This window comes from Meleagris gallopavo, chromosome 10 (assembly GCF_905368555.1).
Source record: "Meleagris gallopavo chromosome 10, MGAL_WU_HG_1.1, whole genome shotgun sequence".
In the NCBI taxonomy this organism is placed as follows: domain Eukaryota; kingdom Metazoa; phylum Chordata; class Aves; order Galliformes; family Phasianidae; genus Meleagris; species Meleagris gallopavo.
The window spans coordinates 15986525-16105959 of NC_139413.1; the positions used below are offsets into that span (position 1 = coordinate 15986525).

Sequence of the window (119435 nt, forward strand, 5' to 3'; positions counted from 1 at the left end):
CTTCTACAGTTATCAAAGATTCCTGGAAAACAAAGTGTTCATATGCCAGTCTTAACTTTGTGATATTTTACTAGGTTGTTCTTAAGTTATTTACCTTTACCAAATTAATAGAAGAGTATATTTTACTCTAATACCAGCTCAAGGAATAGTATTGTATACTAAAACTGTTGTTGCTTTTTTATATTACTACAGATTATTAAGTTGTGTTCTTAAAATGCTTTTAAATCTGAACTGTGTGTATATCAATGTATTGTAGTGACATAAAAATCTTTTACTTCTTGGGGAGTTCTGATCCTCCTAGAGAATATGCATAAATATTACTCTGAAGTAATGCTGATTCTATGGAGGTATAGATACTCCCCCGTTTAATTTCTGTACTTGCAGTGTGCTCATTTTAGTTATTCATCAGCTATTTTGTGTGCAGATAAACGTTTTTTGAGGCCATCTACTCTCAGTAAATCCTTCGTCAATCTTCAATAGACAGAGAAAATTCTTTAACTATTTTCATCTATTCCCCCAAATCTGACATGCTTCCCCATGCTGTCTAATGATATTATTCAGAATTATCCCTAAGTCTATGCAGAGAGTTCCTACTATACTTGTTTAAAAGGATTCCTAAACTTTGCACTTTATATATAGAAGGAGCTCTGTGGCAGAGACTGGGTTTTTCTATTCTGAAGGGATGCTGGTAATGAAGAAAGTTATAGCTTCTGTAGTAGCAGGCGTTAGGCATGCAGCCAAACTCAGATCTTGTAGACCTCCTCCTGGCTATGCTTGTTAAACCCAAAGTTATTTTGATTAGATTGTTTTTTTTTTTGTTTTTTTTTTTTTCCAAAAGATTTTATGGGGAGAGGATTGTGCTGTTTTCCTTCAATGACTACTTTTTTCATTCTTGGAGGCCAAGTAAAGGCTCGCTGATGGTTAATTAATTTCTGCAGAATCTTCTGATCACTTTCATGTGGGTTTTGTATGCACTCATTTTAGTCAGGATTGCGATTCAGAGCACTGAGCTGGTACGTATTGCCACTTGCAGAATAGGGTTAAAGTTGTCCAAACTACTGACAGTGTACCACAGTCATTTCAAGTGCTAGTTACTGGCACTGCCAAACTGACACACAATCTTTTGCTGCTCAAGAGACTCTCAGGAGTGGAGTAGACAGGTAAGGATGACCTACAGGAGAAGGAGCCAGTAGCACAGCTCTGTGAAGAGTCTTTCACAACACTTGTCTTTTTTTTTCTTGCCTTTTTTTTTTTTTTTTTCCTGAATGATTTGAAACCTGCATTACTTTTTCCTTGCATTAGTTTCCAGTCTCAGTTAGAATTAAGCCAATAGCAAATCTCCCACTGACTTTAAAGCAGTGAGTTTTGGTGTTTAGAAGAAATCACTGCGAAGAACAACAGTACCATATAAACACTTCTGTTACAAATGCAGAATGTAAATAACACTTTTTTATAGCATTTGTTTAAATCCCGAGGCACTAGTGGAAAATAGGTCTCCAAATAACCTAAATAGTTTGCCACATTAAACTCTCAGCCTTTTACAAATACTGGTACTGTTTCAAAGAATGCATTTTTAAGTGAGCAGTAAAAAGTAATTAGCCATGTAATTGTTGTTTTAGGGACCCAATCCAATTCCCAGTGCAATCGATGGGAAGCTTTACATTTAATTCAAAGTGGACACGTTTTAAGAAAAAGAAAGGTGGTGGTGAGTAAATCTGTACAAAATCAGAATCCAGAATTTCATACATCTACATAAAATACATACAACATATGAGATAGCAGCAGACATATAAAATAGCAAAAGATGGATGTAAATGAGCTCCTTGGGGGTCTGGTGGAGTAAACACTGCTTTTTAAAAAAATCTAAAAGACAAAACTGTGTTCTTCAGTTCTGTAGGGGCTGGTGAGCCAGAAGCAGCAGGCTGGCCAGGACTAGCTCCCAGGTGAGGTGATGGGCATTGCAGTGATCAGCCCAGTGTGAAGGGGTGCTCTCACCCCACCTTGAATTTATAGCCTCCCAAAAAATAGATCTGCTGATTTATCAGTGGCACCAAGCAGAGCCTGGCTGCAGTGCCGCGTTCCAGTTTGCTTGACCTCGTCACAAGAACAGGGCTTTCAAATCAATTGCGTTTGCACCAGAGTCTACGATGCCCTCTCTACAATTTCTTTGAGCCACAGAGAATTCATCATTTGATCCCCAGACTGCACGATGTACCTTGCTGTGTCGGCCGGGCCGCCAGCGCAGCACACCGAAGCGAAGCCTGGCAGCCTCAAGCAGCGCCAGGATGGACACGGCCTGCGGCCGGCCTGCCTCGAGCTTCGCCTCCTGACCGCTGGGTGCCACTCTTGTTCCACCGAAACGCGGCCTCCTCCTCGGCTGGTTCGCTGCCTCGGGCGAGGGAGTTGCAATAGCGGGAGCACGTGCGATTTGCTGCAGAGCAGTGGAGGCTGGCTTTGAAATTATTCATGGCTTTCACTGCACGCAGTCGCTTGATTTCCCTCGGAACCGCTGCGCACCTCCTGAGCGCTGTCCCCTGCAGCGCTGAGAACCGGGTGCTGAGGTGTTGGCAGGGTGCACTGCCATCTGCGAAAGGCAGAGGCTTTACTTCCAAATTTGTGCTGTGACAGCACCAAAGCTACCACGCTTCTTGCAACCGGTGACGCTGGAACTATGCAGGATGGTGGTTAATTCCCCATTCTTTTCCCTGCCTGCAGACCTCTCTCCTAGTGCTGGTACCAAGGGGAGGGCGTTCCGCTCTCAGCTGGTCTCATGCTGTCCTTGAGACCTCATTTCCAGCAAGGGGTGAAGACAGCAACTGTAGGCAGCAATACCTTCGGATGGCTGCTCTAAAACTTTGTGCTACATTAGCTTATAGTGTTACGCGCTAGCGCTTTCCTACAGATAGTATACAAGGGAAATACAAGATTTTTTTCTTCTTTTCCTCTCCTCATGAAATGCATGCACACCGTTATTCCTTCTTCTACTGGCAACATCACATACACACAAAAATACTGGTTGTCTGAAATTAAAATCAGGATTGTGTTTCTCTAGCTGAGCGGTCTCTAATCTCATTTTGTAATCATAGATTTTGTAACTGTATTTCAAAATCTAGCAAGTGTACTTCAGTCACCAGGGAAAGGTGACTGCCATCTATGTGCAGACAGACAAAAGAGACAGTATAACTTCTGATCAAGACCAACGCAAATTTACCACGCTTCTTATTGTTTCTTTTACAATTTCCAGGAGTTTAAGTAATTTTGATATAACAACAAACCATTTCTACTATGTTTCCTGATATTATTTCTCAAAAAATAAAGGCCTCTTTTTTCATGGTGGGTTCCTCATGTGCTCATTCAAAGCTGTATAAATAGATTTCTTGGGCCTCATTTTAGGAGAACACTTCAGTTTCTTGTAAATCTGAGTATGCAGAGTAGAATGTCAGTTTTCATTTAAGAGAGACCTGGCAAAGTAACAACCTATGTATTCCAGCCTAGCCAGCAGCCAAAGCGATGAGCAAGGCAGCTGTTACCATCCCCACAACACACAACCTGACATTGTTTCTACAGCCGCTCAAAAAAAAATCTGAAGCTATGAGTGGGCTGTTGCGGTGTTTACTGGAATGCACCCTCTGACACCACTTCTACAAAAATGATTTCACTTAGGGATGTTTTTCAAGGTCTGTTTGTTTTTCTCCATGCAGTTTTAAAGCAGTTCACTCTGTATCTTCCAATAACAGAAAACCTTTCTTGAACTACTTACCCACAAGAGCATTATGAACAAGTTACAGTTGTCTTTCTAGTTACAGAGAGCTATTGTACTAGCAGTGCCTGCTATGCTTAAACTGGGTAGATATAAGTTAAAGACAAGTTTCTTTTCAGATTAGTAACTAAGGAGGAAACAACCCACATTACAAAGATTTTGATATGATCTTTAAACATTTAGGCTTTAAACTATTTTGCCTCTTTTTTTTTTTTTTTTTGTTTTGTTTTCGTCCTTGCCTCTCTTGGAGACACAGTATGCAGGAGGCATGACATCTCCTTTCTGCAGCAGAACTATTTCTTGGTAGAGCTGAGAGATACTGCTCATTTCCAAAATGTTTTCCTACATTTTAACTAGAAAGTGATTTTATCTTAAAACATCAATTTGAATATGGTATTTTTGCAAAATGGTTTCAGCTGGTATTCTGCTTTGATATTCACTTTTTTTCCTACTGGAGAACAGTATTTGTGCAGGTAGTACTTACAGGAATCATCATGTGCTAAACTGAGTAACGTAGAACCATAGATAAAATTGTTTTTCTATGCTTTTGTTGAGGTCATCCTAAAAAGAAGAAAGGGATTTTGATTTAAGTGACTTCAAGTGGCAAGCTCTCCCCAGCTCAGACTGCAGTTCAGTAGTGCTACATGGAGCACCCCTCATGGGAGCAGAGTCACTTGAATCTAGTTGCAGCTGAGGACACTTAAGAACAGAAGTATCAGCTGTGTTCACAGTGGATAACTGCTGTTTAATTGCTCTGCAAGCTAGTCACAGACCAGCTGAAATGATGCAAGACTGAAAGCGTTATATTCTGTTGATTTTCTGACATTTTGATTTACTTGGTGGGTCTCAATCTGAATGGACTGTACTGTGGTGAAGTATGATTATGGAAATTTTATATTCCTAAATCTTTTTCCTATGTGGTTCACAGCAGCACCAGCTGAAAGCTTTAATTCTTCTCTTCTGATGCTTGTATAATTTCTTTGCAGTCAATAAATGATGTTGCAGTGAATCTCCTCGTGGAAGTAGGGCATTTGTACTTGCATGAAGATTAATTCCTGGTAACTCTTAGGCCAATGCTGCTCCATAGGAGTGGAAAATGAATAGTAAGCTTGTGTGAGAGAGTCAGAGGCATATTTATATTGACATTTAATTTAAAAGAAATTGATGATCTGAAATTGTAGCCAAAAAAACAAATTACACCTCCTGGTTGTGAAATGAGCACTCCTGAAAATAGCTTAAGCTATTCTATGAATATTCAGTTAATGCCTTTGGTGTCTCAGTTCCTATGTGCTTAATATTATAATATTAATTATAATTCCTGCTCTTTTTTCATCTGATAACCAGAGTTTGAGGTTCTGCATGTTATTTTGAGCAGCTGAACAATGACATAGACATGCTTATTTGCTGACAATAAAATAAGTCTTGTTGTCATGACCAGGGAGGAGCCAGGTAAACCAGAGCCTTGTTCTGTGGGCACTGCACTTTGTTTCTCATTCACCACTTTTCCCTGAAATGCTATTTTGTAGCTTTTCAGAAACCATGCGTGAGTTTCCCTTCACCTCCTTGATGCTACTTTTTGCTCTTCCTCTTTACAAACACATTACAACAATTACAATTAGCAGCTATCCTAATGAAAAGAAGCAGTTAAGTGCATCAGAATCAGTGATGTTTAGCCCTGTCTATAGTAATATCTCATAAGTGGAAGATCTTGAACAAAAGTTTGTGAATGTTCTTCTCATAGAGATTGAAGCAGGCATGGAAAATATTGTATGCGTTCTCAGAAGATAGTATGTGTATAGTATGGGAAAGGGAGTAAAGAAGAACAATTGTTTCATGTCATGAGTTGCTATAAATGCTACGATCAATGTATTTAATGAAGTATTTCTGCATCTCTGAAACCCTTCAATGTAGTTGAATTAAGTGGCATTGTCTGTGCATTCCTTACTTCATGCAAGTAGTTTCTTGAACTCAAAAAAGTCTAAAAAAAGATTTCAGAAGTGAGCCTGAGTTCCTACATGTGGTGTAGCCATCTGATGTATTCTTTTCCAGAGACCACTTTGGGATAAATCCAATAAAAGGCTTTGGTGACTGCAAGCAAAGTGCTTATCACAGCTTACCTGGAGCCTGGATTTTTTTTTTTTTTTTTTTAACCTTCCTCAATCCTTGATGTTTAGTTTGCTTTCTGTAGTACTCCTTTGACATGAAGACTTAAGGAAGGACGCTCTTGCCAGGCAACAATAGCTCATCCTCTGGATATCTTTATGAATGTTGCTGTGCATTAGTTTGATCAAACATCTGAGGAAGGATAGCTTCCTTTTGTCTAGCTTTTATATCTAGCTTTTATTATCTAACAGAGATTGACTTGAAATGCCAGAGTTAGACATAGTACAAGAGGCAGAAGGACTTTCAGACAAAAATTCAATATCTTTTATACGGTGGGCCAATGGACGTTGTACAGGGAGAAAGAGGAGGGACTGGATCACACAGGTAACCTGCGGTATGCAAATTCCACCTAAATCCTACTGTAGGTGCTTGCATCTTCAGAGATGGCTGAAAGCACTCAGCCTCTAATGGGCTTTGCACAGGTGGATGCATCTGTTAAGCTCACTGTACAACTGGAGCTTTTAATACAGGAGCTGTAACTGAGAGCAGAACTTAAACTGCTTACAGTGCACAGCACAACACAGCCTGGCTTATGAGGTTATTTTTGTGCATGTCCACAAAAGAGACATGAAAGCCCTATGAGCTGGGCTTTGTTGAGATGCACTGGTCTTACATTAAGAGACAATAAAGGCATCGCAGACTGCCACTGGCCTATTGCATAACAGGATCAGACATTTTAATGAGCTTCTGCTAGTCAATGGTTCATCAGCCCTGCTGACTTGTAATGAAGCAGGACACTGCTACAGAAACCACTCCATCAAAAAGCATTTTTGAATGTACTTTAAAAGATGAATTTGAATTCAAGTGCAAACACAATGTGGATCAGTCCATCTCTTTCTGAATTGTTGCTGCTTCTTTACTTTCTTGTCCATGTTGCAGTTTAATCCTGTTTAAGTTCATAGAGGTGCATTTTGTATTCTGTTTCACAAAGCATCCTTTTAATCCCCATCCCTCCCAGTACTTCAATGTCTTTTTTAATCCCACTTTTTTATTAGTATTATTTTTTAGCAAAGAATAACAAAGAGTAAAGGATAAATACATTTTCTAAATTTCTCTATTCATTTATTCTATAAACTATGTTTATAAAAGAAATATGGCAAATTTTAAGAGTAATGATCTATATCACAGAGAGAAACAGCTATGAAATACCAAAACCAGTTTATTTTTTTAGGCTACAAAATTGTAAGGCAAAGTGAATCTCCAGATCATCAATTAGATTCAACCCAGGCAAGGAAACCATAAGTATGAAAAATAAACAGAAAACTCTTCAAGGAATTTTAGTCTTAAAATTTTGGTACTGTCAAAGACCAAATATCAACTACAGGATATTTATGGTAAGTTTGCTCAAGAGAGCACAAGACCTACTGCGTCTCTTAAGAACCAAAATCTCCGATGGGATTGCACTTTTTTCCTTATTAAATCCTACCTACCTACCTCCTTGGTGTGAACCACTTTGAAAAGGTTTGATTCTTGTCACTGCGGTTTAGCTAGATCTTATGTTACACTGAATTGGTGCATTATGAATAAAGAGCAGCGTTAGGCTACTTTTTATAAGGTAAAGTTTGCTCTGATTCTGTTGCCTGAAAGCATCCCATAAAGACTTCTCTGTTTCTGACCAGCCTTTTAAAATGTAAACAAAACCCAACCCATGATACACAGCAAAGCACTGGGGGATTTCTCATTTGAATAGCACCAACTTCAGAAACAGCTGCTAAGATCAAATAGACAAAGGGAATTCAGCAACACCCATCCCGTCCATTATCTTTTAAAGCTGCAGGAACTTAATCCTTCCCACGAGCAATGTCTGTTGTCTCACTTGCTATTACGATTAACATATTCTGTGTAATACTACTTCCTTCTAAGAGTGCACCTGCAGCAGTGTAGAAGTCCAAAGTTTCTGCAATTAACCTGAGTCATAAAATAAAACAAACATACATATTTTGCACTGCAAGGATTGATTTCCTATGAACTAAACTCTAAAAAGAATGCATTATTAAAAAATATTTATAATTATTACTGCCAAACAAACCAACAACCGGTATTTCTGCAAACATTGGGAGTATGCTGCCTACGCAGCAAGAATTGATCAGTGTAGTAACCTTGTAATAGTTATTTTCTATCTGTGCGGTGAAATAATCGTGGTCTGTCTATGTAAAAGAGAAATGGCCTTAATTCCAGTCCCAATAATGAGAGGAAATTCCATTCCTGGGAGTTAAGTTTTGATGAGAACTTTGAAAGACTGGTTTTGACCTTATTTTTTGTTCTCGAGCTGAACTTCAAGAATCTGAAATGTTGAATGCAAAAGGTTCTGGAAGCAGAAAACAATGTGTGTAGGAAATGTAGTGGGGTCACAGCTATGTTTGTGGCAGGAGAACCTTTAGGATTCATTTTCTTTCGAGATTTCATCCCTTGTTGCATGCCATGGGGCATCACCGTCCTGTTTGTCACTCTGTCAAGGAAAATGCTAATGATCAGTGATACAGCCAGTATCCCGTTACCTCCTTTTTACACTGACCACAGATAATGCTCATCAATATTTGCCAGCCTGGGTGAATAGCTAAATTTATAAAAGGGTATGCAATTATACAATTAATTAAAAGTAAGTATTTTTGTCCTAATTGCTTCAATTTTTTCTTTGATGGTAGCTTCCAAATTGAGAATTAGATATTGTGGGTATGCACATGCCTGATCACAGAATTTGATGTAGTTGGATTTGAAGGTATGAAGAAAAATCACTGAAGATGTGACTGAAGGCTGCAATCTTGCAAACCTAGTAATGAAGGTAATCATCTGCTATGGATTATAACTAATCAATTAATTTTTCTGAGTTCTTTTGGGTTATTTTTATTAAGATCCTAATAGATTTCATGAAGTAATGCTGGATAATGTGATCTTGCAACTTAGTTTGTTGGAGTGAAAGGGGGTGTACAGGCTGTAAAATTGGAAACATGGATCCCTAAAGGTTTTGTTCCGACTCCAGAATCTTTCAAACGAAATTTTTATACTTAAAAGCAAAGAAAAATCTAGTCAAATAAAAACACGTGGAGGTAAAGACCTGTAGGATTTCTTCGTTCCTCTAATTAGTCTTATAAACTAATCACACTCACAAGATAGCGATGGTATACAGTGGGTTGTAAATGATTGGGTTTGTGGTTAATCATTTTTCTTTCGGAATAGCAGAGTATGCTAACTGGTGTTATCCAGCACACGATGGAGTCGCACCAAGGGAGGCTCGGACTGGATGTCAGGACAGAGAGGATCTCTTCCGGAGAGAGCGACCATATGGTGCGTCCCCATTCCTGCAGGTGTTTAAGAGACGCGTGGCACAGAGGGACACGTTTTAGGGGTGGGACTCGATAAGCCAGCGTTGAAATGCGTTTTTCAGACGAGCCGGTCCCAACACAGCCGAACGAAACGCTTATTGCACTCTTTCATGTGGAAGCAGACGACGTTCGCACCCGGCTCCGCCCCAGGGCGGTCTGTCACACAGCAGCCGCCCGCTCTGCCCGCGGCCTCGGCCCGCCAACAGGTGTCCCGCCCCGAGCAGGTGCGACACGGCCCGCAGGGGCGGTGCGGACCCGTGGGGAGGTCTCCTAGCAACCGCCCGGCCAATGGGAGCGGCGCTGGGGCCCGGCGCGGGGTCGACGCGGCGGCAGCTGCGGGACGCGGGGCTGCGCGGAGCCGGCCCGGGAACCAGTCCCTCCTCCTGTCTTCCGTCTCTGCTCGCCGCAGCAGGTGGTGCTACGCGGGGCTCCTCCTCCTCCTGCCCCTTCTCCTCACCGGCGGCGAGGGTAGGCGGGCGCGGCGGGTAACGGGCGCTGCGCGGCCGTTGGTGACGGCGGGGCGGTCGCGGCTCGCCCTGGCTCCGGATGCCCGCCGGGGAAGCCGCCGCCGACCGCCGCGGTGTGGCGGGCGCTCCTTGGCGGGCCCAGGCTGACCCGCAGGGCTGAGGGAAGCTCGTCCCTGGAAGGCAGGCCCGGCGCCTTGGCGGTGTCCGCGGGGCGGCGAGCAGCGACCGCGGGAGGTTGGGAGCCCTGGCGGCTGTGCGCGGTGGGAGGCACTGACTGTGCGGCTTTGGCTTGCTTGCGTGCCTCATTTAAAAAAAAAAAAAAAAAATTGTGTTTGCAGCGAGGCTTCGTTCAATTTGAGGATCGAATTGTAACAGGGGATGCGCTCGTAGTATTGCTGCAGCCCCCGTTTGCGCAGAGCGCTGTGTTGCGATGAGGTGGTTACGCAGAGCTCCATGTGCTGCTAAGTATCGTAGGAATTCGGGAATTTCAGGGGAATGACTCAAATCGGGAGGAGTGCAGAATGAAACGTGAACGTGTGAGGTAAATGTTAGTAGTAAGCTTGAAACGGGATTTGATGCCGTTGATGAAGGTTTCAGAAGAGTAGTGGGGGGGGGGGAAACGTTCTTTCTGTTCTGGGAGAGAAAAAGCGTAGTATCAGTCATTGGCCGGACTGGAGAGGGCACAGGAGGCAATCCCAGGTTCCTTGGGTTCGGCTTGTCTCTGAAAGCAGCTGGCAGCAGATGATAAGGAGAAGACGATCAGCAGAGGCTGCTGAGCAGCGATGTCTCTGAGTGTCCTTCCAGCGTACTGCACTGTGGAGCTGAAGGATTTCTGAGCAGAGCTTGCTTCTCTTCTTAAATTCAATAGCTTTTGAAGTGTGCCTTTCATATGATTTCAGCCAGGTTATATAGTTCCCATTCCCAGCATATAATGATGCGAGTCTGTGATTTGACAGTGCTTCTTTTCCAGCTTTCATGTTAAATGTTTCATTTCATTCTGCATAGCTCTATGTTAAACGAAGCAATAATTTTTTTTCTTTACATGTTTCTGTACATGTTTTGTCCTATTTCTCTAGCTGCTCCAGTGGAAAAGTCACTGCTTATTAATTTTTTGTATGGAAGCATTGGCTGGCCTTCTTCCACCGTTTTCATATGTTTCCTGCATTTTGTATAGGGAAGGTCATAATGATGTGTGCTATTTCAACTGGGGAAGCTCAGTGTTTCTATGGAGCCATTATGATGTTCATTTTTTCTGTCCTGGGCTCCAATGTTTTGTTAACTGCCTTTGTTACTTCCAGAGGAGTAATCACTGTGACTCTGTGATCTCTTGCATGATAATGCTTAACTTAGAGCCTGTTGATTTAAGTACATAGCTGAGTTGGTGTAGTGGTGTTTTTTTCCTAATAATAATAGTTCACAAACGTGGATTTTTTTTTATTTTATTTATTTTTTTTTTTTACCATTTGTGTAGTAAGCATACAACCTTTTGGGGTTCTTATCATTCGATCTTAGTATTTATTTTTCGGAATAACTCTGTACCATGAGTAAACTTTCTCACTGACCTGCCCAGCACCTTCGAAAGTTCTCCCAACAGCAGAGAGCCACAAACAGATCCCATTTGATCTAATTTTCTTTGGGGCTTTCATGTAACACTTATATGATACTTAAAGAAGGAGGAAGGGGAAAATATTCTACTTTTTCCTACCATTTCTCTTTCTCCACCAATAATCAGTCATTACTAAATCCCCTGGCATCGCTTCAGAGCTTTTGGTAGGGAACATTGTGAAAAGTTTTTTGGAAATCCAGTTATGCTTTCTTGCCCAGGCATGTTGAGTGATTCCTTCTTTCAGGGCACTGTAGCAGACTTGTTAATGTTTCTTCCATGTTAAGTTACGGTGACATTTCACCAGTCATATTTTCTGGCAGCTTATATCTGCTCTGACTCGTGTAGTCTACAGGGCAACCGTTCTTTGAATCTTCTGACATTCATTAGAGAAAGTAGTTACGTTGATGGCGTTCCATTTATTTTACCTGCCACCTATTTTACCATACAGGTTACATGCTACTGAACCTTGTGAATTGCGTCATTTCCAAGAGCTGGAATGCTGAGATCTGGCTCTGCCCTGTAAATATTATCAGCTTTAGGAACTAGTGAGACTTGCACTCCTTCCCCTTTCTCTTTAAATGCTTTCTACTTGTAGAGACAGCAAAGGTATGGAATTTGGTTAAAGTTGAGTTCAGGAAAAAGAGGAACTACAGAAGACAGAGTTCCTGAGGCTTTCTTATGTATTCATGATATGCGAAGGCCTTGTAGCTGGAATAGAATAATCTGCTACATGTACAAATGTTTTTTTATTTCAACAGAGGAATAAAATTCAGAAGATTAGCAGAAATAGTTCTTTAGCAATAGGAATCTTCAGCAACAGGAAAACTCTGGTACAAAGATCGGTAGTATTAGCTCAGTGTGGGGTAGGACTTTGGGAGCCAGATGAAATATTTCCATGTGTTCCAATTTTTTCAGAGGTTGCACTGATAACATTTATGTGTCTATTGAAGGTAGAGCTGAATGTTGAGATGGTAGATAAGTCCTTGTAACCTGAGTGTTTGGGACAAAGGCAGAAAGAAAACATTTATCAAACGTCACATTTTATCAGCTCTAAGGGTATGTTTTTGTGTGGTTTTACCTATTGAATATCAAAGAAAAAATTATTCTTACAACTTTTTCACAACTTGTTAAGTAAAATGGATCTGAAAAATGTAGGTAAGAGATCTTCTAGGTTGCTATGCTCATGGTGAAGAAGACTTAGCAGTACCCACAGGCTGAGTGGTGGGCTTACCTGTTGAGGTTACTTTTGGCAATACTGATAAATTTAGTTGGAAATCTGGCACGTGTTAAAGAAATGTTCGCTTTGAATTTAAGTAAGTGGAAGGACACTCCCTTTTGTGCCTCCCTCCCCCTTCTTTCTTTCTTTCTTTCTTTTTTTAATTGCCACAGTACTGTAAGAGCAGGGAGGAAATATCTGGAGTCTGCTTTGGTTGCAGGACCTGTCAATTGAAATTACAGTATTAACAAAAGTCACTACAATTGTAATAGGTTTCTACAGGTAAAGGAACTCTTTCAGATATACAGTTACCACCAAAACTGAACTATATTCTAGTGCTAATTGTCAACTTTGTTATTAAAACAGCCATAGAGAGAGAATATTTATCAAAATTTTAGGGAAGAGATGGATGGATCTTCAAGATGATTGCATGAATAAAACAAGTGTGTTTCTTGTGACATTATCAGGGATACATTTGTAAACCTATAATGTGATGACTAGTATGCACCCTAAATTTACATGGACTGATATGTCTTTGATTTATCTGGATAAAAGCCATCTGTTTGGCATCTGTGGATTACTAGACAAATGTAATAGCCTTAAGCAGATTCACAGCCCAGCTTGGGATGTTACTGTAATTAGAAGGAATCATGTTGCCTTTTAAGTAAATACTAACTAATGCTTTAATTTTCTTTCATTTTTTGAAGTCAAAATCTGTGTATATGTTGGAACTTGTAGTACTTAATATATGGAAGAGAAATGTTTGGTTGATGCTTTTTGGTTGATGCTGACTCACAATGTCATGGAAAAATGTAACATTGAGGGATGAGGAGAGTTCTTTTCAAAGATTGCCTTCACTTATCCACCTTAATTTAGGGAAAAAGCTTTCTGGGTTACCAGATAATGTGTTTTTCATGTGTCATAGAATCTTTTGAGTTGGAAGTACAGCTTGATCAGGTGCTTAGAGCCTCATCCAGCCTGACCTTGAATGTCTCCAGGAATGGAGCACTCACCACCTGTCTGGGCAACCTGTGCCAGTGCTCACCACCCTTATTGTAAAAAAAACTTCTTCCTTATGTCCAGTCTAAATCTCCCCTCTTTTAGTTTGAAACCATTTCCCCTTATCGTACTGTAACAGACCCTGCTGAAGAGTCTGTTCCCTTCTTTCTTACAGCCTCCCCTTTAGATACTGAAAGGTCACTCTCAGGTCTCTCTGGAGCCCTTCTATTCTCCAGGCTAAACAGCCTCAGCCCTCAGCCTGTCCTCACGTTTCATCCCTGGGATCACTCTTGTGGCCCTCGTCCATTCATGCTTTGAACGGGTACACATCTCTCCTGTACTGAGGACTCCACATCTGGATGCAGTACTCCAGATGATATCTCACCAGTGCATTGGAGAGGAGCAGAATCATCTCCCTTGCCCTGGTGGCCATGCTTCTTTTGATGCAGCCAAGGATATGGATGGCTTTCTGGGCTGCGTATGCATGGCTCATGCCCATCTGCCACCCACCAGTGTCACCAAGTCTTTTTCAGCAGGGCTGTTCTCCATCCTTACATCCACCAGCTTGTACTGATAGTGAGAGTTGCCCAAGTGCGAGACCCTGCACTTGGATTTATTGAGCCTGATAGAGATCACCAAGGCCCACTGCTGGAGCACATCTAAGTCTCTCTGAATGACATCCCATCCCTCAGGCATGTCAGACCACACCACACATCTTGGTGTCATCTGCAAACTTGCTGAGGGTGCACTCGATTGCACTGTTGATGTCATTGATGAAGATGTTAAAGAGCAGTGCTCTCAGTACTGACTCCTGAGTGACATCACTTGTCACTTATCTCCATCCAGTCATCGTCTCACCCAGTGCAGTTCAGAGATGACCAGATGGTGTAATGTGATACAGTGCTACTACAAGCTTTTCTCTCCTGATAGAGTTGCCTGAAAGAATTTTATAAATTCAGATACACCTACTTGCTTTCAAGTTTAAAAATGATACTCGGATTTTTGGAAGTGTACTGTGATGTGTGAAGTTTATAATCCTAGTGCTTACTGCTTGTGGGTTTTGGATTTTGACAGTCTGAACTCAGGCTCGCTTTATCTGATTTATCTTGAATCTTGCCACAGTCATTGACAATCTCTCCCTTGCACCCAGAGCATAAAACAGTGATTTTAAGAACCACTTTTGCTTCTCTATTTGTAGTGTAGCTTTCAAAGTTCAGAGTAAAGAAAGATGCACGTTAATGAAACATGTAGGAGTTCATAGGGCTATACCCATAGGCTTTTTTAAAGATTAAAAAAAAAAAATATCAGCAAAACGTCAGGTGCATTTACCAGGGTTAAGTTCTAGTGTATTATCATGGTAGCTTTAAGTTCCAGGATTTCTTTTGTGTGTGTGTACTTTCCCATTAGCGATTCTTTGATTATTGGTATTAATCAAGCTTTCTGTACTTTTTTTTTTTGTATGTCTATTGGTGGAAGGAGGGGGACACTTTGTTTCTTTGTTTTCTCCTCAGATATTTTTTTTAGTTGCAGTGGGATGGCTCTGCCACTGTGTTCAACCATGTGAAATTGGCCCCCAGACCTTCCAAGGTCTTGTTCATCACTGGAACAAAAGTGTCACTGCCAATAGGCAAAGTAGTGTCTGGCAGGCACTGGGTCATTACAGATATTTGGGTGAGTCACTAACCCTGTTAGTGAAATAGCTTCATAGGCAGAGTGGGCACAGAAAGAAAATCATTAAGTAGTCACAGTAGCTTGGGCTGTTGAGAGACTTGTTCTTTTCTCTCCCATCCATAGATATTTAGTTTTAGTATGGGATTCTGGGAAACAGCAAATGTTGATTTTTTTTTTTATTTATTTATTTATTTATTTTAGCTTCTCATTGTGTTTTACCAACAGGATTTAAGGGGGTTGGGGATGGGGTGAGGGAAACAAACAAGAAAAACAACTCAATTTCTGCTCTTCCCCCTCAAAAAGCTGAAGCAGGAAACCTCTTGGCCCTTTAGTTAAAGCTTTCTGGTGTTAAGTTGGATAGCCTAGAGAGATCCCCAAAACACTTTAAAATCTTTGCTATTTTATTTTTTTTCTATATTTAAACAAATACTGCTTCAGATATGCATTGAATGCATTCTTCCATATGTTGTGGTGATTAAAACAAGTACTGTAGAGTACTAAAGGTGGAGTTTCTTATGAATACAGTGTATCTGAATTCGTTTTTCATCCCCACTATCTTCATTAGGGATGCTCATCTGTAGCTCTTGCATGTTTCAGTGAGTCTATTTTGAGCTGTGTTGCTCCAGAGAAACTGCCTAGATTTGACAAGGAAATGTAGCTGATGATTCTTAATCATGAGGTAGTTTTAAAAATCATTGCTGAGGTCCTGAACTGGCAGCAGAAGCCACGTGGAACTGACGAGATGGTCTTAGCACGGAACTAACGGCTTGTGGCGTTCCCTTCTGCAGCTGACATGGGGATTGTCTCATGCACATCTGAGTGTGGTTCTAAATACAGTATATAGAGATGATGCAAGTACAAAATGCTGACTGTGCTCTTAACAGATAACTGCTCCAAAGCTAGTGCATTCTTCTGATGCCATGGAACAATTTAAGCTACTTTTGGGGTTGGTTTAACAGTTGAAGTTCTTTAGTTTAGAGCTCACCAGATAGTGAATTTGTGGTGTATGTTTGTGAGTCTGATGTATTGAACAGTATGTACTGTACTGCTAGCTGCCCTTTCAAGTCAAAAAGCTCTATAATCCTACGTGTGAGAAGAATATAGTTGCATTGTCTAGATGGATGTTTTCAAATTCCCTCTGTATGTTTGCATTCTCTATAATGGCTAGACATCCTTCTGAACCTGTCTTTCTGCTCATTTTCATTGTATCCTCTTGTTGGTGTACCTGAAACAAAGCTTCACAGAAGAGGAGCCCTGAAAACCTTTTGCTGCGAGTAACACAGCATGCAAATTGCGAAGCTAAAATGTGGAGAATCATTGCGTTCCACCACCTGCATTAGTCCTGTTTCCACTTCCAGTCAAGCATTGTGAGGGTTAATAGATGCTGTGTCAAAACAGTTTTCTTGGTGTAAAGACCTGTGGGTTGGTGTTATTGTACTTGGAGGTAATTTGGCTGGTAAGATCTCTTATGGCTTATGTGGTTTCTTAAAGAATAGAAGCCAGATGATTTGAAATTAATAGCATATCTGAAGTGTTAGCGGTATTTTTGTAGAATTTCCAACAGCCGTTAATGGAATTTGTATGTTTTGAGTTTCAAATTCTTTATTAGAATGCAGGATTGCTTTCTATATATACTTGCAGTTTAATTTTCCTTTTTCCCACTCTTTCATTTGCAGGTTTCTCTATCTGATGGATCCAATGGAAGCCAAATAAGCATGTAAGAAGTGTCTTCATTTTATTTTGTCTTTGAATTACATTTTTTTAAAAGCACAGTTGACTTCATTGGGAAAAATGAGAAGACTGCCTTACAGACATCAGAAATGACAGGCATAAAGTCAGTCATTTCCTTTAGGATCTGAATATCCTTTTTTTTTTTTTTTTTAACACATCTTAGTTTTACAGAAAGAAAATGCTGAAAAATGTGAATGCGCGGAGGGAAAGCAGACGCATCTCATTTTTGAATACGAATAGCCACTAGATTGTTACAACACTTACTGTGTTTTCTCAGTGTCTTATGTGAACTTTCTGATATGTAATTTAATACTTTCTGCACATTTTCCTCTCATCTGAGAAATAGTTATGTACTTTCCATCCAGGAATATTTATGAATCTGCAGAAATATGCAGTGGGATATTTTATTTTCTAGTGCTGAACATTCTGTGGCATGGCTGTACACCAGTATGACCTCTTAAAAAGTTGATGTTCATTTGAATGCTGTTTTGCACACTTTATAATGTCAATAAGGAGATTCTTGTTGTTTCTTCTCTATTTACAAGAAACCTTGTGGGTAACAGATCACCCGCAACTGTCTAGTTGCTTAGATAGACAGCAGTTTGGTTTTCCAAGTGATAGCTTTCCCCATAATGATAAAAAAAAAAAAAGCAAGGTTTTAGTGTCAGCATTTCAGAAGTTGCATTTCTAAGAGTGCGCTTAATAGCACATTAGGAGGAGTTAGTAGCAAACTTGTCTGTACTCTTTAAAAGCTATGGTGTCCATCTCAAACTGACTTGAGATTTTGATCAATAGTTGTAATTTTAAAAAATGGGAGTCTTCTTTTCTGAACAGATGAAGAGTTTGTTTTCCTGTAGGTTGGCTGTCTAGATCTTAAACGTCAGAGCTGGATTTTAAATTTCTGGCAGTGCACCAGCTCTGATGCTTCATGCATCTTATGAATGTGTGAATTTCTTTTTGTTTTCAGAGGGAAGGTGCTATACTGAGTGGCTGTGCCAATGGAATAAGGCTTTTTCTATTCTACAGTCCTTCAGCAATTTTGGAAATGTTGCAAAGAATGAAGCAGCTTCCCAGGGAAAAGGCAATATAGCTGTGTAAAGGCAGTACAGTGAATTGTATAGGTTAAGTTAAATAGCTAAATGTGCATTAGAAGTTCTTCTGTCTTCTCTCTGCCAATAAATCTCTTCTTTATTCTTTAAGTAATAATCTTACTAAGACAGATTCATGTTAAGATTCACAGAAATTTGTCTTGATAAAATTGCTTTCTGGTTATGTGGCAGAAAAATATTGGATATTTGGCTTGCTGTGTTTTCTCTGACCCACATCAACAGAAACATCTACGGTGTCTTTATTCTTTTCATGTGCAGGTGGCATTTAAGTCTGAGCTGATGGTTTAAAAGACGTAATGAAGCCTGAGCCTCAGTATAGATAGATGCATCACTTGTACAGCATAATATTTACTGTGATTCTGGTGTTCTTTACAGTATAAAGAAGAAGAAAAAAATGTCACGTGATTTAGGTCTAGTAGTCTGTCTCCCATGCTTACTTTAATCTTCTAGCTGTTAATCTAAAATACTCTTACTATTTTAGGAGATGCCTACGTAACGCAGATTGCCAGGAATTGTACTAAATACTTCACTGCTGAACGGGTTGCTCAGGTACCCTGCCTGTTTTGTTGCTATGGGAGATTGGAAGACTGTAACTGTGCCAGTGCTGTCATCAGGTAAACTGGTAATATTTTAAATTTAGTAAGTGTGCTAACTCTACCAGGGTATTATAGTTGCTAAAGAGACATTAGGGTTTTAAACATGAGATTTATTTAATGTTATATTAACCAGTCTAATAGTACAATAATTTTTTTAATAGAAATGCTGCTGGAATGCAGTTGAATTTTAACTGTCCTTTTAAAATTATTGTTGTGATATGTTTATTGTGTTTTATTACATTCTAGATGAAGTTCTAAGCTCTAGATTTTTGAACAGTTATGAATAATAATTTCAGTAAAGGGATTTGATTTAAGTTTTTTGTATGTGATATCCTAAACTACTAGTCCTGAATTGTTTCTTAATGTTTTTAACTTTTAGATAGCAAAAATATATTTCAATATACCTCAGAGAAAAAGATATCTCCCCCAAACATGAACTCTCAAGTGCTACGCTTGCCACTGCCTTCATCCAAAAGCATGCACAGCTTTTTCAGTGCCTTCTGCACAGAAGAGAATATTGAACAGAGCATATCCTATCTCAACAGGGTAAGCCACATCTTGTTTATTGGAAGCTTTTTGAAAATGTTTTTAAGTCAGTTTTGGTAATGAAGATGCACTGTATTTGGAAGGCTTCTTTCTTAATGCTCAGAAGCTGAAGTGGTTTGCAGAATTTTTTTTTTTGTCATCTTATATAGGATTTCAACTGATATTGTTTATCTTGGAGATTTATCTAGTTATTTATTCCACCAGCCTCTCCAATTTGTCTTTCATCAGGAATTGACAACACTGGGCTTTCCATCTATTTATGCGGAGTCCAAAGGAAAGGAATTAAACTTAATATCAATCATAAATTGCATGAATGAATTGCTTGTACTGCAGCACAAGAACCTTCGAGCTCAGGAAGAAGTAGAAATGCAGCATCTGAAACTGGGTAGCGATATGGATCACTTACAGAACTGCTATGCTAAATTAAAGGTAGAAAACAAGATGGTTTCACTATATACATATATATTGTGTGTGTATATAATGCAGTGTTTGTGTTTAACAGATACTCTACTTTGTTATCAGTGAATATATTTCTTTTTTGACCTCCCTAGTACTAATTTGCAATTGTACTTCTATAAATGCTTTGAATTTTTTTCATTTGAAAATTCCTTAATGAAGTATGAACTCATAAGACAACTTGAATCTTGCTTAGAAGTTTTCTTAAATGATTTCTTTAATAAAGGAAAACAAATGTTGAATACTTCAGTTCAGCTCATTCAGTTTGTCTGAAAGAATATGCCCAGCTCTAAAAGATAAATTCACAATATAACCGTAATCAGTAAAATCAAAAACCCTGTGTAGGTAACTTTACTAGTATGCATTGTCACTCTTCTCCTTATGTCTTTTGCATTTATTTTTGTCATTGGATTTCTTGGGTAACTGCCCACAAAGCCTTTTTATAAAGATTGCTCTGAATCTATTGGCAAAACTTAGATTAAGCTTTGTTTTATGTAAATTTTACATAAATTTATGTAAAAATTGTCCCATTTGCTTTGTTGTGGACACAGCCTGCATATCTATGTATATTATTCCATTGTTTATGTAAGAGAAATACTCCACTAAAATCATTCCCAACCCTACATGTTGCTTACTATCTCCTCTTACTCCTAAGTTATAGATGCTTACAGAGTCCTGATTTATTAAAAAAGCAATAACTGTATAAGATAATCTATTAAACACCAAGCTAAATCTTTGTTTTTTATGAGTGGGAGTATTTCTTGTGCTGAAGAATCTTAGTTCTTGGTCCAGAAAATAGAACTTGTTGAGAATGCAAGGATTGAGAATATGCAGAAAGACTTGTCTCAAGTGAGATGGTTTAGCCTTTTTTTTTTTTTTTTTTTTTTCCCAATATTTTTTATCCTTAGCTATTTTTTTATTGGTACTCAAATGTCAACATTTTTTCCAGGAGCAGTTGGAGTTATCTAAAAGGGAAATAGTTGGCCTTCAGGAAAGAGACAGACAACTGCAAAGCAAGAACAGGAATTTGCACCAGTTACTTAAAAATGAAAAGGATGAAGTGAGTTATGTACATCAATGCAAATTATTATGTAGATTTTCAATGATGATTTTGCAAGGTGTCTGGTAGCTGTTCACATTAAATGTTTTTTGTTTTCTGCTGGTGAACGCTGTCTCTCAGCAAAGTGAAACTGACATCTTGCACACCAATTTAAATACGTTTTATAATGGATAGGTCCATGTTATGATTCTATTAGAGTGTACTACAGAAGCATGTACAATTTTATGCTTTTTTATGCTTTTGATTATACATTATTTTATGTTTTGTAAATGTATAGAAGTAAGAGGGAACTATAGGATTCAGTCACTTTCTCAAATGCACATGTATGGGAGTACTTTTTCTTTGTTATATTGTAGAAGTACACAAAAGGTGGGGGGTGGGGAATAGCACATGCTCATTGAACTTGTGAGTCTTGGAAGAACCCAGTTCAGAAAACACTATCTTTGGCATTTGTTTCCATGTGGTCCCCACCACACTGTGTTTACCTAAATTTCTTTAAATTTTCTCTTCATTAATAAATATTCAGCAGGCAATCACAGCGTTATCTGTATGTAATGAACTTCAAAAGTTCCAGCTTAAAAAACCTGAGGCATGTTAAGCTAGCTGTATGTTGGCAAGGTTAAAATTGAGTCAAAATCCTTCCAGCCTATTGGTACTATTGTGCTTTGTGATCTGTTGTAATGTTCTTTTGGCCTGAATAGTATCACCCTCTTTTCCCATCCCCTTGTCCAAAAGGAACAAAGAGTTTGTTATTTTTTTATGTAAACCTAAATAAACCTAATTTAATGTTAAATTAGGTACTAAATGTTATTTACTGAAACCAAAAACGTCTTTCTCTTTGTAATGAGGATATTGAAGAAGATATCGCACAAATTGCCAAAAAATGTACTCAGTTCTTCTTAAGAAGGACTGTTACATTATAAAGTATTATTTACTATGTTGGTTTGTGCATAAAAGCAACTCAATTTCCTGAGGTAATTAAGTCTTAAGTCAGAATCTGTAGGCTGGGAGAGTTCTCCTGATTTCTGTTGTCAGTTCCTTTATCCTGAAATAGTTTAGTGTAAGCACCATTTCACATCTGTTTATTTTGTTTTTTTGTTTTTTTGTTTTTTGAAGAAATGTGTCTATGTTGAGCTTTAGCTGAATAAATCTTGTGGGATTGTTTTTAGGTTCAGAAGTTACAGAACATAATTTCAAGTAGAGCTACACAGTACAATCATGATATGAAGAGGAAAGAGAGAGAATACAATAAACTAAAGGAACGCTTACATCAGTTGGTCATGAACAAAAAGGACAAAAAGATAGGTAAGTAGAGTGCTATGGCAAAATAGAAACTTTGTATGTTAAAAATGTTTATATTTGATTTTAGGTATGTTCATATCCCTTTTCCCCAGTGCTTAAGTACCCAGTGGAACATTAAATATATTGTGAAATTTTTGTTAGATGAAATGTGTTAACTGATGTCATTGGAAAGGAAGTCCTACTCTTATTTTCTTATCCCTCCTGCCACCCTCCAAAACACTCTCAGCTGTTTGCCATCTATAGCATGTCATATTTTAGTGAGCTGGTTTAGTTTGCTGAGCCAGAAGACAACTATTCATGTTGTGGCTGAGTTGGTTTTGCTTTTCTGAAACCATGCAAGTAAAACAGACCACATTAGGACACTGTATCAGGAACACCTATTTTGGCAACAGAAAGTAATTTAGTATCTGCACAGTAATCTCCAGAAGCCTCACACTTAAGTGAACAAAACTTTTGGCATGTTTTTTACTCAAATTAATTAATGCTAATTGAAATATCACTGAGGTCAAAATAACCAGATCTTAAGTCTGTTCCCTATTTCCTTGAGAGCTAATGAGAACTGAGCTTGAACTACTATTCTGATGTAATATTTAAAATAATGTATACACAATTTACATAAAAGCTGAAACAGAGGGCTCGAGTGTTCTTAAGAAGTGTATAACATAGGTAAGATAGAATAACATCCCCACCCTGGCTTTCCAAACACAATTTTCTTTCTATCTTTGTTTATTTTACTCTTGCCTTGTTAAGCAGGGCAACATGGTCTCGTTTCGGTCTTAAGACTGAGGGGGATATTTGGGTAATGTAGTCTTTTTGGCAGTAATTACATCAAAAGGTAACGGAAGTGTCATCTGAATATGTGTGTAATTGCACATTGTTTCATGCTTTGAAATCTCTTTTCATTTGTAGCTATGGAAGTTCTAAATTATGTTGGTAGAGCTGATGGGAAGAGAGGTGCATGGAGGACTGATAAGACGGAAGCCAGGTGAAATTGTAGTTGTTTTAGAACAGCATTAATTGCAGTATTTGTTATGTTGTCACCTTGTTACTGTTACATTTCTGCTTCCAGAAATGAAGAACAAATGTACAAAGTTCTGCTAAATGACTATGAGCAACGCCAAAAACAACTTTTATTGGAAAATGCTGAGCTGAAAAAAGTTCTTCAGCAAATGAAGAAAGAGATTATTTCACTTCTTCCACCACAGAAACAAAAACCTAAAGAAAGGTCTGAAGATGGGCCAGTAAGTATTCCTCTGTTAAGCTTAAGTCTTTGATAGTTTCCAGTGCTGGAGCCATTTGGTTATTAAAATTCTTCTTGGAAGGCTTGCAATGGAAGGACCTGGAAAAATCTTTTCAGTATATAAGGATTTTACTTTTCTTTGGTAAAACAAATCCATGTACATATTTAAATATGTATTTTTTGAATGGTAAGATGGTTTGCAGCAGGCTTTGTTTCTATTTCTACAGGTACTTTCAGACTTAGAGGAGGACATTGGAGAGTTAAATAAAGAGAATATGTGGGAACTGTCATGTGAAACTGTGCGAGAGCAGCTTACCAACAGCATTAGAAAACAGTGGAGAATGTTGAAAAATCATGTTGAAAAGCTGGATAACCAAGGTGATGTTTAACTCTTACACATACACATAAAATGCTGCTGATAATTCCATTTGGTCATCTCTTTGGTTTTACGTTACTGTATGTCTGAACTAAGTGGAAGCTGAAATGGAAAGGACTATGACCTGGTAAACTCCTTGAAAAGACTTGTGTTTTTCCTTTTCTTTGTGAGTTTAAATTGTGGGAAGTTAGGAAAGCAATCACCTTAGCAAGTCTTTTATCCTGAGAACAGGCACGCTGTAGTTTGACAGAGTAAACAGCTTTCTTCAGAAAGAATTTATTTTTCTTTTGGAAATACATGCCCTGTAATATGCAGGTCACTCCAAAAGTAATGCTCCCTATTTATTTCCATGGGAACTATAACAGATACAAAGAGCACAGTAGCACTATTTAATAGAGTAAATTCTGAACTACAAAATAGCATTTTTTTCAGTGTAGTTGCCATCATTAGCTATGTGCTTTTGCCAGCAATGAACAAGAACCTATTGTCATGCTTTGCTTACAAAAAAAAAAAAAAAAAAAAATCTGCATTAGTGGAGGTGACATGCTGTTATATCTGCTGAAGCACACCAAGCACACCACACACCATCTTGCTTTGCTCATATCCACTGTGTTTGGTCTCCGTAAACATTCAGCAAGCTTTTAATTTTCTGCATGGAGGAATTCAATGACACACCTTTGCTTCATATGCATTTCCATGTCAGATGCCGTTACTGCCTTTCTGCTGCCATCTGTTACATGGCAACAAAATGTAATTGAATGCTGGTGGGAAGGTTCAACATCTACTGCCCTGCCACCATCATCTGCTTCTGCTGTCTTAGGCCAACTTAAACAGGAAACATTATTTTCAGAGCATCTTTTGTAAACGTTGGTTGTATTTCCCCATTTGTCTGAGCTGTTCAAGTAATTGCAGATATTTAGTTTCTTTCAAATTGTGATATGTGATACATAGATCCTTCTTAGAGTTTGAGCTTGTCACAGCCGTATCTCTACTGCTTCTGCTGGCATTCTAAAATGAACTAGCTGATGGTATGGTGCTGGGCTCTCATTTCCAGCTGTTAAACAGCATTAAAAGACAGCTAAAAATATATAAAATTCTTTCCTAGTATTATTTTCCAGTGTAAGCAAATGCTGCTGCTACAACAAGGATGTTTGCAGTCAGGAATAAGAGTGAGAAGGTCATGAATGTAGTTGCAAATAAAAGAGCAGGTGGTCTCTGGTATAGACATGTTCTTATAGAAAGGATTTTAAGATCACTTATTCTGAGTAATACTAACTGTATAATAATTGTATACAGTTAGTATACTAACTGAAAAATAATTGTAAGCATCAGGAGAAAAGATTCAAGTATTTGCAGTTTTCTTGGAGTCACTTTTTTGTTTTTTTTTAATTCTTGAATTTATAGAGATAACCATGTTCTCAGTGTTTAAACTGTCATCAGGGGATCAAAACTTGGCATATTACAAATGCTGTGGTAGTTGTATCTTTGTACAACCACATTTTACATTATTTAATCTCACACATGTTATTCCTCGATGATTCATTCCCTTTCTGGGTTAAAAATGTGCACACTGTTCCAACTGTTAGCTCTGTTTCTATTTCATAGAACACGAGGAAAAAATCTTTCCTTTTTTATCTATGTTATATATATAGTTACTGCCATACTCTTATGAACATACAGGCCCTTCAGTAGTCGGCTCAGGATAGGCTAGCAAAGTATCTGAAAAGAGCTCTTAATTTGTCCTGATTTTCTTTTAAATAAATGCTGAAACAAGTTGTGGTGTGTTGGTGGTGGGTTTTTTTTTTGGGGGGGGGTGGGTTGGTTGTTTTTTTTTTTTCTTTTGTGTGTGTGTGTGTGTGTGTGTGCGTGCAATGCTGTTGCAGTGCAGACTTGTGATTTACCTGAAGAAATGTAAAATTTGAGGCAATGTTGTAACATTCAGCTCAGGAAAAACAACAGTAGTGCTTAATTATGTGTGTAGCACCAATTCTGGATCGTTTGTCCTGATAATAGTAATTTTGAGTGCGTGGTTAATGTGTCTTTTGGAATGAAACTATTACAGCTTAAAAATCTTTGCTATTGCTTTGAGTCCTAAGTGTTGTGAGGAATTATTTCTAAGTAACTTTTTTCCCATTTTCCCCCTCCCTTAGTGTCACGTGTGCATTCAGGAGCTATGAATGACAAAGATGTAATCTCGAGGGAAGACCATGAGCTGGAAACTGAAAAACTAGAGTTAGAAATTCAGCAATGTAAAGAAATGATCAAAACTCAGCAACAACTTTTACAGGTAGCAGGCTTTAAATTTTGTTATTTTCAAGACCTTTGAATTATTATTTTTTTAATGTCACTTATTGCTCACCTCTGAGGTTTTTCTCCTTTTATTGACAGTGCTTTTTAAAAAGGATGTCTTGGTGGTTGGTCGAAGTGGGTTATTCAGTTGATTAGTAATTTAATGAATTTGTAATCCTGGTAGGAGAAATTCTGGGAGAGGTTAATAGACAGGAAGGCTGATGAGGCCAGAGGTGTTTTGCTTGAAACTCTGCCCCTACCAACTGTGTAGCTCACTTATCAATCTTCAACTGTTTTTTGATGAAACTGAATCTATGGAAATTCTAAACAACTTAATAGTCACTCCAAAATTACTATTTCTGTATTTATATCTACAGCAACAGCTTATGTCTCCATGTGATGACGACACCACTCTGTTACTACAGGACTGCTATTTGCTGGAAGAAAGAGAGCGTCTTCAGGAAGAATGGAGACTGTTTCAAGAACAAAAAAAGAATTTTGAGAAGGAACGAAGAAGTTTTACAGAAGCTGCTATTAGATTAGGACTAGAGGTATTAGAAAAGTGGAAAGGTATTAGAAAAGGAACTCCTATGGAAGAGAGTATAATAATAACTCTAATACACACTAAAAACTACCTAATACACGTTGTCTGCTTGTATCTCTATACAGAGAGCTCATTCTCATACTCTGTGAAACACAGCTTTGGTCATTGCAGCAGATCATTCAGCTGGCACTTAAAACGACAAACACCAAATTTCTTGTGTGTATTGGAATATGAGTTTTCTGCAACTAGATGAATTATTTTTCTTGCAGCTTTGAAAATATCTAGGTACTTCTGAAAGACCTGTCTGCTTATTCATTAAATCCTTGATTAGAGGCTGTTTCAGTTTAGCTTCCTAAGACAGCAAGGCTTATGCAAATCACTGTTAGATTTGGCTGCAGTATTGAATTCTCAAAGAGTCTAGATTTCTAGATTTTCATGGAAAGCAGTTTTGCAGAAAGCCAAAATATATCTTTGCCTCAGTAGGGCCATTTTATGTTCTTGTAGTTAATCTGGTCAGTAAACAGACTTATATAGGGAGGGAATTGGATTGGGTATTTCTCTAAATGTGCTCTAGCACGTCTTTTTGTCTGGCCAATAGTCAAGATCAAAACATGAAGACTATAAATTTAGCAGGGAGGAAAGTGAAAGGTCAAGAACATAGAATATTTTGAATTTTTACTTGAGACACTGGTATAACAGTAGTTCACACAGTGACAAATATTGACTTGGGTCACTACATATGTAATCGTGCATACTTCAACTTTTTCATTTTCTTTTACTTACATTTTATTGAATTCTTGAATTTAATGTGATCTTGAATTTGGCTTTGTTATTTTTGACGGATAATAAATGTTTGTCCTGAAATATTTAAGACCATGTTACAACATAAGTGTAGTTACCTGTGCTTCTGAATGTTAAAATACTTAAATTTGAAAGGAGTAATGAGAAAGTTCAAGCAATACTGCAAGCCTTCATCATAGAGTGATTGAAAAAGGAAACATCACCTTTCTTTCTGCTCAATTTTTTTTTATGGAAGTGATCAGTGCTATTTTCAATGTCACTTGTATTTGTTTATGGAAAAGCTGAGGACTAAGATTGAAGCAGTAATCCTTATTAGCAACTGCCTAGAAATTAGAGGTATCTCCACGAGGTAGTGCAAGACCGGGGGGGAAGATGGGGGAGCACAGGAGACAGTGGTAAGAGACTGTGTCACTGGAGTGGAGAACAGTGAAATGAAAGGATCATTCAGACCTCTGAAACAAACCACGGGGTTTGGCTTGTAAATAAATACTTCCTCAGCTAATCCTTGTTGGAATCAAAAGCATGCTTATATGACTGTAACTCTTTGTTTAACTGTTGACCTTTGTTTAACTGTTTAACCTGAGTTGCATGGATATTCCATAACTTTTTATTTTTTTATATGGAATAGCATAAATTGAATGTGGACTAAGCTTGTTTGTGTGGTCATAACTGTAAAAGTCATTTCTTTTCCTAGAGAAAAGCATTTGAAGAAGATAGAGGAGCATGGTTGAAGCAACAGTTCTTAAGTATGTCTATTGATTACAAGCACTCTGAAAATGTGACAACTCCAAGTGCCTTCATAGGAAGCAAGTATTTGGTTCAAATTATGTTACTGTAATATGCTTTTTCCTTCTTTTTCCTATAAGATGGTTAGGATATAATTCATTTGCACAGTAGAAAAAATTTCTATTTCTAGGAACAGATCATTTGCCTTGTTGCCCATGAAGAATGAGTTGATTCTAATGATCTCGAGCAACTTGTGAGATTTAAAACTGTATACTAAAGCTTTTGATTTATAATTATCTTTTTTCAAATTCTGGTGTTTCTGGCTCTATTTATTATTACAGACATGCTGTAAGTTGGGAGGAAAGTGTTTGTTGTGCTCGTTTTTGTTTGTCCTTTCTTTTTTGATAGAAGACTTAAATCTAATCCTTCAAATGTTTTCAACTGTAGTGTCAGCTAACTGATTATATGTATGCCTTCCAGCTTCTGACCAAGACAATCGGCTAGTGAACTCAACGTCTCAGCAAAGAAAACCTCACTGTATGCTGAGTGGTCCTGTTTCAGCTGAATCCTGCCAGACTTCTCAGTATATTTCACATAACAGGTATCTCAAATGATGTCGTGGATGTTTCTTGTGGTTTTTTGTTTGTTTTTCATGGTGCTGAATGCTATTTAGAGCAGTGACGAAATTGTGATAACTTACAGAATGATCTAATCTAGGTCTTGTGATTGATATGTAGAAGAATATGTTAAGCATCATATCATAACTGTATTGTGCTTCTCTCTGAAGTGTAATTTGTAACTGAATGTGCAGTCATTTACGCTGTAACTTTATCTTTTTACCAGTTTCAATGCTGCATTAAAAAAACCTGCTGGAGACAGCAAGCCAAATCAGTGGGAGGAAAGTGACAAGGAAGAAACTGAGTAATGCACAGTCCCAGGAAGACTCTGAAGCTGGCACTCTGCTATGTAGAAACTTGCACATAGAACAACTGCCTTAGACTTCCTAGGGTTGCCTGCTGTTTTGTTAGAGATGTTCATAAACTTACTGTTCTAAAGTGTAACAGGATGCTGTGAGTTTGATCATTCTTCTGAAGGGTTATGTGGTAAGCTGAGCTGTGCTGTGTATGTATGTGTGTGCACATGGCTTTTAATTTTTTTTAGACCATTTTTTGCCTCTTTTTCTTGCAAGATGCTTATTTAAAAGTATATTAAAGCTTTGATATTTTTCTAGTAACAGAAGCTGTGATTCTGTGAATGAAACTATGGTCTGAAACTTTGGCTGTAATGAAATATTGGATCCTAATGTTTCTTTTCATCACAGACAGAGATAGCACTTTTAGGAATGGTTTAATTATTGGAAACACTCATCTTGAGAAACATCTCAAGCATAACTGGTATTAAAACTTCTTTTGCCTCAACTTGAATGTACAGTATACTGTAGATTTTTAACAAAACAAGTTCTATATTTATTAATTTGCGTGATTTGAAAATACCTCTTTGATATTTCAGATGACCTAAAGTGTGAAATCTTTATATATTTGTAAATAGACAAAATGATTATGCTGAGAAACCATGAAATGAAATGCATACATCCATAATATTATTTTACATGGTATTTTAAATTGTTTTATAGTGATACTTGGTTTACAGATGCATTAGGACTTTCAGTGGTTCAGTCAGGAATAAAATTATTTCAAATGTAAAAAATAAATGTGTACGTCTGTTTTAAGAAACTGGTTCTGTGATTTATGAATGCAAATTTTTTTTTAAATTATCATGGTTGTAGGATCAAGGTTCACTGTCTATTTGATGCTAGTTTTGTTTTGCTTATTTTTCATCTTAGTGGGCTCCAGAATTTTTGGTGTAGCCTTAGAGAAACCTATTTTGTTTATAACCTTCTAAAAATAGCTGTGTACAGATGAGATGTTTCAAAGTCTCCTTCCCTAGTCAATTCATGTACTTTTCCTTGTCCATTACAAGTCCATCTCTTCTGTTTTGGTTGCTCAAGCATTTGTTAATGTGTGAGCATAGCTCTGGCCCTAGTCAAATTAAGCTTTTGGAACGTGCCTAAGAAACTTCTGCACTTCTTCAGGTCAGTGGGAGGAAATTAACTCTGAAACCTAGAATACTTCGCTGATATTGTGTTGCTGCTGTGCTCTTAATCCACAACTGGATGTAACAGAGTGACTGGGATACTTGAAAAAATAGCAGTAGAATGACAAGAAAAGAATTCTCCAAGGAGCTATGGTAGGAAGTTTTGGAGTTTTTGCTGATTAGTTCAGTGTGTTGAGCTACTGCTTGATTTGAAGTAGTAGTTAGTGCAAACTGCAGGGAATACTTGCTGTGCAAGAACCATTCTGCATCCATAAAGAAGCAGGACTGTATATACTGATCTTGTTGGTTAGCACTTTTTCTGCATAGGCAATCAGATAGGGAAAACAATACAAATATCATCCCATTGTATTTATTTTTAAAAAGACTATTTTAGGATGTATTTCTCCAGTTCTCATTAAATAAGTGATCATTACTCATAAGTTTTGCTGAGCTTATGCCTTCCCCACAGTAATGGACAGAACTTGCATAAATATTAGTCATAAAAGAGTAGAAACCTGTATCTAAAATTATACTCAAAGACATAAGCTGAAAAATTTAATATACATACTGATAACAGCATGAAGCTGTGTAAAGGCAGGTACAGGCTGAGTATGAGGAGAAGATGCCTCACCAGAAAGGAAGTTGGGTGCTGGAACAGGCTCCCCAGGGCACTGGTCATAACATCAACTGTTGGAGTTCAAGTAGTATTTGGACAGTGCTCTCAGACAACAGTTTGAGTTTTGGTAATCCTGTGAGGAGCCAGGAGATGGGCTCAATCCCTGTGGATCTCTTCCAACTCAGGATTTTCTATGATTTGAAGTGAGAGAACAGTAATTTACTTGCAAGATTCTTATTTTGAAACTAATTTACTCAAGATCTGTAAATCCGTAGTTGACACATGCCACTATGAGTTGAGGATGCCACTAGGGGCTGCTGCTGTCCTGAAGTTATTGTTCTCTAATGTTTTCTGGGGGCACTTAAACATGTTCTTGCTGCATACTTGGACAATTTACAAAGCAATTTTTCTTGATGATGACTTTGAGGATAATAGTACTTTTGAAGAGCAAAACAATATATTAACTTATTTAATCTGTTGTGCCTATTGAACGATTAGGAACCTAATTATATTGTACTAACTTTTTTAAACTCTCTGTGATCTATATCATAGAAGTGGAAATTTTATTGAATGTTTGTATGGAAGAATCAACTGTGCTAGAAATATGTATGCAGTTGAGTCCTGAGCTGGTCTCATGGGCATGGGTACAGGGTCAGTTCCTTCTCTATAAAGAAGGAGAGCATTGCGTAGAGTTTTTGGATAACTCTGTGCAGAGATGAGGAAGCTTCTAAATGTGCAGCTGCTGCTAATAATGGTGTGAGTGTTGCAGATCACCTGGATGGTATTATGGTGACGTTGTTTTCATCATGGTGAAGCATTAGAACTTCTGGAGCCTACTTAATCAGAGACTTTTGAATAGCAAAGGGGGAGACTCCTCCCATGAATGCTGTGCAGGTGTGTCACTACACAGATGTGTCTATCTGAGGGGCAAGTGGCCTACATAAGAGGGAGTGCTAGTGAAAATGACATGTACAGTACACTTGTGTGTGATATTGAAAAGATGAATCTTACAATCTCTGTTTTATTTCACAAAGTTGTTAAATATAACATGCTTTGTGTGCTGTTATCTAGGCTTCTTTTTCAGTCTACATAATGGGAATGTTTCTACTATAAATTCAAGCTTAATTGAGTAGGGGAAGTTATTTTCCAGGTTTAGTTTACCTTTGTTAAGCTTTTCATTTATTTTCTTTCTTTGAGAACGATACAAAATAGCTTTTGCAGACTGCATAGCAAAAAAAAAAAAAAAAAAAAAAAAAAAAAAAGCTTTGCTTATGAATTTTTTTCCTTACAAAACAGCCCCCTTCTACATTTGAAGTAATTCTTCTAGTAGCTGCTGCAGATTTGCTCTACGTAGATGCAGCAGGACAAATACATTCCTACGTGTGTAGAAAAAACTCAGACCATATTCTTGCTCTTCTCAGAGGTTATTGTGTATATATATATATTTTAACTGGGCCAAGGAAACTACTTAATAAATCTCCAAATAATACCAATGTAAACAGGTTTTTTGAATGGAAAATATTTCCGGGATTCCAGGACAAGGAGAATGCTGTGTGCATTGAATTCTACTACTTATGTGCATTTCTTTTTTCTTTTTTTTTTTTATTTTGGAGTTACCATGAAGCTTTTGTGGGTGGAGACATGCTTTCTTCTTTACCATCACTCCCACCAATCTAATCTGGGAGAGAAGTAGGTGATAAAGAATGAAATACATAAAACATAACTTTATTATAAAGAAAGGGTCAACTATAAAAAATCTGTTACAAATATAGAGAAGGGCTGGCTGTGCACTGTTGTGAACACTTTATCAACTGAGGCACAAATTACACTTGTCTGCCTGAGCATAAATTGATTGATTGCAAATCCCTGCAACAACAGTGTAGTCTTCTGATGTGAATTCTGTAGCAGTTCCCAAACAGATGTAGGAGAACTCCAAATGGAATTGAAGTCCAGATGAAATACAGTTGAAAAAGTCAACACCTGTGGGACTGACAATCCAGAAAGAGCAGTTACTAGCAACTACTGAAATAGAAAAATGTACTGCATTGTTGTCATAAAAACACTTCGCCACAGTATACTTTCTTGTGGTAAGTCCTACTGTGGAAACAGAAATAAAATAACCAAAGAACGAGTATGTCATAGATTTTGAATTAGAATATAACTCAAGTGTTTTTGTGTGATTCGAAGATCATAATTTATTGCATTGCTGGAAGCTGCTCCTCTAAAAACATCCTTCAGTGCAGAAGACCATGTATGCTTGATCTTGTTGATCCAACTGCCACCCAGCTTGCTTTGGAGGACTTTTTGTAGGGTTGACAAGAACTCATTCATTCTCTTAGTTCATTCTTTGTTTATCTCCCATTTCTGAGAGTACTTGATGAGCTGTTTTCACGTTCCTGACGTTTCTAGAACAGAATCACAGAATGGCCTGGGTTGGAAGGGATCTCAAGGATCATGAATCTCCAACCCTCCTGCCACAGGCAGGGCTACCAACCTCCCCATTTAATACTAGACCAGGCAGCCCAGGGCCCCAGGCTGCGCAGGGCAATTTTGCGAACTGAACAGACAATTTTGTGAATGTGTTCTTGTGTTATCAATACAAATCACTGTTAGTGATGAAGTTGGCTGCAAGCCTGCATCAATTCAGGTACTTGGCTGCATTTTGTATTTGGTTCTGTAGTGAATGTGAAAGTTCTAGCTGACCTGCACTTCTATCCCTCTTGCCTTGCTGCTGAGAATCTGCACATTTTAATTGTTCCCATTTTGCTGCCATTTACTTTGGAAGATAAAATATTTACAGAATGATTATGAAACCTTTGTTCATTTAAAAAATATTCCTGGTCAGCATGACCGGAGCTGAAAAGGACACATTGATCTGTGATTTCAATAAATACGTAGATTCCGTATATTGTTTCTTAGTAGCCTGTTAAATCATGTGTGTTGGTGCACGTATGAATACATAAATAGCAAAGGTTTATCTAGCTTAGTCTCTGGCCTACAGAAATGGCCATAAACCAAAGCTGAGGGAAGAGGGAGAGCACAATCAACGTAGATGACACTGACTGCTAATTGGGTTATTATCAGTAGATAACAACTTGGGTCAGGTGCCAGGTCAACATAACCTGGGCAAAACCAATCTCATCTGTGGCAGGGCCATGTACCAGCAGCCAGCCATGACCCGATCTAGGAAAGCAAGTAACACATCTATTTTAAATTTATTGAAAATGCCGAAGTAAGTGTTTTACTGTGAAACTTCTGCTCAATCAGACAAAGGTTTTTTGTCAGAGATGCCAAGGCAATACTTGATTTTCTTTACTCCCTGTGAAGAAAAGTTATGATTGCAAAAAGAGAAGTGTTTACATAAACTGATAAAAAACTTGAGAATTCAGCAGAAAACAGCCACGTGTTCCTGAACATTCTTCCATAAAAGTCTCACCGTGCCTGGCAGAGCCCTATTCACCTTCACTATGAGGGGGATCATACTAGCACTAGTGCTCACCCTTGTGGGTAAGCTTATGCATCCCTTCTTCATTCTTCCCTGGAATTTCCTTGAGTTCACTGACAACGACTAGGTTTAGACCGGATATAACTCATGTGGTTTTTCTATCTCTTTTTGTAGGCAGCCAGAAGTTTGACATTGGTAAGTACATCTCTACCTATAAACTTGGTGGCTTTGTTATGATGACTATTCATTAGAATATGCTTACAGCTTTTGCGTAAATGGCTGTTATTCCCCACAGATCCAGGATTCAGAAGCAGAAATAGTTACCTGTACAACTATGAAGGTTTTATGTTGAATGGGCTTCAAGAAAGAAGTTTGGGCAAAGCTGGTGTGCGCTTGAGCAGCAAACTGGAGATCAGTGGGCTGTCAGAGAATGCTTACTTCCTTAAGGTACTGACCACATCTCGTTCCAAACATACCAACCAGTACTGAATTTAAGTCACGTTCATTTACTTGTGTTTTCCTCACCTGTGTTCTAAGAAGGCCTACGGGAACAGAATTGGTAACTTAGCCCTGCAGGTTTCAGGGAATGGTTTGCAAACTGAAGTTTCAAAATTGAGGAGTGATTTACCATCCAATTTCTTACGTGTGCTTGTTGTGATAATTGCTTGTAGCAGGGGCTTCTCAAAAATTTATATGCAAAGTAGAGGTGTCAGTACCAGGGATTCTGTTACAAAATGTTTATTTCTAACTTAAGGCGCTAAAGCTTCCTCTGATTTTAAGATTTTATTCAATTTTCAATAATTTTTTCCAAATCCTGTGGGGAGAAATGGGTATGGGTATGTAAAATGCAGATACACAGATGTAAGGTCATACAGCCAATTAATAAGCATAGGTTGTGTTTACACACTTGGGAAAAAAAGTGGAAGGCATCAAAAAGGACATCTCTCAAGGGTTTTAGAAGAGCTGTAGAACTTCTGTCATTAATGATGGTAAGATATTAAAATTATGAGCTAGGGATTGTACTTCTCACTGTTGTCTTCATCTTGAAATTGTTGTGTTGTGTGCCCCAGACTGTGCTCTGCAAAACACACCTCAAATTGCAGTAACTTCAACAAAGTCAGTAAAATTGCTTCTAATTTCCACTGTGTTTCTGTACATAGAAGGAAACAAGCAAACAAATGAAGAAGTGTTGATTTAATCAATTCACAACTATGGATCAAATATGGTAACTTGTTTAGTCAAAGCAATAAACATTTTGAGAGGGGAAGAATTAAAAAGAAACATTCTAAGAATATTTGGAGGGGGGGGTTAGAATTAGAATAATTTTACTTTTTATATGTTAAATTTAGTCTAAAGCAGATCCTGGTACAGCTATTGTAGTTTAAGGCTGAAGTAAAATGGAGGAAATTTCATTTGATTTATTTGAAATGTTATTTTATTACTTTTTGAATGATATTTTTCCCGTATGTAGTTAATGTGACTAAACTGTTCACAATCTTCCCAAGAGTTAACAAGGACGTGTTAACTGCTTCTCTACCACAAAAGAGCAATATTGAGCCCCAGGAGTCGTACCGATTTTACAAAGTAAGCAACAGATAGATGAATCAAAGAATCAACTCCTACATGGATATATAAGCCTAAATTTGGAAGGAAGGAGTAGATAACTAGTGATTAGGTCAATTTCTTCCAATCTGTTCACACTTCTAGTACCAAAGTGATTGTATTCATGTAAATATCTATTTTTAATTCCCTCTCAGATCCGTTCTTCACAAGTGGAGGAATACAATGGGGTCTGGCCCAGGGATTCATTCACTCGATCTTCCAAAATCACCCAAGCGATCTCATCGTGTTTCACCCGGCCCTTCAAATTTGAATACAGCAGTGGACGGGTTGGAAACATTTATGCCCCAGAAGACTGCCCAGATCTGTGCGTTAACATAGTGAGAGGAATATTGAACATGTTGCAGATAACCATTAAAAAATCACAGAACGTCTATGAATTACAAGAGGTTTGTGTTTCCCATTCCATTTCTAAAACAACTTTGCTGGAAGGATGCGTTCTGGTTAGGTGCTCTTCATTCATGTGTCTCTTTATTTGAATCTCCTTTCAAGCATACGTCTTGAAAAACTTGTTTTTCATTCACATAGAAAATACATGTGAACATGTTGAAGGAATTAGTCTTACTGGAATTCTTTAAAGACATTTCTTAAATTGCTTTGTTTAAAATGCAATGCCTTCATCAAAAAGGAACCATTAGCTATGAATGTGTTTGTTATATAGCTTCTCTGCTGCAGCAACATGATCAATTTTATTTGTTCATTTTTTGTATTAATTAGTTGATTACTTTTTCTGAGTTCCTTGACTGAACTTAAAATATGCCTATTTCATGTGTTTGTGTCTGTTTTTTAGTTCAGTAGGATTAATTGTGAGCAATGGTAACAGCTTCAAAAGATAGTTCAGTGAATCCTTATCCAATCTGTCTTCACCCAAAACATGGCTCGGTGTATCCTTACCCTCCTACTGATACTTCAAAGATTGCTCTCCTGTGGGGAAATCCTGATACAATTCACAGGTCTCTCTCCCTCTCCTGATCCTTTCAGGCTGGAATTGGAGGTGTTTGCCACACAAGGTATGTCATCCAGGAAGACAGAAAGAATAGCCGAGTATCTGTTACCAAAACCGTGGACGCGAATAATTGCCAGGAAAAGGTGCAAAAAAGCATTGGGATGGCTTACATCTATCCCTGCCCCGTGGACATGATGGTATGTGAGACATGGGAAGACCTTCCTCACACCAAGCAGATGGAAAAGGTGAATAACATGAGCCATCTGTCCCATTCACTCTGTGGTCTTTCTGTGCTTCTCTAGAAAGAAAGGCTCACCAAAGGGACTGCTGCTTTCTCCTACAAGCTGAAGCAGTCAGACAGCAGCACACTGATCACAGAGGTTGTGTCGCAGCAGGTGTATCAGATCTCCCCATTCAGTGAGCCTACTGGGGTGGCTGTCATGGAAGCAAGGTAGGTGCAGGGTTGTTTCTCTAAGTGAGAGTAATTGCAAGTTCTGATGGTCCCTTTCACCCCCAGTTGCAATGAGAAGAGAAATAAGCCCAGCAGCAGTTGGGTAAAGCTGTAAGTACACATATTTTATGACAACTTCTAATTCTTCTCTGTCCCTTGACAGACAGCAGCTCACCTTGCTGGAGGTGAGAAGTGAGCGGGGCAATGCCCCAGACATCCCCATGCAGAGCTATGGCAGCCTTCGCTACCACTTCCCAGCTGTACTACCACAGATGCCACTTCAGCTGATCAAGACAAAAAACCCTGAGCAACGGGTATGGAATTTTTAGGTCTTTGAATCAGTCTCCTAATTGAAAATTAAGAGCGACCAGAAATATGATCAGAAATATCAAAGGATTTAATTACACGTCCCTTCTCTCTCTTGTGTTGTACAGATAGTAGAAACACTGCAGCACATAATCCTGAATAACCAACAAGATTTCCATGACGATGTTGCATACAGATTCTTAGAGCTGGTCCAGCTTTGCCGGATAGCAAGTGTTGACACTCTTGAGTCTGTCTGGAGACAAGTTTCAGATAAACCTCGTTACAGGTATTTCATTGTGTGACCTGCTAAGAATTTTTCATTTCTGTAGACCTGAGAGCTAGACTTCTTCTTCTAACATGCTTGCAGGCGATGGCTCCTGAGTGCAGTTTCTGTGAGTGGCACCACAGAAGCACTAAAATTCCTCAAGACCAGAATTCGCAGTGATGACCTCAACTATATTCAGACCCTTCTAACTGTATCTTTGACTCTCCATTTGATGAAAGCTGATGAACACACACTTCCAATAGCAGCAGTGAGTAAATCCACATGAATCTTTCCAATTTAATAACAAAAAGAATGTTAATTGATGGCAACCTTTGATTGTTAAGTTCACTAGAGTGGGTTCTCCCATCATGTATACCAGTTTTGCACAAATACTGATCCATGATTTTTTTTCTTATTTTGACATATATGAGAAGATAATTCTTCATTTTGCTATAGTGATAGAAGAGCCCTTCTCTCTTAACAGAGAGAAATAGTACCATTTTAGTATGCTGGACTAACGTGCCTTGCCTTCTACAGGCAAATCTTTGTCTTTGTTTGCATGGTCAATAGAATAGCTAATAATAGAATAGAATAGATGATATATAATCATTTATATTGAACAGGATTTTTTCCCATCTCTAGTCAGTATTTCTCTTCATAAATAGGAAGCAAAATATATTAACTGACAGTGCTTTGTTAATGTAACTGAGACACACACTGTTCTAAAGATGTTCTATTTACTGATTGATGTTCACCCATAATCTTCACTATGTGTGATGCTCAGCTGAGGAAAATCAAATGGCTCTCCATGAACTAATATTTGTGCTTATTTATGTTGAAACCACTGCGGAACTAAGGTCCTAAGTGAAGCTTGCTAATGAAATGTCTACAAGCTGATTTAATTTGTTTTGATGTAAACAACAATCATTCTGAAATTACTCCCCCTAGATAAGCTGTGATGATTTTCCTTCTCTGAAAGCTATGCCAAGCATTGTCTTAAAAGCTCATTTTAATTTTATTTATTTATTTTCCTTTTCTTTTTTTCTCCCCACAGGATTTAATGACCAGCTCTCGAATTCAGAAAAATCCTATGCTTCAGCAAGTGGCCTGCTTGGGATATAGTTCTGTAGTCAACAGATACTGTTCTCAGACCTCAGCATGTCCTAAAGAAGCTCTTCAGGTGGGTTGTTCCCAATAGCTTGTTAATATACACTACTTTGGCTTAATTCTTTTTGGATCTGGTATGAAAATGTCAACTGGACATTTTTTTATTAATTATCAATCAATTAGACAAATACATATTTCACTGTCCTCCTCCAGAACAAAGGCAATAAATCATTTTACTAAATTAGACAATAATTTCATCACTGAATACACAGCTTTCACTTTTTTTTTTTCTTTTTTTTTTTTTCCTCCTCTACAGTCATCGCTGAGTTCTAATGAATTAGAACGATTTACTTTATTGTGATCGGCTTTTTACTGGGACATCGTGTATATATATATTAGGTGGAAAATGTTGAACTGTGCTTTGTTGTCCATAGCCCATCCATGACCTGGCAGATGAAGCAATCAGCAGGGCCGTGAAGACAAAATGAAATTAGCTCTGAAGTGCATTGGCAACATGGGAGAACCAGCCAGCTTAAAGCGTATCCTGAAGTTCCTTCCAACGTCTTCATCCAGTGCTTCTGATATCCCAATCCACATTCAGATAGATGCCATCATGGCCTTGAGAAAGATAGCTTGGAAGGATCCCAAAACAGTAAGTAACATCTGTCAGGGATTTATTTGCTTAAGGAACTGAAGAAGGAAAATGTATACTCTGAGGGTAATTAATTCAATAACATCAAATCTGTGGTTTCATTATGTTTGCTTATTTTTAAGAACACCAGAATACAAGCTTACATTTCAGCTAATGTTTTCTGGCAATACATAATAAATATTATTCAGTAGGAAATTTTCAGAAGGAATGAACACTGTTTCTGAAGTCAACCGATATAACTAATTAAGTCTGATGTTTGTTATGTATGGTAGAAATGTAGCCACCTAGAAGTGGATAATTTAATCTTCCTCAAGAGACAGGAGGAGAGAGAGAGACCTTCTGTTGACTTCTCAGGCAAAACACTGCCATAGGGCTGTTTGTTTTAGACCTTTCTCTGAAGTCGAGCGAGTCACCATTGACTTTCCATTGACCATTGGGATTATTTATATGGCGAGTGTAGGCAAGGCTTTGGCCTTTCAAGTGCTGTAGATAGCTAGAGGTGTTATATGATACAGACTCCAGTCAGACAGTCTTTGGTAATTCCCGACGTGTTTCCTCTTTCCAGGTGCAGGGCTATCTCATCCAGATCCTTGCAGACCAATCGCTTCCCCCTGAGGTACGAATGATGGCTTGTGCTGTTATCTTTGAGACAAGGCCTGCCCTTGCTTTGATCACGACGATAGCTAACGTGGCAATGAAGGAAAGCAATTTGCAAGTGGCTAGTTTTGTATATTCCCACATGAAGTCTTTGTCAGAGAGCAGATTGCCATTTATGTACAACATGTAAGTAGAGACAAGGATAAAGTGTGCTATTTTCTGCATATGCTGACAAACTGAATTCATTTTCTTATTCTGATGGAGTGTAGCTTCTTTCTGGATATATTACCTTTCTTTGTTTAGATCTTCAGCTTGCAACATTGCCCTTAAGCTGCTAGCCCCCAAACTGGACAGGCTGAGCTATTGGCGCAGCAAGGTCATTCGAGCAGGCAGTTACTTTGGTGAGTAAAGCATTTCAGCAACTTTAGAAATCCCTTCTTAAGGGTTACCAAGTCCTTTGGAGGAATGCAAATTGTCAGTACTTGTGTACTTTGAGTCTAGAAAAGTTTTTCCTCTTAGAACTGCTGCTCTCTGCAAAAAGAAATTCTGTAAGATACTTGCTAAGGTTGGTTTCTGAAATGTTTAGTTTATTTCTTATTGAAAAATTAATCTATTTCTTCTTACAGCTATAGTAGAAGCTTTCTCCTTTTGCTACAGAAATACATACTTAGCATACTTCGGGTCAGTTCAATAGTCTCCCTTGATCTATTGTTTTGTGGTTTCATTTCCCTGCTGCTCCTGTCATTCTGTAAAACATTCTGCATTTGGATAAGAAATTGAATTAAGTGTGGCAGTTACATATTTAAAAGAACAGGAATAAGTATTTATTAATCTGAGCCTGAACAATTAAAACTTATGTAATGATATACCTTAGAGTCAGTAACTGAAAAAGCCACAGAAATGCAGTCTTGAATGATGAGTAGAATGGTTAGAAAAATGGTCTTTTGTTTGCTTCCACCCAAGATAACTATAGAGTTGGTGCTGCTGGAGAAATTTTTGTTATGAACAGCCCAGGAACTATGTTCCCATCAGCAATAATTTCCAAATTGATGGCAAATTCTGCAGGTTCAGTGGCTGATCTGATAGAGGTAAATATTTACTTAATTTAGTAATAAAGCAAATAGAACAATTTTCATATTAAAATTTGACTCCTAAGTTTCCACTCTGTAAGTATGTTTCAGACTATTCCTTCTCACACTGTTTTTGTAGGTTGGCATCCGAGCAGAAGGCCTCACAGATGTCATAATGAAAAGAAACATCCCGTTTGCTGAATATCCCACATACAAGAAGATAAAGGAGCTTGGAAAAGCTGTGCGTGTTTTTAGTAATATAATGTGTGGGTTACATGAGGAGATATTTAGTGAGGCTTATCGTAAAAGTTAAGCTCATCTCAGAGAGTATATTACCCACCAGCAGTCAGTTTGAGTATCTCTGCAGAAGAGGAGGGATCTGCAGTGAGAGGAGATATTCCTTCAGCAAGTCTCACTGCAGAGATTTTTGCAAGTCTCGCTGCACCCCCACTTCCTTCCCACCTCAGATATGACTGCAGACAGAGCAGTGAGAGAAGGGGAAAGTGGATGTCACAGTACAAACATCTCTTGTGCCTGGCAGGTTTTCTCCTTCCTCCATTTTCCCAGCGTAGTTTGTAAGAAGTTCTCCTTATCTTCAAGAGAAACGATGATCTGGTGCAGTGCTTTCAAACTGGGTTTAACAGTACAAATGGCCTAGGTCCTCTGTATTAAAGTTATTTCACTGTAAATAAATGAACAGTGGATAAGGAACATCACAGTGATAGGGAGGATGTCTAAAATAGCAACATTACACTTTTAACAGAATACCAAGGAAATATGAGGGGCAAAAGAAGGCTGAGTTGGTCATTAACAGTTGTCATTGGCTTGCTAAACTGCCATTTGTAAAGCGTTGCATTAAGGAACTTCACTTGTTTCCTGATCTGTTCCCTAGCTGCTGGGATGGAAAGAGCTGCCAACAGAAACCCCCTTGATATCAGCCTACTTGAAAATACTTGGCCAAGAAGTGGCCTTCGTCAACATCAACAAGGAAGTCCTGCAACAGGCCATGAAGGTATCAGGGCCCCCTACTTCTCTTTGCAAGGCTCGACACCACTGTCACTTCATTTCCTCACCCCTTGGACATCTGTCCTCTGGCAGACTGTAGTGGAACCTGCTGATCGAAACACGGCAATGAAGAGAATCATCAGCCAGATCCGCAATGGCATCGCAGGGCAGTGGACGCAGCCAGTGTGGATGGGAGAGCTGCGATACATGGTTCCCAGCTGCCTCGGCCTGCCGCTGGAGTATGGGTCCTACACCACTGCCCTGGCACGAGCTGCAGTCAGCGGTGGGTTGGGAAGTACAAGGTCTGCTGTGCTAGCAGGTGGGAGGGACAGGCTAAGAGAGGCTGGGGAAAGATATAGAAAAACAAACAAACAAAAAGACCTGATTTTTGTAGTGTCTTAAAACACAGGAGGAGAGGTAGTGAAAGTATTAAAAAAGAAGCTGGGCACACATGAAAATGGTGAGTTGTCACTGTGCTGGGGGGTCAGGCTGCCGCTCCAGGGGACAGCGGCAGGCTGGAGGGATGGCCTGACAGGACGGTGCTGAATCGTGGCAAAGGGAAAAGTAAACCCTCGTGAGTGTGCAGACTGGCCATTGCCCAGGCAGCAGCTTTGCAAAAAAGGGCCTGAGAGGCCCAGTGGAAAAGCTGACGGTGAATCGGCAGCGTGCCCTTGTGGTAATGGACGCCAACTGCATCCTTGGCTGCCAAAGTTGAAGCAGAGCGAGCTCCGAAAGGCTTTTTCTCCTTAGCACGTATGATGCTGCACCAGAAGTTCTGTGCCCAGTTCTGGGTCTTCAGTGCAAAGCCCAGCAGCAGCACAGAAACGGTTGGAGGCCGAAGCACCTGAACACAGAACAAGTTTTCTGTATATTTTTTTCTTTTCAAGATTTGAAAAATGACCTTTTGTCTCAATGTCTCGTTTTTCAGCAATTTTCACTGTATTAAGAGAAAATATTACCTCTTCCTGAAAACTGCATCTTGCTTACACTCAAGTCCTTTCTTTTAATTTTGCTATTTTAAAATGCTGTTCTGTCTTTTGCAGTTGATGGAAAGATGACTCCACCTTTAACTGGAGATTTTAGACTTTCTCAGTTGCTCGAATCCACAATGCAGATTCGGTCTGACTTAAACCCCAGGTATGGCAGATTTCTTATGCCTTAATTATAGATGGAAGTTTTTTGTTTCTTTTTTTTATGACAGAGAACTCAACGTAGAAGCGAACACCTTTCTTACATACAACCACATCACTCTATTTCAGTTTATACGTGCATACAGTCGCAACGATGGGCATCAACACAGAATACTTTCAACACGTTGTTGAAATTCAAGGCGAGGTCCAGACAAGAATGCCGATGAAGTTTGATGCCAAGATAGATATGAAATTGAAAAATATTAAGATTGAAACAAACCCATGCCGTGAGGAAACTGAGATAGTGGTTGGAAGGTACGATGGCATTACTTCATTTCTGTTGTGGAAACCTTATGAAGTTCATAATTCACAGATGTTTTATGGAGGTTTCTAGACAAGCAATGTTGATAGATAACCTTTAGGATAAAGGGCAAAGAAGAGAAATAAGGGAATTGAAAGTCAAAATATGCCTCAAATATTTAGGAGCTAATTTTATTTTATTTTAATTTATTTATTTTTTTACTAATTCTTATTTTTTTAAATATTTTTATTTCCAAATAAATGTCTCTCATTTTGGAAATTTATTTAAATTTACCCATGCTTTGAAAACTGCCTGTGATGTTCCTCGTGACCTCTTAATTGTCTTTATCAATATTTATACTAACAGTTGCATATACACTTCCCATGTTCAAAGAACATGCTTGTGTCATAACACTTGACAAAGACAGGACAATAATTTGTTTAATCCAAATACATGGGTTTACCACTTTCTATGTATATTTTCACAGACATAAGGCTTTTGCTGTATCAAGGAACATAGGAGAACTAGGTGCTGAAAAGAGGACCTCAATTCTGCCGGGAGATGCTCCATTGAAAATTATGGAAGAACCTTTCCAAACATCAGAGAGGGCTTCCAGGGAACATTTCACAATGGTAACCTATTCTTTTTTGCTTGCACAGTTACACATACCCCTTATGTGCTACCTATACCTGCAGTTTTACTCTTGCCTATGATTTGCTCCCAGTGACATTCACATGCTCATCTCCATTACAGCAAGAGCCTGACAGCATGCCAAGGAAACAGTCCCATGATTCTCAAGAAGATCTTCGCCATAGCACAGGAAAAAGAACACATAAACGAGATATTTGCCTCAAAATGCATCGTCTTGGCTGCCAGCTCTGCTTTTCCAGAAGGTCAAGAGATGCCAGTTTCATAAAGAACACATATTTGCACAGATTAATTGGAGAACATGAAGCTAAAATAGTTTTGATGCCAGGTACAATACTGAGCACAAGCCTTTCTTATTAGGTTTGTTAGCGCCCCTTAAAGCGGTATAACTTTTTAATCTGTGCAATTTGTGTGCAGTTCCAACAGATGCTGATATTGACAAAATTCAGCTGGAGATTCAGGCAGGATCTAGAGCAGCTTCCAAAATAATTAATGAGGTAAACTCAGAGTCTGAGGAAGAGGATGAATCTTCTCCGTATGAGGACATTCAAGCTAAACTGAAGAGGATTCTAGGCATTGAAAATGTGTTCAAGGTAAGAGACTTGGAGTCTGCAAGGGGAGGATATTTTCCAGTAAATAAAGCCATAAAGAATTTGAAGGCTAGTGTAGAAAACTGACATGGGAAAGCCAGGATGGGGTTACTTCAAAAGGTGCCAGTGCTGTCAGCCCGTGTCACATCTGGAGAGACTGACCTGAGGGATGCATCCAGCTGGGACTGGTCCTCCTTGCTGGGGCAGATTTTGGAGTGGAAGAGTGAGCTTCCATGGTGGGGCAGGAAAGGCTGTGGTGAGCAGCTTGTCTGACACCCACAGATTTTTCACATTGTAAATACAGAAACAGATGTTTCCCCTCTCTTGTAATTTCCTATGAATTATTTTGCAGGTTGCAAACAAAACACAGCACCCAAAAAATCGACCATCTAAGAAAGGAAATGCTATGCTAGCAGAGCTTGGGACAGAGCCCAATGCAAAAACTTCCTCCAGCTCATCTTCTGTCTCCTCAACTGCCACCTCTTCTTCCTCATCTTCTGCCTCCTCTCCTAATCGTAAAAAGCCTATGGATGAAGAGGAAAATGATCAAGTAAAGCAAGTTAGAAACAAAGACTCAAGCAGCAGCAGCAGTAGTAGCAGCAGCAGTAGTAGCAGCAGCAGTAGTAGCAGCAAGAGCAGCAGTAGCAGCAGCAGAGGCAGCAGCAGCAGCACAAGTAGCAGCAGTAGCAGCAGCAAGAGCAGCAGCAGCAGCAAAGATAGCAGTAGTAGGAGCAGTAGCAGCAGCAGCAAGACAAGAAGTCGCCATAGCCATCAGTCACGGCGTCTAAATGGCAGCAGCAGCAGCAGCAGGTCAGTGAGTCACCACAGCCATGAGCATCACTCAGGACATCTGGAAGATGACAGCAGTAGCAGCAGCAGCAGCAGCAGCATGCATTCCAAAATATGGGTAACTAATATTTGTCAGTAAATTGAATGATGCTGATAGTATTTGTGAATTGTACTCCTCAAGGCAGCTGGCTTTGTATCAAGTTATTAATTAACACAGTAAATATTAACAACAAATTTTAATATCTATTCTGCAAACACAGCTGCAGTGTCAGTAAGCTACAGCTCAGCTGTCGCTGTTAGAGCATCTCAAAAGTTTCTACAAGTTTGCTGAAACTTTTGTTGTAGGCAGAGAAGCATGTTTCACCAATGTATTGCTTTCTGTCTATACAAATTGCTTGTTTATATTTTTATTTTGCAGTAGAAACATTAATGCTTTATATAAACTATTTCAACCATTTTGACTATTGCATTATGTGCTTATAACTAAGCATACAGAAAACTATGCATGAATGATAATTACTAAAATTCTGACATAGTTCCCAGTGCTCAGATTTGAATACAATTGCAGCATTTCTTTTCTTCCAAGGCTTTTCATCTCCTTCTTATTATTTTCAAAGGGGCATCATGAGATTTATCAGTATCGCTTTAGATCAGCACACAGACAAGAGGTGAGTTTTCCATTCTTAGTTAATTGAGTTTGGAATCTGTTACAAGCTAAATTAAAACCTTGAAGTCCACTTGTTGTCTTTGCTGAGGGAAACTGCAGTACTGATAACACCAAATCAGCTGTGGTTGTTCTTCTGAGACTCATATCAGTAATAAGCTCCATAACAAAGGATATTCTGCAGCACTGCCTAGTGCAGTTTCTTCAAGTGTGGTTTTTAAATTACCTACATGAGCATGATGTGTTTTCTTCCTGCAGTTCCCCAAAAGAAAACTCCCTGTTGACAGAGGTACCAGCAGATACTCCTCTACCAGATCCAGCCGTGACACATCCCGAGCTGCTTCCTGGGTTAGTTGCATCATTTCTAGCATTGGAAGAGTGGCAGAGTGCCATGCATTTGCAGTAATTGTTCAGCTAGGGCAATGGGAACAGAGAAACACCGAATTGTCAAGTTTTGAATATCAGTCAAGAGTGAGACACACACTGTAGATCCCCTACATGCTTTTCATGGTTCAGTCATTTCATGATGAGCATGGTGTAGTTCAGTAAATGGCACAAATTCTGGCTTATCTCAAACATAGCGATGAGATCCTTCTGTGCTTGCAGGGGCACACTCATCCTAAGGCACATGCATGAGAGTTTACAGACACACGTAGATATATGTGCAGTACATACACTGCTATATATTTGTAGTTCCGTTTTTTATTTGCTAGATCTTGCATTTAAAATGCTCCATAGCAACTCCTTTGTAATGTTGTTCTTTGCAAACTTTGTCCCCCTTCTTCTTAGCCTAAGTTTCTGGGTGACATCAAAACCCCAGTGTTAGCTGCTTTTCTCCATGGCGTTAGTAACAATAAGAAGACAGGAGGCCTCCAGCTTGTTGTATACACTGATACTGACTCCGTGAGGCCGCGGATGCAGGTATTTGTGACAAACCTCACAGATTCAAGCAAGTGGAAGCTCTGTGCAGATGCTTCGGTCCTCAATGCACACAAGGCAGTGGTAAGGCTCAAAAAATTGTCACGTGCAACCACATACATAGCAATAAAATAATGTTCAATGTTTTTAAAAATGGACTGCTTTTCGCTCCATTGTAGGCTTACCTGAAATGGGGCCGGAATTGCCGGGACTACAGGGTTTCTACTGAGCTGGTGACTGGACGGTTTGCTGGGCACCCTGCTGCACAAGTGAAGCTGGAGTGGCCCAAGGTTCCTTCGAATGTCAGATCAATGGTTGAATGGTGAGGTTTTAACCTTTAGTGCTACTTGTATATGATATTGGTCAAATGTGAAAAATCAGTATCCACCCACGAGGTTCTAGGGAATAAAGTACCAGCTATTTTTTAAGTCTGTGAGCTGTCTGAGTATTGCCCTTGGACACAAAACCCGAGTGGGAGATATCGCCACCCTGTGTACAGTAATTCTTTGAGCTGGTCATACTGAAAACCAAGGAACAGGTTCTTTCTCTGAACGCTGATCAGTAAAGCAGGGAGTGGTTATGGGGATGTGGCCAGTGATGCCGAAGAACCTGTATGACACTTCTGCACAAATGTGAGCTGCCTGGTTTGGATGGGTGCCTCTTTTTGCCTCTCTGTTTCACCAGATCTTTCCTTTTTTGAAGGTTTTACAAGTTTGTCCCCGGGGCTGCATTTATGCTGGGTTTCTCTGAGAGAATGGGCAAGAATCCTTCTCGACAAGCCAGGATGGTCGTGGCTCTGACTTCTCCGAGGACATGTGATATTGTTGTCAAGCTGCCTGATGTAAATATGAAACTGTCATTGCTCTCCTATGTTTTCCTCATAGAAAAGTGAGACTGTTGGTGTTGTTTAATTATACTGGGCCAATTCTTAGAAGGAAAAGCTAAGTAAAGTAAGCATCAGTTGGGTGTAAATGATGAAAACGGCTCTTAAGAGTTTTCAATCTTTTTATATTTCATCAAAGAATATTCATACAGTGGTTTCGTTCTTGCAAAAAGAGCATGGTGGGTACTCATAAAGACATGCATTTCCATCTGTGGGAGCTCCGTAAGTGTTCACATAAACACATTTGATAAGGAAGTAATACATTCTCTCATGAATACTAACTGAATTATGACCCATACCAAAAAGAAGCAAAATCTCGTGTGCAGTGAATCAGATGAACACAATTCATAATTTCATATAAATTCTTTGTCAACCAAGGCAGAAGAGACTGAAATTGATTTCCATATAGGAGAAAAGGTTATCTCAGCTGTTTGTTGTGAATATTTGGTACAACTACACTTTTACAATGCTTCCAAATTCTTTTTCAGATGACCCTCTATCAAGAAGCCATGAGGCTTCCTCTATCACTCCCTGTGGGTCCGAGGATCCCAGCTTCAGAGCTGCAGCCTCCAATCTGGAATGTCTTTGCTGAAGCCCCCTCTGCAGTGCTCGAGAATTTGAAAGGTCAGAGTTGGATCAGGTTCAGAAGCAGGATGTCCTCAGTTTCCTCAGGAATTAATTTGAACATCTTCTGATTTTTAGTTTTTTTTTCCTGGGATTATTTGTCTCCAGTCTATTAGGGAATGGGATGCAATAGTGCAAGGATAGTTCAACTGGGAGAGAATGTTGTGCATATATAGAGAAAGCATTTCAGGGAAATCAAGACTGACAATTATCTGAAGTGATAACATAAACTTTCTGGCAATTACTTTGTTAGACAGAGGGCTGTGTTTTTCATGCTTTTTTTTAGAAGTTATGGGTGGCTGGTGGCAAAAAGTCCCTATAGTCTATACAAAAATATCATATATAGAAAAAATAAAACAACCATGAAATAATACAGCACTAGAAATACAACATGCCCTCTAACAGCTTTTCTTAACAGAAAAGCAAATATTCACTGGCATTTTATTTAACCAGCTCGCTGCTCCGTTTCACACAACAAGATCACAACCTTTAATGAAGTCAAATTCAACTACTCGATGCCAGCAAACTGCTATCACGTCTTGGCTCAGGATTGCAGCTCTGATCTTAAGTTCCTGGTGATGATGAAAAGTGCTGAAGAAGCTGCAAACCTTAAAGCCATCAACATCAAGATTGGCAGTCAGTAAGTAACTTGTGCCAGCTCCCATCGCATGAGGGACTGCATTGTCCACATGGAGTGGGAGAGGAGCTTGGATCTAAGCTTTGCTCAGCTTTGTTCAGCAGCCCATGAGTTTTCAGCATTTTCCTTATTTACTTGCTATGCATACTGAACATGATGCCTATGATGTTGTTATCCTGCATTTTAGGTGATAGGAATGCCCCAAAGTAATTTAAACAGTTGGAATGTGCTTATGTTGTGACCAGTGATATTTAGTGAGCAAGAAAATCACTTGGTCAGTGTATGTGTATAAATGTGATACAAACAGGATAAGAACTTTCTTCTTCTTAACAGTGAAATTGACATGCATCCTGTGAATGGACAGGTGAAACTGCTGGTGGACGGGGCTGAGAGCCCCACTGCCAACATTTCCCTCGTATCTGCTGGTAAGTGACACAGCATTCCCTTGGTTTCATTTTCATGTGTATGTTAGGAGAAAGAGAGGAAGAGTAGACAAAAGAATTGTATCAAAGATCTTCCACAAATTTGTGTTCAGTAAGTATTTATATCCTTTGCTGTCAGGTTGTTACTTAAGAATTTGCATGTTACTCACTTGCATGTGAATGTTTACAAAGATCAATTAGAGCATGAAACACTCAAGGTGGCCAAGCAAAGTAAAGTGTAACTACTGTTTCATATATTGCTGTGGCTCCCACTGGAGCTCCAAATTGGAGAAATGTATCAGTTATGGAATAAAACCTTGCTTGATAAAACCTTCACCACCCTCATAGATACAAGATGTTCTCATTTTGCTTCATAGGTATACATCTGGTTAATATTCTGAAATCTGTCAGGCATAAATACAGAGAACTGTGCATATACAGGAAAACTAGGCTGCTTTCTTATTTCCAAGCAGGGATATTTTTTCTGTAAAAGGACACAGGAGGACATTGTTTCATTCTCTGCTACACAGCTGGGGGGAATGCACAATGCAGATGCTCCCCGACTATGTATCTGTGATACAGGATTCAGGATAAATCTTGCTGAAATTGGGTTAGCATCTGCCAGTGCAGCGCTCTGCCCTAATTATTATGTACTTAGTGAGCAATAATTGTGCTAAAAATGTCCCAGTGACAATCGTGTTATTTTTTGTATTTTATTACTCCAATGCAATGTAGTCAGAATTTCGAATAGCTGCACAACTGCACAGGTATTATAAGCAGCTCTGTAAGCCTTTCTAGGAATAAATGTGATATGCTAATAATCCCAAGAAAAATAAGTAAACCTGTGATAATTAAAATTATTTTCCAACTTTTTACAAACACTTTTTATCTATGTGTACACTCTTTATTTTTTTACAGTCTGTGCTTCTTGAGAACTAGTGAGGAATTCAAAGCAAAAGATGCAAAAGAGTAATTTTTAAAACATGATAGCTACTTTTTCCTCTATTAGAGGAGACAGTTTGGGTCTTTTTAAATTATTATTATTTCTTTTTTTAAATTATTATTATTATTTATATTCTTTTCTTCTTCTAGGTGCTTCTCTGTGGATTCACAATGAAAACCAAGGGCTTGTACTTGTTGCCCCAGTCTTTGGTATCGATAAATTGTACTTCGATGGACAAACATTCTCGGTATAGTTTCCTCTTCATAAATCTAGATGACATATTTCTGTATGATCTCCTTATATCTGTATGTGTGAGTGCAATACTGTCCAGTAGCAAAGCTAAATCTGTCCAGGCCTTACCCCCCTCTCCCCCCCCCAGAAAAAAAACAAACATAAAAGAAGATAATGCAGCCAGTGCTGCAGAGTCCTTCTCTGTGTTTCTTAATAGGACATCCAAGAATCCTTCACCAATACTAATTTATTCTTACAGCAAGTGTGTGCTGGAAAATGGGCCTGTGAGCATACATAGTCTGAGTCAGCAGTGTATCTGCAAGAAGAAAAAAGAGTTTTCAGCTTCTGTCCATGTTTGAAAGGCTGTACTAAAAAAATGGGAAACAGAAATGTAAGAAAATCAATATTATCATACTGCATTTATCACCTACTAGGAAAACATCAATCGCACAGAAGCTTCAGAATAATAGTCAAAACTAATAATTACTTAATAAGCTAGCCAGGCACAGCAGGTTTTAAAGGCTGCAACGGAGCTAAATGCACCACAGCATCATGGGAGTTTGGCATCTGACTGTGAGGTACGTGTGAGCTCTTAGCAAAGAAGGAAAGCATTTATATGTTTGTGTGTTGCCATGCTGGAACTAGATGATCCTTGAGGTGTCTCTTCCAACCCAAGCCATTCTATGTTGTATTATGATACTGAAAGGCACATACATAGCAAAAATCTGTTCCACACTCTTGTTATGTTTGTTTGTTTTAAATTTGAAATGTTTTTTACTTTTCCTTGAAGATTCAAGTTGCTTTATGGATGGCAGGGAAAACATGTGGAATCTGTGGAAAATATGATGCAGAATGTGAACAGGAGTATCGGATGCCCAATGGATTTCTAGCTAAAGATGCTGTGAGCTTTGGTCATTCTTGGATCTTGGAAGAAGCGCCCTGTAAAGGAGGTATGAAAGCTACGATTAATTTAATTTAGTATTGTTCAGAAAATGTTAAATCTGTAAATACATTGGAAAAAACATTTATAAAGGTCTCACTCTTCAGTTATATTAAATATAACCAATATTTTCCAGCTTAGAAAGGAATAAGAAATTAGAAGTTAGTCAAATCCGAGAAAAACCTAATTAGTTGAAATGAATCAAGCTGAAATGAAACCACTGTTTTGAAGCGAAAACTATGAAGAAGAAGATTAAATTTAAAAAGTAAGAAAATAAATTCACATTGAATGGTTTGGTGTAAGCAAATAGCACTTTCCAGCCAACATTTGATCCACCAAAAAAGCAGATGGGGATTAGTAATTACTATGGCTCACCACCTGAGTTTTGAACCAGTGCAACCTGTCAAACATTTGAGCACACAAGTAGCTCCAGGGACTTAATTACATAGTTGAAATGAAGGAAAAAATAAAAGGGCTATATTTTAAGTGTTTCAGTAGATTAGGATCTTACAGTGTGCTCCATTCTCTCAGCTGAGGTTATGGTACAACAGCATCCCATGGAGGAGGGAGGAGAACAAGCACATTACCTCTGTAAACCTGATGGGAAGGACTTACTTGTTACCTGGAGATGACTTTCACATGTCCAGCTGTATATCAACTGTCATTCTTCTATGTGTCTTCGTAAAGAATACCTGGCATCAGACTTGCTTTAGATATACGTGCAGTACATAGGCGTGCACACAACAAAATTCATGCTATTGCTAGTTGCCACACTCTGTGTTTCCCTCTGGCATATGGTGAAAATGTCTGACATGCTGAGAATAAAGCTTAGATGTGGTTCATTTAGCCACTCACACACTTGTAACTTGTCCTGGGAATCCAAAATGAGACCAGTATTACCAGCTGGCAGCAGTGATCTTTGCTCTCTCTGCAGCAATTTTGAGTCTGAATGACGGTGGTAATGGTGTAATTCTTTAGTTATTGTTTTTATTTGTTTGGAAACACCCCTCTCCTCTTTCTACTGATGAATATTCAAAACCTTTGAATGTTGTTTGGTGGCTATTCAGTGAGCCAGTTTACTTTGCAAAATGTTTATTAGAACATATTCCAGACTGTTTTTACATGTTAATCTAGAAATTAAGCCAGTTACAGTTTAAATTAAATTTCAGTAACTCCATATCTAATTAGCTGATTTGAAAAGCTTATCAGTCAGTGATGCAGTGCTGCTTTGCTTATGATCAACATTCAGTCTTTATAGAAGCAATTTGCTTGCAAATTGGCAGATGGGTCAGTCTGGGGAGATTTGAAGATTTTGCACGTAAGAACATAAACTACCATCAGTGATTCTGTTACAGCTTGTAAACTGCATCGTTCATTCGTGAAGCTTGAGAAGACGGTTCAGCTTGCGGGTGTTGATTCCAAGTGCTACTCTACAGAGCCTGTGCTGCGCTGTATGAAGGGATGCTCTGCTACCAAGACAACTCCAGTCACTGTTGGTTTCCACTGCCTCCCAGCTGGTAAGTCCACAGAAAGTGTAATTTTGTAATTGTAATTGTTCTAATTTTACTGCTTTTCATGGCAGTGGCATTTAAAATCTAAACTGATCTCCTCTTCATTATCCTTGGATCTAACATTGTAAGGAGAGGGTAAGAGCACAGTCAATATGTGACTCAGCTGCATTGCAGCATGTGATGATTCAGGATCATGTTCCACACCTTGAAACAGTGATCCTCATCCTGTATGTTTTCACTGATCACTGCCTTTGGGCATAATCCTGTTTTCCTGAGCTGATTTAGGCCATAGAAGGGCAGGTGTGAACAGGATTCCTGCCCACAGGTGTGGCGATACCGGAACATATCCCTTCTACAAGTATATTGTAGAGATATTGCATATCAAAGAGATTAGATTAGATAGATATAGACTATACTGATTATACGTTTGTGTGTGTTTTCAAAGTGTGTTTTCCTTTAAGACCACAATTTCTTTTTCTAAATGTATTTTTAATAAAATTCTACATGGAAGAACTGGTTTCCAATGTAGAAATGACTTATTAAGTAAGTGATTTTCCTGGAACATCTCAGCTTGACTTAGCTGAGTGTAAATATGGATGACAGCAAGGAGAAGCCAAGCCTGGTTTAATTAACGATGAGTGCATGGTAAATGCCATACCTTGCAAAACTGCTTCTAAAGCATGCTGATTGCTTTCCATTTCTTGTTAATCATCAGATTCAGCTACGAGCCTGGCTGACAAACAGATGAAGTTTGACCAGAAGTCAGAGGACATGCAGGATACTGTTGATGCACACACAGCATGTTCATGTGAGAATGAAGAATGCAGTACATGAAGCTGTACATTGCAGCACTGGAGAATACAGAAACATTTTAGTTTTTATTGTGTGGTGTAAGAAGACTCATGTCAAGAAGCAATGGAAACATTAAATTAAATGCTTAAAGATGTGTGGAATTTTCCCAAGTAATTTAAAGTATTAAACTTTATTATTGTAGAAACTATTCTAATTGCCTATAACTATCTGATTTCATAATAAATACATGCATGGAAAAACCAGTGAAGGCTTCCTTCTTTCACTGACTGTGGCAAGAGGATGTCTGCAATGCTTCTCTTCACCCCAGCCAAGGCTGTGGCAGCCTGCTGTGTAGATGTACATCAGGCAAGGGTCTGTGGCAGGCCCCACCTGCAATATGGGTTGAGTGGAGTGGCAGGAGCTGCCTACCAGGAGGCTCCAGCTTGTTTCCCCTGTGCTTCCTTCCATGGTGCTGAGATCCTGGGCACCACAGTAGGAATTGCTTGGCTCTGGGTGAGACAGCGCCCTCTGCAGCAGCAATGCAAAGAGGTGTTTTGCAGTGACAGTGTGATGGGCCTGCGCTGTCGTAGGAAGCAGCTTTCAGGGAATGAACCTGAATCTAAAGCATATGGAGAAGGCTGCTCTTAGAGAGGAAATGTGACATTCCTGACACACAGCACACAGAAGCTGGTGTGAGTCAAGAGTCTCTGAGCAGACCTGGGGTGCAAAGCCCACCCACAGCAGGTCTCTCTGGGCATGGTGAGGGATGTACTCGGCTGCCCTGAGAGCTGGAGGCCATAGGTTTCCAGATGTGTGCTCCTGGTTGGTCTTTCTGTCTGCTCTGGGCTGGACTGGCAGGCTGCATGCCTGTAGTTTTTTGGTAAATTAATTAAAAGAGAAATAAGTGATTTGATTCTTAAAATCAGGAGCAACCAATGAAGGCAAAACTGCACTTCCCTCTAACCACATGGAATGGAAAGGTGGTTGCTGGGCAAAGGGATTGAGAAAGCTCTATACAAGTTGTGTCATTCTGCTTTCTCCAGCATCATGGGCACTTCAGTGTTTGTACGTATGTGGCTTTTATAGTTTGGAAAGGTAACTTCCTCGATACCAAAGGGAAGCTGTTGGAAAGTCAACATGAAGGGCAGACACCCGGGCAGTGGTGAAAAGGTCTTGAGGGGTTCTCAACCCAGGCATCAGGGCTTGTGGGCGCTAGGAACCCGAGGGAAGCACAGCCCTGCCCAGAGGCATCCAGCACATCAGAGGCTTCTCATGAAGGTGGGCAGCTGGCTCCTTTCCTCCTGGCCTATCCTGCCCTGTGCTGTAGGCACTGTTTAGAGCTCCACAGAAATGCTGTTCATGGCTGCTCCTGGGCACAGCAGAGTTGATTGTTACCTCACAATGGTGATTTTTTTTTTTCTTATTTCCCCTCCCCCCAAACTTGTTTTTTTTTTTTTTTAATTCAGGCTATATCCTCTGGAGAAATGTAAATGGTGAAGAGGTGTGAGTATATGGGGATGAGAGGGGCCATAACAAGAGTTTAAATTGTTCTTGACAGGCTGGAGAAATGGCCCACAGAGATTAAAAGATTCAGTTCCACACAGAAAAACACGAAGATAAAATCTCCACTGACAGACTGTGGGGCAGCATCAGAGAGGATCCTGTCTGGGCCACAGCATGGTGGGGTGCTTGGGGTGCAGTATTCACTGCCCGGATGTTGGGGTGGGGTGGGTGAATGCAACAGTGAGCAAGAGATGAAAATGGAACACTCCTCTGAAAGTGCCAGCTTTGCTGGGAAAGGGCTCCACCACAACTGAGGGCAGTTTCCTCACTGACAGGTCTGTAGTATTTGGAAATTACATCCAGAGATATGAGGGAGCTGGTTCCAAACTCCCTCTGTATTGGGATATAAGCTGCTATACCTTAAAGTCCAGACATGGCTAAGTTACATAGATAGGGTTCGTTGGTTGATGGTTTCATTTTTAAATTGTGCAGCTGCATATAAACATTCAGTAGTATGTCGGATTTTGAGCCCTTCACCAGGTGCCAGCAGAGGTGTGTGCGAATCCTTTAGCAATGTTTACCATTTGCCAAATCTCAGAAGACATGACACAACTCCCTGGAGCTGCTCACTGCCTGCATGGTTTAGCTTCTCTGTCATACTCTGTCACTTTGATGGAGGAAGAGGTTAAAACAAACAACCAGGATACAGTACCGGTAAAACATCCTTGATGCACGTACAAAGTCTAGTGTATCAAGTATTATAAATTATATCCCAACTGCTCAATTATAAAAAAAAATCATCTGAAAAGCCTTAGGAGAACCAAATTGTCTTGAATAGGAGTCCCTGCTGCATTGATTAAAACTGAGATGAGTTCTGTGCCCTGTGAGCCCATCCCTTCCCATGGTGGTTCAGAAGCATGATTTGGTTCCCCTCCCCAGTTTGTGTGCACACAGCGGCAGCCCCAAAGGAGAAAATTCAAATCCCAAGCCAAACAGACCTGCAATGGGAGCGGTGCCCACAGCCCCCTGCCCATTGTCCAACTCCACACCTCGCCTGAGGACAAGGGACCAGAGACCCAGCTGAGCCCTGCACCTTGAGCAGCCTCATGGAGCTTCTGAAAAGGGAACCTGCTCACAGACCCACTCATGGAAAGCAGCAGGGCGAGTGGCAGCAAGTGGTTGGCTGCTGACTGACAGAAGAAGGGACCCCACTTTGTGAGGATGCTGCCCTTTTTTTAGGCAAACCAGTTTGTATGTCTTCATCAGCTGGAAACCTTGTGTCCACAATGCCTGGCAGCCCCCCCAGGTCCCTCCTCACCCACATCGGTGCGTGGTTGGCAAGAACACTGATGTGATGTCCTGGTAAGAAAGGCAGGTAAGAGAAACATGCATGCGAGCAGTTGCTTTTTGCTGCGGCCTTTGTGACAGTGGTGGGAGTTAGTGTTGCTGGGTGGATTCCCCACCCAGGATTCCCGGGGGCAGTGCTGTGGATGACAGTGTGTGCAGCAACCAAAGGGCATCAGTGCGGTGTCACAGGAGTGCTGCCCAGGCTTTGCATAATCCTTGTGAAGCACTATCAGTTAGATAAGGTTTGTGCCTTTTGGTCAGGTCGGGATAACCTGGGCAAAGTTAGCGCAAGCTGCAATAGCACCAAATGCTTCCAATGAGTAACGATAGTAATTTTCCTTACACAATAAATATTTTGGCTTTAGTGATATTTTAATACTTTTAACCATCTGTTCTAAAAGGTGCTTTCTGAGCATTTAGATGGCGAGGTGAGAAGATTGCCTGTGATGATTTTGGCACAGCAATGACTTTGGTCAGGAGTCTCCAGCCCTATCACCAACAGGGTTGGAGTGGTCGATAAGAAACTGATAACTCAACAGAATTCCGTGGGCTTGTTAATAATTCTTCTATAAAAGGTGCACATTTCCCCTGTAGTGTTCAGTCACTTTTAGCATGAGGGGACTCATCCTGGCCTTGGTGCTCGCCCTTGTGGGTAAGTCTGAACTTCACTGGTACCACAGAGCTGCGACGGCCGCTGTGCTCCTCAGGAAGGTGCACTTCCTCAGAGCCTTTCAGGGACATTCCCAGCATAATCTGCTGAAACTTTTTTCTGACTTTGACTGTCAGCTATTGGATTTCTGTGCCTGAGCACAGCAGCATGTAGCGAGCAGGGCTGGAGTGGGCTTGGAGTCCCAGGGGTGTGCTCCAGAAGCCCAATGCTGGCTGTCTGACTGCCATCAGCTCACTGAGTAAATGAACAATAAATGTTAAAGTACTCACAGAGTTTGGGTTTCTTCATGCACCCTTCTCTTTCCTCCCATGCAGGGGCCCAGAAGCATGACCTTGGTAAGTGCACTCCCCCCATCTGCCAGTAGTATGTACCTCCTTCCCACCTCTTCCAATGCTGGGATAGTTCATGTGGCTAATAGCACAGCAGTCATAGTAAAGAAGGCATTTCTGTCAATTATTTTTCAATAGAGCCTGGTTTTCGTACCGGCAAGACCTACGTGTATGACTACGAAGGCCTCATCCTGCATGGGCTGCCAGGCAAGGGGTTGGCAGCATCAGGGCTGAAGCTGATCTGCAGGCTGGAGATCAGCCATGTCTCTCGCAGCGACCACCTTCTGCAGGTATGAAGGTATACCCCTTCCCACGGGTATGTGAACCCATCCCTCCGCCTGCACCACACAGCTTGGGACATAATTCCTGCTGGAAAAATGAACAAGACAGGGATACAAACCTTGCACAAAATCTTAGGGCCCTTCCAGGTGCTGAGACAACCCTACAATCCTGGTGTCAGACTGAGTGGCTTTGCTCAGGCAGCACTCTCACCTGCAGGTCTCTGTAGGGAGGCAGAGCTGCTCCAGTGCCTGAAACCACTAACAAATCCTACTTAGGTTCAGCTCCATGGAAAGACATGGCAGGTTGCTGCTTTGAGGCAATGCCCTTACGATAGCTTTAGTAAAGGCAACAATAAACTTGAGTATGAAAACAAAGAAAATTCAGGTATGAGAAATCCGTGTTTTTCAGCCCAGTCCATGGCCTGAGAATAACTCAGTGCTAAAATCCATTCATTACAAATGAAATTCGCATCTGTCTCCATTATATTCCTTTTGACATTCTTCACATATACTTTAATTAAAATGTGAAGAATTACAATGGAAATGCTCTCACTTGGCATAATGATACCAGATCTGGAAGTGCTGTTACACGTAGAAAAGATTAAAACAAACATCTTAAGAAACAGGCACAGAACAAAAGACGATAGAGAAGGGATAACTGTGGAGAGAGCTCTAAGAGGGCACTTTGCATTTGTCCTAGGAGTTTACTGAATCTGTAACTCTGTGCATCTATTACTGAAACAGTGAGAGGGAATATCTATTTTCAGATACAACACACTTTAAAAACAGCAGGATTTTTTGGTAGCCTCACTAAATTTGGTATAACTTCAGCAATTACAGACAAAAGTCTTGAGTAGGATTTACTTTAAGAGGCAAGCCACCGCTGTATCTCTGATTAAAAAAGCCCAAAATAGAGCCCTAAAACCACACCATTTCTCTCTGCGCAGAAACATGCGCCTCAGTGCAGGAGGGTGGGAGGCATGTCTGCACATGTGACTATGTATTTGCATGCAGGCACACACTTCCCACTAGGGAGCAGTCCAGGACTTGCAAGCAAGCTTTACGGCCCGATACACTCCGAGTGATGACAGCCACTTGCAAAGCAGCTGCCAGCCTCTGCTTCCCTGCTTGCTTCTGCTTCCCCAGCAGTACTGCCGCAGCTTTGCTGCTCTAGGACGTGCTCAACCAGGAGCAGCACCAAAACAGTCTAGGTCGGCAGCTTGAGGGATGTCCTGCTGACTTGAAGGACTGAAGGGAGAACACGCTGAGAAACTGGGGAAAATGGGAGATGCCCTTTCCATACAGATCCCTGGCAGCCGGGCTTTTACTACCCAGTAAGCTTCACTGTGCTTGCTGAACTTATAGACACTGCTTGCATTACCTTATTTTTTCTGCAGTAATCCTTTATGGAAATTTTATTTTTAAGGCGGTGTCCTAGGGGCAGTGGAAGAGTCTGAGGAGAAAAACATCTCCTGAGTGCTGGAGAAGTGCCTGGCCATAGACTAGGAGTGTCCAATTTCACTGTTATTGCACTGTTTCAAGCTGATGGTGAACAAGATGAATGTTTTCCTAATTCTGCTCACAGATCCAATCACCAAAGCTGGAGGAATACCATGGCTTCTGGCCCAGAGACCCCTTCACTCTATCTCCGAAGCTCACAGGGACCATTGCTGCATGTTTCAGCCAAGCCTTTAAGTTTGAATACACCGAGGGAAGAGTGGGAAGTATTTACACCCCTGAGAACTGTTCCATCTTCTGCATTAACCTCGTGAGAGGGATTCTGAACATGATGCAGATAACCATCAAAAAGTCACAAAATGTGTACGAATTACAAGAGGTTTGTTTCTTTCCCATTCTGATTTCACTTTTATGCTCCTTTTACTGTTTACGTAGTATGCCCATACATAACCCTTGCCAGGTATTTTTCACTGACCTATATACTACTGTAAAGAAAGTGAAATTTCCAGTGAAATTTTGTCATGTTTTATGAACACTCACAGTCTGGGATTGAAGGCATCTGCCAGACCAGATATGTTATCCAGGACGACAGCAAGAATAACCGTGCCACTATTTCCAAGAGCAAGGACCTGACGGACTGCCAGGACAGCGCGGTGCAGAGCACAGGCATGGCCTACATCCGGCCCTGCCCCACCTGCCCCATGGTAGGGCTGCGAGCCTGACCCTGCTCTCTGCTGGTGCTGGCAGGGAAATTCGCTTGTCTGTAATCAGTTAATGATTTTCACTTCATATTTATGTCTCTCTGCACTTTTAGAAAGTCAGAAACATGAAGGGCACAGTGCTGTTCACTTACAAGATGAAGTACTTTGACAGTGGAGCCTTGATGACGTCTGCCATGTCTGAGCAGGTGTACCAGATTTCCCCCTTCAATGAGCCCGATGGGATAGCAGCCGTGGAAGCCAGGTGGGCGCACTGAATGTCGAATGTAGTATGGCAAGCAACAGTGAAAGCTCTCGTCTGTCTGGTCACGTTTCCAGACAGTGCAGAGCAATGCACAAATCCTGGATTACTCTGCACTGTGGCAGTGCGGCTGCAGTGCTGGGCACTCTCATCCTGTGGCCCTGGCTGTACATGCTCAACTTTCATGTGATGTGCCACACTGCCACTGAGACATTTCTGTCTTTCTCTTCAAGACAAGAACTGGTTCTGGTTGACATTAAAAGCATTCCCATAAAGGCACCAGATGCTCAACTGCAAAACAAGGGGAGTCTTCGTTATCATTTCCCAGAAGGGCTGCTTCAGATGCCAGTTCCTCTAATAAGAGTCAAAAATGCAGATGTACAGGTAGTAGAAGCTTATTCTTCACACTTTTTCATTATTTATGATGTTTACTGGTCATTTGACGTGTTAACAGCTCTGAAAATTATTTGAGGCATGGCACCTTTCAACTTTCTGTTTTTTCAACGTAGTTAACAGAAACACTGCAACAATTAGTTCAGAATAACGAAGAAGGAGACACTACAGAAGCTTCAATTAAGTTCTTACAAATGGTTCAGTTGCTTCGCGTAGTGACCCTGGATCAAATCGAGTCTGTGTGGGTGCAGTTTGCCAGTGAACCACTGTACAGGTAACCGCACTACTGTCAGGTGGGATTCCCAACCAGAGGAATGCTGAGCAATTCAGTAATGAGTTCTCCCCTCCCTGGCAGGCACTGGTTCATGAGTGCTGTCTGTGCTGCTGGAGCTACCGACACGTTCCAGTTCCTCAAACAAAAAATTCATGATAAGAATCTTAATATCTGGGAAGCAGCTGTGGCTCTCCCTCTCGCCTTCCATTCTGTCATGCCCAATAAGAAAACCCTAGAAGTTGCTTCAGTGAGTACAAATTATCCTCCCGCCTGTTACCCTGCCACTCATTTTGGAGGTGAATTCACACACCTATAAGCAAAGAACGCAGCGTGTTTTATTCTTATTTTGTAAAATGCAAGCTATTAATGAAAATGGAAAATAATTTAGAAAATATTTCCAAACATTTGTTGCAAAAAATTGTACGGAATATTTTTAAAAACTTTCATCGTGAAATTGCTTTTGATTTCATTTTGCCAAAATGTGGTTTAAAAAATCGGACAGACTGAAGAAAATGACACGAAGTAACCAACACCTAAAGTGCATGAATCAGGACTGGAGCAGCTCTGCTTTAATCATAGCTGAATCACTAGCATTTCATTCAAATTCTGAAAATACTTACGAAAAATCCAAAGTAATTTTATTTATTTACTTTTCAGATATAAATATTTCACTGCGTACCAGCTCTAATAAATCAAAATGTTAATGACTATTACTTCTTTCTTCTGCAGACTTTTCTGACCTGTCCCCAAATTCAGAAAGCACCAATGCTGCGAGTACTTGTTTACCTGGGATATGGTAGCTTGGTAAATAAATACTGTGCTCAGCCTTCATTTTGTCCTAACAAACTTCTTCAGGTAGGTGACTCTCAACTCTTATTATTTCATTAGGAGTGAAGAAATTTTTTAAATCCTCTAATTTGCCTCTCGCAATGCTGAAAGTTTGTCAGTGAGGTGTTTATGTGCCTCACTCTTAGCAGTGAGTCCTTCTGGGAGAAAAATCTGAATGGCTTTACTGAGGGTTTTGCACCAGAGGTCATTTTGTTTGTTATGGCAGTGTATATTTTTATGCATTATTGCAGGATTGCTGCCTGATGTAATTAACAAGAGCCTGCTCTGATTTCAGCCACTCCATGACCTTGCTGCTGAAGCTTCCAGCAGAAGCCATGTTGAAGACATGGCCTTGGCCCTGAAAGCTATAGGCAATGCAGGAGAGCCAGCCAGCATTAAACACATCCTGAAGTTTTTGCCAACATTTTCACTTGCTGCTGCAGAATTACCGAGCAGAATTCATGCTGATGCCGTGCTGGCCTTGAGGAAAATAGCCAGAAAAGACCTTGCAAAAGTAACTGAAATTATTATTTATGTGATTACCCTCAAGGGTGTGATTTGGGCTGCCTTAGTAATGAAGGGATAATAAAGCCATCGGGTGATGTTAGGAACTCTGGGCAGATTTTATAGTAACCGGTTTTCCTCTTTTCCACCTTGCAAATCACTGATATTATCCCATCCTTGTTGACATCCTGGGAAGGTAGTTGCTTCAGCCACCATAACACTGTTGCTAATGGCTCTTTCTTCCAGCTCTGTTTATTGTGCACTGAGCAATATCTTCATTTTCAGTGACAGGCTCCATGCTCAATATTTGTTTTGGGTTTTGTTCACCATTCACTGCAGATCAGACACGGACAGTTTAGGAAACACCTCTTCCTGAGGAATTGTGAGGTTTTCACAGGTTGTATCTTCCTTCTCTAGGTAAGGGAGATCACTCTCCAAATTTTTATGGACAGCACACTTGCTCCTAATGTGCGCATGACGGCTTGCATTGTCCTCTTTGAAACAAAGCCTTCTCTTCCTATCGTGGCAGCCATGGCCAACTCACTGCTGACGGAGACCAGCTTACAAGTGGCCAGTTTCACTTATTCACACATGAAGGCGTTGGCAGTAGGTGGGATCCCACAGCTCTACAATCTGTAAGCAGATGAAATACAATTTTTAGTTGCAAATGGTAATATAAATTTTTCTCAGTTTTCCAAGAATTTGGTCACAGTTGACTATCTTCATATGATTTTAACTCTTCATTACTCAGATCTGCTGCTTGCAACATTGCCATTAAACTTCTGAGCCTCAGATTTGACAGGCTGAGCTATCGTTACGGCAAGGTCATTCATGCTGGTGGTTATTCCTGTGAGTACCAGATGCCCTGTTCACCACTTAGGCTTACATAGCTCAGTGCTTCTACTGTGTTTCATAATTTCCATACAAAACCTTGCTGTGGGCTGTGGGCTGTGGGCTTAGTGCACCCTTCAAACAGAAGAAAGCACCAGAGCCTCCTAAAATGCAAAATCCTCTTAAGGTGTTCTACTACTTTTTGGGTATCTGATGGGGAAAGAAGTATCTGTGCATGGATTTAGACCTCCTGCTTTGATCATTGTGATTTTTTTTACTCTGCCCTCAAACAAAGGTCCCTTCTTGAAGTTACAAGCTTGAGGACCTGTGGGGCTGAATACTGGCAGAGTCATTTGCCGTCTAGTACAGCATGCACCTAAGGCAGCTTAAATTCACCAGACACCTTGGAGACCCTAAAAAAAATCTCTTCTGGTTTTTGTTTGTTGTAGATGTGTATAAGGCTGGTGCAATTTGGAGGGTCTATCTAATGAACAGTCCCAACACTATGTTTCCATCTGATATAATCACAAAAGTAAGAGGATATTACGCAAATACTGCAACAGATATTGTAGAAGTAAGTATTTCATTAAAACAAGCTACAACCGCGCTACAGACATCATTATTTGTTAATGCATGCATTGACTGTCTGTGAGGATTGATGTGGAAGGGAAAATTTATATAATGATTATGATTTTACTTGTATCTGGGCTTCTTGACAAGTGGACTGAACACTTTCAGTATAGGCATGAAAATCTATGAGAGCAAAGGAAAGCTTACATAGCAGAGTATTTGTCTGCCTACCTAAAATCACATTACATCTGGGATGTTTTATGTAAGTACAGAGAATGAGCAGCTGAAATTAAATTTCGGGCAGCAATGCAGCCCCAGCAGCACAAAGCTCCATGTAACAGCATGCAGGCATTAACTCACCTTCTTAGGTAAGTTTTGTAGCCTGTGCTGATCTTTGAGCTGCCCTAAAATTATCCTTGCTGACTAATTCAAAGCTAGCTCAGCACATCCTCAGCATCTGAAGTCATAGCCAGCAGTCACTTGCCAAGTAATCATAAACTTATAAGTGCTGGGGCTTCATGTAGTAGAGTTGTCTTGGTGAGTGTAATATCAGATACAAAGGTATTCCTGAGTTTTCTGGTACTTGAGCTGTAATGCTTCATGCTGTTTCCTACAGATTGCTCTCCGGTCACAAAGCCTAATCAATATCATCAGGAAACAGAATATTCCCTTTGCTGAATATGATACATACAAGACACTGAAGGAACTTGGTAAAACGGTATGCCTTTATCCACCCTCCTAATTTGTTTGAATAGACAGTTCCCACCAGCACCATGGTTGCATCAGCTACCATCCTAGCCACCCCTTTTATGTTTCAGTCAGCCATCCTGTTTGGTCTCAGAGAGATGTGTTTGGTTAGACTGTACTTACACTGAGCACAGATACCATCTTTTCACTCAATGTGTGTCAGCACACCATGCAAAGCTGCCCTTAATGTACAGTACAAAAGATGATGACAATGATGTTAGGCAAAATTCATGTGGTTTAAAGTGTATGTTAAAACACAGTAAGTGGTTGCTCTTCTCTCTTAAAATGATTAGTGAATAAGACTTTTGTTTATGAGCCCTTGGGTGTCACCCATTACTTAAGTAGCAAAAATTACCTCACTTACGACACTCTTATGTAGGGAAGCACCCACTGACATCAGTTAAGCAACATGAGAAAGGTCACATCAGTTCATGCCTGTAAGATGGCTATCATTTTTTTGGCTAAGTAACCATATTAGTATGCTTCAGATGTGATCTACTCTTTGTTAATACAATGATGTACATTAAGAAACTGTTTCTTCCTTTTCTCCTTCACCTCTCCTTAACACCACAGCTTCTGGGGTGGAAAGAATTGCCTCCCGAAGATCCTCTGCTGTCTGCTTACATCAAAGTGTTGGGCCAGGAGATTGCCTTCATTGACATTGACAACAGCATCATTCAGCAAGTCATGAAGGTAGTGACAAGGCTGTAGCCTTTTCTGTCTGTGTTACTGAATAATTTCCCTTCCCCAACTCACCATACCTGCTCATTTAATCCATTTCTCTGTCTTCAGAGTCTAACTGGATCATCAACCTGGCAGCCAGCAGTGAAAAGAGCGGTGGAGAAGGCCCAGCAAGGTGTTTCAGGCCGATGGGCAATGCCAGCAGTGGTGGCCGAGCTGCGGCACACGGTCCCCACGGTGCTGGGCCTGCCGCTGGAGCTCAGCATTTGCGGTGCCGCGCTGGCCCAGGCTGCGGCCGCCGGTGAGCGTGGGACACCTAACAGCTATTCCTTCCCAGCAGCTGTTGTTCCATCCCTTTGCTGGAATTAATTCCCTCTGTAATCTTGAAAAATGCTCTTGTAATGTGGAAATACTAGTGTCCAGGAATCTCCAAAAGGGCTGTGAAGTAATTATCATGTTGCACTTAGGACGTATTTGTATAATTCTGTTTCAAGAGTAATGATCTTCAAATAACCATGGGAAGTATTTAAAAATGTAGAAGCACAGCTTGCGTACGAACTACTGTGTTAATTGAAAAATTGCATGTCCGGGATTTTTTTTTCTCTGCTCATGTAATTTCTCTCTGTCTTTTACAGTTGATATTAAGATGTCACCACCATTATCGGATAAATTCAGACCTTCACAGTTGTTGGAAACCAACATGGGTATTCATGCTGATATCAAGCCAAAGTACGAATGACATAGATTTTCATATGTACATACACACATTCATTTATATTTATATTTGAAGTAGGTGTGTTGGATAAGGATGTTGTTTGTCCCAAATTTGGGATGGCTGTACTAGTCCTGAGCAGTGAACCTGTAAGAAAGCAACACAATCATGTGATGCTTTGTGACCTTGCAAGCCTAGCAAAGTGCACAGCGTCAAAAAGGAATGAGGTGATGTTCTGCCATTGCTGAAAATGCTCACACTTTTACCTGTTCAGTGACTAAAGCTACTAAGCTGTGAAGACGTATTTGCTTATGTTTAATTTCTTTTCTTCATCACCGGAAGTTGCAAGCTGGGGAGATTTTGGGGAGAAAAGGAAAACATTTCTAGATAGAGAAAAGCAACAGCAACTGTACTAACAGTGATAATAGTAATAATGATAATAAGAACAGTGATAATAATAAGCAATTAGACAAAATCGGAAGCTAGAGGAGGATTCTGATGTTAGCTTGTCTTCAAGCAATGTATCAGTGATAAAGCAGTGAGAAGATCCATGTTCACTTTGTTCATCAGATAAAACCTTTTACTCTCCAGTGGCACTTCAGCTTTTTTATCCTGTTACATCTTTTTAATCTGTCAGCAGTAGTTCTTGCAATAAACAGAACGTTATGAAAATTCAATTCTGCATTTCAAAGATAAAAATGAGTATATTAATTTGTAATTATGCATGTTTTTATTTCACACTTTCAGAGTATATCTTCATATGATTGCAATGATGGGTACTAATACTCAGTACCTTCAGAGTGGTCTTGAACTTCATGCAGAGTTCAGTGCCAACACTACAATGAAATTTGATGCCAGGATAAACATGAAAGAGAAGAATGTGAAGATTGAAACCCTTCCCTGCCATCAGGAGGTTGAGCTTGCAGCTGTAAGGTACAGAAGAGTTGGCCACACATTGCTTGTTGTGTGTTAACTGATTGTGAGCTCTCCTTTATAAATTATGAATGTACAACTCCTTTTCAGACTCAGCTGTACTTGGCATCCATATGAAGCTTAGTATTCTCTTTTTCATTGCTCATCTCTCTCCAGTATTAAAGATGATGGTGGTAAGCAAAATTAGAAGATGTTATTTGCTTTCTTTTTATCATCTCCACAGGAGTGAAGCTTATGCTATTTCAAGAAACATGGAAGAAGTAGATTCTGAAAAGAAGTCTTCTATTCTCCCCAAAGGAGAAATGCCAACTGTCTCCAACCAGCATTTCCAGTCATCAGAAATCTTTTCAAGAGCCAGAAGCTGGGAGGTAACAAGGCCTGTACTGCAGGCAGGTAGAGAACAGATAGCTTCCCAAATCCCAAGAGAATCCCTGCAGGGAAGTGCAGAAGCCCATTCTCTGCAGTGCTCTTTGGCTTCTCAGGCCTACTGCTGGCACGGGATGGATATGTTAAACAGCTGCAGGAAGACTGTTATCTTCCAGCAAGTCCTGGAGGTTCTCCTTTGGGAGTTAGTTTGAGAAACACTGCCTGGGAAAGGCTGGCTAGGTGACCTGACCACAACACGTTTGGGGTTGGACTTGATGATCTCTGGAGGTCCCTTCCAACCCCCACATAATGATTTTGTGATTATGTGATTTTGGAAGAAACCCCACTTCTTCCAATGCTTGGGTGTATAATTTTAAGCGATGCTTCCTTTCTCAGACAAGACTGTCCTCATTTTCATCATTAATAGGAATATAGAAAAGATCTTGAGAGCTGTAAAATATTTTACCATGCTTTTGTTTAATGCAGCAAAGAAATATTCACAGTGTGATATTCAAAGGACACCTGCAAGGTTCAGAAGAGGAACATCATCATGGTGAAGGACAAAGGTCTTATGCACACATTATATGTAGAAAATTAGCCAGTTTGGGATGTTCCGCTTGTCTCAGCCTAAAGTCACGGAATTCTGCTTTCTTAAGAAATACCTGTCTGAACAAATTAGTTGGAGAACTTGAAGCCAAAATAGTTTTGCAGCCAGGTACAGTAACAAAAACAAGCTTTTCTGTCAATCTCTGTGAATGATACTCAAATAGCACAATGCTGGAACATAAGTATCTTGACTTTAGTTCATACAGATGCTAATATTGAAAAAATACAGCTGGAGATACAAGCAGGAGCCAAAGCAGCTTCCAAAATAATTGATGCAACAAGTTCAGGACCTAAAGAAGAGAAGGAGCCATCTCTGTATGAGAATATTAAAGCTAAACTGAAGAAGATTCTAGGCATTGAAAATGTGTTCAAGGTAGGAGACTTCGAGTGTGGCAGGTAGGAATAATTTCCCTCAAATGATGCCAAGATACAATGTCTGCAGCCTATGGGGCAAAAAGGTTGTATTGCCTTGAAAAGCTGTGGTGAGCAGCTTGTCTGACAGCCAGAGAAATGTTACAGAGCATGCTGTATATAAGCTGTTCATAACTCTTTGAACTGTTTTTGGAGGTTGCAAATAAAACACATCGTCATAAGAAGTGGATTCACAGTAAAGTAAAGGCTGCAGTTACAGACCTCTGGGAAGAGCCCAGTGCAACCCCACTTTCCAGTTCATCTTCTACTGATTCCTCTGCTGAGGGTAAGGAGCCCGGAAATAAACGTGAGAAAGATGAGATGTGGCAATTTGGGAAGAAGCATGGCTCTGTAAGCAGCAGCAGCACTGGCTCTGGTAGCAGTAAGACCTGCAGCAGCAGTAGAGAGGACAGCTCTGGAGACAAGCTCTGCAGTGTGGACACTGAATATTTCAACCAACAGGTAATTCACTCAGACTGGATTTTTTACATTTCTGTGGTGAATGTGAGGTAATTTAGTAGAGCTCTTTCCTGTTTTCAATTCTCTGGCTCTCTGAAGCATTTCAGTTCAGAATTTCAAATTCCAGAAGATTTTAGTTTGAAATGCTTTAAAATTTGCATCTAGTTTTGCTTTTTCTCCATACTCAATACTGATTTTTTAATGCATTTGTCAAAAGTTATTGTTCTTCTCTTGAATCTTATCTATTCATCTTTGCAGGCAGATCTACCCATTTACCAGTTTTGGTTCAAGCCAGCAGATGAACAGGTATATTTTCTGCTTATGCTGTGGACAAGGCCTATAACTGCTCTCATTAGCTTTACTGGAACTTAGGTTAATGAGAATAAAATCATCAGAAATAAGTTCTACAATAACTTGCAGTGGTAAACAGCTTACTTCAGAGTGATTTTCTGTTGTTGCAGGACCCACGAAGGAAAGTTCAGAACAGCAGCATCAGCTCCTCTTCTTCATCATCTAGCGATGAAGGCATCTCTATGCCTGTGTCTCAGGTGAGAGTCTTCATATACAAGAAGTAATTAATGTATGTTAATGATAATTGAATAGGAAAAATATGCTGATTCTAAGACCTTGCCAGCTTCATCTGGACTAATCTTTTCATAGACTTCATTGCTTGTACCACTGCTGCTCTCCTTGGCCAGGTGGGCATCTTTGTCCCTCAGCTCTGGTAGGACAGGAACAGCCAGGCTGGCTGCTGCCAAGCAAAGGGCTCTGAATTTGAAGGAGTAACAGGTTGCTACTCATGCAAGTAGCCCGCTCTGGACAGCATGACCTCCTGGATCCTTCCATCAACAAAAACTATCTCCATTTTAAGCAGGCGTCTAAACAATTTTTATCAGAAAGATGATCAGCGAAACTGCAGGTTGATAAGACAGCAATGCTGAGCTGGGCAGTGTCGATTCTTTATACAGTAGGGTCCTACTTCATGCTTCCTTTTTGTTATGCTACCAAAAGTTTCACAGCATTATACTGTTTTACTTTCGTAGGTTGAGCTCTCTGTTGAAAGTGGAAAACTATGCACAAACTGTATCGATTGCGTGATGGTCTATGATGCTGTCATGTAGTTTATATGTAGTTCATAGACTTTTTGAATGAAACTTTACAAATGCTTTTTTGTTTGTGAGTTGCATCTAGTAAATTTAGTGCTTTGTTTACATCTTTGGTCTCTCTTCTCTACTGACTTAAGCCTATGTTCCTGGGAGACAGCAAGCCACCAGTACTGACTGCAGTTCTTCGTGCCATCAAAAGAAATGAGCAGCCGACAGGATACCAGCTTGTACTGTACACTGACAGACAGGCCTCCAGGCTGAGGGTGCAGGTGTTTGTTTCAAGCATCACAGAATCAAATAAGTGGAAACTCTGTGCTGATGCTTCAGTAGTAAATTCCCATAAAGCACTGGTGGGTTTTAAATATGATCAGCTCAAATGTGAAAGAAATTTAATGATATTACTGTGCTTTGTACACAAAATATGTATTCTCCTCTACTAGGGTACCCTTAAATGGGGTAAAGATTGCCAGGACTATAAGGTTGCTACTCAGATTGCAACAGGGCAATTTGCTGCACATCCGGCTGTACAGGTGAAGCTAGAGTGGTCAAAAGTGCCTTTAAGTGTCCGAAAAACTGCCAGATGGTGAGTTTTTACTCTGTTTTTTGAATAATTCAACTATGTCAATGCTTCAGATAATTATAGAATCAATTCTGCAAATCTGAGCTGGGAAAATTTCCCTTAATTGATATGAGTTTATAATATCAGATGACAATTCTGTTTTTTTCTGGCACTCATTTCATCAAAACTTAGTGCTTTTTTTGTTTGCAAGATAACCAGATGAAACAAAGAGGATGATGGGATTAACATAATTTCCTGTAGGCTTTTATTTTAAAGTGCTGAATTAGGAACTTGTTCTCCTGATGCTTCATAATCAATGTAGGCTCTGAGCAGAAGCCTATATTTGGTTCTTTAGAGGAGCTTGTCTCTTACAGACTGTACAGTGAGCCTTAAGAGACTCATTTCCTAACATAGGAAATTTACTTCCAGTTTCTGAAGGTGATGTGAATATTTTGCATTTGGCTTATTGCACGCTAAATAGCAAGTGATGCATGACATTTAGTACAAGAAAACTACTGTATTCAGTTTATATGTGCATCTATCCATATATGTTGACATATTATATTTATTATCTGATGTATTCATTCATCCGTTATACTTACCCACATTGCATTTTACCCACAACAATGCAGAGATCCATATCAATCCTCTCTTTTTAACAATGATACCAAAATACAGATATATATAACAATCCAGTTATGCAGGCAACACATGTTAAAGGGGTACAAGTGATTTAGTTAACAAATGTCTTCTGAAAAGGATAACTACTTCTTAGATTGTATTACCTTGATGTGCTGTACCTGCCATTACTATAGTAGAGGAAAGCATCCAACTGACTATGCTGGAACATAGCCACGGAATTCAGCTTCATTCTGCACTGAGACTATACCTTTTTTTTTTCTTTTTTTTTTCTTTTTTTAGCAATGTTTCCTGTATTTCTCTATTTGAATCCCAAGCCTATAATGTCTGAGTATAGAGATCCCTCTGTCATCTCATTGATAATCTTAGTGCTAAGATTGACAATCCCTGCTAAAAATGACTATTGCAGGACCAAAACATTAATAACTAGGCATTTGTTTTTTAGGACTTCTGTCTTTTAGTTTTTATTTAATTGGAGTTTGCTTTTTAACTGTGTAAGTATTTAAAACTAGTTAGCTGTACTTTTCTTCTCATATCATGCTGCTGTTCAGTCTCTTGAAGGCTGTTTCACCCACTAACACTGTTAAAATCTTCGCATCCCCCTTCCCATACAAAAGACCATATGTTAGAAACCCTGCTACATAATGTATATCTAAGAGAGTACATATTGCTATAGGGACTGTTTTAGTCTGAATGAATGATAAAGGATCTTTTCAAGGATGGATGGTTTCAATCACTTACTTCCTTTCTTTTCCAGGTTCTACACATATTTTCCAGGAGCTGCATATATGCTTGGCTACTCCCAAAAGCAGCAGCGTGGTCCTTCTCACCAGGCAGCCATAGTGATGGCTCTGACGTCTCCAAGAACCTGCGATGTGGTCCTGAAGCTACCTGAGGTAACTATTTCCACCATCTTTTGTCCAGAAGCACTAAGTACATATGAAATTGAGGATTAATAGCTTTTTTAGCTCACCATCTAAAAAAAAATTTCATTTATTGATCCATAAAGAAGCTTCCCCGTCAAAGGGCATTGTGTTCACATAGATGATTCCATTATGAAGATGTCTTAAAAAGCTTCTCTTTCTCTCAAGTAGTGTGTAAACACATGAAATAAGAAAGAGGCTACAGTACCATAATCATACTGATAACACATTAGCAATTACTGATTAAGGAGACTGCTCCTCCAGAACTCTTCAGGAAGAAGGCAGGTTTTGCTGTGCCTTCGGAGAGATAATGAAAGCAGGCTGTAGAGAATCTTGACAGCCAAACAATAGCCCTCAACATATAGGCAAGAAAAAGGTGTTCATCTCAGGTAAGCAAACCATTTGGATTGTGAGCATGATGAACAACTCACGAAACACTCATGAATTGATAAGTACCAAACCTAATTTATAACACTGCTATTCTATTGATAGCAGATGTGTCAAGCTATAAAAATATTTTGTGCTGTAGAGAGAAGACTTGATTTATTTTAAGCTCTGACCTAAATCTAGGTTCTAATTTAGATTTCAGTAAATACAGGTTTGAATGCTATAGGAAAATTCTATTTCAGCTCCACATTGTATATGACATTTGCATTCATTCATGTTTGTTTTCTGACTGATTTTCAGCTCACAGTTTACAGCAGAGCCATCAGGCTTCCCCTGCCACTTCCTTCAAGTTCAGATACACCAATCTCAACACTTCCATCCTCCAACTGGAACGTCTTTTACCAAGCAGCCTTTTCAATCATTGAAAACCTTAAAGGTCAGCAATTAGCTATCTGCACAAGTATTTAGAGCTTCAAAAATCAGCTGGACTTCACATGGAAGTAATTTCTTTCTGAAATGAAAATCTATGAGGCTGCAAAGTTGTGAGGAAAAATAAATTTTTGTTGGCAAGAGTAAATGTTCAATTCTATGCCAAACAGCAACAGTACATCTCTCAGTACATCCATTTAAACTTCACTGTAGATATTGTTCCAGGAGGAAAAGCATTTAAAAATTTATGAGAAAGATGTTTAAGTGAACTCCGTTTTGGTGTGCTCTACTTGAATAGTACTGTTACATAGCAGCTAAAGCAGCTTCAAGAATGCACCCATTACTTTCACTTCTTGAAGGTGAAATTTGAAAAATTATTTTTTCGTTGATGTCTTTAAGAGATACATAGGTTAAATTTTAAATTGAAAGACTTTACACCAAAATTGGTCTATTAATTAAAATTGATGTAAAATAGTTTTTAATTGGAGCAAGTAGACTTTCCAACAAAATACAATTACAGTGAAAAAAGGAAAAATCTAGTACAGTGTTTTGTTTGTTGTTTTTTCTTCTCCCCGTTTTCTTACAATTTCTACTCCTGATTATGTCTCAATATACATAACAGCAACACTTGTCACTGAATTTACTCTTGTGCTAGTGATATGTAAATTGTCAACAAGAAATTCTTTTGGCTACAATAAAGTTACAAAAGCCAAAAGGCCACAAACAGAGAGCTGCACCCATTCTGAGCAGAATTTATCTCTCGGTGACTGAATTGTGAATGGGTCGCTGTGCTGCTTGTGGACTGACTAAGTTTTGATTTGCAAATTCAAAAATTAATCTGAAGGAATCATTTTTCTTTTACATGGAAGTAGGTAAAACCAGAAAATCTTCAACAGTAAAACATTAAAAACAATACACAAATCTAAAATAGAATAACTGTCTTAAAATACAAAATGTTTACTTTTGTGGGTTTTTTTCAGCTCGTTGTTCAGTTTCCCAAAATATGATAACAACCTTCAATGGAGTTGAGTTTAACTATTCAATGCCTGCAAATTGCTACCACATCTTGGCTCAGGATTGTAGTTCGGAATTGAAGTTCCTGGTGATGATAAAAAGACTTGAAGAATCTACTGACCTTACAGCATTAAGCGTCAGACTTGCCAACCAGTAAGTAATTGCAAATGTAATGACAGATAGATATCAAGCTGATGATGCTATAAATGTGAAGACCAGGTTGTTTGGGCAGATCAGTACTAGCATAAAACTCATGGAAAAATTACTGACGTCAGTGGAAAGATTTCTAGGAATGTCACTGAGGATTTCCTTTGAAAAGTTCTTCATTTCTGAAACACACTGTCTCAAACTCTTCATTAATTTGTTAGTATTTAACCATCTTATTTCTTAGTAATTAGGTAGAAACATAAATCCAAGAGACTACTGTAATAATTTAGCCTGAACTCCTGTGCTAAACTAATAACTAGGACTAGTTAATATCTGCAGTCATCTCATCAGTGATGTTGAGAAGTGTGTGTTAAACAGTGCCAGTCCCAATACCGACCCCTGAGGAACATGGCTTATCACTGGTATCTACCTGGACTCTGAGCTACTGCAACTGCTTGAGGGCAAACACCTAGACAGCTCCTTGTCCAGCTGTGCTACAGCCATCACATCCATGTCCCTTCAAGTCAGAGACAAGGATGTCGTGTTGAACATTGCCAAAGGCTTTGCACAATTCCAGGTAGATTATGTCAGTTGTTCCTCCCTTATCCACCAGTACTGTAACCCTGTCATAGAAAGCCACCAAATTTGTCAAGTGTGATTTGCTCTTAATGAAGCCACGGTGTCCCCAGTTGCCCCTCTGTTTTCTACTTATCGTAGTTTCCAGGAGGATCTGCTCTGCAATCTTGCCAGGCGTTGATACATAATTTTCCAAATCTATTTGAAACTAATTTAAGACAAGCTTTGTTTCATCTTGGAACAGCCATGGGCTCTTTTTTAAAAAATATAATCTGATACTTCAAGTAGTATGGGATTATGCATACCAAAGTCATCACAGGGAATAATCTTCAAAGTGCATGTATAAACTTTGATCTGTAAGGTTTAAAATTATCTGAAAATTGTCTGCATAGCTGTGTCATAATCTTAGAGAAACAGAGAGAAACTAGTATTCCCTGCAATGTTTTGCCAAAAAAACAGAAGGATGCTTGTTTTATTAACCATATTTTTTTGTGAAAGGACATTCCTTGGCACTGCATTTTCCTGTTTGTTTTTTTTTTTTTAATAAGTGTACTGATGTGTTTTTGATGTATTTGTGCATCAGGCTTCATTAGAACAAACACTGCTCTCAAGAATATACTACAATACACAGGCTATTCAAGCTGTAAGAGATTGTAATTGATGTAAGGAGGTAATTCTTCCTCTGGAATGTAAAGCACCTTCAATTTATATGAGCTATATATACAGAGGAACTATACTGTTTTGCAGCAAGGATCCATATAGTCTAGTGTCTGACTGCCTGAACTATGGCCACAAGCAGACACTCAGAACTCGATGAGACCAGGGAAAGAGCTTTTGTGAGCAGTCACCCTGGAATGCTTTCCTGGGTTCTCTTAACTTTCCTCACAAAAGTTAGCAGGTAATTCTTCTCAGAGTGATTCAAGCATCCTGCAGTGTTGCTTCTACCAGGATTAGAAACTGTGAACTGAGCCATGAGAAGCACAAGCACTTATTTACATTCATTTTCTTTACTTAAAGTGAGGTTGACATGTATATTTCCAATGGACTAATCCAGCTGAAGATTAATGGTGTTCAAACCCCAACAGATGTTCCGTATACATCTAAGTCTGGTAGGAGACTCAGCTTTATATTATGTTTAATCTTTTCTGCTCTTTTGAAAAATTACATGATCTTGCAAACCTCTCTCAAGATAGAGATCATTCTATTACGAGAAACAACTAGATGATTTCATTATAACTTAATCCTGACTTTCATGGGAGTGATAGGAAAGATGGGCAAAGAAAGAGATGCCAATCCTGTGTATCTGTAAACCATATAGTGCAAGGCTATGGTCCCTTGTGATGTCCACTGAGACTCAAAGAACGGGTAACCAGATCTCCCCCAGCCCTACACTCTGACTGCATTAAGGTCCCAGGAATTTGACTGGTGGTTAAGGTTGGATCCTAAAATAATAACCTCTCATTTTGCTCATTTGTTGCAGGTCTGCTGATAAGCAGTGAAAAGGAAGGCTTGTCATTAAAAGCCCCTGAATATGGTGTAGAAAAACTATACTATGATGGACATAAACTTGAGGTATTTTTTTATTATTATTTTCAGAGGATTTATTTTTAGAAGAAAAACACCTAAAAGTGTCTTTTCTTTATTTCCACAAAGATTCAGGTTGCTTTCTGGATGGTTGGAAAAACATGTGGTATTTGTGGAAAATATGATGCTGAGAAGAAAAGAGAGTATCAAATGCCCAGTGGATATTTAGCTAAAGATGCAGTGAGTTTTGCTCAGTCCTGGGTCATCTCAGAAGACACATGTACTGGAGGTATCTAGATTACTGCTTACTAATTAAGTAGTCACATGAGTAACCATAAGATTTACATAACTATGATAACATAGTTTATGTTATCATATTATTTTTGTCATTAATCCTCTTGAGATTAATGGAAAGCTAAAAATATTTTTTCCCCGAGTTTGGCAGTTCACTGCAAAATCTGGATTTGTTATGTTCTTCTGTAAATTCTTCCACATTACCAAGCTAGTTGAAAACTTGCGTGTTCTAGATATAATTATAAACCTAAATCTTCCTAAGCTGATAAATTAATATGAAAGCTAGGTAGTTTGACTGTTGACAAAAGATATTGTATCCTCTTCATAACAGTTGTGGGATTTTTGCTTCCTTCTTTCTTTTTTTTTTTTCCTTCCAATTTGCATTATGTTATTTCAAGCTTTTAAATCCCATTAAAAGATATATATTTATATATATATATATATATATATAGCTCTGGCTAAAAACATAGAGGGAACCTGAGGTGGGAAATAATTATTTTAACTTACTCAGACTAAAGGCAGAATTAATCTGAAACTTTCAGCCTTTGAATGACTGTTCTTCCCATTTAGCTCCTGTACAAAAACACATAACTGGACACAGTAGGGTACACTGCATTTTGTATGGGAACCAACTCTGTGGGCAAGCTGTCGCGTTTTTGGAACATACTCTTCCATCAGTCCCCCTTGGGGACACTGGTCTAGGCATGCTCAGCCATGGCAAGGCTGTGATGACAGGCACAGAGCAGAAGTGGATGTATGGATGTGTAGGAGCCACAACAAAACTTAAGTGCTGACACAGTTTGGGTAAAGCTTAGTGTCAGCTGAGCAAGGTTTTCACAAGCATCTTTTTTGATTTCTTCACTTGTGCCTGTGCTGGGGATTGTATCCCAAATGCCCTATTCTTTCACAGAGTTTGACAGAAAACAGCCTTCCCTTCAATGAGAGTAGTTTTATATATCTTGTGACCCTCAATATTGTTCACTGGTCTTAATTGTTGTTAATACTACATATTGAATTCAAAAAGTTATTCATAGAAATTTTCTAGTTTATTTAAAAGAATTCATGTTTTATAGCTTGCAAGCTGCAGAGGAAATTTGTCAAAATTGAGAAGCCAGTTGCATTTGACAAAAAGGCCTCAAAATGCTTTTCCATTGAGCCAGTTTTACACTGTGCAGAAGGCTGTTCAGCAACCAGGACTGTTCCTGTCTCTGTGGGTTTCCACTGTGTACCATCTGGTGAGTATACAAATTCTGTACTTGTGCAACATGTGCACAGCACAATGCATGTGTTAGAGTGCAATTCCTCAGGCTCAAAGGAGACCTTGCTGTTCTCTACAACTTCCTCAAAGGAGGTTGCAGTGAAGTGGGGGTCAGCCTCTTCTCCCACGTAACTAGTGATGATGAGAGGTAAAGGCCTTAAGCTGCATCAGCAGAGATTCAGAATGGATATTAGGAAAAATTTATTCTCTGAAAGAGTGGTGATGCATTGGCACAAGCTGCCCAGGAAGGTGGTGGAGTCACTGTCCCTGGAGGTGTTCAGAAATTGTGTAGATGTGGCACTGAGGTACGTGGATTAGTGGGTGTGGAGGGGATGGGTTGATGGTTGGACTTCATGATGTTAGAGGTCTTTTCCAATCTTAATGTTTCTGTGATTTTATGATTCCTACTCTTATGCTGCTCCCTACTCCTCCTCCTCACCACAGTGAAATACAGAGCCATAGCCCACCTTAAGGCTCCAGGGGATGTAGATATACAAGCTCAGCTTGTGTGTATAGGAAAAAAAGCTCAGTCTCAGGCAGTCTCAGGCATCCCATTTCATCCTCTCTGGATAAAAAATGATGGAATATTTCAAAATCTTTGCACACCAGCAAATAAGCTTTATTAGCTTATTTCTTAGCTAGAATTCATGCTACCTAAATATAAATGATCAAAGAAGTGAACTTACTTTTTGTAACAATTACATTAATTCAACAGTGATACTCACTGAACACACAAGCACGAGCCTACTCTTGCTTTCAGGACATTTTGTGGAGAGCTATACCTATGCACTCATTTTGGCATGAACTTGCATGCCATTTATGTAACACCACGTCACACACATGCTGATGTGAAAAGCTGTGAACCTTCCAGGCTGATGATTATTAGCACTGAGTACCTCGACGTATTAAGAAACCCCTCACGTGGCTCCTTTCTCCTCTCATTTACAGACTCCACACTCGAGCTGGAGGAAGAGCAGGTGAGGTTAGACCAGAAGTCCGAGGACTTGGTGAGCAGGGTCGATGCCCACACGGCGTGCTCCTGCGCCCAGCAGCCGTGCTCAGCGTGACGCTCCGTATCACGCGACGCATCACGTTTCTATCAGCGTTAGCGCTCACTGTGGACACAACCGTGTTGGCCGGCAGAGCCGAGGCCGAGCCTGCTTCACTATGCTGTTTTCCTCCGCAGTTATTTTGAGCTCCTCACAATAATTGCAAATTCCCTAAAGCCGGTTCCATCTTTTAATAAAACACTGCTCTTTAAAAGCACCTCAGTGGAGATGACTATTTCTTCCTGCACGCGTGCCGCCCCAATCAGAACCTCCAGCCCGGACCCGGGCCGGCCCTGCGGGGAGGAGCTGCAAGCCCGGGCCCGGCCCGCCCGCCGGCACTGCCCGCGGAAACGGATCTAGCAGCGGGATGTGACATGGCGTGCCGGGGTTGTGCGGGGCTGCTTTTACTGTTGGGCCTCCTGCAGCTGCTGGGTCGCGCAGCTGCGTGCCCCTGCCAGGACCCGCGGCTCTGCCAGCCCATCGCGGGCACCGGCAACTTCGAGGTGCGCGTCCCGGTGCTGCTGGAGCTGTTCCTGCGGGCCGGCTGGCGGGGGGGAGCGGTCGCAGTGCGGGGTGACCCTGGCTGTCCGGGGCGAGCCTGGTGTCTGGGGCTCCTGTGGTGGCCGTGGGCAGCCCTGGGCACCTCAGCCCTTGGCTCCCTGCTCTGGTCCAGCAGAAAGTCGGGCTTTGCAGCGGGGAAGGGTTTAGAATTGATGAGATGGCCTCTTACCACCTCTAGGTCTTTGTGTTCGATGTGGGGAAGGAAGCCTGGAAATCCTATGACTGGTCAAAAATTACAACCGTGGCAGCTTTCGGGAAATACGATCCAGAGCTCCTGTGCTTTGCTCATTCCAAAGGCGCCAGGGTAGTACTGAAAGGTGGGCTGCTTCATCAAAGTGTGGGTATTTGTAAGTTATCAGCAGCATAATGCTCGTAGCACTGTAATACTGTGACATTTCACGTTTGCTGCTATGCAAGGTATTAAAAATCAGTGAGGAGTTTAATTACTGAGAGGATAGCGCACTCAGGGTTATCTTACCTTCACATTTTGCATGTGCTGGTATGCAAGGTATTAAAACCAACCTGGTTTTGTGCCACAGTAATAACAAAACTCCAGTGACATCTAAATAAATGATCTCTAACAGAGAGCATCACAGCAGTAGGAGAGCAGGAAAGAAGAGAGGAGGAAAAGCCTGTAGAAGACAAGTATTTGGGTCTGTCTTCTACATATCATGTGCAGTACCCAGAGGACAGAGTAAAGACAGCGGTTGCAAGTTATTTTTAGTATTTTTCACTCAATCCTTGTATGTTACAAGTGTGAGTTTGAAAACATGAATACTCAGGAAGCGCATGTACAAAAGCTCATTAGAAAGGCAAAGTTCATCATGTCAGTCTGCACATGTGTGCCGTAATCAAGTCTAGGATCTGTCAAGACAAAAACAGGATTGAAGATGACTGTGGAAAACGAGGCGTTGAATGTAAAAGCATATGCATCAAAGTAGAAAAAGACAGTTCTTTTAGCTCTCTGGAAATACAGGAAGTCAATTGACTTCAAGAAAGGGAATTTACAGTGGCTGAGAGTAGTAGGCAGAAGGAAGGAGATGATTGAAATTGTAGAAAAAAAAATCCAAAAAGAACTTTGTTTTAAACACAGCTGTCTTAAACACAGAAATTGGGAAATCTCTCCTGGTGTGGGTTCTCAAAATTATAGTCAAAAAAATAAATTAAGCCCTTTCTATTATCCAGGAATGGCACAAGGATGAAATAGATATCAGCATACGTGTGAGGATTTTTATTTTCTGGCTGTGTCAGTTAGCTTAGTAAAGACAAATCTTTTCTCCATACTGTGATGCAAATACATGTTGACTCTTGGAGCCCTCCTGCCTAGGTGATGTACCTCTTAAGGAAATTGTTGACCCGGCTAAAAGAGCAGCGTGGATATCTCAGCAGGTGGACCTTGCCAAAAAACAATATATGGATGGAATTAATATAGATATAGAGCAAGAAGTTAATGAAACCTCTCCTGAGTATTATGCATTAACAGAGCTTGTTAAAGAAACTACAGATGCTTTTCACAAAGAAATTCCAGGATCACAGGTAATGAAAATGTACCTTATACAAACATTAAGCTTAACTTAATGAAATACAAGGAGTTTTAACAACACTGCTTAGCATGTGAATACGAAAAAACATGCAGAGCTAATGTATGATGTTATCATCATGGTTAACTATGGATGATAGATATGATATTCTGTCATAAGAATCACCTCTTTGACCTATCTGAATTTAAATGGAAGAAGGGTTTATCTGAGATTTGTAGGTACAATGTTATTGTCAATACCTGAGATGCCAGTTAGTATGGCCTAATGAATCCTTTTAAAGCAAGGCCTTCCAGTGAGAAAACAGTAAACTGGTTTCTAAATTTTTTATGATTTTGACATTATATTTTAATTTCTTTGACACTTGAAAATTAATTGGTAAATTGTGGAAAAACAGAAAAACAGCATGTCTAGTCCTGAATTCACAAATAATGGCAGTCACTGTTTATTATCTAAAGTTTGAGCAGCTTCTACACATTATTGGTATCACTGTGTGCTAAATGCTGTGCAATGTTTGGGAAATACTGTCTTTAAAAGTTACAGCTCTTTGTAAGCAGAAAACGACTGCAAGAGGGCCATACATGATACTAACATTTGCTCTTCCTTGAGGTAACATTTGATGTGGCCTGGTCCCCTGCGTGCATCGATAAGAGGTGCTACAACTACACTGGGATTGCAGCTGCCTGTGATTTTTTATTTGTGATGTCTTATGATGAGCAGAGCCAGATCTGGACCGACTGTATTGCAAAAGCCAATGCTCCTTACCTTCAGACTTTAGTTGGTGAGGACAGGACCTGTCCAGAAATTTAAATATTTGTATGTTCACATGAATGGTTAGAAAAGATTGCCTTTTCTTAGAAATATTTTTTGATTGTACTAAGGTTTTCTAGTAGCCTTAAATACATGTTGTCCTGCTGGGAAAATAGCATCTCAGATCCCTCTAACACTGAGGATAGACCTTTAGCAGTTGCGTTCTCACTTGCAAAATCATTATCTCGCACTTGTGGCTGTAAAAGAACACTTCTAGCATGACAAAAGGTAGCCAAAGCAATGGTGTCTGCCTGGACTTGCAAAGAATCTGCAGCATTTGTCTCATCCTTGTGATCAGTGCGGGTTCCTTTGAAGATGAAGTTTAAGAAATGATTTATTTGGCAACAGTGTGGATTTATTTTCTGCTGGTGCAACTGTTCATACACATACACAGGGAACTGGATTGCAGAATGGATAGATTTGTTTAAAAATAAGGATAAAAGAGAAGCAATGATTTTAAATTGGAATCAGTTCTCTGATCTGGCTCCCCACACAGACCCATAAGGAACTGTCAGCACAGGTGAGACAAATGAGAATCATCAATCTGATCAATCCAGAGCTGTCTGCTTTTTGTTGCTGTTGTTGTTTTGCTAAGAAATACCTAGAGAGGATAGTTTGAGTTACTATAAATATGTTAATGCTTATCAGCACTGCTGAGAAAGCTGCTACTGGCAACTGGAAGAGTTTGAACAGAGCTTTGGGACTGTGCTGATAGGAGCTTACACCTTAGTTTCTGTCCAGAGATCATGCAAGTCCTATGCTGACTGTGGCTATAAGTCAGTTGGGAAAATGCAGTAATGCATTTTAATGTTTACTTCCATCAAAACTAGGGTATGAAGAGTACATTACTATGGGCATTGATCCTAAGAAGCTTGTGATGGGTGTCCCCTGGTATGGCTATGATTATGTGTGCCTAAACTTATCTGAGGTAAGATTAACTGTATGATTGCAAATGAATAATACTTTTTTTTTTTTTTTTTCTTCTTCTAAGGAAGAAACCAGCTAGATACTAATAATCCTGTTTTTGGATTAGGAAATACTGTGGTCTGATGGCTTACAGCATAAATCTGGGACTTGAGACTTTTCCTTGCCCTGTTTGCTTATCAGTTATCATCCTCGTTGGTAACCTGAACTCTGTAATAGCCAACCGACATGTTTGACTGACTAAAGAGCTATAGATACTATCTGTATGGGAAGAGATGATTTCCAAAGGCTCTGTAAAACTTGTATCTGCCTTCTCAACACAGTGATTAAGCTCACTGCTTGAACATTAGATGCAACAAGCAACAGTAAACCTATAGCTGTTGCAGTACAGCAGCTTATGGATAAATCATGGAATCTCAAAGTACACTGTACTTAAGAAAAAAAATGTAAGGGTGAATTAGAATTGGAAGGGAAATAGATAAGACAGTTGTGTAAGTTGAATGAGAACCAGCAAATCCTGTAACACTATGGTTTAAACAAAATGTAACTGTTTTAATTTACTTCTGTCTAGAAACAACATGACTAGCACAGAAACAGATCCTTGAAGATCTAGGAGTTTTGTACTCCCAGTGCCTTTTGTGACTTTGTTCTTGTCTGTACTGCTATTTTGGAATTCAATAACACTGTAATGTGAAACTCCAGCCTTCTGCTTTTTTTTTTTTTTTCTTCAGGATCATGTTTGTTCCCTTTCCAAAGTACCATTCCGTGGTGCCCCTTGCAGTGATGCTGCAGGGCGTCAAGTGCCGTATGGAGCAATAATGAAGCAGGTGAACAGTTCTATTTCAGGGGCACTATGGGATGAGGTACAGAACTCTCCATTTTATGAATACAAGGTATGTGTCTCTTCACAAAACGCCACACATTGTGAACTACTTGTTTGTGAACCATAGTTCTTTGACTACAAAATTTTCAGGGTTAGACTTTTTTATTTGTGTTTTCTAGTCTTTCTTTTTTTCCCCATGTAGTAGAAGATGACTGGATTTCCATCTCTTCTGTTTCTAGTCTGAAAAGGGGATGTGGTGAATGAGATTACAGGAGTAAAGGAAGATTTTCACTGCTCCACAGCTATTCTTGAGAGGAAATGTATCATGTCAAAAAGGGTATTTTGTTCAAAGAAATCCTTTAGCTTGATTCTTCACTGTTACAGATTTCTGATGCTGAGGACCGATTTAAACCAAAAGAGATTCTAGGATGCTCTTAAGTTTTTCTAAACTAGTGGCTTGGGTGTTCGCTTCTGCATTTGATTTCGACATACAACTACTAAAAGGATCCACCAGTGATTGTACTTAACATGAACACCAGTGTTTGTTTCTTTGGGGAGAATTTTCAGTGTAAGGTATATAAGATCAGAAGGTGTTTAAGCATTGACCAGGTAAAGGCCACATAACTTTCCTAAGAGTTTTACAACTACCTCCAAAACCATTTATTGCTGGAAAAAAGGGACGTAGTTTCTAACAAAATTTACATGCTAGTTTAGATAGCATGTCTGACATCACAGCTATAGTTAACAAAAAACATTAGAGATTAGTTAGGTCTTTTCCTCTTTCCTTTTTAACTTCAGTTAAAATGCATCACTTTTTTATAACTTAAATTCTCTATGTAAAATTATAGCCAAGACTTAATTTTTTTAAATTGTCCTGTGTGAGAAACAACCATTAATCAGGAAAGCATTGTAATATAAATACACGTAGCTTGTATATCCAACCTTATAATTGTACTTTTCATTGTATTGAATAGAAAGCATAATAAAACTCAATTAACTTTAATATATCATATTTATATAGGGAAGTATATACTGACGTTATCTGTTTGCATGTTTTTCTAGGATTCTCTTGGTCACTTCCACCAAGTATGGTATGATGACCCTCACAGCATCTCTCTAAAAGCAGCATATGTGAAGAATCGAGGCCTAAGGGGCATTGGCATGTGGAATGGAAACAGTCTTGACTATTCCAGGGAAGCTGTAGCAGAAAAACAAACTGAAGCAATGTGGCAAGCCCTGACACCATAAGTATATGAAATCGTGACATACTTGATTTAGAATTATGAAAATTGGTCATTTCTGATGATAGCATATAGCATGACAGATTTTGACTTTTTATAAATATACCATGATTACAATCAAAACTTTGAGAACTACTGAAATTCATCTTGCTATTTTGTATGTAAACCTGTATTTTCATTCTTTATAAAGTTCCAAGGTTGCTTTACCTGTGCACTTTAACGGACTTCTCATTTTTTTCATTTTTCAAAACAATAGTAAGTTACCTAAAGCTCAAATCTAGTGTGCATCTGGTAACAAGACCAAGTGAATTTACAGGGCCCATATAATAATGATCTTCTGCTAAGGCTGCCTGGTGCAGCAGGTAGTCAGTCTGTGGTCACACAGTTGCAGACTCAGCTTTCTGACTTCCCAGCCCAACCCGTATTTCAGCAATTCCTGAAGAGCCATACTCATTCCTGAGTATGGCTCAACACAGATTACTGATAGCAGCAATCTGCCTTAGATGCAGCTTGGTGAAACTTGTGCTTAAAGAGAAAATCTTTTATACATCAAAGGAATTATATAACATGAAATAATTGCCCTTAAAGTTTTAATCATTCTTCTTCTTAGAAAAGAACGTTCAGTAAACACAAGTTTCACCATATCTGTGTATCATGTAAACTCTTTAGTTTTCAAAAGTCAAAAATCTTGGATTTTATCTTGAAGAGATAGCATTAATATTGAAAGGACTGGGATGGTGTTTTCTACCATTTCAAACTTTTCTACTTACTCAAAACTAGAAGTCAGCTTATTTAATGAACTGCATACATATTTTTCCATACACTTCAAGATCCATTCAGTTGTCTTTACTTTGTTTTTATGTGGTGTTTCCCCTGAGATAGTAGGGGATTGTATTTTCATTCTAGTTAATATTTTTCATAAAATAATTTGCCTAGGGAAATTGTGTAACTTGTTCAAGTAACAGCAGTCATGGAGAGATTGTCTGCAGTCCACAGGATTTTTTTATTAAATAAAACACTGCCTTCTAAGGTTGATAAATGCTGTTGTCTGTTTATGTATGACTTGTTTCACAACTTACAGCCACACAGCTTCTCTGCTTCTCAAAAGTGTCTCCTAACCAAAGTACAACCATGCTCTGCTTGAGTGACTCTACTAATTAAACTTGAATTAGATACATGGAGCTGGCTTTGCCACTTTAATATTAATACTTTAGCACTAAAATCTTTCTTAAATCCTTTCTGGAAAAAGAACTCAAAGGAAAGCAGACTGTACAGTAGTGTAAGTAGCACCAAGGTCATAATTATAACTTACTGAAGACAAAGCTTGCATCTTCCACTAATTACAGAATAAGGCTAATGTTTATGCAGCTTTCCTTTGAGAGAGGAAATAAAACCACTTAGACATGAAGATTTGGTTCATACTTAATATACTTAATAATGTAGCAGTAATACATTGATATTTTATAGACAAGTATACACATAATGACTAAAATACACATCAGTAAATAGCTAAACAAAGATTGCTTCTGTTCCTACGTCTGTGTAAGATGTATGTTAATCATGTATCAAAAAATTAAATGTGTGACCCAAAATCTGAACAGATTTTAGGTTTATTTGCTTAGTAGGTATGAAGGAACATCAGCATACTGATGTGATGTCACATGATTCACTGATTTACATTTTTACAACAGTTTTGTTTTAGACACATGACTAGGTTAAAATGTAGGTTCACGTAGCTGATAAACCTTTCAGTAATGAGATTGAAAAAGAAGTGAGTTGCAGTACATTAGTAGGCTAGTGTACAAATTCCACATCATTTGCATCGCTGATGTCTTTTTACAAGAGAAATTTAAGAGCGTACAAATAAGCAACATAGACGTTCTGAGCTTCTACATACATTAGTGTTGAGTCATGCTCTTAAATTCCAGATTTCCCAAACTGGAGAATTAAAGCTGAATGAATCTTCTTCTGTGTCAGTTCTGCTCTCAGTGCTCGTAAGTCTGCTATTGCCTGTTTTCTCATCTGCAGAAGAACCAGACATTTAAGGAATTGTAATTTAAAGTAGTTTTTGGAGTTGATGTGCATATGTGTTTATATAACTAAGACTGACTGACTTTTATGCGGGATGGCTGAATACAGGATACATCTTTTATCTTTAAAATCTTACACGTCTAATTAGATAAACAGCTTTGTTTTAGCACTTGGCCATGGTGTCTTTCTTTAACCATGGAATTCAGTGCTTTTTCTGCTCCTTGTAATATAATGAAGGAAGCGTATCCATCCTAGATTACTCAGTAAACAGTGCCACAGACAATCTCTGTGATGCAGAGCACTGAGATTTCAAGCATTCAAAGCTGGACTGCTATCCAATATGAAGGCCTCTACCATCATTTTCCTTTCTAAGGGAGACATAGGCAGCACTGATATGGAATAAAGCAGTTGACAAGAACTTGCATTTGCCTGGAAAATCATTCTGCCTTTTTTTTTTTTCTTTATACCTCACCTAGTATGTTTCTTAAATTACTTCTTATGAAAGAGATTGCAACATAGTACCTTGAAAATGTAAGTAAGCGCTTTAATGCCAAAACTACATCTAATAACCTGACGCTCTGAAGTAATTTGGCTCAAGTGCTAAGTTATGATAACTAATACCATAAAACTTGAAAATACAAACCGTTTAGCAAATATTTAGATCTTCTAATGTTTGAGAAGATTTTAATAGTTAGTAACATTTTGACTGCAACATTTAATTAAAAGGTTCTGAGACAAACACAGAGTACCTTAATTTCTATTACGAGTTTCATTTTTGTATCATCCAGCTTCCTTTTCAGTTGATCGAGTTCATGCTGCACTGTAGTAATCTGGATGATTCTGTTATTCTACATGAAAACAAACAAACAAACAAACAAAAAACCCGAAAACTTTAATGTAGTTCAGCATTAAGGCATATCTTCATTCCCGAGTGCTACTTCACCACTCAGAAACAATCCTCTGGACTCTTTCCAGTTCTACTCTTTTCCATCCTTCAATGCATGCTTGCCTGTCCTGGTCTGGAAGCAGTCTGCTCGCCAACAGAAGGTGGCTCCCCTCAGCAGCCAGTAGCCTTCCTTCCTTCATCCTCTCACTTCTCAGATCAGAATTCCTCAATAACAGCATACTGTTTTGCAGTTTAAGTTGTGCATATCTCATATATAAAAGCTTCTTGTGCACAGCCTAGGAGCCTAAGAACTCTGACTCCCCAGAAAGGACACTAGCAGAGTTAGACATAGCTTGTAATAAAAATGTAGTATAAAAACTTCATATTTTTATGTTTTAGATATTAATGTTAATGTGCATTTATAAACACTGTACAATCATAGATCATCTCCCACTTTTCAGAGAAGCATAAGATACTCCATGTACTTCCTACAGTTCATATTTTCCTACTCCAGACTCAGATTTGCAAATATACTTGCTTCAATGATGCATTTATGAAATTAGCAGCTGTGACTATTGGGAAGGGCGTTTACCATTTGGGGTTTTTTTTGTAATTCCTCTATGAACTTCTCCTACTTTGACACTAACAGCACAACACAAAACTCACAGCTACTCAACAGTCCAGGTGTAACCATTTCAAAAACTTCAGAGATGTCTCTTCTTCAAGCATAATTACAATTCATTACCTCTTCACGTGAAATTTTGGATTATGAGAACAATGCAGAACAGAACAATTCAAAAATCACACTGAACAAAAGGATATTTTGTAATGAGACAATATTGTACAAACACACAGCAGAAAGATTCAAAAGCTCAGACTCAAGCCTTCAGCCTTTTCAACAAGAATGGGATGGAGTAACTTCATAGTGGCCACACCTCAGGTTACTGAGGAATATTTGACAGTTACAGCTAATTTAGAAGTCACTGGTTGATGATGAATTTGTTACTGTCATTTATATTTTATACAAGAAAGAGGTTGTGTAAAAAGATTAAATAATTTAAATACATACCTTCACATTTGTTGCATTGTTTGGTTGCTTTCGGCTATCTCTGGCTTCTAATTGCAAGAGTAATTTCTGGTGGCAAAGCTCTAAATCTTGTCTCAGTTTGCTTAAAATATCCTCCAGTGAAACCGTAGCTTTCTTAGTCTCAAAGTATTTCTTCTTCCATTCTTCACGATCTACACAGGAATATATAATACTGTTCGGTTTTGTTAATTTTATTTTAAGGCCTACGAAGACTGTAATGACAAACTGATCTCACAGGATTCAATTGGCCAATGCATATATTTAAAATTAGCAGTAAGTTTATTTTAAAAAGAAAGCAATTTGTGAAAATCTTTGTTAAAATTACATTCACTATAAGTGCATTAGAATTTTCACACAGTGACTTGCAACATGAAGCTCTCTCTGTCTCTTAAGATATATCAAAAAGTCAAAAACCCAAATTCTGTTCAGCCTGGCAATTCTGCAGATTTTTTTTTCAGATTTTTGTGCAAGTCCTCCATACCTGTTAAGACTGGGATGCCTGCCACAGTCTGAAGTTCACAGCATCGCTGTAGCAGCATTAAAGGCTTTATGCAGAATTTGAGCTCTGCAAGGCCAGAGATTTTGAACAGAATCCCAGGGTTATGGGAAACAGTTATTTACCTTTACATTTAACTATGATTTCTTGAGCTGTGTTGTTACGTGTTAGCAGCAGCTGGCTTATAGCAGTGTGGCAATCTGATGGCCACATACATCTGCTATTCTGCAGTGTGTGAAATTTATTTTAAGGCATATTTTAGGAGAGCAGGACAACTGCTTCATAGAAACTTACCAGAAAAAAAGTCCCACTGTTCAAACACTGTATAGTATGTAACCAAGAATGACTGTCAGCATGGCAATCTTAGGATGAAATTAAATACAGACTGCATTGCTGTTCCTAAAAAACATACTCTTCCCTTTGTACCTTGTGAAAAAATACAAATGCACTCACTTCTGAAACTGCATTGGTCTTACAAAAATAATTTGGAGGTACAAATGCTTCTTAAAGAACCTGAGAAGCTGTTGAAATCCTTGTGAAATAACCTTTAATTTACCAAACTGGGTAGTGTTTTCTAAGAGAATGCAGGAACCATTTAGGACTTAATCTCAGCAGGGTAAATTGAGCTTGCCTTGCAGACTCATGCTACTGCAGATTCTCTCCTTCAAGTGACCAAGTTTCCTTTTTCAAACTACAGCTTCACTGTGCTGCAGAATGCAGCATGGCCATGCCCTCAAAGGACAACAGGAAGAAATGGGACGTCTTTTCCCTTTGACAAAGCTACATATCAGTTAGATAACAGTTGAGATTCCCAGTGATTTAGCTGCATTTAAGTACAAATAGCACTCTCAAAACGTCACAGTAATTAAACCTAATATCTTCTTAACTGGAATGTGACTTCAGGAAAGCAGCTTAAATATAAACTTCAAAATAATTTTACAAAGAAAATTTAGTGAGATTTCAATGAAATAACTACCTATGTTAAAAAAAAACAAGATTTGTCAATCTTGTCATGATAGGCTTATTAATTCAGCATGCCAGATGCTGAATACATTAGATAGCAGGAGGAAAAAAAAAAAAAAAAAAAAAAAAAAGCATTAATCTGGCAATTAGAACAGAAGGGCTATCAACATGCCAAAACCTTGGCAAGCATCAGCTAAAGGGAGTTTTAGAGTGCAGTTTTGAGACCTGACATACAACAGCCAGCAGTAGCTCTTTGGGAGCTGTATGTACCCAGGACACAACTTGGATGGTTTATAAAAGCCAAAGTATTTTCAGATTTATAGGACTGCCACAGAAGTGCATAAGAAGACATTTCAGCCTTTTACCATACTATTTCTTCTAATGAGCCTTCTCATTATCAGAGCTCTTGCTTAGCTAGCTGTGCTTTCTGTAATTAAACGCACTGACAAAGAATCTGACTAACATTTTCATGTTGGTTTCAGCATTTCTCTATCATTCCAAATTCCAAAATAAATTAAAAGTGTACCATGATATCTCTTCAGTTTATTTTGTTCCAGTAGTGTTTTCATTTTTTTGATCAGTTCTTCTCTGTTTTTTTCCATGAGCCTTCTGTCTTTCTTCATTTGTTCCAACTGTTCTACCATCTTGTTTTCTAAAGATATTACAATTATATTTAGCAATCATCTGGATACTGCAGGGAGGAAAGATCAATCAAGATTTTTATAATCCACCCATCATATATCATGCCAAAAACTCTGCTAGAATAGGCAGTAGAAATTCTTTTATTTTAATAAACCATCTAAATTTTGGAAATGGCTGCCGCATTAGAAGAAAACGAGAAGTCCAGCATGCATTCAGGCATTTATATACATGCAAACAGTACGCATCCTGTTAAATACCTGTGGAACATATTGGAAAAATTACTTTCAGAAACTATTTAGATGTATATACATTGAAAACTCCTGACAGATAAGGATAAAAAACCTCTCGAGGACTACTTCCTGCTCAAAATATTTGATAAAATCTGTAGCAAAATCTTGCCTTAAACGATAGATGGCAAATAGGTAAGATATTATCTCAGACTTTAACTAGTGTGCGACAACAGGTCAATCACGAACATTTTTTAATATATTTCTCCTATAATCTAGCTGAGGATCATCAGCAAGTGACCATCTTCATCTTCGCTACATTCTAATGTAAACCAACAGTATTTTACCCAGTCTCCCTCCTTATCTCCCCCATTTTTCAAACACAAAATTTGTAACAATCTGATGAATAAATATATGCACAAATTCTTTCAAAAGGTAAGTATTTCTGTCTTCATTAACCAATCTTGATTACATGTTAACTCCCCAGAAATTTCTTGGAAGCACATACTTTCTGCCTGAACTGCTGGAACTTGAGCTGGGCTTACAGAAATTGCCAGAAGAGGTAGACTAGGAGAAGCAGCATATTCTTTTGGACAAGTAGGATCATTTTGGTTGTTCTCATTTGCCTATTTAGTCAAAAGACAAGTACAAGATTTACAATCCAGAACAGTTACATTAAACATACATTCTGAGAGTGGTCTGAGTGATGTGAGGAATTAATGGATCCTGAATACAATCTCTTTTTTTTTCTGTGTTACCTGTAGGAATGATTACTAAATTCCAAACAGATGGACATCCACCAACAGAATCAGAACAGTCAACACTGAAATTGCAGAGGAAAACACGAGGTCCAAGTTGTACACTATTGCTAAATATTCTTGTCCATGTCCATAACTTCACAAGATGCTGACATACCCATATAAGACTAGAAATAACTGGCTTTAAAACTATGCTCATTGGCTAGCAAAAGCTGGACTGCCCATTTCTAAATTAGCACTTATAATAGCTCACAGGTGACAAGTAATAGTGAAGATATTATGCTGTATGATTGCAGGCTGTGTCTTCCTAAATATGTCCTTATTCTGATGCTATGACAATTCCATACATCTGCTTTAAATAATTTTGTATTTTAATGAAATGTTTTGCTTGAGATAAAACTAATATTTATCCCATTGGAAATAATTGAATTATAGAAAATGCCACTGATATAGTCAATATAATGTCACTATCAAGAAATTGTAAACAACAATAATAATAAATAAATTGGCTAATATTAATAAGATTGAAGTGGTTACTATATAAATAGATTATAAGCAGAGGTATCACTTCCCATGATTTCATTATTTAGAAATATGGTTGATTTTTCATTAGCAAATCTCCAAAGTAGCACTGAATGAATTAATTTTACTCAATTACTCTAAGATCTACATCAAACATTTCATATTTCTAATGAGTTCCTCGTTTTATAAAATTACCCTTTTTCTAGATGGAGGATTATGCTTACTGCTCCACGTTACAAAGAATATTCTAATTTGAAAAACAAACCTGATCATCCAGGTTTTCACCAAGAACAGTTACGGACTTGCTGGTTCTATACGACAGCAACCTAAAGATAAAATTGAAGAATTATATGATAATTAATGGAATGATGTGGGGTTTCTTATCCATTTTCTTTCACTTATTTGAAGTTTGTAAAATAAGCTTTTAGTCATGAATTGATGGTATTCAATGTTTTGTCAGAACCATTATTTACTAACCTTTGATTTTTTTGTATGTATTCTGTGGTTTGGTCTTCCAGTGTTTTAAGAATTCCAGAATGTTGTGTTCTGTCTCCTCTTAGTTTGGCATCTTTTTGGTGATCATTATTTTCCACATTTGTAATTAGCCTGCTGTTTAGTTCTGTGACAGGATAACGATAATCAAAATATATAGATTACAATCATAAACTTCAAGCATTTTTGACCATAAATCAGTTCAACACATAAGATTATCTCTGGGGTAAATAATGTTTTTGTGATTAACACGGGAAAGAAATGAAAAAAACACTTGTTTTAACAATTTGTATCTATCTCATTCTGGTAACTAGTAGAGAAACATTACAGCAGATAAGGAAATCATTTAAATTACATTTCCTAAAATAGTTCTTTACTACTTTCTGCCTTTCTCTGACAAACTGGAGCTGGTAAAGAAAGTCAGCAAAACATTTTGCATTTGAATGTTATCAGCTTTAAGCTGTATACAGTAAATCTTTCAGAAGAAAACTGCTGACAGACTTCACCTATGATTTATGCAACAAAATCCTACATCCTTCATCATTCAAAACAAAGTTATGGAAAACTTTTCAATCATGTATATAAACACGTATATATGAAAATACACACATGTATTTAAATATTAACTGGCTACAAACTTCAGTTGACATGATAATGGAGGGACAACACTATTTTTATGGATTATGAATGGAAACTGAAAAGCCTTTTCTAACTCACTCTCAAAGAACACAGTATCAAATTTTTTGTTTTCTTACTCAAAGTACTATATATCAAGAACAATTTTAAATGAGATCAGTAAAGTGCCCATAACTATGACAAAATTGAGTATAATCTAATTTAATAATTCCTTGTTAAAAATTTGCAACAAAAGAAGGCTCACCTTTTTATATTAATTATAAGTTATACACAAATATTAAGATTTGTCTTTCAAAATTATTTCCTAATAAAAAATTTATTTTATCATTTTGATGCTAATTTAATAGTGGTCACTCAAATCTAATTTGAATGCTTTGGTCACTTCTTCATTTGTAATTACTAGAAATTCAGGACTATTAAGAACATTAGATAACTGTTTAGAGACTTAATTTCCCTCAATATCCTAAGACATCTCATTTTATAGAAAATAGTTAATAGATGTCTTTCAGACAACATTTTCTATCTGGGCACAGAACTGCTACCCAGTTTATGTGAGCTTTAAATCCCTCCATACTCTTGTACTATCTTCACTTCATGTTCAAAGAGTTCTCTTGCCTCTCAATTTTAGAAATGCCACTGCTCACTAGCATTAAATAACAGTAAGCCTATATTACATAGGAGGAAGGGTAGAAAGCAATTTCCCTTCAATAGTAACATAACCATGGATAAGATAACAATGAAAGATGAAGTAAATGAATTCCTTTCCATGGTTTCTTTCCTGATAACAATTTTTTTTCATTTAAGATTGCTTTTGAATTACAGGATCATTACCTTCCAATTTTTACAGTACCTGCTTAGCATTTTGTTTCCATAATAAATAAGTTCAGGAAAATGCATTGACTATATTGAAGTGTTTCTCTGTAACAGTACATAATGATAAGGAATCACTCATACAACATAAAAAGTACACTTCTTTGAAAGATAATATTATTTCAAAAATTAGACTACTGCTCTGACAGCAATACTTCAACTTATGCTGTACCAATGGATTTTTTTTACATTTAGCTTTACTCTGCCAATTTTCTAGAAAGCTTGGTTTAGCAACAAGATGACAGTGAACTGTACCCTTTGGATATGTCATGGGATTTTGATGTGTTTGGTTATTTTGGTCTTGTTCATCACTGTGGTTTACATGAAGAGTAAGAGCAGTGCCTTTGGCTTTGTCATTCCACTTAGGAGCACGAGGCTCTTTTGGATCCTGGCTGAGATGGCTATGCTGGGAGTTCTTTTGTACTATACAGCTTTTTCCAGTCCCTTGATCTGCAGGATTTAAAAGACTTGGTGTGAAGAGAGATCCCTTGAATCCAATTTGATCTACAAAATAATTGATATAGAAAAGATAAATATTATTTCATGGTAAATGTTAACTATAATAGTTCTTCCTCTTCACTGCACTGGTTAAACGTACCTTTCACTCTGAACTGTGTCTGTGTTTCTGTAATCCTGTTGTGGTCTTGCTCATGACTCGTGTGCAATGCTGGAAAAGATTCCTTCTCAGACCATTCTGCAGGACTGTACATTTTCTGATTTTCTAGCTGATGACTGCTCTGTATGTTTTCAAAAAATTGTTTGCTTTCTGTTTTCTGTTGGAGAAGACGAGGTAGTCTTGATCCATGACCATACCTATTAGTTTCTGCATTAAATTGATGTCTTTGTTGTGTTGATGATGATAATGGATAAACATCTTCAAAATATTCCACTTGAGGTAATAAATATAATTCAGGATACAGTGCCTAAAATATGCATGTATATTAATCAGACATAAAAGAAGAAATGTACAAAGCTTTTGAAAATGATATCTTAAATGCCATAAAATACATACATAAGGGGGAGCAAATGACTTCAGTTTCAGCTCTGCTTCTTGCTTTGCTTTCACCTGGAAGATAAAAAACAGAAGATAACTGATAAAATACTTCTCTTACCAATAATGTTGTGCATTTAATAATTAATGTTGTTAATTTTTGTATTCTATTTTCTGTCTTTACATACTACATTTTTCTTCCGCAACTGATGGAGAGAAGAAACATAGAATGTTACTCTGTTTTCTGACACTGAAACTATTCTATCTTTCAAAATTTAAATCAGACACACGAGAGTATATGTTTGTGTTTCTGCTATGGTTCAAAGGACTCAACCCAACAATGACAGCAGTAGAAAGTCCGCCTTTACTATAAGTTGCTTCAAGTCAAATCTGACTAGAAATGCCAAGTCTAACGTAATTTTCTCTATTCACCTCATACAACAATACAGAATATTTGGTGTCAATAGAAAAAAAAAAAAAAAGATAACTCTCCAATGTCTTGTAGTATTTATTGCTATTCTTTATGTAATGTATGTTTTCAGATTTCAACAGTTGTTCTAAAAAAAAAAAAAATCAAAGAAAATCAATATAAACTGGAAAGACCATTAGAAAACTCCATTAGAAAAAAAATAAAAATTCTGAGCTTGCAATTAAGCAATGAAATAACAAAACTGAACTGGACATGGGGCCAAATTCTGTTCTCAAAAATGGCCACACAATGAGACACAAACTATATAAAAGGAAGAACAAATTAAAATGGTTTTGACTGGAGTTCATTTTTCATTTAAAGACCTGCACTTGCAAGCAGACTACAACTCTCAGTACTGTTTACATTGTAAACGTTGTGAAATGGAACACTGAGAAAATAAACAAACTCAATAAATGTTTGATCGTGGAGAGGTAATTCACTTAGGTTACCATGACCCTAAACAATAAATAAATTAGTTATTTGGTTCACTGTTTTACCCTCTGTTACAAAGCAAATATAAAGCAATGCTAAATTATATCTTTAATTCATTGCTAACATCTTTACTTGTTTCTACTAATGTATTTAATTGTCTATTAAAAGTAAAATATGTTATTAAGTCCCTTGTCATTCTCAAGGGAGCTGGAAAATTTCTCCATTTACCTCAGATCTAACAGTGAGGAAGTAAATATACCATCTCAGTTGCTGTCTACAGTTAAAAACATTTGAAATTTTTGAAGGTTTATGCATATTTTCAGATTTAGGTTGCATCACAGTCCTGAAGTTCCTGTTCAAGCCTTTCCACCTACTTTTTACACACTACTTGGTATTTATTCTGGATTTCTGCATGGGTAATTTTAGTGATACTGACTATAAATGAAATCAAGAGCAGCACCAACTTTCTGCCCTATAATTAGTTTCCAAATCCATTTCCAAGCAGGTAAAAAAAGTCTTTAATATCTATACATGTATCCATATATATATCTATCTAAGTATATATACATACATGTTTTTTGCGTGTTACTCAAATGGACTTTCAGTTGATCTGATTTTCAAGTTTATTTACTTTAGCTATAGTTTGTAAGACAGCTGAATATAGAGAAAATCAGAGTGAGGAACAATTATGATTCAGAGAGACAGATTTTTGATTGCATAAATCTCCTCAAGCTGTATTAGTGGACTGATTCAAGGACATGAAATGTACCTTCAGAGAAGCTTTCGCTCAGAGACTGATCTTTAAAGGCTATTGGGCAGGTTGCAGGTTCCTCCCTTTTAAGGAATTCTGACTTACTCAACTCCCATTGCAAATTCTTCAAATGCCATACTCCTAACCATGTACTGGCAATAATGACCTTGGGGGAATATTTTTTATTCATCTAGAATAGTTACATTTAATCCATTTAATCTATTGTCTTAGCATCTTCCACTGGATTGCAACTAATTACATCTGATGATTTAAAGGATAACATCCCTGTCCAGCTGTGTGTTTGTATTTGGGGAAATAGACAAGAGCTTGTTCTTGAACACATCTAAAAACAAATGGTGACAGTGCTCCTAAAGTTATCCAGTGGATGACATCCCTGCCCAAGGCAGTGGGGTTGGAACTGGATGATGATTAAAGTCCCTTCCAACCCAAGTTGTTCTATAAGGGCTGCTCCAAAAGTAATGCCTCCTGTTTTACTACATTGGCCTACTACATTGGCTCACAATGTCAGAGGTGGATGTTGATGGGATGGCAGTAGAGGTTGAACCATCTCATCAATATCCCATTAAATATTGTTGCCATACGACAGATGGCAGCAGAGGGGCAGTCTGTCAGAATGGCATCTGACATGGAAGTAAGGATGAAGCAAAAGTGTGTCAATGAACTCCTCTATAAGGAAGCAATGGCATCCATTAACATTCATTGATACGTGCTGAATGTTTATGGAGATCAAACAGTGAACATGAGCACAGAGAAGTGGTGGGAGGTGCATTTCAGCAATGTGAAAGACAAGCCATGTTTTGGACAGCTCAAATACAGCTGTAACATCATGAAATGAAAAGTGTCTCAATCAGCTCATCTACACAGTTGGCTAAGGTGGTGACTACATTGAAAAATAGCGTTGTGTAGCTGAGAATTTGTTCTATCAAATAATGTCATTATTCTCTTTGTGTATGTTGTATTTTCCATGAAAATAAATAGGAGGCATTACTTTTGAAGTGACCTACATATGATTCTATGATATTTTCTAACTGGCAGGGACTAAATCCATAGTTTACACTATAAAGCAGAAGTGCATTAAAGGGAAAAAAAAATAATATATGTGTATATATATATAAATGAACTTACCACTGCAAGCTTTTTCCCAATGCATTTTAAAAATTGGAATTTGTCTGCAACTGCAACTCCACCCAGGTACTCTCCAAGCTTCTCCCGTAGCATTCTTAATGTAATGTGTGGAGACACCCTAGAATGTTGTTATTCATTAATACATCTGTAAGATCAAACAATGATGGCTAGCTAGTAAGAGGGGAAAGATAATGATATTTAAATGTTGGCTTGCATGGAAAGAATGAACAAAAAAGGGAACTGTTTTCTGAAACAGTACCTAATTACTTATAGGTCAGAGATGTTTGGTGTGGTAGAAATCAGTACACTGTATCACGTTATGGTAGACTGTATTACAAAGGCTGTCATAACATGAGCTGGCAATATTCATACTTAAGGAATCCCATATGAAGCGCGTATATGAGAATGCCTGAAATTTGAAAAAGATTCCTTTAGGAATGAATAACAAAAGCATTGGAAACTACAGTCATACATTTCCATTTGGGTGGACTGTCAGACATCCACATTTAAGTACTAAGGACAACAGGATAATTAATCACCTTAAGTGCCAAGCACAATCCTTTGATTTTCTCTTCTCCAACACTAATTTATAATAGGGTGTGTGTATATGTACATGCAAATGTATTTTAAATCAAAACTAAACACTGCATTGTGAACATTTCTATCATAGTTTCAGGATGAGAGAGCTGATGCAAATACAAATTAGATAATTTAATCTACTACAGGAAATCATGCAAATATCAAAGTAATGAACTCAGTACCAAAATCATCATATCATAGAATCATATTTTCAGCCTGGGTTGAAAAGGACCTCAAAGATCATCTAGTTTCAACCCTCCCTGCTATATGCACGGTCGCCAACCACCAGACCAAGCTGCCCAGAGTTACATCCAGCCTGGCCTTGAATGCCTCCAGGGATGGGGCATCCACAACCTCCTTGGGCAACCTGTTCCAGTGTGTCACTGCTCTCTGCATGACAAACTTCCTCCAAATATCTATTCTAAACCTCCCCTGTCTTAGTTTAAAACTATTCCCCCTTGTCCTTTCACTACCACTCTTTCCCCCTTCTGTTTACATGCTCCCTTCAAGTACTGGAAGACCATAATGAGGTCTTCTCAGAGCCTTCTCTTCTCCAAGCTAAACAAGCCCAGTTCCCTCAACTTTTCTTCAGAGGTGCTCCAGCCCTCTGATCATCTTAGTGGTCCTTCTCTGGACTCATTCCAAGAGCTCTGCATCTGTTAGTACATCACCTAGCAGCATTTCATACCTGGCAGGGTTTTGGGCCAGGCCTGCCGTCACTCTTCAAGTGATGCTCAGATATAGCTTGGGGTACAGGACATACTGTTCTCAGTAAATAGTATGGACAAGGACATACCAACCCTTCATCTTGGGCAGATCTTCAGCACTGACCCAGCAGAGTTGCACTCTCTGCCTTCATTTCATACCCATTATATGTAAAACACATCCAGTTCCATACAATAAAAAATGTGTTTCAGTGAGCTACAATCTTTCGTAAGTATTACTTCACACATGGGACTCAAAGGGCCCTCCTCAGGGTTATAATTCTGCCTTGGAGCACAGGAGCTGAGGACACCCAGGGCCAAGCAGTCCGCCTTTAGGCCATCCTACTTTGTCTCTGAACATTTAGATTCTGCTTATTTCTTTGCTATCCACTTTTTGCCCACACCTGATGCAGATTTTGGTCCTAATGTCATTTATTTCAAGTGTATAAGGAAATATGTGAAAGATGGAAACAATTCAATACACATCCTGCCAAGGTCGAATGTGAGAAGAGAGATAACCTGTAATTTAAATATATTTCCTCTAACCTTTTCTCAAACTGACTTCTCAAAGATATGTCCATTAAACTATCTTCCAAAATCCAAAAATTGCAAACTCTTTCAGAGGCAATTCTAAAACTGTGCATCCTTCATTAATAACACCCTTTCAAACTAGCAGAGAAATCTAAATCTGAGGTATGTATGAGCAGCAAGGAAAACATTCAATAACTATGATAATATATCACAGAAGAAAATCATTTAGGTACATAGAACCTGGAATACACAACAGAAATTGATTGAAAAATGTTTGCTAGTGCAGTTGCTATGAACATATAATGATGTATTTCTTACTTGCTGCCACTAGGCTAACAGAAGCCTAGTCACACTGAGTCATTTCCTTCAAAGTGTTCCTTTAAAAATGATGCAAACTAGAGTTTACCGCAGCAATCTCATTTAGAAATAACAAAAGTGTTGGTTCTGTGGTGAGGAATGAGGAATAAATAAAAGATCACATAGACTGAGAAATCAAGTTCATGGGAACAAGAACCCTGAGCTGCAGATGATTACACACTTAAAATTTTCTTCTAATTTCATGATTAATGGAAGTGGCCTGTACTTACATCTGGCAGTCCTTTGTTGAGCTGACACACACAGTACTAGGATCACCAAACTGGATGGGCAAACCTATCAGCACGGTTTGCACCGGCAGGGCTGCTGTTCCCTCTCCCAGGTTAAACTAAGAGAAGATTCTTAGCATATTTTATGTTTTTAAAGACAGTGATAAGGCGGTCTAGTGTTAGTTACCGCTAGAGTCTATGTACTGCAGCACTGTGTTGCACCCACAGAATAATTAATAATTAATTACTTTACAATCTTTAGCATGCAACGAATACCTAGACATATCACCAAACCGCAGAATGACTTGGGTTGGAAAGGACATCAAAGACCATTTGGTTCCAACCCCTGCCACAGCAGAGTCACCCCCACTAGATGAAGCTGTCCAGGGCCCCATCCAGCCTGGCCTTGAACACCTCCACGGATGGGGCATCCACAGCTTCTCTGGGCAGCCTGCTCAGTGCCTCATCACCTTCACTGTGAAGAAGTGCTCCCTAATACCTAATTTAAATCTGCACTTTTTTAGTTAAAATCGTCATACCTTGTCCAGTCACTACAGGTCCTCCTTGTAAAAAGTTTCTCCCCCTCTCTCTTACAAGCCCCATTTATTACTGAAAGGCTGTAATAATAACTCCCTGCAGTCTTCTCCTCTCCAGGCTGAACAAGCCCAGATCACTTAGCTTGTCTTCATATGAAAGGAGCTCCAGCCAGGAGAGGATATCTAGATCATCTCCCCTCTGGACCTGCTCTAATAGATCCATGTCTCTCTTGTGTTACAAACTCATTGAAATCAATAAGAATTCTAATTTAAGCAGTTGCTTCAGAACTGAGCCTTAATGAAATAAACTCACTCCAGAGAATGCAGGGCAGACATGTTAAATGATTTGCCACTCCTGCTATGTATTTTGCACCTCTACTGCAGATTTGTGCAGTAGAGCGGATATGTGCACTTACTTTATTTGGTTTTGAGCAGCCTTTCAACAAAAGCTGCTGCAAGAATTAATACATTCTGCTCTAAATGCTCATACCTGGCTGCTGCCAATTTTTCCAGTTACATAATATATTGTCTTAAGGGGACAATACAAACTTAAATGAGTTGAAACCTGCAAATCCAGCTAAGTTGACAGGTTTTGCACATGAACAGAGGAGATGCATGTAAAAGCTCCATTCCAACACAAACCTTTACATTATTTGACTTTGCCTGCAACTTCTTTCTATGGCAAACACACACAGATTTTGTGAGCAAAGTGTTTAGGAGCACAGAACAAACTGTCAAAGTATTCTTCCACAAAGTCTTCTGAGTGCTATCTGAGAGCACACATTGTGGGCAGCCTTTTAGAAATATTATAGAAGAAAGAAGATACGCAGATGGTTTCCCAGGCTTTAATGCATCCCTTTTAGGTATGTGGCTTAATCTTTTTCTTTAGATGAAGAGGGCTCAGTGACAGGCTTTCCCAGCCTCCACTGAGCCACTCCATCTGAAAGCTGGTACACCATGGAAAAGAATTCAAGGTTTTAATAATCAAACTCCAGAAGTATAAGACTGTGATTTTACAACAAAAAATATTCTGTAGCAACACTAGCACGGCTCTGAAAGTACATTTCAATGGTTTAAATCAAGGGCTGCATTGGCCTGGTACAGTACAAACAGAACCAGAATGAGAGGTAATGGCTCTAAGTTGTGCTGGGAAGTTTCAAGTTGGATATTAGGAAAAATTTCTTCTCTGAAAGAGGGGTGAGGCATTAGACCAGGATGCCCAGGGAGGTAGTAGAGTCACTGTCTTTGGAAGAAGAAACTGAGGGATATGGTTAGTGGGCATGGTGAGGATGGGCTGGTGGTGGTTTGACTTGGTAATCTTAGTGGTCTTTTCCAACTTTAATGGTTCTATGAAATAGACATGGGCACCACTTATTCTCCAGTGATGAGCAGAGAACAAGCCTCTTCTAACAGGCATAATTATGTTTGGCGCTTAACCCTAACCCTTACAGAGCAACAGCTAGACCAGATGACTGGAAGACAACATAGAGGACCAACCAAGTAAATGTTTTATAGGTGTTATCACATTTAGAAATAAGAGCGTGCTCACCTTATAAATCCAGCTGAGATGAATTTGCTGGCAAGAGCCACAGGAACTGTATTCAACTTGAAGTTCCACACTTCCTCTGGGACAAAAAAGACATGGAGCTCCACCAGCTAAACAAATCAATTAGCTGTTAAGATGGTCTTAACAGTAAATATATGTTATAATTTTCTTCTTATTAACTCTGTTTTGCTTAACTGGACTTTCAGTTTTGAGGCAGGAATGGTTTATTTAATGCTTGTACAGACCCAAGCAAGGCTTTATCTGCAGTTATGACCCAACAGACTAGAACATCAATAAGCAGAACAGTCTGTGACTGCCAGGTGACGGCACAGAAATAAATCACACCAGAACAAGTAGAAACGAGAGAAAAGAGTCTGTGCTCCTGCTGTATGTCACTGTGACAGCGATGGATACAGCCTGACAAAAAGCATATGGCATGAATACAAGAATACTTCGGCTAAAATCATGCCTTTATTCATTTCATAAAAAGTGGAAAGCCATAAAAGCTTGATCCATACTCAACAGAAAGTGTCAGCAAGAAAAAAACTTTTTTTTTTCTTTCTGATAGTTATTAATAACACTAATGACTCTGGAGCACACAAGGGCTCTTTGTAATGCTTGCAATGCTCTGAGCAATGCTCTCCCACAATGCCTTCAGACCTGCGGTCCTGGTGGGACCTCCTGGTCTGGGTCCTGGTTCTTCCAGTGAATATCAAATGGCGCAGGCAAGGATGGGAGACACTTCTGAAAATCATTCCCAATTTCCACTCCAGGCACCACGCAAATAGACTAAATTAAGTATTTATTCAATTGTTGAGTTACTAAATAAAAGCTTGGAAAGGCACATTCTTCCTCTCAGGTCTCCCAGAGACAGCATAGTCTCATTTATTTTAATACATACATACATTTATTCATTTTATGAAATCTAAAAAAGCTCTATGGAAAAGTCCAAAACTACTCACCTGGGATGTCTGAGGCCTCGTTTGGCCAAATGACATGCTGCTTGCTGTGCCTGACCACAGTGGGTGCCAGGTGGGCTTCCTAATTTTCCTTCTGATTGAAACATTCTTTAAAATTGAGTTTCATGGCAATCTATTGCCAGAGAGGTTACTTTATTTTCCTTTCCCATTTATGAGATGCACGTATCTGACTCTGTGCCACAGCGTGGCCCTCGATCACTGCACACACACTGCCCACACCTCCAACACAGCCCGTCACCTGGCACCCACTGGGCCCGGCCGCCCTCACAGTGCCTGCAGCACTTCCTCCTGGCATCTCCCTAGGTGACTTCCTGCACAATTGTTCTGTGTGCCCAAAGACACAAACGGGACTCCCGCAGGGCCCGGACTGATCTCTGACAAAGGGCCAACGCAGCGATCCGAAGCCCAGCCACCTGTATGCAGCACACTCCACGTCGTACTGTCCAAACATAACACGCCATGGAAATGCCCGGTTTGTCCCTTAACGTTGATACCACAGACCATCCCATCACTTCTCCGCAGCGGCTGCCGCCCGAGGACACGGCACAGCTCTCCCGGCACTCCCTGCACACACACACTTGCTACTGCTCCATGCCCTCGTGTCACCAGCCCAGGCTGGGTGCACTGCCGGTGGACGACGGCCACGACCCATTGCAGCTGGAACGCAGCCCCAGCGCTGGCTCTGGGGCTCAGCTCTTCCCCGCAGAGGCTTCGGCCGCAGAGCCCGGCGCAGCACCATCCCGCACGGCGCTCCCCGGCCCTCCGCCCCGCGGCTCCCGACGGCTCCGTAGCGCCCCCCGAGGCGGTCCCGGTCCCGGCGGCGGTTGCGCAGGCGCCTCCGGGCCGAGAGTTTGGGACGCGCCGGAAAGTTGGGTCTGGGTGTGCCGCCTGCTGTCGCCGCCACCATGTCGGGCTCCTCCAACGTGGCGGCCATGAAGAAGGTGGTGCAGCAGCTGCGCCTGGAGGCCAGCGTGACTCGCGTCAAGGTGAGCAGCGGGCCCGGGGCGGCCGCACCGCCATTACCGCTGGGGGCCGCGCCCCACGGCGCCCCTCGGACGTGGCCGGGCCGAGCCGAGCCGAGGGGCAGGGCGAGCGGGGCAGGGCCGGGCCGGGCCGACGGCTCCCAGCGCCCCGACGACCCTTCCTGGCGGCGGCGCATCGTCCCGCACCCCGGCTATGGCACCGGAGGCCGACCCGCGCCCCGGAGCCGCACCGGCCGAGCCTGGCCCCAGGGGCGACCGCATCCCTTCCCTTCGCCCGCCCCCCCCTCCCGCTTCCCCCGGGCCGGCAGGGGCTGCGTTCCGGCCCGAGCGCTGCCCCGAATGGGACGGCCGCGCCCCACTCTCCCCTTTCATTTCCGTGCTCTGAGAGCGTCCGCTCCCGTAGGACTGCTGCTGCCCGAGGCGAGATAGCAACAGGTTGCTTGGCTGGCGTCTCGTCCCTGCGCTGGAAAATGGAGGCTCCGCTGCCAGGCGTGCTGAGGGCGTGTCACGGCGCTCCCATGGCTCGGGGTTGCGTCTGGGCCTTGTCTCATTGGAGGCACTCCGAGAAAACAGTCAGTCTTTGTGTGTTTAACAAAGAGCTTCTCGAAACATAGCTCTTCTTTCACGTTCCATACCTAGAGGCTTTTTAACATTAATTTTTCAAATAATTTCTATAACTTACTGACTGACAAACCAGAAAACGATTGTATGACATCTGCTGAATCACTTAACAGTGTTGTATTTCTTGATGCAATTGCATCCCCTGCACAGTCTGATCAGTGAGTGCTAACATCAGCTCCTCCTACGCCCAGGTTTCTCAGGCTGCTGTGGACCTGAAGCAGTTCTGCCTGCAGAACGCACAGCATGATCCCCTGCTGACGGGAGTATCATCGAGTACAAATCCATTCCGTCCCCAGAAAGTTTGTTCGTTTTTGTAATTACGTGGACTACTTAGGTGTCTTTCAGTGGTAAGTTCTTAAAGGCTCAAACTTTCTTCTGTCATTAAAAATAGCCTGCTGTGAGTGGGATTGTCTGTGTTTAAAGCATTCCAAAGAGACATCTGACTTGTACAGCTGGTGTTGGTCTGGATCCCTGTTTTCGTCCTTTCCTCCCAGACGACTGGGAGGGTAACTCTATACCAGATAGATTTTATAAGTGAGTAGTAGCTGGATATTACAGGGCTCCAACCCGTTTCTGCTATTGTAGCCAAAGTAGTTGGGGGCCAGCTGTTACTGAGCTGCTATCTAGATTAACCTGACTGTAATGTAGCTTTGCTGCAGTTTCCTTCTGTGTTAAAAGCATCATTTCCTTTTTCTCACATAGGATTAGTTGCCTGGAGGGTTATGCAGTGAATGCCAATTGTAGCAGATAAAGCAGATTTTAGTTCTCTGGACTTAGTTTTTAAACTCTTAAGGAGCACTTCCCAAAGGGGTTAGGTTAGTGATGCTCTCAAAGGAGAGCCCTGTCTGCTACAGAAAATACCCTCTAAGTAAAAAGGAAATTACATAGGCCAAGAATTGTATCAACACCCAAATTCCCCTAAAATAGGCTACTACACAGATTGCAGTTCAAATAACTAGAAACTGTTAAGTACTCATTTGTACTTTCATTCTGAAACTTTCTTAGGTTCATTAACACTACTGCTGTCACTATGAAGACAACTGATCAGGCATTGCCTGAAAATTCTAGTGAAAAGACAGATCAGGTTTAGATTTACAGAAGTCTTACCAAGACTGAGTCACAGAGCTCTTCTAGAGTAGTTCTTAAGTTTCTTTATTACAAATTTTATAAACTATTCATTTTTAAAAGATAACATTTCTGAATTGACTTGTGTTCCTAGTATTGTTGCTTCAGCTTTAAGCAGTAATTCACAGGGCAGAACAGGGTTAATATTTTTCTTAATTATTGCCCTTAAATGCCTTTTCTGATTCTGGAATTGAGCACTTCTTTTTGCTTATGGCTACAGGCAAAAGGCATTAGAATAACAATTTGAGCTACTTGCATGAAACAGATTTTTTTTCTCCCTTTCACATCTTACAAGCACTTCCTCAAAACAGTGAATTTCTTAGTTGTAATCCTGGTGTTTATGAGATGAACCAATAGAGTTCATGCTTGCACAGTCTGCACCAACTCTGTAGAGTGAAGAGGAAGTGTGATTTGTTACGTTACCCAGACTCCCCCTGCTTTTCAAAGGTGAAGTAGATGCTCAGTATTTCCATAATCATCAAGTGACCAGAAACAACTTACTCTGCCCTTCTACTTAGATTTGGCTTCCAGAAGATGCAGCATGTTGGATGTTTTGTAACAGCTTTGATTATTTTTTTGTACCCCCTGGGGGAATGGCTTCATGGTTTTGAAAAGCTTATTTTATAATTTAAGTTCTATTAAATAATGTAGAAAAAAGGGATTTTTTTTTAAGTAGCTATGCATATTCTTAAATGTAGGATTGCTTGTTATCTCTCTAACCACCTCATTTTGTTTGTTTTTCAGATCTTTTAGCATCTTTTCCTAGCTGCTGATGTCTGTTGGGGCAGAGTGCCTCAAGGAGGCCTGGTCTGAAGTCTGTACAAAAGCTTAGCTTTCATGTGCCAAATCTAACTGTAAAGTTGCTACTGTTGTCAAACCTCTTACCATCTACCTCTCCAAAAGAACTGTATGCTAGTTACAATAATTCTGTTCATGAGGGAATCAGTTTTATATACCAAGCAAAAATAAAAATGTTTTGACTTAGTTTTGTGTTGAAGTTGATCTAAGAAGTTGGGATATGTTGACACCTCATCAGCTATTACATCATTTTTCAGCAGCTGAAGATAATCACAGGTGCTTATCTTCAGGTGTTCTGTGGTGCTACTAGTGTGCCTTGGGCTGATACTCTTAAAGAACAAGGCTTCATCACTAGTGTGCTACTAGCATAGTAGAACATGGAAAAACAGGTTTTGGCTCTTCTTTTATGATTCAACTATACAACCACAGCTAACTTTCCTTAAAGAGCAATTTGAGTCATTGGTATACTTTTACACCCTTTATGTTAAATACTAAAAAGCACTACTTAAGTACATAATGGAAAGAAAGTAATCCAAAAGAAAATGAATGTGCAAATTTAAGCCAGAACAAAAAGTTCATTCCAGAGCTAGTACCAACTCAATTATAGTTATCACAACTGAAACAAGCATAAAGATTCTAATGGAGAAAGTCCTGTTCAGAGATCTCACCCGTTCTACTGAGCTTTATTTACTTCTTGGAAGCTGGCCTTATGATTTAAGTGTTCTGAGTAAATATTTCTTCTAAGTATAAATCAGTCTGCATAGAGCTTTCTCAACATTCTCTAGGCAGGATACTGGTGGTGTTGTTTTGTTTTTTTTTGAAAACTAACACTGTTAGAGGTTTAAAATATTAAAATGCAGAATGACACTGTTCAGCCGTTTAACAAGGAAGAAAAGAAGCTGTATATGTGAAAATATTTTATTTTTAAAATATTTTTAACAGTCTTCAGTAAACTATAGGTTATTTACAGTACAGCAGCAGTCATAGCAAAGCTTCAGTGATAACTGAATTACAGCCTTCTCTAACATTAAAATAGATCTTCCTACTAAACTCTTTGTCACATTGGATTTAGCTACAACCATAAAAGAAATAAAAAGATGCAGTCGTACTTAAACATTAAAAGTTTCTACAGGAACAGTTTATATTTTGTCCTTCTGCTGCCAGCTACTGTTCAGTGTTGTTCCTAGTTGAATTTGAGATGATCCATAGTTCAAATATACCGTCATATTTCTGGTCGTGAGCAATTGGCAAATAACTGTCCATTACAAGTGAAATTTTCTTCTACTTGTGTCCATTTCTCGACGCTGAAATTTAAGAAAAATTATTAACAGCAAATTCATACAACGGTATACAAAGATGACAACTCAAGCTTACACTAACACAGTGAAATGCACTACAGAGCAACTGAGTTATTGTAGGCAGCTTTTCAAGACATGGGAGAAGTGGTGGAGGTCAGTTGTTTAGAAGAGTATTTACAGACAACAGGCACAGCATCAAACAGTATTATACACATTGTGGCCTACATCATAAATACTAGATTTTTTCTTCTGATATAGCTCGAATACCATGAAATTGCAGTTGATAGGCAAAGTAACTACCAATGTCATTAACTGTTAGCGTAGAGTAACGTGCATTTCACCTAAAGGTGTGATGAAGTCAGTGTTAATACTGAATGGAAAGTAAGAATTAACATTTGAGGAAATATCTTAATTGTCTTTACATTACAGTTTTTAGCCTGACCTTGCAAAAAATGTTCTTAGTCAAACTTACTAGGCTTCCAATAGTAGATCATAACAAGAGAGCATTTATCAGTTTTGCTTGTATCAGTATATGTTCAAAACCTTACACGGTATAAGTAGTCATGATATACTGACACTCATCATCCTTGCTACATAGCAGAATGCTCCTACTTTATTTCTTTGACAAAAAAATAGCTCTCAGTATTTCACTTCGGCATTTGTTTTGAGAACCGCACTTGAAGTGCTTTTCTAGGCTGAGATGTGTGGTTACATTTCATGTCAGATGTATTCTCTGTTCCCCAGCAGTCTTAGTATAACTCAGACATACCTTATGAATCCATTCGTATTCTCCAAATTTGGAATCAAAGGTTCCCTTCTGAAGAGACCTCAATTTTAACGTAAAACGTGGCCCAAGTTCTTGAATTCCCACTTTCTTTTCACTCTTGAATATATACCTTGAGGAGAAAAAAAATGATTAGTTGTTAAGTTACGTGACCAATATCTCTCATTCATAAGTTTTGATGCAAGCAGTTACCTGTGGAATCTGAAAAAGATGAAGTCTCGCTGGTTATGAAATGTAGCTACTTGTCTTCCAATGAACTGAGGATCATGTGGGAAGAGAGAAGCAAACATGCGACCAATAGAATGGCCCAGTCTTGTTGTAAAATTATTCAGGATTACTTCAGGTACATGTTCTGTGGGTTGTTTCCCCTTCCTCTGGAGTGAAAGAATGCAAATATTAGATAGTATGCAAAATTATTTTAATGTACTATGAAAGGTAAGATTGAAATAAAATAGGGTGTAGACAACCAGGGCCTGATAATATGCCAAATTGTTTTTTGAAAAAAATTATACTAAGTTTGTAAGTAAGTAAAGCAGAAGGTGCTAACGTAAGAACTTTTTGGTTTAATTATACAAATTTAATGAAAAAGCACAAATAAAGTTCTGTATTTCCTCTCTGCTGCACTAATTTTCATTCCTGGCAGCACCCACTAGAGCAAAGAATCAGGATGCTGAAAATCTCTCCAGACATAGCAAGGAGGAATATATGGAACAGTCCTTAATAAAAATAGATGACATTTTAAAAACTACTTAATTCAAAAAAGGAAAAAAAAACATTATACTGCAAGTTATCTTTGGCTAAGTAAGCAATTCTTACTGTAGAACAGGTGACAAGGCTGTAAGATAAGAAAAACTAGGTTTTATTCAAGAATGGGAACTGCATTTACTGAAATCTTGTATAGCACTTATTTTATATACCCTGTTGCATATGTACTATGCACTGAGTATCCTGTATTAATGTTAGATGATATGGCTATAAAAATACTTGGCAGGCAGTCAAGTTCAGTGGGTAACTATGAAACTTGAAATACACCGCTTATGGAAGTAGACTGTTATGGTCTTTAGCCTCCTGCCAGTTACGGAAAAGCATCTATACACAATCACATGAACCTTACAGAAGCACAACCAGTTTGGGCTGCTCAAGTAAACTGAAAATAGTTATTGATAAACCAGAGTACACTTTTTTCTTTTTTTTTTTTAATTTTTTGTTGGAGTCTCACCTTTATTTCTTTACGCAGACGGACACTGCTCATTCTAAAATGAGCAGTTGGACCATCAGGAAGGTGACTTAAAACAAGCCCATCTGTTCACACAGTTAAAAAAAAAAAAGTTTGCGAAATTTGAAATGTAATTTACGGAGAAGCATGTTCTGTTAAATGCAGTATGTTATCACAATATTATATCCATTAGCTAATTTACAAGGTTTAGTTATATTTTCAAAAATACATTCAGAAACTAGTTAACTAGTGTTCAAACAGATCCATTAAGGTTTGTTTCAATAGCTAACCTGTTATATTCTGTCATCTTTTCAGTATTTATCAGATCAGCAAAACTAAATGAAACCTTCTGTTCAGGAAGGGAAGCTAAGCTTACTGAAACAAAAAAAAAAAAAAAAAACAACAAAAAAACATAATTTCTTTAATAATTTCAAGTGCCATTAACAATCAGATACCTCAGTTGGCACAGTGATTTTTAACTCTGTAATTATCCTATAAACAGGACAGTGGAGAAAAAAAAAAAAATCGAGAATAAAGGAGATCTTAAGACACACATACTGAAGAAAAAAAGTTTTCCCATAGCGTAGAGCTAATACTGCATTTATTTTAGTATATACACAAAGGATACTTGGTATTTTGCGATCTTCATTAATGACAATTAGATCTGTGAAGTCCCTTGCAATACACTGTGGAATAATTCTTTTCAAAGCCAATCCTCTGCGATAGTAGACATGCGAGTTAGGTATCACAGTAGACAACTGTTCACAGAATCTCACTGTTCTCTGTAAAGCAGATGGGTTAAATCACAATACGGTAAATACAGCGACAAATCTAAATACAAGGCGGGACAGAGGACTGCTCATTCTGACTGCTCTCCTTGATGCAAACAGAGATACTGGAAATAAAAAGCTGTCAATAGGCTACCAAATTGTTTCATTCAGTTGCTGGAAAACTAATTTATTGGCAGTAACTGCCATATACTAGGGACAACTTTTTTGGAACAGATTATTTTCATAGTAAAATGGGAAAATTAAAAAATCATAACCCCTAAACTCTTTATTTTTTAAGGATCTTGTTTTACAAGAAGTTGTTAGTATTTCAGTAGAAATATTGCCTCATATACTATACGTACATCTGAGCTTCCAGAGAACCTGTTAGAGATATACAGTTTCTTATTTTTAAAATCACTTTGTAATGGTTTTCACAAAGCGTAAGAAATCTTCTGAATTAGGTAACGCACACCACCACATACAAGAACGTATACTTGAGCTTTTTAATGAAACAAACAGTGCTAAAGAAACTAATAGACTGTATACGCATAGTTTCCCAAGAGTCACTAAATTAAAAACAGCAGCAAAAAAAAAAAAAAAAAACAACAACAAAAAAACACTAAGGAAATATTTTAAATTTCGTTGTTTTTCCTACATAAGATTGTATGTAGTCATCATGGACTTTTGTACATCATGTTAAACTTGGAGATTACAAGTGTTACTTCCCCAGTTAGTTAGATTAAGCCCATCTTGAATGGTGCCAGAACCCAAGGGACACTTCCTGACCAAAAAGAATCTAACAATTTAGCACAAAGTATCTCCTGCTCATCAAGTTTCCTTTGCCTCTACTGAGAGCATACAAAGAAATTGTGTTTTTTAAAGTCATTTCTATACTAAAAGTGTAATTAATTAATCACATGAAAACCTCAGTACCGTGCAACTGATAGCTCAGAACAACCCGAGCATGGCATACACACCCCACGAGGTCTGTCTGATGTTGTAATAAGAATCTTTGGAACTGTTTGTCTGTTGAAATATGGTGCAAATTCATCAGTCGCTATATCGAAAGCAACCTAGAAGAAAAGTAGGCTTGTCACATATTAAATAACTGAAGAACAGTTGTTCAACCTGATCTAATTTGATGAAGTGGAATTTAACAGGAAAAATCCCAGTTCACAAGCTCTGTCCTATAACTATTTATTGTAAGACAAGTGGTTTTTGCATTTTAAAGGGTTTAGAATAAAGAAAACTGACAGGTTTTACATAGCTGTAACTTAAAGGACAATTATTTAAGGTAAATAATAAAAAAAAAAAAAGGACATTGTGTCTTGATGAATCCAGCACATGAAAAGTAAACCATTAACATCTTAACAGAAAAGTCAAGAATAATGAATTTTATCTATACATTTTAAGGCTCTTTGGGGAAAAAAAAAAACAACAACAAAACCAGCAAAAACAATTAACAGCATCTGCAAAAATTAAAGTTACCTCTTCATCATTGGGATCTACAGTTGTTTCATCATAAATTCTCTGATTTTCAATAGTCTTTGGAATGGCTTTTGGAGGTGCCTAAAATAAACGTAATTTATTAATGCAACACACTCACATCATTGTAAAGTGTATTGCAAAAGCTACTATGAGACCATGCTACCAGAAGCTCTGTGTGCAACAGGAACACGCTGTTTTTGCACCCACAACTGAACGACAGCCGGAATGTAACAACGCCCGCCCCTTTACTCACGTTGCTGTTGCAGAATTATAACACACAAACTCACAACTTCCTTCCAACCATCAATACGCTTTTGCAGTAGGTTAGGAAAAGAAGCCAATAAGCGCCAAGCAGACAACCGGGTGCGCAGGGTTTGTGCAGGCTGTGCGACAGCAGCTCAGCGAGGCACTGTGGATGAGAGCACGCCCGCGGCGATGCCCGCAGTGACCCCGCGGCCGGACGCTGACAGGGCCCCGCTCGCACCGCCACCCACGGCCCAAGCAGGGCTTCGCCGAGGCCGCGCCCCACAGGCCCTCACCTTGTCCCCGAGGGCTTCTCGCTCCTTCCTCCTTTTCTTCTTGAGCGCCAGCTTCTCCTGAAAGGAGATGGAAAGCCGTCAGCCATCAGCCCGGTGCCGCCCGCCCCCCGCTCACAGCGCCGCGCCGGCCCGTGCCCACCTTCCTCTGCTGCTGTTTCCAGCGAAGGAACATGAAGTGCCGCCGCTGCTTGTTCTTGATCTCGGACACGCTGAAGGTCGGCGGGAAGAGGACTCGCTCCGGGGCCGCTGGCTCCCCATCCTGCCCCGCCGGACCAGAGCCCGGGCCTGTCCCCGCGCCGCCTCCCGCCATGCCGCGCTGCGTCTCGGCTCACTCAGCCCCGCCCCTCGGCCGGGCAGCGGGCTCGGCGCATGCGCCGCCGGAAGGAAGGCGAGAACTTCTGGTGCGCGTGCACACTGAGCCTGGCGTTCGGGGCGCTGGGCTCGGTACGAGCGGGTGGAGCTTGGGGCGGTCGTAGGGGAGGTTAAGTTCCGACCGCCTGCGATTGGCAGGGCTGCCACCCACCGGGTCTGGCTGCTCAGCACCCTGTCAGCCTGGCCCCGAGCACATCCAGAGATGGGGCACCCACAGCTTCTCTGGGCAGCTGTACCATTGCCTCACCACCCTCCCAGTAAAAAATTTCTTCCTAATACCTAACCTACATTTCCACTCTTTTAGTTATAGCCATTCCCACTTGTCCGATCACTACTACGCTGGGTAAAAGGCTGGGTCTCCCTCCTGCTAATGGGCTCCCTTCAAGTACTGGAAGATTGCAATGAGATTTCCCCAGAGCCTTTTTCGGGATGAACAAGCCCAGCTCCTTCAGCCTTTCTCTGTAGGAGAGGCGCTCAGCAAGAAAGCAACCTTGCAGTAAGATGGGAGATGCGATAAATTACTGCCACAGTGTAACTCATAATCAGGCTTAACAAAATGAAAATGAAAAGCTTTCAAAAAACATGACACAGTGATGGGTTTACATAAATGATAACACGCACATATTATAAGCATTTGCTTGCAGAGCTGGAAGAAGTTAGTTCATTGGGAGCTTCTACTTGAAACAGGATTTTTTCAGAGCCATAGGATGGTTTGAGTTGCAAGGGATGTTAAAGATCTTATAGTTCAACCCTCTGTCAGGCACAGGGACACCTCCTGCTCAGAGCCCTGGCCAGCCTGACTTCAGACACAGTGGCAGGCTACCAGCTGCAGCTTTGCTGTGCAGCCTGTTCCTGGGCTTTTGATAGTAACTTGACTGCAAATTATTTTTATTCAATTAAAAGCTGTTAAAATTTATGTTAAAATGAAACAGGAGACTCCCTGCAAATAATCAGAGATGAAATACACATAAAGTTGGAAATGCAGATCTCTTTTTGTAAAGTGATTTTCCAGCTTAAGTACTGTCCTCAGTGGGACTGATTAGTTCCATTTGTTACTAGAATTGTCTCTAAACATGGGTTTGTTTACTACTTTTACATACAAATAATATATTGCATTTTAGATTTCTTTTCATAGAGAAGCGAAAAAGAAATGTGTTAACACAATTGCATGAAGTTAATGAGAAAAGACGTGGAAAAAACTGAACTGGACAGTACATCAGATCTGCTTCTCTTGTTGTGTAAACTAATTATACTGTGTAACTCAGCTTGCTTCATTGAGGTTATTTCTAATTAACACAGGAGTAGATGAAAGATCAAAGGTCTCATTACACACAGATCCATTTTTTATGGCCTCGCTGCCATTTTTGTCAAAATAAATAAATAAATAAATAAAAATCAGCTATCCATAGTGCCTTAATTCTGAGCTATTTGCCGTTTCAGATTCAACTGGAGTCATTACCTGTATGTCACGACTCTGTGAAGCTTAGAGGCTGCTTACATGTGGACAAAAACACACATAAGTAATTTCCATGGTAATTAAGGTTGGAGGATTTAGTTGGGACTATACTAAGGACTGTCTGTAATTTTATCTCATCAGCTGATTCAAATATTAGAGATTGTAAGTGTGCCTCTAAAAAAAAATCATTAATAGAGATTTTTAATCACTGCTGTTAGTAGAGTTTTGCAGGGAATTCTGAGCTTTTTGTAGTTTCAGATTCAACTGGAATCATTATCTGTATGTCACAACTCTGTGAAGCTTAGTGGCTGCTTACATGTGGACAAAAACACACTCTCCTAGCATAGGGAAGACAACTTTTTAATATTATTCAAGGGCTTCCAAGGACTCACAGGAACAAAATAATGATACACAATAATACAGGAACTTCCTAGAGCAAAGGAGGGGCAGTAGAAAGACACCAGAAACATACTGTGGTCCTGTTAAAGTAAGATCACAAGGTACAATTAGAATTTCAAGAGAAAGCTGAAGTAATGAACGCATGCATGCTGTTAATTTCTTCATAGAAGTTTGACCAGAATATTCTTTTTTTTTTGGAGCAAATCTTTCCGTAAATTACCACTGAATGAGTTGCAGTAGTGGAAGCATCATTTTGATTTGTACCTTGTTATTTTTTCTCTCTCTCTCTCTCTCTCTTTTTTTAATTTATTCCTATTTTCATTAGCTGAACATAGACAGGATGTATTACTTTTCTTCAAGATTCACTTTACTGAAAAAAAAGCCCTAGAAAATGCAGTGCTCTAAACAAAACAGTTGTCTCTGTGTGAAGAGAGATATGGCCTACAGGCTTTCTTTCTAAGTGACAGTAGCTTCCTTTCACTAGTAGTTCCAAACTTAAAGTATTCACATATGAGACAAGAGACAGGACTTTCCAGCCTCTGCAGACAGAGATTCACACTTTTCTTTTCAATGGAACAATCTAGCCACAAGCCCTTAGGTTTTTCAAAACTGAGAACTTTCTTAATTCTTCTTATTCAATCTATTGCTGCTGTGCTGACATATGAAAGATTAACAGTGATATCATCACTTTTTGAGAGAAAGCCTGTGTTGTGCTTAGTTCTAGAGAGGCTAGACTTGTGATATTTGTTACATAGTACCATAGTGTCAAGGATTTCTGCTGCAGAAAATCTCTTGTTCATCCAACAGTGTGTACACATGAAATAAATTTTTTAGCCACGCAGCTACTTCCAGACTGCACCCAGACTTGGCATACTCAGAACCAAATGGAAACAATACATAAGGGAGCAAAGTAAAGTTAGAAGCTACCTATGCAGGAACTGTGTGGGTAGTTTTTTGGATCATCTGTTTAGGATTTACAGGCTTACAGGCTTGCATTCCTTACTGGATCTTCACCATGGTGAAGGAACACTTCACCATGTTCAGGATCATTCTAGCTATCAGATTCTAGAAGACAAGCCTGCATGAGGAATGCAGAGTAAATGCCAATCCCTAAAATTAAAGTATTTGTTATAGCATACATGCATAAGAAGACTAAATGAAATCTTCTTGGTCAATTTTCATTTTGTAATGCCCTAGCTTTTTAGAATTTCATTGGTCTTCTTGCTTTTTATGGTTTTTATGTTAAAAAGTCTTTCAAATAAGAAAGAAAACAACTGTAAAAAAGCAAAGATTCCTCTAAACAGCAGCTTTATCTGCCAGACACACACCCCTCCTCAAAACAGCTATAATGCAAGAACTTGCCGAGTGTGTACTTGCTCAGGTGTTAAAGAGGACGTGAACTATTTGGGCCTTTTTATGGGTCTGTGATGAGCACCCTTAAAACCAGACAGTTCTGTTGGACTTTGTACTGCTGATCACCACACGTTGTACCCAACAGCCCATCCAACTGCACACCTACATTATGATCCACTCCATATTTCACAAATTAGTCTCCCACAATGCTCTTGTAGCCTGCTCAAGGTAATGCTCAAGTAATGCTCAAGGTAAACAGCATGCACTGCTCTTCTCTGCTGAGCCAGTCTTCTCATCAAAGGTTTGTCCTTGGTAAAGTCACACTGCACTGACTGTTCCCAGTCACCTTTGTGTCCTGCAAATGCTTGGAAATGGCTTCTAGGAGTGTTTGCTGCACAATCATCTTGGAGACTGAGGTGAGGCTGACAGACCTGTGGTTCCCTGGATCTTCCTTCTTGCTCATCTTGAAGTTGCAGCAATTCAGCTTTGTGTAACTCTCTTGCTATTTCATGTGAAGAGAAGTGATTTGTTACGCATTCCAGTGGTGAAACATCTAACATCTCAGAATGTGCAAAAACGTGTGCGTAAGAAAAATTCAAATGTTTGGAAGTCTGAAATAGCAAAAGTTATCTGAAGAAAAATGAAGCAAACCAGAACATTTTAAAATAAGGCATTTTATAGGGTGTGCTTGCAAAAAAACCCTTGTAAATGCATTATTTAAATACTGTGAAAATTCCCTTGATTATTGCATTTAACTGTCCAGCTTTAAAGCTTATTAGAGTTTTAAAAAAAGATTTAGAAGCTGCTTATGTATAGATTTCAACACAACCTTAAACATATATCAGACATCAAAATAATTCCTTTCCACAAGACCTATCAAGATGCTATAGCCAGCCATTATTTTAATCTGAGTAAATCAGCCTGATGAATACTGGGTGTTTGATTTCCTGCAAATCTGTCATCATTTCTGGTTAGCTAGTAGATTAAAACTAGTAGATAATGCATTAATTGTACATAAGCCAAAAAAAAAAAAAAAAAAAAAAAAAAAAGAAAAAGAGAAAAAGAAAAAGAAAGAAAAAGAAAAAGAAAAAAAAAAAAAAAAGAAAAAGAGAAAGAAAAAGAAAAAGAGAAAAAGAAAAAAAAGAAAAAAGAGAAAGAAAAAGAAAAAGAAGATAGGGAAAAAAATTCAGTTAATGACAATATTTTGTTGACATTGTGGACATGTAGAAAATCTTCTGTTTCTTGGGGGGGTTTGGTCCTTTATGTAGGAAGTATTTTTCTGCTGATGGCAATTACACTTAGCTTGAGGTATCTTAATAAAATATTCCTCCACATACTGAAGAAGAAAGAGTTTATTAGAGTGTGACTCCTTCTAGACAGATAGATTATGATTTCCTGATATTTTATATTAAGGCATGCTTGTGCTTTATGGTAATATTTTCTCTGTAATAAACAGAGCTGAATATAGCAAATAGTTTTTCTTGTTTCTCTGCTTGTGTAGATTACATAGAAATATCTAAGAGTTTTCTCCTTTTTCAAAATTGATGCAAATTGATTTATAGATGTCACTTTAGAAATAATGGGACTATTTTGTAATGGAGTAGAATACCTCAAGTGAAAATGTTTTTTCCCCTTGCAGATTTCTCTTAATTCCATGGTATCAACAAATATTATCAACAATTGAGCATAGTATATTGTATAATTATGCTTCTATTTTGCTATATTTCGGTGTCTGGCTTTTTACTGTTCGGCTCTTAGTAGATACTTTACATTTTCAACTGGAAAAAAGACTCAGGAACATTTTCTACTTGGAAGCATTAATAAGAAGCGTTTATTAGTTTCAAAATTTATAAGCTAATATTTACATAACAGACAGAAGTTGTCAAGTCATACATAGTAAGGATAGATTCTGCAGCGTTAACAGAATTTTAAGGAAGATAAGCTAGTGTGAACAATGTGCAAACTAATACAGTTAATTACAAGCTAATATTTCTAGGAAAGAAATATGTGGATCAGTTATCTGATGGAGGACTGTGATATGAAGAGTAGCAATACAGACAGGCATTTAAGAGCACATAGAAATGCAGTCCTTGGGTGTAGAAATGTGGGGAGCACCATGTATGTACTAAGTAAGGATTCTACTGGTGGAACAGCATGTCTTGGTCTGATATCTGTGCAAAAGCTGGCAAACAGGAAGTGGTTAAACAGAGATACCTAGAAACTGCCCTTACTGAAGAGACTTTAAAACCCTTATCTCTAGCCCATCACTGGATGACACAAGTGCTAAAGAATGTGAAATCACCTCAGCAAGGAGAATAGTTGTCATCATAGTAATCTTCAGTTTAGCAGACAAACCTTTTAAAATATGCAGTTTTTGAAAGCTGAGATAAGAGACATTTCTGGATTAAAAAAAGCTTGTGAAGTATTGCTCGTCACATGAAATCTTTAAACAGAGAAGGTGATTTTTTCCCAAGGAAGTATTGTAGCTCCCCCAGAAATTATTCAGAAATCACTTGAGTTAGTTCTATCAC

General features: G+C 39.2%; 7 protein-coding genes across 9 annotated transcripts; 5 read left to right on the forward strand and 2 right to left on the reverse strand.

The window, feature by feature from the left end:
- Positions 1 to 9482: 9482 nt before the first annotated feature.
- On the forward strand, positions 9483 to 29714 carry SSX2IP (SSX family member 2 interacting protein). Its single transcript, XM_085231344.1, has 15 exons — positions 9483 to 9714; positions 16882 to 16922; positions 18527 to 18659; positions 19021 to 19187; positions 19416 to 19616; positions 20593 to 20703; positions 21873 to 22008; positions 22915 to 22990; positions 23075 to 23246; positions 23473 to 23623; positions 25772 to 25908; positions 26288 to 26461; positions 27950 to 28061; positions 28462 to 28582; positions 28825 to 29714. Exons 3-15 carry the CDS (start codon positions 18617 to 18619, stop codon positions 28904 to 28906), a joined length of 1683 nt encoding a protein of 560 aa, XP_085087470.1. The 5' UTR covers positions 9483 to 9714; positions 16882 to 16922; positions 18527 to 18616; the 3' UTR covers positions 28907 to 29714.
- A 4420-nt stretch (positions 29715 to 34134) lies between these two features.
- On the forward strand, positions 34135 to 54428 carry LOC100548146 (vitellogenin-2). The gene is given in 36 exon segments (XM_085231345.1): positions 34135 to 34198; positions 34311 to 34331; positions 34432 to 34583; positions 35894 to 36145; positions 36738 to 36899; positions 37005 to 37153; positions 37317 to 37467; positions 37588 to 37745; positions 37827 to 37992; positions 38779 to 38904; positions 39266 to 39296; positions 39299 to 39483; positions 40049 to 40266; positions 40384 to 40481; positions 41044 to 41168; positions 41290 to 41391; positions 42043 to 42162; positions 42249 to 42438; positions 43199 to 43292; positions 43415 to 43600; positions 44074 to 44218; positions 44340 to 44562; positions 44652 to 44827; positions 45177 to 45731; positions 46231 to 46281; positions 46536 to 46625; positions 47067 to 47279; positions 47375 to 47517; positions 47898 to 48036; positions 48567 to 48702; positions 49156 to 49342; positions 49673 to 49764; positions 50854 to 50951; positions 51726 to 51885; positions 53231 to 53392; positions 54102 to 54428. Coding segments are annotated over 36 exon segments (5415 nt in total). The 5' UTR covers positions 34135 to 34158; the 3' UTR covers positions 54221 to 54428.
- Positions 54429 to 57640: 3212 nt separating this feature from the next.
- LOC100550551 (vitellogenin-2-like) lies at positions 57641 to 79121 on the forward strand. The gene is made up of 35 exons (XM_031554979.2): positions 57641 to 57680; positions 58013 to 58033; positions 58166 to 58317; positions 59894 to 60145; positions 60309 to 60470; positions 60581 to 60729; positions 60960 to 61110; positions 61236 to 61393; positions 61475 to 61640; positions 62123 to 62248; positions 62517 to 62735; positions 63143 to 63360; positions 63477 to 63574; positions 64006 to 64130; positions 64743 to 64844; positions 65447 to 65566; positions 65666 to 65855; positions 66190 to 66283; positions 67014 to 67199; positions 67423 to 67567; positions 68052 to 68280; positions 68369 to 68544; positions 68739 to 69044; positions 69300 to 69347; positions 69503 to 69589; positions 70285 to 70497; positions 70588 to 70730; positions 72103 to 72241; positions 72956 to 73091; positions 74065 to 74251; positions 75839 to 75930; positions 76302 to 76393; positions 76475 to 76634; positions 77713 to 77874; positions 78846 to 79121. The coding sequence occupies exons 1-35, from the start codon at positions 57641 to 57643 to the stop codon at positions 78962 to 78964; spliced, it is 5163 nt and encodes a 1720-aa protein (XP_031410839.2). The 3' UTR covers positions 78965 to 79121.
- Positions 79122 to 79260: 139 nt separating this feature from the next.
- CTBS (chitobiase) lies at positions 79261 to 85882 on the forward strand. Its single transcript, XM_003208743.5, has 7 exons — positions 79261 to 79449; positions 79686 to 79824; positions 80835 to 81043; positions 81655 to 81826; positions 82686 to 82783; positions 83511 to 83672; positions 84665 to 85882. Exons 1-7 carry the CDS (start codon positions 79321 to 79323, stop codon positions 84848 to 84850), a joined length of 1095 nt encoding a protein of 364 aa, XP_003208791.1. The 5' UTR covers positions 79261 to 79320; the 3' UTR covers positions 84851 to 85882.
- Positions 85883 to 86253: 371 nt separating this feature from the next.
- On the reverse strand, positions 86254 to 104103 carry SPATA1 (spermatogenesis associated 1). Of its 3 annotated transcripts, XM_010715971.4 has the most exons (13): positions 103685 to 104103; positions 102726 to 102832; positions 98243 to 98360; positions 95466 to 95519; positions 95052 to 95376; positions 94709 to 94957; positions 92933 to 93074; positions 92721 to 92781; positions 91684 to 91801; positions 90833 to 90958; positions 88830 to 88999; positions 87624 to 87722; positions 86254 to 86865 (listed from the first exon to the last, which is right to left on the reverse strand). In XM_010715971.4, the coding sequence occupies exons 1-13, from the start codon at positions 103718 to 103720 to the stop codon at positions 86761 to 86763; spliced, it is 1710 nt and encodes a 569-aa protein (XP_010714273.2). In that variant the 5' UTR covers positions 103721 to 104103; the 3' UTR covers positions 86254 to 86760. The 3 variants fall into 3 exon arrangements, with proteins under 3 accessions (XP_010714273.2, XP_085087283.1, XP_085087284.1); XM_085231157.1 differs by lacking the exon at positions 98243 to 98360 and having other exon boundaries at positions 102726 to 102801; XM_085231158.1 differs by lacking the exon at positions 103685 to 104103 and having other exon boundaries at positions 98243 to 98387.
- Positions 104104 to 104552: 449 nt separating this feature from the next.
- On the forward strand, positions 104553 to 107415 carry GNG5 (G protein subunit gamma 5). The gene is made up of 3 exons (XM_085231159.1): positions 104553 to 104688; positions 105498 to 105653; positions 107176 to 107415. The coding sequence occupies exons 1-2, from the start codon at positions 104608 to 104610 to the stop codon at positions 105621 to 105623; spliced, it is 207 nt and encodes a 68-aa protein (XP_085087285.1). The 5' UTR covers positions 104553 to 104607; the 3' UTR covers positions 105624 to 105653; positions 107176 to 107415.
- A 718-nt stretch (positions 107416 to 108133) lies between these two features.
- RPF1 (ribosome production factor 1 homolog) lies at positions 108134 to 113690 on the reverse strand. The gene is made up of 9 exons (XM_010716000.4): positions 113464 to 113690; positions 113325 to 113381; positions 112786 to 112866; positions 112275 to 112370; positions 111156 to 111309; positions 110531 to 110613; positions 109504 to 109685; positions 109297 to 109423; positions 108134 to 108533 (listed from the first exon to the last, which is right to left on the reverse strand). The coding sequence occupies exons 1-9, from the start codon at positions 113632 to 113634 to the stop codon at positions 108492 to 108494; spliced, it is 993 nt and encodes a 330-aa protein (XP_010714302.3). The 5' UTR covers positions 113635 to 113690; the 3' UTR covers positions 108134 to 108491.
- Positions 113691 to 119435: the final 5745 nt, after the last annotated feature.

What these genes read in the sequence shown, in the direction of transcription:
- CTBS (XM_003208743.5), top strand. Translation starts at nt 79,321, where the DNA reads ATGGCGTGCCGGGGTTGTGCGGGGCTGCTTTTACTGTTGGGCCTCCTG. An exon ending in TTACCTTCAGACTTTAGTTG is followed by an intron (nt 81,827 to 82,685) that starts GTGAGGACAGGA and finishes CATCAAAACTAG; the next exon opens with GGTATGAAGAGTACATTACT. An exon ending in CTCCATTTTATGAATACAAG is followed by an intron (nt 83,673 to 84,664) that starts GTATGTGTCTCT and finishes ATGTTTTTCTAG; the next exon opens with GATTCTCTTGGTCACTTCCA.
- SPATA1 (XM_010715971.4), bottom strand. Translation starts at nt 103,720, where the DNA reads ATGTCATTTGGCCAAACGAGGCCTCAGACATCCCAG. An exon ending in TTGGGAAAAAGCTTGCAGTG is followed by an intron (nt 95,520 to 98,242) that starts GTAAGTTCATTT and finishes TTTATCTTCCAG; the next exon opens with GTGAAAGCAAAGCAAGAAGC. An exon ending in ACAATGCAACAAATGTGAAG is followed by an intron (nt 87,723 to 88,829) that starts GTATGTATTTAA and finishes GTTTTCATGTAG; the next exon opens with AATAACAGAATCATCCAGAT.
- GNG5 (XM_085231159.1), top strand. Translation starts at nt 104,608, where the DNA reads ATGTCGGGCTCCTCCAACGTGGCGGCCATGAAGAAGGTGGTGCAGCAG. An exon ending in CCAGCGTGACTCGCGTCAAG is followed by an intron (nt 104,689 to 105,497) that starts GTGAGCAGCGGG and finishes TCCTACGCCCAG; the next exon opens with GTTTCTCAGGCTGCTGTGGA.
- LOC100550551 (XM_031554979.2), top strand. Translation starts at nt 57,641, where the DNA reads ATGAGGGGACTCATCCTGGCCTTGGTGCTCGCCCTTGTGG. An exon ending in CCAGAAAAGACCTTGCAAAA is followed by an intron (nt 62,736 to 63,142) that starts GTAACTGAAATT and finishes TTCCTTCTCTAG; the next exon opens with GTAAGGGAGATCACTCTCCA. An exon ending in AGAAGACACATGTACTGGAG is followed by an intron (nt 76,635 to 77,712) that starts GTATCTAGATTA and finishes CATGTTTTATAG; the next exon opens with CTTGCAAGCTGCAGAGGAAA.
- RPF1 (XM_010716000.4), bottom strand. Translation starts at nt 113,634, where the DNA reads ATGGCGGGAGGCGGCGCGGGGACAGGCCCGGGCTCTGGTCCGGCGGGG. An exon ending in GGAAACAGCAGCAGAGGAAG is followed by an intron (nt 113,382 to 113,463) that starts GTGGGCACGGGC and finishes ATCTCCTTTCAG; the next exon opens with GAGAAGCTGGCGCTCAAGAA. An exon ending in GTCTGCGTAAAGAAATAAAG is followed by an intron (nt 109,686 to 110,530) that starts GTGAGACTCCAA and finishes CTTTCACTCCAG; the next exon opens with AGGAAGGGGAAACAACCCAC.
- SSX2IP (XM_085231344.1), top strand. Translation starts at nt 18,617, where the DNA reads ATGGGAGATTGGAAGACTGTAACTGTGCCAGTGCTGTCATCAG. An exon ending in TGTGCCAGTGCTGTCATCAG is followed by an intron (nt 18,660 to 19,020) that starts GTAAACTGGTAA and finishes TTTAACTTTTAG; the next exon opens with ATAGCAAAAATATATTTCAA. An exon ending in TGAAAAGCTGGATAACCAAG is followed by an intron (nt 23,624 to 25,771) that starts GTGATGTTTAAC and finishes CCCCTCCCTTAG; the next exon opens with TGTCACGTGTGCATTCAGGA.